At 41.2% G+C, this 144,179-nt stretch overlaps 4 protein-coding genes, 1 long non-coding RNA gene and 2 pseudogenes across 8 annotated transcripts; 2 read left to right on the top strand and 5 right to left on the bottom strand.

Annotated features, from left to right (window-relative positions):
* Positions 1-4,633: 4,633 nt before the first annotated feature.
* Positions 4,634-5,736, top strand: LOC127492184 (succinate dehydrogenase cytochrome b560 subunit, mitochondrial pseudogene; annotated as a pseudogene).
* Positions 5,737-31,375: 25,639 nt separating this feature from the next.
* LOC100344316 (small ribosomal subunit protein uS2-like) lies at positions 31,376-32,380 on the bottom strand. Its single transcript, XM_051850145.2, has one exon. It carries the CDS (start codon positions 32,307-32,309, stop codon positions 31,422-31,424), a length of 888 nt encoding a protein of 295 aa, XP_051706105.2. The 5' UTR covers positions 32,310-32,380; the 3' UTR covers positions 31,376-31,421.
* Positions 32,381-55,835: 23,455 nt separating this feature from the next.
* On the top strand, positions 55,836-62,029 carry CLEC4E (C-type lectin domain family 4 member E). Its single transcript, XM_002712850.5, has 6 exons — positions 55,836-56,253; positions 57,577-57,669; positions 58,294-58,383; positions 59,675-59,826; positions 60,469-60,584; positions 61,423-62,029. Exons 1-6 carry the CDS (start codon positions 56,217-56,219, stop codon positions 61,589-61,591), a joined length of 657 nt encoding a protein of 218 aa, XP_002712896.2. The 5' UTR covers positions 55,836-56,216; the 3' UTR covers positions 61,592-62,029.
* A 3,316-nt stretch (positions 62,030-65,345) lies between these two features.
* Positions 65,346-77,603, bottom strand: LOC100350907 (C-type lectin domain family 4 member D). Of its 2 annotated transcripts, XM_070049295.1 has the most exons (7): positions 77,499-77,603; positions 77,342-77,396; positions 73,318-73,404; positions 71,413-71,517; positions 70,587-70,738; positions 69,214-69,329; positions 65,346-67,676 (listed from the first exon to the last, which is right to left on the bottom strand). In XM_070049295.1, exons 2-7 carry the CDS (start codon positions 77,367-77,369, stop codon positions 67,529-67,531), a joined length of 636 nt encoding a protein of 211 aa, XP_069905396.1. In that variant the 5' UTR covers positions 77,370-77,396; positions 77,499-77,603; the 3' UTR covers positions 65,346-67,528. The 2 variants fall into 2 exon arrangements, with proteins under 2 accessions (XP_069905396.1, XP_008258003.2); XM_008259781.4 differs by having other exon boundaries at positions 77,342-77,598.
* A 4,589-nt stretch (positions 77,604-82,192) lies between these two features.
* LOC100344565 (C-type lectin domain family 4 member A) lies at positions 82,193-126,224 on the bottom strand. 3 transcript variants are annotated; one of them, XM_008259783.4, is made up of 7 exons: positions 125,879-126,224; positions 122,985-123,101; positions 118,644-118,739; positions 114,298-114,449; positions 109,897-110,012; positions 85,868-85,917; positions 82,193-82,779 (listed from the first exon to the last, which is right to left on the bottom strand). In XM_008259783.4, exons 1-6 carry the CDS (start codon positions 125,958-125,960, stop codon positions 85,905-85,907), a joined length of 576 nt encoding a protein of 191 aa, XP_008258005.1. In that variant the 5' UTR covers positions 125,961-126,224; the 3' UTR covers positions 82,193-82,779; positions 85,868-85,904. The 3 variants fall into 3 exon arrangements, with proteins under 3 accessions (XP_008258005.1, XP_051706104.1, XP_002712804.1); XM_051850144.2 differs by lacking the exons at positions 82,193-82,779; positions 85,868-85,917 and adding an exon at positions 105,777-107,991; XM_002712758.5 differs by lacking the exons at positions 82,193-82,779; positions 85,868-85,917 and adding an exon at positions 105,777-107,955.
* Positions 112,601-114,020, bottom strand: LOC127492048 (serine/threonine-protein phosphatase 4 regulatory subunit 2 pseudogene; annotated as a pseudogene).
* Positions 126,225-137,451: 11,227 nt separating the features above from the next.
* On the bottom strand, positions 137,452-143,937 carry LOC138843624 (uncharacterized). The gene is made up of 2 exons (XR_011378577.1): positions 143,814-143,937; positions 137,452-137,800 (listed from the first exon to the last, which is right to left on the bottom strand). It is a non-coding gene; the product is annotated as an uncharacterized lncRNA (long non-coding RNA).
* Between the last annotated feature and the right edge of the window lie 242 nt (positions 143,938-144,179).

Here is a 144,179-nt window from a genome sequence, read left to right as displayed (position 1 = left end):
CTTAGTGTTGCTTTTTCTCACTATTGAGACTACTTTCTTAGCAAATATTTCATCCAGGACCTCAGGCCACTGTCTTGAGCTTTAGGCTCTGATTAATTGGCTTCAAACACCTACTGGTTTTAAACAAACACATAAAAATAGCAAGCACTGGTAGATAGAACAAGTGGCCATCTACAGTTATGGATTCTAGCAATATCTGGACCACAAATTAAATGTGTGATTAGAGAAGTCACTTATTATCTCTGTTTCTTTATTGGTAAAATGCCAGAGTTAAACCTGATTGCAAGAAGTTTTATAAATTGCACACAGTTTTGTAAGGAGCTTGGAAAGGCCAGAGGCTCTAATCAGAGGTCTGTGTGTCTTGATTGCTGACAGATAACTGTCAATATATCTGGCCCCAAAGTGTTTTTTAAGAAGATATTTATTTAAAAAAAGATTTATTTTATTTATTTGAAAGGCGGAGTTAGAGATAGGCAGAGAGGAGAGAGAGATATAGAGGTCTTCCATCTGCTAGTTCACTTCCCATATGGCTACAAGGCCAGAGCTGTGCTGATCCAAAAGCAGGAGCCAGGAGCTTCTTCCAGGTCTCCCACGTGGGTGCAGAGGCCCAAGGACTTGGGCCATCCTCTACTGCTTTTCCAGGCCATAGCAGAGAGCTGGATTGGAAGTGGAACAGCTGGGACTCGTATAGGAACCAGCGCCCATATAGGATGCCAGCAAGGCAGGCGATGGCTTTACCTGCTATGCCATAGTGCCAGCCCCAGCCCAATGTTTTTTAAATAGTGAAAAAATATAAATTAGGAATATCCAGGCAATATGAAGAATGACCACTAAGTCCTCAGGTTTTTGAATCTTTATAAACTGCATATAATTAATTGAACTTCATATTCATTGGACAAACCTTTCTGGAAGGGCCCCTCAACAGGTATGCCATCAGACTAATCTTTACACAATCGATGACAACCATTATAAATACAGGACATCTCAACTCTTGCTTTCCTGGGGAAAAATTCTCTTTATACATCAACAGGAATAAAATTTTCTGACTCCACCCATCTATCAGAGTGAATTTCATCCTACGTTAGAACCACACTTCTCTGAACCTTAAGTGCTTATCCAAAATATAATCACCAAATATATGTAATCACTAAAAATATAAAATAAAAATTTTTAACTTCTAACAAAATCATGCCTCATTTGGAGGTAGAGTTAAGTAGGGAGGGAGAACAGATGTTATGCAGTTACAAGAAACAGATCTCTTTTAAGGTGAGCTAAATGTGGTGACTGGTCAGAGAAACTAGAAGTTGCTGGGCAAAAAAGTGGGCTTTGTTTGGCTGAAGCTCTTGGATGATGCATAAGATACAGACAAGGAGAACAGTACTGGGGAGCAGGTGCTGGTATAGCAAACTTTACCAACTTTATGATTACGCTGAACAACTGATCTCCTGATATACTATTGAGACCAGATGCCAAAGCTGGCATTCCCTAAGGGGTTTATTGTCTTTAGATGAAAAGTTTGAGTACAATCATTAATATTGTTTTCACTTCTCTCCCCTTTCACTCTCAACCAGAAATTACAGTCTGTGAGCAGGTAATGGCCTTTGGCTCTGCACCTGCCTCCAATTAGTACAGAAGCAATAGGCAAAAACTATGCTTGGAATCATGCAAACCTCTGGGAACAGTTGATGTCATCATTAAGCCTGAGAGTTTGGAAGAGTTCTGAGCTGTGGAGTTGTTGTCCCCTGTAGGCTGTCAACAAGACCAAGGCCTCGGGAACTTCATTATTATTTCTCAGCCCCAGAGGCTGAATAAGTTAGGAAAGTTTTTTTTAAAAAGTAAACTCTGATCGGTTGCTGCAAACAAGATAGCCTTATAGGCTCACTGATGTAACAAGTTGAGCTCAATCAGGAGCAGTAAAAATAATAAAACAAACTTTCCCAAATACTTTATTCTGAACATCTTCACAACTGGCTTTTTGTAAAAGATAACTTCTGACGTAAAACAATTGTGACAATTGCACAGAGTTCCCATACACCCTTAACCCAGCTTCTCCTTATAATATTAATCAAAACTAAGAAATTACACTCACTGCAATGCTACTAAGAAAATACAAAACTTCAAATTTTATCGGTTTTCTGTAGTTCTTCTACTTGAAGATCCAATCTATCACTGATTTTCACAAGATTTTGCTGTCCTGTCTCCCTGGTCTCTCTCCAGTCTATGATAGTGTTTTCTTGTCTTTATAATTCTGACATTTTGAAGGATGCAAGTCGTGTATTTTGTAAAGTGCCTTCCATATGGAGTTGTCTGGGATTTTTCTCATGGTTAGATTGAGGTTATGCACTGTTGCATAGGATGCCACAGTAATAATGGGCTCTTCTCAGCACCCCATACTAGGGGGTAGTGATGTATATGGGTACTTCTAGAGATGTTAACCTTTGCTAAGGTCATAAATGATGTTTTATTATAATGTTTATAGGTGAATAAAGATTTAATGAGGAAACCAAGGTAAATCACCTAGCCTAAATGCGGAATCTGACTCCAATGTTCATAGACTCTGCAAAAATTACCATATTGTCCCTGTTTACTTTGAACTATAATGATGTATAAAGATGAAGCTTTTGGAGTGGTCACTGTGGCATAGTGGGTAAAGCCACCACCTGTAGTGTTGGCATTTCATATTGGCACTGGTTCGTGGCACTGGTTCTGATCCAGCTCTCTGCTATGGCCTGGGAAAGCAGTAGAAGGAAGATGGCCCAAGTCCTTGGACCCCTGCGCAGCTCTGGCCATTGCGGCCATCTGGGGAATGAACCAACAGGTGGAAGACTTCTCTCTCTCTCTCTGCCTCTCCTTCTCTCTCTGTGTAACTCTGACTTTCAAATAAATAAATAAATCCTTTTAAAAAAAGTATAACACATGCAATTTTGCATAGTACATACTTGATAATGATAATGACTATATCACTGGTTTACATATTTACTCTTATACTTTTCATTATTATTATTCTTTTTAAGGAAACTGTCTGTTTTTTTAATTTGACAGATAGAGTTAGACAGTGAGAGAGAGAGACAGAGAGAAAGGTCTTCCTTCCATTGGTTCACCCCCCAAATGGCTGCTACGGCTGGAGCTATGCCGATTCAAAGCCAGGAGCCAGGTGCTTCTTCCTGGTCTCCCACGCAGATGCAGGGGCCCAAGCACCTGGGCCATCCTCCACTGCCTTCCCAGCCACAGCAGAGAGCTGGACTGGAAGAGGAGCAACCAGAACTAGAACTAGAGAAACGGTGACTTGGTCAGCCCTTGCCCTGACTGTTGATGAACAACTTAATACGTTATCCCTCTTAGTATTTTTTTTGTTTGTTCTACTTAATACTTTTGGTTGAATACTGTAATCAATACACAGTTATTCTCAAGTGTTGAAACTTAACTGAAAAGTGATCGCTGTTAAATATAAGAGCAGGAATAAGAGAGGGAAGAGATGTGCAATTCGGGACATGCTCAAGCTGATTTACCTCAAACGGTAGAGTTAGAAACATACCAGGGGATTCCAATTCAATCCCATCACGGTGGCATGTACCAATGCCATCTCACTAGTCATAGTGATCAGTTTCTGTTCACAATTGATCATAATGATAGGACTAAGAGCCGAAGGGAGCACATAAACAAGACTAGTGTCTGCAAATACTAGCTGATAGAATAAAAAAGGGAGAGAACGATCCAACATGGGAAGTGAGATACACAGCAGACCCATAGAATGGCAGATGTCCTAAACAGCACTCTGGCCTCAGAATCAGCCCTTAAGGCATGCAGATCTGGCTGAAAAGCCCATGAGAGTATTACAGGCATGGAAAGCCAAAACACTCTGGCACAAAAAAAAAAAAACAAACAAACAAAAAAAAACACTAAATGAAAGATCTCCGCGAGTGAGATCCCAGTGGAAAGAACAGGTCTTCAAAGAAGGAGGTACGTTTCTCTGAAGGGAGGAGAGAACTTCCACTTTGACTACAACCTTGTCTAAATATGATCAGAGTTGGTGAACTCAAAAGGCTTCCATAGCCTTGGCAACTCATGACAAGAGCCTAGGGTGATTACTGGTGCCATAAACAAGAGTGTCAAATTGTTAAGTCAACAACAGGAGTCACTGTGCACTTACTCCTCATGTAGGATCTCTGTCCTTAATGTGTTGTACAGTATGATTTAATGCTATAACTAGTACTCAAACAGTATTTTTCACTTTGTGTTTCTATGTGGGTGCAAACTGTTGAAATCTTTACTTAATATATGCTAAACTGATCTTCTGTATATAAAGATAATTGAAAATGAATCTTGATGTGAGTGGAAGGGGGGAGGGAGAGGGAAAGGGGAGGGTTGCGGGTGGGAGGGAAGTTATAGGGGGGAAGCCATTGTAATCCATAAGCTGTACTTTGGAAATTTATATTCATTAAATAAAAGTATATTAAGATAATCGAAAATGAATCTTGATGTGAATGGAAGGGGAGAGGGAGTGGGAAAGGGGAGGGTTGTGGGTGGGAGGGACGGTATGGGGGGGGAAGCCATTGTAACACATGAGTCGTACTTTGGAAATTTATATTCATTAAATAAAAGATAAAAAAAAAGAAGTAGATATCAAAAAAAAAAAGTTTAAAAAAAGAAACAAATGCTTTTCCCTTGGGAACCACAGAAAGAATGGAGTGTTTCTGGAATACCACAGTTTTATTTTCCCTTGAGAACCACAGAAGAAATGGGGTGTTTCTGGAATAAGAGCACAGGTTCAAACCATCCTTTATCTCCCCGTCACTATCTGCAAATGGTCTCTTCCCATGACAATGTCCATTTGCCATGGTTGCACTGGTATTGCCTTGAGTACGGAGGTCTCTCTGTTTGATTCCTTGGCCCTGTTGCTGCTTGGGAACTTTAAGTTCTATTTGGAACTTGTGAAGTCCCTGTGTTTGGGGCCGGCATGGATCCAGACAACCATGTTTGCACGAGTCCTCTTCCCTGTCACGTATCACATCTGGAGAGGGGTCTGACACTTGGTGTGGGGCCTGAAGATTCCCCAGCTATGCCATCCTGGAGTGCCTGTCTTGGTTCTTACTGTGTTGCCCTCTGTAGGGTTGGCAGCTATGTGAAGAGCCAAAGTTCCTAGCATCATCTTCCTAGAAATTATTACACTGATCCGTATCCTTGTTCGTCATTTTTATCGCCAGTCACGTTTGAGCTTGCAGGTCCCCTTGGAACTCAGTAGCGATAGAGTAGCTGACAGAATGATGGAGTGGAAAAGGGTCTAATTTTCCCCTTGTTTCTAAAGATGGAGTAGTTGCAAAAGCTCACTCTCTGTGTCCATAGCTTCCAGCCTACTCTGAGCCTAGAAGGCCTTATTCACTCTCCTACTGAACTGAGGGTCAGGTTTTGACTCCTTCTTCCTGAGTCGGGGAAACAAAGCCATCTCTGTGACCTCTGCTCTAGGGACTGGGAATGAGTCTTTGGGTGTCACTGCCTGTGGATTGCTGGATTAAAGGGCAGTTCTGTTTATTGGTCAGAGCCTTTTGCACCCACACAGTGTGACTGAAAGAAGAGACGGGGAAAGGAGGAATTAGCCTAGTCCCAGCTAGAGGGAAATAAAATGGGTGATTTGGTTTGAGGCAGATGCTTTGGGAAGAAGCTATATAGCTTTTGATGCAACAAGAAGACCCAGGAAATTATTGTTGGGAATATTAAAGGTTATTTCTTTTTATTGCATTTCCAGAAAAATAAACCTCTTTTTTTAAACTTTTATTTAATGAATATAGATTTCCAAAATACAGCTTATGGATTACATTGGCTTCCCCCCCCTCCCCAATGACTTCCCTCCCACCCGCAACCCTCCCCTTTCCCGCTCTCTCTCCCCTTCCATTCTTATCAAGATTCAGAAAAATAAACCTCTTAATGTTATGTTTTCTAGTCTACATTCATGTGCCATCTTTTTCTGATGCTGAATTAAAATACTCATTTTGAAGCTTTCTGAAGGTCTTAGACAAATATAATTCTGAGTACTGTGTGTGTGGATGTTATGTCTTCATCATTGAAGTATCTGGACATAGGTAATTGGAGAAACAAAATTTTTTGAAAAAATTTCCTTCAAATTTGTTCATAATTCTTTACAAAGTACAAAGACAGTTTTAACCTGTTTGCCTAAAAGTATTGCTCTTCCTGTCTTCTCTTTGTTTCCCCTGCTTGTGAGCTAGATCATGGACATGACAATGACCCTGCTTTTACCATCCCAATAAAAAAAATGAATAGGGCAAACTTTTTCAACACAGTTCCAGAAAAATTTTTGAGTGACCATTGTCTCAATTCTTCCAAGGATAGTACCTGAGTAAGAACATTATATGTGTAAAAGAAACGAACTAATTCATCAGATAAAATGAATTAATGGTCTATAGGATTTAATTGTTTCCCAGAATAGATTAAGAGAGTACAGCAAAGGAAAAGTGAATCCCTGAATTATCTGAGGAGCAAAGCACCCAATCTAGATAAGCCAGATATGTATTTTATCTGAAAGACAAATAACATTTCCGTCTTAATTAATCTTCTTTATTTTTGTGTGTCCTTAATACAATAGTCTATCATTTATTCTCACACTAGACATCCCTTGTTATTTCTTTAAATGCATAAAAATGAGTGTAAATATAATATATATTATATATATAATATATATATTGCTACACTGAAATATATTGGCCTGAGGCTGGCGCTGTGGTGCAGTGGGTTAAAGTCCCAGTCTGCAACACCTGCATCCCATATAAGCACCAGTTTGAGTCCCGGCTGCTCCACTTCCGATCCAGCGCTCTACTATGGCCTTGGAAAGCAGTAGAAGATGGCCCAAGTGCTTGGGCCTGTGCACCTGCATGGGAGACCTGGAGGAAGCTCCTGCTTCCTGACTTCAGAGCAGCGTAGCTCTGGTCATTGAGGCCATCTGGGGAGTGAACGGGCGGATGGAAGACTTCTTTCTTTTGCTCTCTCTCTCTCTGCCTCTGTCTCTCTGTAACTCTGCCTTTCAAATAAATAAATTAATTAATTAATTAATAAAAATATATTGGCCTAAGGCAGATTTGTTGATCATTAGCTCCTTGGATGTTTATGTAGTTTTACTCTTAATTAACAACTTAATAATTTTGAAAGATGGCTGTGTATAGACTTGGAATTTAACCTGTCACCTAATAAATCCCAGCAAGATGGCGAGAGTAAGTGATAACCCTTTGTCTTACCCAAATCCTTCCTTACTATCACTGTTGTACCCAGAATGTCTGATTCCACCAACTAAGACCACGAGGAGCCGAAGCTGATGCAAACACAAGAGTTTTATTTCAAACACGAGTTTGGTCTGACGTCTGCACCAGGCGCAGCTGGGCTGGATCAGTGGCCCCTACAGTGAAGTCATTAGGGTTTTTATACAGTTGAACAAACAAGTTGGGCTGTACAGCATCTGATAGGCTCATATTTTAAATGTATACTTGTTGTTTTATGATTGGCTAAAGTATAGGGTCTAGGTCACTAGGGTGTACATGCCAAACTGCATGGTTTGTGGATGTTATCAATCACCTTAACTGCCTGATAAGTCACCTGCAACTTTGCAATTTCCCTGCTATCTGTTAATTGGCTGTTGCTAGGAGAGTTTATTGCAAGGGGAATTTTATTTTCTTCTTTTAGGAACTTTTGGCTTAGGGTTCAGGGCCCAGTCAGGCCTGAGTTACAAGATGGAGGCCTAGTCTAAAATAGCTGCGTCTTGATCCAGGCTCAGGTCTTGCAATCACTTCCACATTTGCCCCCACTGGTAGGCCTCCACAGTACAAGCGATATAGTACATCCCAGGAAATGACTCTACACGAAGAAAATGAAAAATTGGGAAAAAAATCACAGAGAGCAACCAGGATAGTATGGAAGGAATGAGAAAGGGATGAATATCAGAACAGAGAGTAATACATATACATATACATACACATACATATACATATAAATATACATCTATGTATGGAGAGAGAGAGAGCAAGAGAGAGAGAGAAAGAGAGAGAGAGAGAGAGAAACAGAGATCTCCCATATGCTGGTTCAAACTCCAGATGCCCATAACAGATGGGGTCTGAGCTGCGCTGAAACCAAGAGCCAGGAACTCAGTCCAGGTCTCCCACACGAGGGCAAGAACCCAGCTAACTCGGCCCTGCACCAGCGGCCTCCCTGGATGCTCATGAGCAGGAAGCTGGGCTTGGAAACTGAGCTGAACCAAACCTGGGAGCTCCAACATGGACTGCGACATCTTCAGTGCTGTGCCAAATGCCTGCATGAGAATTTTTCAACTGAGTTCTGGATACTAATCCTTTATGAAATGAATAATTTATAAATATTTCTCTGTCTGGGGCCCACCTTTTAATTTTCTTCTTAATAGGGTCGTTTAAAGGACAAACATTAACTGAATCACTCCTGTTGTGGTTGCCAAAATGTTGGGAATGTCAACAGCTTTGGGTTCCTTATATGATAGCACTAAGGTTTTTTTTTTATAAGTTTGTGTTCTTGCTTTAATGAAAGTGCTGTTATTACTTGGGCATCCTACATGACTTTATTGTTGGGAACACCCCGTGGTGCTAGGGAAGCTGTCAGAGATCTTGCTCAGCTCCTGAGAATGCGTTTAAGGGCAGGGAGATCAGAATTACTCAGAAGAATTAAAACAAGATTAAAGAAAGTGGAAAAAAATCATATAATGTGAAGTGTTGAAGTGATTCGTTAAAAATGGCAAGAAAAAACACTCAGACTTTTGTTTCTAGTCGCATTCTACAATGAAACATACCAGGACCCCTTGGAGAAATGTGTGATTGTAAGACTGGAATAGGACATATGTAACATGAGTCTGGAGCTTCCTGAGTACCCTTTCCAGTACTTAGATGGGCACTTCGGCAGTGTATTAGGGGTGTTCAAAACCTCGACCCCTCTCAGCCTCAAGAGTTAGGCTAGGAGGTTGGTACTGCGGTACAGCGGGTTAAAGCCCTGGCCTGAAGCGCTGGCATCCCATGTGGGCACCAGTTCTAGTCCCGGCTGCTCCTCTTCCAATCCAACTCTCTGCTATGGCCTGGGATATCAGTAGAAGATGGTCCAAGTCCTTGGGCCCCTGCACCCACGTGGGAGATCCAGAGGAAGCTCCTGACTCATGGCTTCCAATCAGTGTAGCTCTGGCCATTGCAGCCATCTGAGGAGTGAACCAGCAGATGGAAGACCTCTCTCTCTCTGTGTCTCTACCTCTATCTGTAACTCTTTCAAATAAATAAAATAAATCTTTAAAAAAAAAGAGGCCAGAATGTGGTCCACTTGATTGAAGTTCCCTTGGGACGGGGTGGTATTGGGTTCATTAATGCTCCTTTGACTTGTTCTGCGGCTGGAGGAAGGAAGAGAGCTCAAGGGCAACCAGCCCCCTAGGGCATGCTTCAAGTGTGGACAAGTGGGATATTGGGCTCGAGCATGCCCCAACCCTCGCACACCCAGCTGGCCATGCCCCACATGTGGCCAACCGAGCCACTGGAAGAGCGACTGCTCCAGGGGAGGCCCGACTCCTGCGCGTCTACACAAAAGCCCAACTCCCCGAGAGGACTCCACGCTGCAACTGCTGGGGATGGCCAAAGACTGATGGAGCCCAGACTCAGGGGCCCCTATCACTCTCACCAAGCCCAGAGTAATGCTCCAGGTAGCAGGTAAGCCACAGAATTCCTGGTGGATAGGGGGGCTACTTATTCTGTCCAGCCAGCCTATGCGGGCTCACTCCTGCCCTCTTCAATTTCTGTAATGGGGATTGATGGGACTTCCTCCCACCCTAGATGCACACGAGACTTGCCTTGTCAATTGGAAGACCACCCATTCTCCCACTCCTTCCTGATAATCCCTTCCTGCCCAGTCCCCCTACTGGGACAGGACATCCTATTCCAACTGGGCTCCAGTCTCCAGATTCTACTGTGACAACCTTCAGCTGCTCTCCTACTCCCTCTGATCGTTCTCTAACCTCTCCCATCCCTTCCCCTGATTCATCAAACCCCCAATGGCCGGTCTCTTCCATGAAGGTCAACCCTCGGGTATGGGATTTTTCAACACCAGTGATGGCGACTCACCACCAGCCAGCCCTTATTAAACTCCGGGAGGGCACTCTGTACCCTAACTGACCCCAATTCCCCATCTCTGAAACTCACAGATGCGGCCTTAAACTCGTCATCGACAAGCTCCTCCAACAAAATCTCCTGATACTCACTAACTCACCTTGTAACACGCCCATACTCCCAATATGAAAACCGTCGGGCGAGTATAGACTAGTCCAAGACCTCCACCTGGTCAATGCCACAGTTATCTCTATCCATCCAGTGGTGCTTAATCCCTATACACTGCTATCCCATGTTCTCCCCAAAGCCTTGCACTTCACGGTACTAGATGAGAGAACATCACCACAATTCTGATGTGCCTTCACTTAATTAACAGCAATCCAGGTAACTGTTTGCCGTGGGCCTAATGGACAGAATTCTATAAAAAGCTGTGTAACCTGCTGTTGGGGGCTGCACTCTGGTAAGGAGTGTCGGTCCCGATCAGTGGCTGGTCCCAATTGGTTGCCTTGCCTCTCATTTGTCTTTCATTTGCTTGGACCACTGCACCCATGTGGAAGACCTGGAAGAAGCTCCTGGCTCCTGGCTTCAGCCTGGCCCAGGCTTGGCTGTTGGGCCTTCTGGCAAGTGAACCAGGGCATGGAAGACCTCTGTCTCTTTCTCTCTGTAACTCTGTCTTTCAGATAAGTAAATAAATATTTTTTAAAAGAAAAAAATACAGCTAAAACTAAATAAAAAAAAGTGTTAACCATATGAGGCTGATTAACCCATAAAGTGTAGGGATCAAGGCAAATGCAAAATGCCTAGGCATCAGTTAGGAGAGATTAGAAATGTCCCCCGGCAGCCAGAAGTTGTCTCTGGCAGCTCCAAAGTCAAGACAAAAGGCACAAACATTGTTGGTTTGTAAAATATGTAGAGAAATTACATACTCTTGTTCATAAGATCATCAAGAAAAAGGATGAGTTTTAATAAAATTTATAGGGAAGAGGTGTGTGTGTGGCTTGATGCTGTGGTATAGCTGGTAAAGCTGCCACCTGCAGCACTGGCACCCCATATGTTTGAGTCCCAGCTGCTCCACTTCAGTTCCAGCTCCCTGGTAATGCGCCTGGAAAAGCAGCAGAAGATGGCCCAAGTGCTTGGGCCCCTGCCCTCACCTGGGAGACCCAGAGAAGCTCCTGGCTCCTGGCTTCAGCCCTACATGCTGCAGCCATCTGGGGAGTAAACCAGTGAGTGAAAGTTCTCTCTCTCTGTTTCTCCTTCCCTCTCTGTAACTCTGACTTAAACATGAATAAATAAATTTTTAAAAAAACATAAAAAGCCTTTTTAAAGCCCTTTGGGGTTCCAAGAGCTCCAGTCTCAATTTGGCAGGTTTCTGCAACATGAAGCCAGAGCCTCTAACAAAAGCCTGTTACTGCCCCCTAGTGGCTACTCTGTAGGATTTCAGACTAGAAAGCTACCAGACATTGCTTCTAGTAACCTAACATTTGAAAGGAAATTGATAGCCTGTTACCAGACTTCAGTTAAAATTGTTTCTATTATTGACTGACATAAACCTATTTAAAAACCCATAACATCCTTATTTATGTTGCATCAGTCCCAACAGGAAGCAAAGTGGATAGGATAAGGCTACCTCCACCTCCACCCTGGGGAGTGGAGAGAGATTTCAGAATGTTTGACCCATCACACATGAGCAGGGGGCCATCACGTTAAGAACCTTTAAGTCAGATACCCGCAAGGAGTCAGCTGAACTCATGGCTCCCGACGATCAGTTCCCAGGGCATACCAAAGTAGCACTAGGGTTTACAAATCTTAGTTCAAAGACGAGAGGCTGGCACTCTACCCAGGAAGTAGGATTCTTATGATTAGTTTGTGGTTCCATGTTAAACTGGAAAAGAAAAGGTGATGCTCGGAGGACATAACTAAGAATGGTATTCTTGGGCCAGCGCTGTGGCGTAACGGGTAAAGCCGCGGCTTGCAGCGCTGACATCCCATGTGGGTAATGGCTCAAGACCTGGTTGCTCCACTTCTGATCCAGCTCCCTGCTAATGTGCCTGGGAAAGCAGCCAAAGATGGCCCAAGTGCTTGGACCCCTGCTACCCATGTGAGAGATCTAGAAGAAGCTCCTGGCTCCTGGTTTTGGCCTGGGCCGGCCCTGGCAGTTGCAGCTATTTGGGGGAGTAAACCAGTGGATGGAAGATATTTCTCTGTGTGTATGTGTGTGTACGTGTTGGTGTATGTATGTGTGTGTGGTTTCCTCTCTCTGTGAAACTCTTTCAAATAAATAAATAAATCTTCAAAAATATTAGTGTTCCTCATATTATCCAAGGAAATATATACCAACAATGGTGATTCTCTTTTAGTTGCCTGAAATATTGATTGATGATATGAAAGAAAAAAAGAATTATATGATTAGAATATTTCTAAAAACTAGCATGGAGCACTATTATGGAAAATTTGTGGACTCGAGGTGGAAATTAAAGTTAGCCATGCTAATGCCATCCAAAGATCTCCTTGTGAATTTTCAAGAAGACTGGAATCAAAGAAGAGGGGGGTCTTTGTTTACTCTTTAGAAGAGGTTTCTTGGAATGTATAGTTAATTATTGTGTACAGACCACATAGATGTTGTGTATAGACTTAGAGATGCTGGTATAGACTATAGTTGTCTGTTGTGTATATAACACTAGAACCACCCCCCACATGCACACAACAGTGTCCTGATACCCATTATCCACTCTTCCCTCCCCTACCCTTCTTACCCCCTAATCACCTCTGTTCTAATCTCTACTCTCATATGATCAACTGGTTTAGTTTCCACAAATGAATGAACACATCTGTTATTTGCCTTCTTGTGCTTGGCTTAGTGCACTTAGCACTATTACTATTTCTTTTTGTATAATTTCCTCCAGTTCCTTTTATGTTGCCACAAATGTCAGATGTCATTCTTTCTACGTAATTTCCCTTTGTGTGTGTGTGTGTGTGTGTTGTGTATACCACACTTTTAAATCCATTTATCTGTCTGGGACTGCTTGGTTGATTTCAGCTATTGTAAACAGTATTGCAATAAACGTGGGCATGCAGGTATCTATTTGATACCTCTTGCTATATATCTAGAAGTGGGATAGCAGGATCCTATGGGAGTTCTATCTTTTTTTTGACAGGCAGAGTTAGACAGTGAGAGAAAGGTCTTCCTTCCATTGGTTCACCCCCCAAATGGCCACTACGGCCGGCGCGCTGTGCGGATCTGAAGCCAGGAGCCAGGTGCTTCCTCCTGGTCTCCCATGCAGGTGCAGGGCCCAAGCACTTGGGCCATCCTCCACTGCCTTCCTGGGCCACAGCAGAGAGCTGGACTGGAAGAAGAACAACCGGGACAGAACCCAGCACCCTAACCAGGACTAGAACCCTGGGTGCCGGCGCTGCAGGCGGAGGATTAGCCTAGTGAGCCGCAGTGCTGGCCTGGGAGTTCTATCTAGTTTTGAGGAACTACATACTCTTCCCACACACGTTTGAGTTCACCATTCTCTACATCCTTGCCAGCACTGTTCTCTTTTAATAATGGACCTTCTAACTGGGCTGAGATGGTAACTGATTGTAGTACTGATTTGTGTTTCCCTGGTGACCAGTGAGGTTGAGCACTTTTTCATGTCCTTGTTGGTCAGGATCTTCTTTAAACTTCATTAGTTAGGAAGAGAGCAGCATTTTTTCTAGAGCTCATTTGTTCACACTATGGATGCAGTGTATTTCTGAGTATTTTGTTGGAAACCTGAGCTGCGCTTCACCCTCTGCGATCTCAAAGAACTGTAGCTCTCGCAGTATAGTACAATAGGAAAATACATATTTGGGGCCGGCGCCGCGGCTCACTAGGCTAATCCTCCGCCTAGCGGCGCCGGCACACCGGGTTCTAGTCCCGGTCGGGGCGCCGGATTCTGTCCCGGTTGCCCCTCTTCCAGGCCAGCCCTCTGCTGTGGCCAGGGAGTGCAGTGGAGGATGGCCCAGGTGCTTGGGCCCTGCACCCCATGGGAGACCAGGAAAAGCACCTGGCTCCTGGCTCCTGCCATCGGATCAGCGCGGTGCGCCGGCCGCAGCGCACCGGCCGCGGCGGCCATTGGAGGGTGAACCAACGGCAAAGGAAGACCTTTCTCTCTGTCTCTCTCTCTCACTGTCCACTCTGCCTGTCAAAAAAAAAAAAGAAAAGAAAAAGAAAATACATATTTGGCGGAGGGAGGAAATTTACCTGAAATTGTTTCTATCATATATTAGCTGCATTACCTAGAGAAGGTCTCTTAACCTTCTTCAGTCTTTTTTTCCTCTGACAGGCAGAGTTAGACAATGAGAGAAAGACAAAGAGAAAGGTCTTCCTTCCGTTAGTTCACCCCCCAAATGGTCACTATGGCCAGCACGCTGTGCCGATCTGAAGCCAGGAGCCAGGTGCTTCTCCTGGTCTCCCATGCGGGTGCAGGGCCCAAGCACTTGGGCCATCCTCCACTGCCCTCCCCGGCCACAGCAGAGAGCTGGACTGGAAGAGGAGCAACCGGGACAGAATCTGGCGCCCCGACCAGGTGCCGGCACCACAGGCGGAGGATTAGCCAAGTGAGCCGTGGCGCCAGCCACCTTCTGCAGTCTTAACCTTGGTTATATGTCAACTGTTGAGCCACCTCCAATATCATTTTTCTATTTTTAACAAAGTAATCACTAGCATTTTGCTCAATATAAAAAGTCAGGAAAGAGGGGCCAGTCCTGTGGCATAGCTGGTAAAGCTGCTGCCTGCAGTGCCAGCATCACATATGGGCACCAGTTCGAGTACTGGATACTCCATTTCTGATCCAGCTCTCTGCTATGGCCTGGGAAAGCAGTAGAAGATGGCCCAAGTCCTTGGACCACTGCACTCACACGGCAGACCTGAAAGAAGCTCCTGGCTTCTGGCTTTGGATTGGCGCAGCTCTGGCTGTTATGGCCAACTAGGGAGTGAACCAGCAGATGGAAGACCTTTCTCTCTCTCTCTCTCTCTCTCTCTCTGCATCTCCTTCTGTGTAACTCTGACTTTCAATTAAATAAATAAAGCTTTAAAAAGAAAAGTCAGGGAAGAAATAAAGTTAACAATGATTACACATCTATTACTAAGCTACTCCTGCAAGTATTTTTTAAAAATATATATTTATTTATTTATTTGAAAGTCAGAGTTACACAGAGAGGAAAAGGGAAGCAGAGAGAGAGATAGAGAGAGTTCTTCCATCCGCTGGTTCACTCCCCAGTTGGCCACAATGGCCGGAGCTGCTCGGATCCGAAGCCAGGAGCCAGGAGTTTCTTCCAGGCTTCCAGGAATTTCTTCCCACTTGGGTGCAGGGGCCCAAGGACTTGGGCCCTCTTCTACTGCTTTCCCAGGCCATAGCAGAGAGCTGGATCGGAAATGGAGCAGCCAGGACTTGAACCAGTGCCCAAATGGGATGCTGGCACTGCAGCTTTACCTGCTACGCCACAGCGCTGGCCCTAACAAGTATTTTTATAAGTAAAGAGTGCAGGTTTAGCATCATTTTGATACCAAACTCCACTTAATATCTAGGCCCTCAATGGCAGGAATTCTATATGTCAGTGCTTTAGTCAATTCATCTGACCTCTAGGTTTCTGTTCCAGCTTTTCAACTGCCAGTTCAGTAAGTGGCCAGAAAATTTGGAGATAGGATTATTTCTATTAATGTCAAGCAAAGTAATTTACCTACACAGGGATAACTAATAGGGCACATGTTTGGTGAAGCGATTAAGGTGCTGCTTAAGACATATCCCTTATTGCAGTGCCTGGGTTCCCGTCTAGCTTTTTTGCTTCAGATTCAGCTTCCTGCGAATGCAAATCCTAGGAGAGAGAAAGTGATGCTTTAAGTACTTGGGCCCCTGCGGCCTATGTGAGAGACCCAGCTTGAGTGCCAGGCTCCTGGCTTTGGCCTTGCTCAGCCTTTGGCTGTTGCTTGGAATGTGGGGAGTGAACCAGTGAATGGGTAATCACTGTCTCTCTACCTTTCTAATTAAATGAAAGTAAATGAATACATTTAAGAGGGATCATTAATACAATGATGGAAACTGGAGCTGGAAGGAATCTCGAATAAAAAATCTCACGCTTTATTGTCTATGTGAAAACTCTCCCAGAAAGGTGAAGTCAATTTCCTGATGTTTCCCTACAGGTAGCCAAAAATAGAGGAAAAATAAGGTTACCTGAGCAGAACCTGAGTAACTCAGAAAAACTGTGATGTTAGACAAATAATTCAAGTTTAAATTTCTTCATCTGTAGAATAAGACTAGCAATGTTTTTCTGAAACAAAATATTAGCTCATTTACATTTGCCACCAGCACATTTGACTATTGACAAAGCTTGGAAAATGAATTCGGTCTCGTGAATTTTTTGTCTACTATGGCTTCTTACTCTAAGAGAAAAAAAAATAAGGCCTTATTTGTATCCTTATTTAGGCCTTACATTCATCCTATCTGACATTTTTGTTTGCTCCCTTCCCTTTCTCCAGGCCTCTTTCTCCACTAAGTTCACATTCTACAACACAATCTCAGAATGCTAAAGAGGTACGCGGTGTCACAATTAGATTATATGCTCTCATGAGCAAAGCAGTCACAAGTACAAGGACACATCTATGTGTTTTATTTTTTAAATGAACTCTGGGAAGTTTAATAGTTTCCCAACAGCTAGTGTTAACCACAGTTTGTGAAAGGCAATATACTCAGAAATCTCAATGACAATGGTGTTCTATAGAAAAGGAACCATAAATTATGCTACATTATACATATTGGTGTTTGACTTTTTCTTTTATTCAAAGGAAAATCTCTTTAGAAGAATTCATGTCTACATTTATAGAAAATCGGCCTCTAACAGTCATATCATACCGTGTTTCAAGTACATGTAGGAGAAGACAAAACAGCATGTGTCAGAGAAAAGACTTTAACCAAAGGAGTATGAGCTAATATGAATCAAAGCAGGATGCAGGGGAGAAATCTTTATTTGCAACAAACTTATCAACGTGGCTGATGTTCCCACCATTTCTTGAACTGGCCTTCAAGGTCCTCCAGCAAATGGGCCAGAGGCAAGCATGCATGTCTGTACCAGAGGACACCTCAGCTTAGTCAGGGGGTGTAGGCCTGGAAGGGGCAGGAGATGCAACCATCAGGCTTTTACTTGGGCTCACAGAGTGATGGGGAAGATGAAAGCACAGAATATTGTTTACCCAAACAGCAGGGCCTAAACATCTGTGAGGCATTAGTCAGGCATGAAACTAAAGCAGGAAATCTCTGTTCTGGGCTGGGAGAACAGCTTCTAACAACCAGAAAGAGAACAATGACAAGGTGGTAACTACTTTGGGAACAAACTTCAGCAACTTCATAATTGTGCCTTCTTTGAGAATTTATTTTATTCACTTTGCTGAAAACTGATGCAAGAGTTCGTACTTCTTACCGGCTCTGGGGACTTCCCTTGTTACTGATGAAAACTTTTAATTACTTCACTAACTTTGTTCTTTTCTTCCCCCTTCCAACTTCAGACAAAAATTATAGTCCTTAAGAACTTAATGGCCTGTAGCTCTACACCTGCTCCAGTTAGGAGATGAAAAACATGTTTGCAGTACTCCAGAGCTCTAGGGGAAGCAGCTGTCTTTGACATGTAGGGGGCCTGGGGAGTCCTGAGTGGGAATTCCAAACTTTCCCCTCAAGCTTCAAATCATGTTTGGGCAATGCCTAAAGTTTCAAATCGCCACCTGGAAGCTGATGCTGAATGAAGTCAAAAGGTCAAAAAGTACAAGTTAAGGACTAAAAATCTTTGCTTGAATCCCCAAACCCAAACCGCAGACTTGTTGAATAAATTCAGTCAACAAAACCAAAAACTAGGCAAACTCATTTTCCAACAATTTATTCATCTTTATTGATTTGCACATTTATTCCAAACAGAAAAATATTCCAGGTACTATTTCAGTTGTACCATTTTGGAAGCACAAATTAATACAAATATTGATTTTCTTTCTCTTTGAACAAGCACAAAAATATGAGACTTCCATTTTTTTTTCAATTTATTTATTTACATGAAAGAGTTACAGAGAGAGAGAGAAGGAGAAACAGAGAGAGATCTTCCATTCTCTGGTCACTCCCCAGATGGCTGCAATGACCAGGGCTGGGCCAGGCCAATTCCAGGAGCCAGGAGCTTCATCCAGGAGCCAGGAGCTTCATCCAGGAGCCAGGAGCTTCGTGAGTGCAGGGTCCCAAGCACTTGGGCCATCTGCTGCCGTTTTGCCAGGCACATTCACAGGTAGCTGGAAGGGAAATGGAGTAGCCTGGACCTGAACCAGCACCCATATGGAATGCCAGTACTGCTTAACTCACTTCACCACAGCAATGGCCCAGAGTCAATCCATTTTCTCCCAATTCCTCAAAGTATAAGCTTGAGAAAAACCCGATCAGCCATCGAAAAAGGATGAAATCCTTTCATTTTCAGCAAAATGGATGGAACCAGAGGATATCATATGAAATAAGCCACATACAGAAAGATACATATCACATGTTCTCCCTCATATGTAGGAACTAAAAACAAGCAAACAAAACAAAGCCACCCTCAATCTGAGCACAGAATGGTGATTTCTAGAGGTTGAATGCAGTGGGGAGAATAGAAGGAGTTTGTATAACAAATACCAAATCAGAGTCAGATCAAAGGAGTAAGTTCCAGGTATGCCAGAGCCTGCAGTTCCCAGTAACCTGGTAGATATTGTACGAGCAATGAGGGAGAAGGAACTCTATGCCTCCAGGCCTAAAGTCAAGTCAAAGAGGGAGAAATGCTGATTACCTTTTCAGATCCATACACATTATATCAACACGTAATGATGCAGCACAGTGAAGCCCATAAATATGTACAATTTTGTCAAAAAATGCTTTAAAGATTGTTAATTTTCTACCTAAACCTAACAAAAATTGGGCAAAACCAGATCTGAAGAGAAGCTATTTAGGCATTATTACTGGGTGTGCAACCATCTAAAATTCCACAGCAACAAAAACAATTGAGAATGTTGTTCTCCTAAGGAGTGGGCAATGCTTACCTTAGGGATCCAAGTGGTGAGTTCTGGTAGACTCTCACACTCACTCAGAGGCTGCGACTCAATTTTCACTGTTTGAAATAAAAGTTTATGAAATAAGTAAATCTCTTTGGGAAAGGTATAGGAATAATCATGCATGTCTGTGGTTAAAGAAATCAGTGTGTCACAAAGTGACTGGGCATCTCAGAAAATAGGTAAGAGGGAGGCCTTTTGAATGTTACAAAAGTAATATATAACAGTTGTTACAATGAAAGCAGTATAAAAGGGTATAAAGGCAGGATTAAAGGGAATGATGATAATGATGGTAGTAAGTTCGAGGTAAAGTGTTCTGATAACTTTTTATTCCCAAGATACTGATGAGTGATTATCACTATTCTGTAGGCAAACTTTTATTTCATCATTAATACTAGTGCATACACTAAAGAAGTTTGACACAAGTGTGCAGAGGAATTTTCATGAAATTAATATATCTGAGTGACACACATGATGCTATCATCATCACCCCAAAAGCGACTCTCATTCCCTCAGACACCCCCTTCTTCCCAAGGATTGCCATTCTCCCGACTTTCTGCACCATTGAATGATTTCAGCTATTTCTTTTTTTTTAATTTGTTTTTTTATTTAGTAAATATAAATTTCCAAAGTACAGTTTATGGATTACAATGGCTCCCCCCATTCCATTCGCATCAAGATTCATTTTCAATTATCTTTATATACAGAAGATCGATTTAGTATATATTAAGTAAAGATTTCATCAGTTTGCACCCACACAGAAGCACAAAATGTAAAATACTGTTTCAATACTAGTTATAGCATTACTTCACATTGGACAACACATTAAGGACAGATCCCACATGAGAAGTAAGTACACAGTGACTCCTGTTGTTGGCTTAACAATTTGACACTCTTGTTTATGGCGTCAGTAATCTCCCTTGGCTCTAGTCATGAGTTGCCAAGGCTATGGAAGCCTTTTGAGTTCGCCGACTTTGATCTTATTCCAACAGGGTCATAGTCAAAGTGGAAGTTCTCTCTTCCCTTCAGAGAAAGGTACTTACTTCTTTGATGGCCCTGTTCTTTCCACTGGGATCTCACTCGCAGAGATCTTTCATTTAGGTCTTATTTTTTTTTTCAGTGTCGGCTTTCCATGCCTAAAATATTCTCATGGGCTCTTCAGCCAGATCCGATGCCTTAAGAGCTGATTCTGAGGCCAGAGTGCTGTTTAGGACATCCGCCATTCTTTGAGTCTGCTGTGTATCCCACTTCCCATGATGGATCGTTCTTTCCCTTTTTCATTCTATCAGTTAGTATTAGCAGACACTAGTCTTGTTTGTGTGATCCCTTTGACTCTTAGATCTATCAGTGTGATCAATTGTGAACTGAAATTGACACTTGGACTAGTGAGATGGCATTGGTACATGCCACCTTGATGGGATTGTATTGGAATCCCCTGGCACGATTCTAACTCCACCATTTGGGGCAAGTCCAACTGAGCATGTCCCAAATTGTACATCTCCTCCCTCTCTTATTCCCACTCTTATATTTAACAGGGATCACTTTTCAGTTAAAATTTAAACACCTAAGAATAATTGTGTGTTAATTACAGAGTTCAACCAATAGTACTAGAACAAAAAAAAAATACTAAAATAGATAAAGTATTACATTGTACATCAACAGTCAGGACAAGAGCTGATCAAGTCATTGTTTCTCATAGTGTCCATTTCACTTCAACAGGTTTGCCCTTTAGTGCTCAGTTAGTTGTCACCAATCAGGGAGAACATATGGTATTTGTTCCTTTGGGACTGGCTTAATTCACTCAGCATAAAGTTTTCCAGATTCCTCCATCTTGTTGCAAATGACCGGGTTTCATTGTTTGTGAGGGCTGTATAGTATTCTACAGAGGACATGTCCCATAATTTCTTTATCCAGTCTACTGTTGATGGGCATTTGGGTTGGTTCCAGGTCTTAGCTATTGTGAATTGAGCTGCAATAAACATTATGGTGCAGACAGCTTTTTTGTTTGCCAATTTAATTTCCTTTGGGTAAATTCCAAGGAGTGGGATGGCTGGGTTGTATGGTAGGGTTATATTCAGGTTTCTGAGGAGTCTCCAGATTGACTTCCATAGTGCCTTAACCAGTTTGCATTCCCACCAACAGTGGGTTAGTGTCCCTTTTTCCCCACATCCTCTCCAGCATCTATTGTTGGTAGATTTCTGAATGTGAGCCATTCTAACTGGGGTGAGGTGAAACCTCATTGTGGTTTTGATTTGCATTTCACTGATGGCTAGTGATCCTGAACATTTTTTCATGTGTATGTTGGCCATTTGAATTTCCCCTTTTGAAAAATGTCTATTGAGGTGCTTGGCCCATCTCTCAAGTGGGTTGTTTGTTTTGATGTTGTGGAGTTTCTTGATTTCTTTGTAGATTCTGGTTATCAACCCTTTATCTGTTGCGTAGTTTGCAAATATTTTTTCCCATTCTGTCGGTTGTCTCTTCACTCTCCTGACTGTTTCTTTTGCAGTACAGAAACTTCTCAATTTGATGCAATCCCAATTGTTAATTTTGGCTTTGACTGCCTGTGCCTCCAGGGTCTTTTCTAGGAAGTCTTTGCCGGTACCTATATCTTCCAGGGTTTCTCCAATGCTCTCTAATAATTTGATGGTGTCAGGTCGTAGATTTAAGTCTTTAATCCATGTTGAGTGAAATTTTGTGTAAGGTGAAAGGTAGGGGTCTTGCTTCATGATTCTTCACGTGGACTTCCAGTTTTCCCAGCACCATTTATTGAATAGACTGTCCTTACTCCAGGGATTGGTTTTGGATCCTTGATCAAATATAAGTTGGCTGTAGATGTTTGGATTGATTTCTAGTGTTTCAATTCTGTTCCATTGGTATATCCCTCTGTTTCTGTACCAGTACCATGCTGTTTTGATAACAACTGCTCTGTAGTATTCCTGAAATCTGGTATTGTGATGCCTCCAGCTTTTTGTTGTACAAGATTGCTTTAGCTATTCGAGGTCTCTTGTGCCTCCATATGAATTTCAGCAAAATTTTTTCCAGATCTGAGAAGAAGGTCTTCGGTATCTTGATTGGTATTGCATTGAATCTGTAAATTGCTTTTGGGAGAATGGACATTTTGATGATATTCATTCTTCCAACCCATCATCATGGAAGATTTTTCCATTTTTTGGTATTCTCTTCTATTTCTTTCTTTAAGGTTTTGTAATTTTCATCGTAGAGATCTTTAACATCCTTGGTTAAGTTTATTCCAAGGTATTTGATTGTTTTTGTAGTTGTTGTGAATGGGATTGATCTTAGAAGTTCTTCCTCAGCCATGGCATTGCCTGTGTATACAAAGGCTGTTGATTTTTGTGCATTGATTTTATACCCTGCTACTTTGCCAAACTCTTCTATGAGTTCCAATAGTCTCTTAGTAGAGTTCTTTGGGTGCACTAAATAATCATACCATCTGCAAAGAGGGGTAGTTTTATTTCTTCCTTCCCAATTTGTATCCTTTGATTTCTTTTTCTTGCCTAATGGCTCTGGCTAAAGATTCCAATACTATATTGAATAGCAGTGGTGAGAGTGGGCATCCCTGTCTGATACCAGATCTCAGTGGAAATGCTTCCAACTTTTCCCCCTTCAATAGGATGTTGGCCGTGGGTTTTTCATAAATTGCTTTGATTATATTGAGGAATGTTCCTTCCATACCCAGTTTGCTTAGAGTTTTCATCATAAAAGGGTGTTGTATTTTATCAAATGCTTTCTCTGCATCTATTGAGATAATCACATGGTTTTTCTTCTGCAGTCTGTTAATGTGGTGTATCACGTTGATTGTTTTGCGCACATTGAACCATCCCTGCGTGCCAGGGATAAATCTCACTTGGTCTGGGTGGATGATCTTTCTGATGTATTGTTGCATTCTATTGGCGAGAATTTTATTGAGGATTTTTGCATCTATGTTCATCAGGGATATTGGTCTGTAATTCTCTTTCAATGCTGCATCTTCTTCCGGCTTAGTAATTAAGGTGATGCTGGCTTCAAAGAAAGAATTTGGGAGGATTCCCTCTTTTTTGATTGTTCTGAATAGTTTCAGAAGAATTGGAGTCAGTTCTTCTTTAAATGTCTGGTAGAATTCAGCAGTGAATCCATCTGGTCCTGGGCTTTTCTTTGTTGGGAGTGCCTTTATTACTGTTTCAATTTCTGTCTCAGTTATGGGTCTGTTTAGGTTTTCTATGTCTTCCTGGTTCAATTTATGTAGGTTGCATGTGTCCAGGAATCCATCCATTTCTGATAGATTTCCCTGTTTGCTGGCCTACAAGTCCTTGTAGTCATTTTTGATGATTCTTTTTATTTCTGTAGTGTCTGGTGTTATGTTTCCTTTTTCATCTCTGATTTTATTGATTTGGGTCTTTTCTTTTTGTTTGTTAGTTGGGCCAATGGGGTGTCAATTTTGTTTATTTTTTCAAAAAACCAGCTCCTCATTTGGCTGATTTTTTCTAATGTTTTTTTGGATTCAATCCTGTTGATTTCTTCTCTGATTTTAATTATTTCTCTTCTCCTACTAGGTTTGGGTCTGGTTTGCTGCAGATTTTCTAGATCCTTGAGATGCAGTGAAAGCTCATCTATTTGGTGCCTTTCCAATTTCTTGATGTAGGCACCTATTGATATAAACTTTCCTCTTAACACTGCTTTTGTTGTATCCCATAAGTTTTGGTATGTTGTGCTGTTATCCTCATTTACTTTCAGAAAGTTTTTGATTTCTCTTTTGATTTCTTCTATGACCCACTGTTCATTCAGGAGCATGTTGTTCAGTCTCCATGTGTTTGCATATGCTCTAGGGATTCCTGAATTACTAATTTGCAACTTCATTCCTTTATGGTCTGAGAAGCTGCATGGTATGATTGTAATTCTTTTGAATTTGCTGAGACTTGCTTTATGGCCTAGTATGTGGTCAATCCTAGAGTAGGTTCCATGTACTGCTGAGAAGAGTGTAAATGGTTTATGTGTAGGATGAAAAGTTCTGTATATATCTGTTAGATCCATTTGGGCTATAGTGTCGTTTAAATCTACTGTATCCTTGTTGATCTTCTGTCCTGTTGATCTGTCTGTTTCTGAGAGTGGAGTATTGAAGTCCCCCAGTACTATTGTATTGGAGTCTATGTCTCCATTTAAGTTCCTTAACAAATCTTTTAAATAAACCAGTGCCCTGTAATTAGGTGCATATACATTGATAATCGTTATATCTTCCTGTTGAATTGACCCCTTAATCATTATATAGTGCCCCTCTTTGTCTCTCTTAACAATTTTTGTGTTAAAATTTATGTTGTCTGATATTAAGATGGCTACGCCTGCTCTTTTTTCATTTCTGTCGGCATGGAATATCTTTTTCCAGCCTTTCACTTTCAGTTTGTATGCATCTTTGTTGGAAAGATGTGTTTCTTGTAAGCAGCAAATAGATGGGTTTTGTTCCTTAACCCAATCATCCAATGTGTTTCTTTTAATTGGACAGTTCAGGCCATTAACGTTCAATGTGACTATTGATAAGTAGTATCTTTGCTCTGCCATTTGCCAAAGATATTTTCTAATATATGCTTTGAATTCCCTGTGATCTTTTGCTGTGAGGTTTCCTTCCTTTACCTTCTTCCATATTGATGACCGTGTTTCTGTGTGTAACACATTGTTAAGCATCTTTTGCAGGGCTGGACGAGTGGCAAAAAATTATTTCAATTTCTGTTTGCTATGAAAGGTCTTTATTTCACCTTCATTCACAAATGATAGCTTTGCAGGATATAATATTCTGGGCTGGCAGTTGTTCTCTCTTAGTACCTGGGCTATATTTCGCCATTCCCTCCTAGCTTGTAGGGTTTCTGATGAGATGTCTGCTGTGAGTCTAATTGGAGATCCTCTGAGAGTAATCTGACGTTTCTCTCTTGCACATTTTAGAATCTTTTCTTTATTATTTACTATGGTGAGTTTAATTACAACGTGTCATGTTGAGGATCTCTTTGGGTCATGTTTATTAGGGGTTCTATGAGCTTCCTGAACTAGGATATCTCTGTCCTTCTCCAAACCCGGGAATTTCTCTGCAAGTATCTCACTAAAAAGGCCTTCTAATCCTTTCTCTCTCTCCATGCCTTCAGGAACTCCTAGAACCCGAATGTTGGGTTTTTTAATAGTACCCTGTAGATTCCCAACAATATTTTTTAGATTTCTAATTTCCTCTTCTTTTCTTTGGTTTGACTGTATACTTTCCTGTGCTCTGTCTTCTAAGTCTGATATTCTCTCTTCTGTTTCACTGACTCTGTTTTTAAGGCTCTCTAATGTGTTTGTCATTTGATCTATTGAGTTCTTCATTTCATTTTGATTTCTCTTTACTATCACACTTTCCTGTTCTACTAGTTTCTGGTTTTATTTTGATTCCTCCTTAAGATTTCATTTTCCATTTTCTCGAAGGAGATTTTCTATCCTGTCCAGTAAGGAATTCCGTACCTCAAGCATTTGTTTTTGAAAACTTCTGCCCGGCGTCGTGGCTCAATAGGGTAATCCTCCGCCTTGTGGCACCAGCACACCGGGTTCTAGTCCCGGTCGGGGCACCAGATTCTGTCCCGGTTGCCTCTCTTCCAGTTCAGCTCTCTGCTGTGGCCAGGGAGTGCAGTGGAGGATGGCCCAAGTGCTTGGGCCCTGCACCTGCATGGGAGACCAGGATAAGTACCTGGCTCCTGCCTTCGGATCAGCGCGGTGTGCCAGCCGCAGCGCGCCAGCCGTGGCAGCCATTGGAGGGTGAACCAACGGCAAAAGGAAGACCTTTCTCTCTCTCACTGTCCACTCTGCCTGTCAAAAAAAAAAACCAGAAAACTTCTAATTGTTCTTATCATAAATTTTTTGAAACGTATCTTGCATTTCTTCCATCTCTTCATTTTCATAATTTTGGCTTGGGGTGTCTTGTTCTTTTGGGGGTGTCATAACATCTTCCTTGTTCTTGTTTCCTCAGTTTTTGTGTTTGTTGCTTGGCATTGTGGAGATATCTTTGGATTCTTCTTCCCTCGCTGTGGTGTTTTTTCTTGTTATACTATGACTGTATTAAGTGGACTGTCTGCTTTTGATGGAGCCTTAGAGGCTTGAGATGGGTGTGGCCTGAGAACCCTGTTTGGTTACTCAGGGTTGAGGCTGTGCCAAAGGTGATACTCCCAGGTTAGGCATGGCAAATCTCTCTCTCTTTCTTTCTTTCTTTTTTTTTTTTTTTTTTGATTCAAAAGGGAAGTAATTCTGCACAGCCAAAAGGAATTGGAGGTAGTTAGCAGGTGAATGATATACCCACAGGAGCCAGAGATCAGAAGCTCTTTCCCAAGGACCACACAGGGAATCTGTGCTGCCCTCAGTGTGGGCTCAAATTCTCCTGCAGTCTCCCACTGGGTTGCCAAGGTTACGGAATTGTAGCGTCTCTGGAGAGTACTCAAGTGAATTCCGTGAGTTCTCTCCCCCACTGTCTCTTTTTTCACAGTCTCAGTTCATTAGCACCACACATTCACTAGGTCCTAATCTCCTGTTATTTCACGCCCCCCCCAACCCCGAGTCAGGTTTTTCTGCTAGGCTGAGGGCCGGTGCAGACCTGAGGTCGCCCTGCTTATGACGTATGTCCAAAATGGCACCTGCTCTCTGTCTTGCTCGCCTTTGAGAGGTGAGTGGAGAGAGAGAAACTCGTGTCCATATCAGTCACTTTTTTCTCTCTCTCTCTTCTAGTTAGCCTGGTGAACTTTTCCCCACGGGGTTTCAAGCCTCGTTCCCTTTAATCTCCTCTTTCTGCTTGCCCGCTGGTGTCTCGGGCTATTGAGGTTCGGCTCACCTCATGTTCCAGCGCTGGTGTGTTGATTCTGCCACTGGTGTCCCGAACTGTGGGCTCCCACACTCTCCACGCAGGTCCACTGTGAATCACTAGTTCTGGAAGAGTTTCCTCTGCTGTTTCTTCCCCTACTCTTCCTTGAACCTGCAGTATCTCCACTTTTATTAAACTGTCTCTTCCTGGACTATCAGTGTGCTCCCTTCCTATTCCGCCATCTTGCTGCTCTAGATTTCAGCTATTTCTAAAATGTGTATTTATATAATCAGGCTTGCAATGTAACATTTTGTGTCTTGTCTGTTGTACAACATGACTGAGATATTCACTTCATGGTGTTTTCTGTAGTTGAAATTCATTCACTGTAAGTACTATATAGTAATGTATTTGCATTTCTGCTGTTTATGACATTTAGATTGCTTTTAGTTTTGACCTATTAAAAATAATGTAGCTATGAACATCCTTAGATATTACTTTAGGAGAACAGCACTGTGCTCTCCTGAAGAATTTGTAACTGGCAGTGGAATGGCTGTGGTGAAAAGTCTTCTTGCTGTCTGTTTCAACAGATACTTTTCCAAAATAGCTGTGCCATCACCAGGGAATAAGAGAAAGAATTCCTTGTGTTTTCGTAATGCCAGTATTCTCTTTTTGTTTGCTTATGCATGTATTGCCATTTTGAGAGGTATACAGGGGTATTACATTGCAGTTTTAATTTTTCCCATTATGTATATATATGAACTTTACTTATATATAGGAAGAAGTTAACATCAGAATTCATTTTTTCACATAAGAATACCAAAATTATCATGTGTGGAGAAGTTTATCTTTTCCTCACTGCATGACAGTCCCACTTTTCTCATAAATCAGGTAAATATATGAATCATTTTATGGACTCTAGAACCTGTCTTTTGGTTTACTTATCAATGCTATGTCATTACTGTACTGCTTAACTCTGATATTTCGTAATAGGTCTTGGCATCTCACTATAGTAAGTGCTCCACTTTGCTGGTATCCACATGATACATTTTGGGCTATTTGAATTTACATATACATTTTGAAATAACTTTGTGTATGACAGGCATACACACAAACCTTGTATGAGTCTTCACTGAAAATACTACATATATAAATATGAAAATAGAGAGGATTCCAAAATAGCTTAATTGAATCAGTAATAAAGACTCTCCCAACAACAACAACAAAAAACAATTCCGATGACTTCACTGCTTAATTCTATCACACATTTAAAGAAGAACTAACTCCAATCCTTCTCAAGCTATTCAAAACAATTGAAATGGAAGGAATCCTCCAAGATTCTTTCCATGAAGCTAGCATCACCTTAATTCCTAAACCTGAAAAAGATACAACAGAGAAAAAGAACTACAGACCAATTTCCTGGATGAACTTAGAAATAAAAATCCTCAACAAAATACTAGTCAATCGGATCCAACAACACATCAAAAAGATTATTCACCCAGACCAAGTGGGATTTATCCCTGGTATGCAGGGATGTTTCAACATTCACAACTCAATCAATGTGATACATTATATTAACAAACTGAAGAACAAAAACCATATGATTATCTCAGTAGATGCAGAAAAAGCATTTGATAAAATACAGCACCCTTTCATGAAGAAAACTCTAAGCACATTGGGTATAGAAGGAACATTCCTCAACACAATCAAGGCAATTTATGAAAAACTCATGGCCAGCATCCTATTGAATGGGGAAAGATTGGAAGCATTCCCACTGAGATCTGGTACCAGACAGGGATGCCCACTCTCACCATTGCTATGTAATACAGTCCTGGAAACTTCAGCCAGAGCCATTAGGCAAGAAAAAGAAATCAAAGGGATACAAATTGGGAAGGAGGAAGTCAAATTCTCTCTATTTGCAGATGACATGATTCTATATATAGGGGGTCCAGAAGACTCTACTAAGAGACTGTTGGAACTCACAGAAGAGTTTGGTAAAGTAGCAAGATATAAAATCAACACACAAAAATCAACAGCCTTTGTATACAGACAGTGCCATGGCTGAGAAAGAACTTCTAAGATCAATCCTATTCACAATAGCTACCAAAAAATAAAATACCTTGAATAAATTTAACCAAGGTTCTGAAAGATCTCTATGATGAGAATTACAAAATATCAAAGAAAGAAATGTAAGAAGACACAAAAAATAGAAAAATCTTCCATGTTCATTTATCAGAAGAATTAATATCATCAAAATATCCATTCTAGGGAAAGCAATTTACAGATTAAATGCAAACACCAGCAACATTCTTTTCAGATCTAAAAAAATTATGTTAAAATTCATATGAAAACAAGAGAGACCCCAAATAGCTAAAGCAATCTTACACAACAAAAACAAAATTGGAAGCATCACAGTACCAGATTTCAAGACATACTACAGGGAGTTACAATCAAAACAGCCTGGTACTCAAACAGAAACAAACATATAGACCAGTGGAACAGAATAGAAACTCCAGAAACCAATCCCTGCATATTCAACCAACTTATCTTTGACAAAGTAGCTAAAATCAATCCCTGGAGCAATGACAGTCTTTTTAGCAAATTGTGCTAGGAAAATCAGATCTCCATGTGCAGAAGTATGAAACAAAACAACTATCTTACACCTTACACAAAATACATTCAATATGGGTCAAGTATCTAAATCTACCACCTGATAACAACCAAATTATTAGAGAACATAGGGGAAAATCTTCAAGACATTGACATAAGCAAAGACTTCTTGGAAAAGACCCCAGTAGTACAGGCAATCAAAGCCAAAATGGACAAATGGGATTACATCAAGCTAGAGGCTTCTGAACTTCAAAGAAAACACTCTGCAAAGCAAAGAGGCAACCAACAGAATGGGAGAAAATATTTGCAAACTATGCAAATGGTAAAGAATTAATATTCAGAATCTATAAATAGCTCAAGAAACTCAACAACAAAACAAATACTCTAGTTAAGAAATGGCCAAAGTACTTGAACAAGTATTTTTCAAGAGAGCAAATGGCCAAAAGACACATGGAAAAATGCTCAGGATCACTAGCTATCAGGGAAATGCAAATCAAAACCACAATGAGACTTCACTTCACCCCAGTTAGAATGACTCTAATACAGAAATCAGCAAACAATAAATACTAGTGAGGATGTGGGGGGAAAGGTACCATAAGCCAATGTTGGTGGAAACATAAACTAGTATAGCCATTGTGGAAGACAGTATGTAGATACTTCAGAAATCTGAAAATAGATCAATAGATCTACCATATAACCCAGGAATCCCATTCCTGGGAATTTACCCAAACGAAATGGCATCATCATGTGAAAGAGTTACCTGTATTCCCATATTTATTGCTGCTCAAATCAGAATAGCTAAGATGTCCGTCAACTGATGGCTGAATAAAAAATTGTTTTATATATATAAATATATATAAAGTATATATAAAATATATAAAGTATAAATATACATATAAGGTATATATAAATATATACAAATAAAGTATGGAGTATTAGCCATAAAGAAAAATGAAATCCTGTCTTTTGCAACAAAATGGATGCAAATGGAAACCATTTTACTTAATGGAATAAGCCAGTCCTACAAGACAAATATCATATATTCCCCCGATCTGTGGTAATTAACCAAGTACAAAAATGTAATGTATAGGAGTGAAATTGACATTTGAGATATGACGTTTGTTTACAGTCCTAGCTCTACTGTTGAGCCCCATTGTTTTTCTTCTTACTATTTGTTGAACCATTTACTTAGTGTAGGGTTATCTTATGAATATAAATCATTGTAAAAATTAAGAGATGGAATAGGAGAGGAAGGAGTAGGAAAGTTGGGAGCATAAGTGGGAGGGAGGGTAGGATGAGAAGAATCATTATGTCCCAAAAATGTATGTATGAATTACATGAAATTTTTTTATCTTAAATAAAATATTAATGTAAAACATTGATATATTTAACAGAATATTTTAAGCCAAAAGCATGTATATCCCTCTGTTTCTTTTCTAAAATTTCTAATGCAATTATTTATTATAGTATAATTTAATATATTATATAATTATACATTTTATTCTACATTATATTATAAAATCATTATTTATAAAATAAAAAATTTTGACATATTTATTGAGAATCAGACCATTCATATAACAGTTTGTTTCTGGATTCTCAATCCAGTTCCTTTGATCTATGCTCTTTATGCAAGTGCCCCCTTGTGTTGATTATTGTAACTTCATGTTGTTTTGGAACACTGAATTGTGAATTCCTGTTCTTCTCTTATAGAATTATTTTGGCTATTCTGGGTACATTTAATTTCTATATACAACTTTTTTTTTTTTGTAGAAACTGATGTTTATTTTCCGTCAACCTCATTTCCATGTTTGCGTGAGATCGCGTGACAAGCAGCCTAAGACCACTCAGTGGTTGTTCCCACCCACTCGGTGGCCTGAGCAGTGGGCACTGCAGACCAGTCTTCAGTGGCAGGCTGAGCACTCCAGTCTTCAGTGGGGAACTTCTGAATAGGCACAGAGGGCACCTGCACGCCTTCGGACCAGTCAGCAACCTCCGGCTGAGTAGCAGTGAACTCGGGCGCTGGGGCCGTCCATTCACCCTGAAACTCCTCCTTGGTCACAGCTTTTTCAGCGGCAGCCTGCTCTTCTTTTTCAATCTCTTCAGGATCTCTGTAGAAGTAGAGCCCAGGCATCACCTCCCAGGGGTGTTCACGGGAGATGGTACCATGCATGCGCAGAACCTCCCGGGCCAGCATCCACCACATCAGACCCACTGAATGGGCTCCCTTGTTGTTGCACGGGATGGCAATGTCCACGTAGCTCAGAGGCGAGTCTGTGTTGCACAGAGCAATGGTAGGCAGGTTCACGTAAGATGCCTCCGTGAGAGGCTGGTGGTCAGCCCGAGGGTCGGTAACCACCAGAAGCCGTGGTTCCCAGAAGGCTGCCTGGATCTGGTTAATGAAGGTTCCAGATGTGAAGCGGCCAGCAATGGGAGTAGCTCCAGTGGCAGCAGCAAACTTCAGCACAGCTCTCTGGCCAGTGTTCCTGGAGGATATCACACTGACATCAGCAGGGTTTTCAATGGCCACAATAGCACGAGCCGCCAACAGCAGCTTCTCCCAGGTCCTCTTCAGATTGATGATGTAGATGCCATCACTCTTCCTTTTGTAGATGTACTGTTCCATCTGGAAGTCAAGGTTGGTGCCACCTAGGTGGGTTCCTGCTGCAAGGAACTTGAGGACATCCTCCTCCTTCATTTGCAGGACATCAAGGGCTCCGGACATTGTGACAGCTTCCCCTTAAGTTACGCCGGGAATCAAAAACAATGCCGTATGGACCCCTCGCCGGGTAGCGCGGAAAGCTAATTTCTATATACGACTTAAAATCAGCTTATGAATTGATAAAAAAAAAAAAGAGTCAGAAACTGAGAATCTAATAAGGATCATGCTGAATCAACAAATCAATGTGGGGAATAGTAATAAATTTTCCAATCCATGAACATGAATTGTCTTTCCATTTGTTTAGATATTTTTTAATATCTTTGAACATCATTTTAAAATTTTTCAGTGTATATGTCTTACATTTTTTGTTAAATTTATTCTCAGATTTTTTGTAATATTATAAATACAATTATTTTATTTTGGATTGTTCATTGCTAGTCTGCAAAAATACAATTGCTATTTTGTGTATTAATCTTTTAGTCTGCAATCTTGCTGAACTCATTTATTATTCCTCAATAGTTTTTAATGGGCTCTAGAATTTTCTATTTATAAAATAGTGACATCTAAAGAGAGATTATTCTACTTCTTCCTAACCAATAGTCATATATTTCATTCATTTTCTTGTTTAATTGCCATGTGCAGTCTCTCTAATATAATATTGAAACAGATAGCCTTGTCTTGTTCCTGATCTTAAGGGTAAAACATTCATTCTTTTTTTTTTTTTTTTTTTTTTTTATTTTTGACAGGCAGAGTGGACAGTGAGAGAGAGAGACAGAGAGAGAAAGGTCTTCCTTTGCCGTTGGTTCACCCTCCAATGGCCGCCGCTGCAGCCGGCGCACCGCGCTGATCCGATGGCAGGAGCCAGGAGCCAGGTGCTTTTCCTGGTCTCCCATGGGGTGCAGGGCCCAAGCACCTGGGCCATCCTCCACTGCACTCCCTGGCCATAGCAGAGAGCTGGCCTGGAAGAGGGGCAACCGGGACAGAATCCGGCGCCCCGACCGGGACTAGAACCCGGTGTGCCGGCGCCGCAAGGTGGAGGATTAGCCTATTGAGCCACGGCGCCGGCCATATTCATTCTTACACTGTTAAGGGAGATATTAATTGTGTGATTTTTGCAGATTTCTTTTATCAGATTAAGGAACTTTCCTTCTATGCCTAGTTTGTTGTTTCTTTTATTACAAAGGATACTGGATTTTGTGCAATTCCTGTTATGCATTTATTGAGTAATCAGGTAAGTATCAAATTTTTAAATTTTTTAAAGATTTGAAAGTTAGAGCTACACAGAGAGAGGAGAGGTAGAGAGAGAAAGAGAAGTCTTCCATCCGCTGGATCACTCTTCAATTGGCTGCAACTGCCAGAGCTGCGCCAATCTGAAGCTAGGAACCAGGAGCTTCTTCCAGGTCTCCCATGCACGTTCAGGCTTAAGGGCTTGGGCCTTCCTCTACTGCTTTCCTAGGCCATAGCAGAGAGCTGGATTGGAAGTGGAGCAGCCGGGTCTCAAAACGGCGCCCATATGGGATATGGGCACTGCAAGCGGTGGCTTTACCTGCTACACCGCAGCAGGTAAAGTTTTTAATTATTAATACCATCTTTTTACTTTTATTTTTAGGCTTATTTAGATTTTATTTTCCCATTTCTTCTTAACTGAGTTTTTGTCCATTTAATCTGTTATTCTGATTTTTATAGTTGTTTGTAGAATTCCATTATAAATATTTCTCTTTTTTATTTGTTTTGTTTTAGATTTATTATAGAGTGAGAAAAATACACAGGAACATGAGGGCTTTATTAAGGGAGAGAGGGCCAGAAAGAGCAAACAGGGAGTTCCATGCCAATCTTTCAGGAGTCCCCCCAACCTCTCTACCCCAGCAAGCCAGGGAGAGGGAGCAGGCAAACCAGAGTGCAGGTGAGTGTGTGTGTGTATCGGGGGGTGAGGGTGATGCTCAGTACTCTCCACACCTCTTATTCAGCTGATGTTCTTTCTCTTTTTTTCTCTTTCTCTGAAACACACACACACACACACACACACACACACAGTGTAAACTCTCTAATATTTTCAGGGAGCTAGCTTTTTGTTTCATTAGCTTCCTCTATTGATTTCTTTTTTAAAGATTATTTATTTATTTGAAATACAGAGTTACAGAGAGAGGGAGAGACAGAGAAAGGTCTTCCTTCCATTGGTTCATTCCCCAGATGGCCACAATGGCCGGAGCTGTGCCAATCTGAAGCCAGAAGCCAGGAGCCTCCCCAGGGTCTTCCATGTGGGTGCTGCGGCCCAATGACTTGAGCCATCCTCCACTGCTTTCCCAGGCCATAGCAGAGAGCTGGATTGGAAGAGGAGCAGCCGGGACTCCAACTGGTGCCCATATGGGATGCCAGCGCCACAGGCAGAGGATTAACTGACTGTGCCATGGAGCCAGCCCCTTTCTATTGATTTCTATTTCTGCTTTATTTATTTCCATTTTTGTTTTTCTTATCTTCTTCCTCTGCTTGTTTTGGATTTAATTTGATTTTTTTTTCTAACTATTCATATTGTTTCTTAAGGCATAAGTTTGCATTAATAATTCGATATTTTTCATTTTTTAATTTTATTTGACAAGCAGAGAAAAGGAAAGAGCTAGACATCTATTAGTATATCCCCCAAGTTCTCACAACAGCCAGGGAGCCAGGAATGTAATCTGGGTCTCTCATGTAGGTGACAGGGACCCAGCTACTTGAGCTACCACTTGCTGCCTCCCAGAGTGTGCATTAAAAAGATCTTATTTTTATTTACTTGAAACAGAGGGGCAGGTGGAGAAATATCTTCCATCTGCTGGTTGGCCCCCAACAGTTGGAGCTGGCCCAGACAGAAGCCAGGAGCCAGAAACTCCATTCTGGTCTCCCATGTGGGTGGCAGGGACCATCTCATCTTCTGCTGCTTTCCTAGGCACGTTGGCAAGGTGCTGGATTGAAAGTGGAGCAGAGGCCGGCACTGTGGCATAGTGGGTAAAGCCACCACCTGCAGTGCCAGCATCCCCTATGGGTACCAGCTGGAGTCTGATGCAGCTTCGGATCCACTTTTGATCCAGCTCTCTGCTATGGCCTCAGAAAGCAGTAGAAGATGGCCCACGTCCTTGGGCCCCTGCACCTGCATGGGAAGACCGGGAAGAAGCTCCTGGCTCCTGGCTTCGGATCAGTGCAGCTCTAACCATTGTGACCCATTGGGGAGTAAACCAGAGCGTGGAAGACCTTTCTCTCTCTCTCTCTCTCTCTCTCTCTCTCTGCTTTTCCTTCTCTCTATGAGTAACTCTGATTTTCAAATAAATAAATAAATCTTTTAAAAAAAAAAGTGGAGCAGCCAAAACTCAAACCACTCCTTGGATATGGGATCCCAACATTGCGTCAATGCCACAACATTACCCCCTGTATAATGTGTTTTGTTGTTATCATCTCAGATTTTTTTCCTTTTGTAACATTTTATTTAATGTTAGTCTCCATCTGTTTTATTTATTGACAAATAAAATTGTGGTTTTTTTTAATACAACAAGATTTGAAATACATATTCAGTGTGGAGTTGCTAGGTTGAGCTAATTAATATGCACAATACCCCATATTCTTAATTTTTGTGATGAGAAGACTTAAGATGTACTCTTTTAGCAGTTTTTGTGTACACAACATATTGTATTAAGTACAGTCACATGCTGTACAGTAGACCTCTGGAAGGTATTCCTCCTGAAATTTTGTGTCTTTTTACCAATATTTCTCTAACGGGTCTACTCTCCATCTCCGGCAATCACAAATTTGTTCTCTGTTTCTGTAAGTTAGACTTTTTTAAATGACTAATTAAGCATAAATTTTTATTTCCAAGCTCTTCAAACATTATTACAGGGGCTGGCATGGTGGCACAGTGGGTTAATCCTCCACCTGTGGCGCCGACATCCCATATGGACACTGGTTCTAGTACTGGCTGCTCTTCTTCCCATCCAGTTCTCTGCTATGACCTGGGAAAGCAGTGGAGGATGGCTCAAGTCCTTGGGCCCCTGCACCCTTGTGGGAGATGAGGAAGCTCCTGGCTCCTGGCTTCGTATCAGCACAGCGCCGGCCATTGCAGCCATTTGGGGAGTGAACCAACAGATGGAAGACCTTTCTCTCTGTCTCTCCCTCTCACTGTCTGTAACTCTACCTTCCAAATAAATAAATAAAATCTTAAAAAAAATAAAAAACATTATTACAAAGACAAAGTATCCTAAAAGTGTCCCACTTTAAATCAAAGGCACATCAACAAAGTAGAACATTTCTGACATGAAGAATTATTTTAGGTTATAAGATTTTCACATTACTTTGTTTTTAACCATTTACAATGCTTGTATGTAGGTCACATTTTAAACATTTTTCAAAGGCATGCAGTAATACCTTTCTGAAAAGTACAACTACAACTATAAACTAAGTGAACTTAGAAAGACAAAGATCAAACCTGCTTGATACACAGAATGGGCAACCTAATGCGCAACATAACATTAATCTTTCCGAAAAAATTTGCTAAGAAAGATCTTCCACGTTTATGTTAAAAGTGAAACAATCTTTTTTTTTCTCTGATTTAGAAAAATCGAGACATTATTTGGTTAGTAAACCCTACTCTGCGCTCTAATTTTAGATGCTCTTATCTTTACTTAGTGATTGTAAATTCATGAGAAAATAATTTTATTATGGTATAAAAATCTTACAAATACTCAATTTTTTAACAAACAAAAATGAGTTCTCCTTAAAGTGTAAATATCCAGTATATAAAACATATTCCAGGCTTAGAAACAACAATTTTTCACTTAAGGAAGAGGCATGACTTGCTGTATTTGGTGGAAGGGTTTTGCTTGTCCTCACCACAGGAATCAGGCCATTGTTATATAAAATTCTACTCCGTTTCACCATTCATCACCTTGTGAACTTTGTCAGTGCACTTCCTGCTTGCAATTCAGAGGAAAGCAAGATCCGGGCTCTGGGAGGAGGTTGTTTCCCATGGAGCGCCCTCCAGCAGGGCGTCCTTGGCAGGTGTTGTGCAGGCAGTCGTGTTGAAGTCCGAGGCTGCCAGGGAGACCTTGATCCTCTGCGCAGGCTCCAGCTTGAACTGCTCCCCAATGCCCTGCAGGGCGCTCATGGTGGCCCCAGAAGACAGGGCAGGTTGGACTTTTTAAGTTTCCCCGGGTGAGTGACATGATGTAGTATTTGCCTTTCTGTGCCTGATTTACTTCACCTAGAATAACGTCCTCTGGTTCTGCCCCTGTAGCCACAGATGGCAACATACCATCCTTTTCCTGGATGAATACTATTTCATGGTGGATGAAGACCACATTTTGGTCCATTCATCTTGATTCCCTATCTTGTCTATTGTAAACAATACTGCAATAGACATGGGCATACAGGTATCTCTTTGATATGATGATTTCACTTGCTTTGGATACATAAATCTAATAGCAGGATTACTAGATCATATGGTAGTTCTGTTTTTAGTTTTTTGAGGAAAATGCATACTGTTTTCCACAATGGCTGTGCTGATTTACGGACCCAACTACAATGTATTGGATTTCCCTGCTCTCCTATCCTTGCCAGTACTTACTATCTTGTTTTGTTTATTTCATAGTAGCCAATCTAACTGTAGTGAAGTGATATATCATTGTGGTTTGATTAATTTCCCTGATGATTGGTGATGTTGAACACTTCTTCATGTACTAGTCGGCTTTTGTATGTCTTTCTTTGAGAAATGTCTGTTTAGGTCTACTGCCAATTTTAATTAGATTATTTAGTTGAGTGTTTACTGAGTTGTTTGAGTTCTTCATCTACTCTGGCCATTAACCTCTAGTCAGATGTTTTGCTTGCAAATATTTGCATTCTGTATGTTGTCTTTTGGTTCTGTTGATTGTTTCATTTTCTGTGTCAAAGCTCTTTACTTTGATAAAATCCCATTTATCTACTTTTGCTTTTGTTTTCTACATCTTAAAGGTCTGATCCAAATGGTTGAAGAAAAATTTTTGTGACCTAGGAATGTATTATAAGGTCATATTTGAAAGTATAATATAAAGATATAATAATATGCAATGATCTTGATTATATAAAGATGGTAATTTGGGGCCAGCGCAGTGGCATAGTAGGTAAAGCTGCCGCCTGCAGTGCCAGCATCCCATATGGGCGCTGGTTCAAGTCCCAGCTGCTCCACTTCCCATCCAGCTCTCTGCTATGGCCTGGGAAAGCAGTAGAAGATGGCCCAAGTCCTTGGGCCCCTGCATCCAGGTGGGAGACCTGGAAGAAGCTCCTGGTTCCTAGCTTCCTATCGGTGCAGCTCCAGCCGTTGTGGCTGTTTGGAAAGTGAACCACAGGATTGAAGATCTTTCTCTGTGTCTCTCCCTCTCATTGTCTATAACTCTATCTCTCAAATAAATAAATAAAACAAAATAAAAAGAAATGAAGGAGCCGGCTTTGTGGCACAGCAGTTTAAAGCCCTAGCCTGGAGTGCCAGCATCCCATATGGGCACCAGTTCTAGTCCTGGCTGCTCCTCTTCTAATCCAGCTATCTACTATGGCCTGGGAAAGCAGTAGAAGATGACCCAAGTCCTTGGGCCCCTGCACCTGCGTGGGAGATGAGGAAGCTCCTGGCTCCTGGCTTCAGATCGGCGCAGTTCCGGCTGTTGCAGCCATCTGGAGAGTGAATCAGCAGATGGAAGACCTCTCTCTCTGTCTCTACCTCTACCTCTACCTCTCTGTAACTCTGTCTTTCAAATAAATAAAAATAAATCTTAAAAAAAAAAAAGAAATAAAAAGAACCTGTCAGTAGTCATCCTCATTCTGACCCTTTAAGGATGTTTCGCATGGAAATGGAATCACTTTTCTGATGAGTAAATCTGGGACAATACCCAACCATACTTCACAGTTCTGTTTGTTCACTCTTGGGGACAAGAGTGGACTTGACCAACAGGGAGCCCACGGGTGTCTTCCTCTCCTGGGGATGGGTGTTTCCCTGGGACATGATCATCTTTCCTTTTCTTTTTTCTTTTCTTTTTTTTTTTTTTTTACAGGCAGAGTGGACAGTGAGAGAGAGAGAGACAGAGAGAAATGTCTTCCTTTGCCATTGGTTCTCCCTCCAATGGCCACCGCGGCCTGCGCGCTGCGGCCAATGCACCACACTGATCCGAAGCCAGAAGCCAGGTGCTTCCTCCTGGTCTCCCATCTGGGTGCAGGGCCCAAGCACTTGGGCCATCCTCCACTGCACTTCCGGGCCACAGCAGAGAGCTGGCCTGCAAGAGGGGCAACCGGGACAGAATCCAGCGCCCTGATCGGGACTAGAACCCGGGGTGCCAGCGCCTCAGGCGGAGGATTAGCCTATTGCGGCGCCAGCCATCTTTCCTTTTCTTTTACACGTCCCTGATTTCCCTGGGAATGAGCTGCCTATAGGAAACATCCATTGCAGACTCTTCCAGGAACTCCGCCCTTATGTGAGTTGTTGGGGTCTTCTAGATTCTGAACGGGGTCATCTGACAGACCCCGACAGAGGAATGTCAGCAGCAGTAGCAATGTCACATATAGGGTGAGGCAACCTAGAGCCACAAGAGGGCACCAATATTCCAAGTATTTTACAAGAAAATTTTACCCTGTCTGCTATTTATCCTCTTCCCATCATGTCAATTTTGTTCAATTATGTAGCATCCATGGTTCTAAAGACATTGCTTGGATATAGAGATACTTTCAAAAATATGTATTAACTTAGTGAATAATTCATTGTGCAGTGTTGAAAATACTAAACCAAAGTTAAAAAATTACTTTGACCTGTGAAATTTAGATTTCCTAGTTCTTGTTCCCTTAAGCAGATAAGAAATGTAGCACAAAACAACAGAGAAAGGGAAGGTACAACAATCTCACACTTAAGCTTGGTGACCTTGTAAGAAAGGAGACCTCTAATACAGGTACCGCAACCCTGTCATATTTGATTTCATTGGTCTAATCCCACAGATTCCTGTCCAAAAACCCACAATGAAGTTCACCTCTCATATAACCAAGAAAAAATAGACAGTGGCGATAGTATCTTATAAGGGTATCCTAGCATATTCAATGATGAAACCTGGATTTCATAGCTATTTAATAAGTAGTAGATGGGGAGGGGACCCAATTCATAGCCAGGGAGATAAATTTTCTAAACTTTGCCATACCACATAGTGTAGGGACTCATAAAATAATTCTTAGTGTGAAACCACAGCTATTGAGAATAGAAGTAGTGTGTCTGCCTCCAGGAGAGTTGCCAGATTTGAGGGGGGGAAACAAACCCTGGCACTCAATTCAACTTGGATATCCACTGTTCATCTGAAATTCAAATTTAACTGAATATCCTTATTCTGTCTGATAACCTGCCGATCATCTGCCCATCATATCAGCTTTTAAGAATTAGAGTCAGAAATTTAAAAGTGAATGAAACAGAAGCCACATCATGCCTGCCATTAGTTAGCACCTTGGGGTAGAAGAACAGAACACCAGGGCACTCGAATCTCAAATTAAAATAAATCATCAGTACCTATTTAACAGTGAGCACCCAAACAAAGTGAAGTTCTCAGAAAATAGAATTGATAAATTCAGTTAAAATAGTTACCTTCGTAGTTTTCCCAAGAAATGCTCACCATCACAACAGTAAAATGTCTATAATTTATGCATGTATTCAAAATTTCAGCATTTAGTAAAAAATAATTGTTAAGTAAAGCAAAGTGAAAAATGTGAGGAGACAGCAATGAAAAACTGGACATTGTCCTCCACTTGTAAACTACACATTTCCAAATGGAAAATAATTTTTACAAAATTGTAAATTTACAAACAATTCCTACAAATCAAATAATGACAACTATGCTAATTGTTGCACAAAAATACAAAGAGTATGTTCTAAGAACATGCTATTACGTGCTTTCTCTTATTTATGGAAGTTAATGCATATGAAGTATAAAATTGTGTGGATGCCATATTATTCAGTAGGCAACTACAAATATGGCTTCCCTGAATTACACTATATACATGACAGTATACCATTCTCTCCCCACTTTATGATCAATATCACAAATCCCACATTTTGTGATATTAGTGTGCTGATTTTCAAGAAAAAAATAGAATATAAGTATATGAAAAATATATGTGTGTGAATATGACGAAATGTTAAAAATTATTAAATCTTAAAAAAGAACATGCCAATCTCCATAAATATGTATAATTATTAGAAATATCAGTTAAGAATGTTTTCAAAGAACATGCCAATCTATTTGAAGGCTGTTAAACTCATGTAACAGATGAAATGGAGGTAGTTAAGGGCCGGCGCCACGGCTCAACAGGCTAATCCTCCACCTAGCGGCGCCGGCACACCGGGTTCTAGTCCCGGTCGGGGCGCCGGATTCTGTCCCGGTTGCCCCTCTTCCAGGCCAGCTCTCTGCTGTGGCCAGGGAGTGCAGTGGAGGATGGCCCAAGTCCTTGGGCCCTGCACCCCATGGGAGACCAGGAGAAGCACCTGGCTCCTGGCTTCAGATCAGCGCAGCGCGAGGGCCGCGGTGGCCATTGGAGGGTGAACCAACGGCAAAAGGAAGACCTTTCTCTCTGTCTCTCTCTCTCTCACTGTCCACTCTGCCTGTCAAAAAAAAAAAAAAAAAGAAATGGAGGTAGTTAAGTAAAAAGAAAACTAAAAAATAAATAAATAAAATTCCACCATGCTATAGTAACTCCAAAAAATAAAATTAAAGAAACGCCCTGAGCATTAGGGCGTTGAGAAATTGGCTTTTAAGTAATTGCATATGTAGCCAGCTCATCCAAGATCAAGTAAGTTTTTAAAAATGTTGGCAAAGTATCTCCCTTCTCTTAACACTCTTCCTTGTACATGAGGGATGAGTTCCCAACAGCAAAATGGACAACTCCAATCCTTATAAGAGTTACAGTTTTTGTTTCATTCAGATGTTGACCTGTGATAAATTCAGGCAAAGTAATTATCTGGAAATAAAGGCATGAAGTCTTAGTCTCTTCTGCTCAAATTGGAGGAATCATCTACAGAGAAAGCAGGAAGGTATTGTAGAAACAAAAACATATTTTTAAAAAATTATTATGGTATACAACTAATAAAAGCTATTATTTGAAAAGTTCTTGGAACTAATAAAATAAAACTTTATAGAAAAATAGAAATGTAGGTTCTCACAAATATATGAGAACGGTCTTCATATCAGTAAAGAGGGCAATGTAGGTTACTATAGCAACAAAATAAAAATTCTCTTGTAAGACCTGAAATATTTCAAACCAACAATAACTTCCATGGCTAATGAAGATACATAGACCTATTGCCTGCCTCAAAACAAATTTTAAGAAAACATTAAGGGGCAAGTGCCTGCAATGCAGTATCCCACTGGGCCCTGGTTCATGTCCCATTGCTCCACTTCGATCCAGCTCCCCACCAATGGCCTAGGAAAAGCAATGAAAGATAGCCCAAGTGCTTGGACCCCTACAACCTATGTGGGAGACCTGAAAGAAGCTTCTGGCTCCTGGCTTTGGCCGGGCCAGTCCCAGCCCCAGCCACTGCAGCCATTTGGGGAGTGAACCAGCGGATGAGAGATCTAGCACTCTCTCTCTCTCTCTTTCTCTCCCTCTTTCTCTCTCTAACTCTGCCTTTCAAATAAATAAATAAACCTTTCTTTTAAAAAAAGGAAAGCATTAAAAACAAATGTAAATATTCATGCTATTATGTATGATTCAGCTATTGCACTGCTAATTACACATCCGAAGGAAATGAAATCAACAAATGAAAGATATCCCTCCACCCCCATCTTCTTTTCAGCATTATTACAATAGTCAAGACACAGCATCAACCACGGTATCAACTGAAGAATGGATAAAGAAAACGTGGAGCCTATACACAATGGAATATCACTCAGCAATAAAAAAAGAGTGAAGTCCTGTCAGTTGTGACCACATGGATGGAATAAGTGAAATAAGCCAGGCACATAAAGACAAACACCACGTGTGCTGGATCGTATGTGGAAGCTATAAAAGTTGGTTTCATAGAAGCAGGTAACAGTGGTCACCAGTTGTTAGGAAAGGAAGAGGGCTGGGAGACTGGGTAATGAATATCAAAACACTGTTACATAAGAGGAATGAGTTCCAACACTCTAAAGACTACAGTTCACCATAATCTGTTATACATTTTAGAAAGAGTTAGAAGGGAAGTGATCAAAGGTTCCTAACACAAAGAAATGATAAATGTTAAAGAGATGAAGTTGCTCATTACCCTGATTTGATCTTTCTACATACATTTTTTAATTCTACACAAATATATTGAATTATCACATTGTGCCTCATAAATATGAACACATATTTTTATGTTATATATTATATGTGATATACATTTTTAAATATTCATAAAATCGGTGATAGCCTCAATGGCCTCTCATTAAAGTATCACTCTGCATGTTCTGAATGCAGTGTGTCTTGAGAAACTGCTATATTATGTGGATTTTAGCTCATTTTATTCTCTCATTCATTAAATGACAAAAGGAAATGTCATTTTACACATGTATAATAATTTCTACAAAATTTTGTTTTCTCCTAAGATAAACTTAATATATATAATATACAAAATAGAACTACTATTATTAAAATAGACATAATCTGTGGCCAATGCTGTGGTGCAGTGGGTTAAACTGCTGCCTGCAATGCCAGCATCCCATATGAGCACCAGTTCAAGTCCCAGTTGCACCACTTCAAATCAAGCTCCCTGCTGATGTGCCTGGGAAAGCAGTAGAAGACAGCCCAACTGTGTGGGCCCCTGCACCCATGTGGGAGACCCGGAGGAAGCTTCTGGCTGCTGGCTTCGGCCTGGCCCTGCTCTGGCCATTGCAGTCATTTGGAAAGTGAACCAGAGGGTGGAAAATCTCTGTCTCTCCCTCTATTTCTCTGAGATTCTGACTTTCAAATAAATAAATATAGGTTTAAAAATAGATTTAATATTACCATTAGTGTAGAGCTAAATAATAGTTGGAAATTATATCTGACAAAAAACAAGTGTATTTACCGAGGATTGAAACTCTGCTCACCCCTGAAAAGTTAATTTCTTGACATTGTTAAAATATTGTATGATTTCCCAAGATTTATAACTCACTTTTTACTCTCAGTCTGGTCACTCTCAAATCATATAGAGAATCTTTTCCTTTTCTTTCCTATTCATCCTCCAGGGAAACAGAACCAGTCAGATCTAGATAGACAGACGATAGACAAATAGAGAGAGACGGCAGACAGAGTAGCAAAAGAAATTTATTCGCATGATTAAAGAGGCTGAGCAGCGCCGTAATCCGCCATCTGCAAGCTGGTGTCCGGGAAAGCCAGCGGCCTGCTTCAGTGGAGTCTGAAAGCCCGAGATGCAGAGGAGCTCATCGTGTGTGTCCCACAGGAGGGCAGATGACAGCTGGCCCCAGCTCAAGCAGGCAGGCAGGGAAGGACTGAACTCTGCCTTCTTCCACCCGGCCCGTGATGGATGGGATGAAACCCACTCATATTGCGGAGGTCAGTCCCTCTACAGAATCCACTGTATTCACGTGCTAACATCCTGCCAAAGCACCCTGCAGACACATCCCAAAATAATGTTGACCAGCTATCTGGCACCCCGTGACTCAGTCATATCAACCACAATAATACCTGTCATGCTTTGTTCTCACTCATATTTATGTAATACTGCCATTTAGATTTCCCACGTCGCTGGCTGGTGTCTCGTAGCCTTGTACCCCTAGTATCAATTTTGAGTGACATTTTCCAAAATTTAGTTCTGATTACATAATTCTTTTTTTTTTAACTCTTGAGTTGTACTTGAATTTCACTCTGATAAAAAGCCAGTGTTTGCAACAGCCTCAAGAAGCCACAAGATCGGGGCCAGTGTTGTGGTTGGTGTACCAGGTAAAGCCGCTGTCTGCAGTGCCGGCATCCCACACGCGCTCTGATTCCTGTCCTAGCTGCTCCGCTTCTGATCCAGCTCCCTGACAAGTGCCTGGGAAAAGCAGCGGAAGAAGGCCCAAGTGCTTGGGTCCCTGTTAGCCACAAGGGAGACCTGAAAGAAGCTCCTGGCTCCTGGCTTTAGCCTGGCCCAGACGCACTGTTGCAGTCATTTGGGGCGTGAACCAGGGGGTGGAAGATCTCTCTTTCTCTCTCTCTCTCTCTTCTCTTTGTGTGACTCTGACTTTCAAATAAATAAATAAATCTTAAAAAATAAAAAGATTCATTGTCTCTGCTCCTCCCCCTCCTCATCCTTCAATCTTTGAGATTATTCATAACCTTCTTGCTCGTCTTCTGCCCCTCTCTTTTTAAGTTATTTTAATTGAATGTATTTATGGGATACGGTGTGACAATTCAACACATATATTCACTATGTGAAGCTCAAATAATGTTGGTTTGCATTTCCAATTCCTTGAACTTTAAAAAAAATTGGTTAATGGCCAGCGCCGCAGCTCAATAGGCTAATCCTCCACCTGCAGCACCAGCACACCGGGTTCTAGTCCCGGTCGGGGCGCCAGATTCTGTCCCGGTTGCCTCTCTTCCAGTCCAGCTCTCTGCTGTGGCCGGGGAGTGCAGTGGAGGATGGCCCAAGTCCTTGGGCCCTGTACCCACATGGGAGACCAGGAGAGGCACCTGGCTCCTGGCTTCGGATCGGTGCGGTGCGCCAGCCGCAGCAGACATTTGGGGGTTAACCAATGGAAAAAAAGCAAGACCTTTCTCTCTGTCTCTCTCTCTCTCACTGTCCACTCTGCCTGTCAAAAAAAAAAAAAAAGGTTAATACTTAAAGTTGCACATTTTTATGGGGTATGCTCTGACAGTTCAATAAATGTTTACAAAGTGTACTGATCAAATCAGGGTGATGTTTCTCCTTGTCATCACTGTATTATTGGATGCTTTGAGCTCCTCTCTTCTGTTTGCTCAGAACACACATGATAGGTTGTTGTGGACAACAGCTACCCCACTGTGCACTGCTTACTCTTGTTTGCAGTTACTTGTTAGTTCTTCCACCCATTACGTTGTCCTCAGTATGTTAATACAGCTAAGCTTCTAAATGACTCTTTCCCAACTATTTCAAAATTCATTGATAATTTTTCCCAAATAAGTAATAAAATTAGAGATTGACATAAAACCACAATATTTGGATTCCATAATCCCATATGTGTTAGCTGTCATCCTTCCATAAGGAAGAGCATCCTTGAATTCTCCCTTCCATTTTATTTATGTATTTATATTTGAAAGGGTAGAGAGATAAAGACAGTGAGGGAACAGGGGAGGAGAGACAGAGATCTTCCATTTGTTTATTCAATCCTCAAATGCCTGCAACAGCCAGACTCCATTTCCCAGAGTTTCTTCATTAAGTCAGACACTGCTTTCAGAAATGACTGGTCCATACGTTACTGGGTGTTCTTGTTAGGAAAGGATATTGAATTATACCAGTGGCTTCAAACGCTGAAGGCATTTGTAAAGATCATCACTAATTTTTCCTTCCAAGTTAAAACATAGAATAGTGTTTAACAGACATTGAAGATAGAATAATTGTATCTATTAAATATGCCAAAGGAGAAGAGATGGAAACTAAGGAAGATAAAATATTTGAAATGATGTCAGAGAACTTCTAAAATAGTAAAAATTAATTTACATATTTTGGAAGGCCAGAAAGTTCTGAATAGGATAGAAAGAAAATGACATTTAATATCATTGTGAAACTTTGAAGAGAAGGAGAAATAAAATGGCAATTTCATTACTACTCATGTAATTTGAAGTTAAAGATGAAATACCATTTCATAATCTCAAAGTGACAGAATTAAGTCTGACAATGACTAAGTGTTGGTAAAAATGTTAAGCAACGGAAAATGTATACACACAACTGTTGAAATTTTCCAAATAGAATTTGGAAAACATTTCATTTTTTTGACAGAGGAATAGCCAGTGATGCTGAAAATGTCTAGAAACTCCGCTTTGAAGCAATTTATTTACATACACACCAGGAAATTTATACAAGAATAGGAGAAATAACATTGTCAGAAATAGGGTGAAAATGGAAATAGCACAAAAATTCTTTGAGAGGAAATTCATCAATTGCTTATAATTTCTTTTTTAAAAGTTATATTGCCGGCGCCGCGGCTCACTAGGCTAATCCTCCGCCTAGCGGCGCCGGCACACCGGGTTCTAGTCCCGGTCGGGGCGCCGGATTCTGTCCCGGTTCCCCCTCTTCCAGGCCAGCCCTCTGCTGTGGCCAGGGAGTGCAGTGGAGGATGGCCCAGGTGCTTGGGCCCTGCACCCCATGGGAGACCAGGAAAAGCACCTGGCTCCTGGCTCCTGCCATCGGATCAGCGCGGTGCGCCGGCCGCAGCGCACCGGCCGCGGCGGCCATTGGAGGGTGAACCAACGGCAAAGGAAGACCTTTCTCTCTGTCTCTCTCTCTCACTGTCCACTCTGCCTGTCAAAAAAAAAAAAAAGTTAATTTATTTGAAAGGCATAGAGAGAAAAAAAGAGAGAGAGAGAAAGAGAGTGCTTGTCTCCTGTTTCATTTCCCAAATGCCTACAATTGGCCAAGGCCACCAAGCCAGGAACCAGGAACTCCATCCAGGTCCCCCACATGGGTGACAGGAAGACTCGAGTTAACATTTGCTGCCTCCCAGGGTTGGAAACAGAGGCAGAAATGGAGGCAAGACTCCATCCCAGGAACTCTGATATGGGATGTGGGCATTCCAGACAAGAGCTTGACAAGCTGTTCCACTACACTTACTCCAAAATATCCTTCAGAGTAAGATACAATATGCAACAGTGAAAATAAAAAAGAAATGTAGGTATATTACATACAACTACATGTGTGAATCCTTAAAACAGGCTTAAGAAATAAAGCAAATCACAAAAGAACGCACACAGTATATCCACATAATATTGAAAAACACATAAAAATTGACATTATTTAGGGTCGGAAAACTATTTTGTAAGGGAATTATTAACATAAAGTTTAGGTTGTATTTTTCCTCAAGAGAGTTGCAGGGGGCATAACATTCTTGGCAAAGAGAATACAGGGCCCTTCAAACACACTGGTAATCACACAAGGGTGTTTATATAGTGAAAATTCTTAAGCTACATAGACATTATTTAAACTTTTTTATAACATGTAACAAAATAATAAAAAAGATGCACTCTAGAAAATACAGACTTACATTGGCACACCTATGATGATCTTTCAGTTTTTATTTATTTTTATTTGCTTGAAAGACAGAGTGGGGGCTGACACTGTGGCATAGTGGGCTAAGCATCTGCTGCCGCACCCATATCCCATATAGGCACCAGTTCATATCCCAGCTGCTCCTCTCCCAATCCAGCTCTCTACTATGGCCCGGGAAAGCAGTAGAAGATGGCACAAGTCCTTGGGGCCCCCCAACTATGTGAGAGACCTGGAAGAAGCTCCTGGCTCTTGGCTTTAGATCGGCCCAGCTCTGGCCACTGCAGCCATTTAGGGAGTGAACCAGCAAAGGAAGATTCTCTCTCTCTCTCTCTGTCTCTACCTTTCTCTGTAATTCTGTCTCTCAAATGAATAAAATCAATCAAAAATATTTGTATCTACAAATCACATTAAATCTCTTAAAAAATAAAAATTAAAAAATAAAAACAAAGAGTGAAGGAAAATGAGACAGAGAGAAACAAAGATCTTCCATCCTCTGTTTCACTCCCCCAAATGCCCACAACAACCAGGATTGGGCCAGACCAAAGCCAAGACCCAGAACTCCATCAAGTCTCCTTTTGAAAGTTATTGTAAAGGAATTTCTCCCCTGTTCTCCATCCATTCTGTTGTGTTCACAGAATCTATTGCTGGTGACTGTGTCACTCCATCTAATAGTTTTACAAATAAAAGGAATTATTTTCTCAAATATCAAGGAAATTATTTTGTAAATGTTTACTTATTTATTTTAAACTACTTGAAAGGGTGAGTGAGACAGGGGGAGAGAAGGAGAGAGGAGAGAGAGAGAGAGAGAGAGAGAGAGAGAGAGAGAGAGAGAGAGAGAGAGAATGAATGCTCCCATCAACTAGTTTACTCTCCAAATGCCTACAACTGCCAGGGCTGGGCCAGGCTGAAGCCAGAAGGCAGAAGTCCATCCTTGTCTCCATGTGGTTGGGAGAGGGGCAAGTAATTGAGCCATCCTGTGCTGCCTCCTGGATGAATTAGCATGGAACTGGACATTAGGAGTAGAGCAATCGGGAGTTGAATTAACATTCTAGTATAAGATACAGGCATCCCAAGCAACAACTTAACCCACTGCGCCACAATGCACACCCCCAAAGAACATTATTGGATGCAGTGCTGTTGATAATAAAGCAAGTATTCTGTTTAATTCTCCCTGATTTCTTTCTCTCAACTGGCTCAGACCCAATGAAATTCACTAGTATTCTCAAATCTCACTACCCCTTGTAGTAGACATGGAGATATGCCACCCAGATACTGCTTCAAAATACCCTTGGTGCTGATGTTGTGGCCTAGCGAGTAAAGCCACCGCTTTTAACACCAGCATCCCACATAGGCATTGGTTTGAGTCCACTGACTATACAGCACCATGCTAATAGGCCTGGGCAAGAAATGAAAGATGGCCAAAGTACTTGGACCCATTTACCTACTAGGGAGACCGGACAAAGTTTCTGGCTCCTGGCTTCATTCTGGTCCAGTCCTGGCTATTGAAGCCATCTGGGAAGTGAACTAATGGATAGAAGATCACTCTCTCTGTGTGTCTCTCCCTCTCTGTTTTAACTCTGCCTTTCAAATAAATAAAACAAGTCTTCAAAAATTAAAAAAAAAAAACTTGTCGGAATTTGTGGACTCAAGAGGCTTCCATAGCCTTGGCAGTTCATGACAAGAGCCTCGGATGATCATTGACGTCATAAATAAGAGTGTCAATTGTCAAATCAACAACAGGAGTCACTGTGCACTTGCTCCCCATGTAGGACCTCCATCCTTAATGTGTTGTACTATGAGAATTAACAGGAAAACTAGTCTTCAAACAGTACTTTATACTTTGTATGTCTTTGTATGTATACTTTGTATGTCTGTGTGGATGCAAACTGTTGAAATCTTTACTTAGTATAGAGTTGATCTTCTGTATATAAAGATAATTAAAAATGAATCTTAATGAAGAATAGGATGGGAGAGGGAGTAGGAGTGGGTCAGGAATAGGGGTGGGAGGGCGGGTGTGGGGGGAAGAACAGCTATAATCCAAAAGTTGTACTTATGAAATTTATATTTATTAAATAAAAGCTTTCTATAAAAAACAAATATAGTTAAATCAATAAAGGCATAAAAGCAAAAAAGAAAGAAAGAAAGAAAGCTGTATTTGGAATTAAAGCCAGTTGCCTTGGTAACAAAGATAACAGCTAAAGACTTGGCTACAGACCTGGAAACAGCCCCATGCCACTGTGGACTTGACACTCATCCACAAGCTTGCCACAACTGTCACCTATCTGAAGATTTAGCAAGAAACACACCTGCCCCATACCCTGCCCTTGTAACAGGCTGAAAAATACATTACAGATCAAGAACCTCATTACAGTTGTGGAACTAGATCCATCTCCCCTTGCACATAATCTTGGAGGTATTCTATCTGTTTTTGGTTAAATTCCATTTTGCCTACCCACAGAGCCATCCATGCAAACACACTGACACAGCTGCAGCCTTGCCCAGTGATGGACCTGGCATCCCTGCCTGAAGATGTCAACAGCAGGCTCACCAGGAGACACTACCAGCCTGTCCACCTATGGACTTTGCAGGCCAGCCATCCTAGCCACCTCTGAACACACTGGCTATGGGAAGTCTTTACAAGCTAACTCCAAAGTGCAAAAACTGGAAAAGGTGGCTGCTCCTTAAAATGCACATACACCAATACAAGGCTACTAGATTTATAAATAATCACGTTAACATGACATTACCAAATAAATTAATAAAGTACAATTAACTATCCCAAAATAATTGGAGATGCACAAACTTCTTAGCAAAATAACCACCTGAAAGAAGCTAGGTGAGCTACAAGAAAACAGACAACAAAAATCTGGAAAACTATGCATGAACAAAATTAGAAGCTCAGCAAAAACATAGAAATCATAAAAGAACCATACAGAAATCCTAGAAATGAAGAATACAATGACTGAAGTGAAAATTTCAGTAAAGCCTCAACTACAAACTTGCTCAAGCTGAAACAATATGAATTAACCACAAAGCAAATAATTTTGAATTAATTATCCAGTCAGAATAGCAAAGAGAAAAAAGAACAAAAATTAATGAAGAAATCTGATGGGACTTCATAGTGAATAACATCAAGTGAAACAATGTATACATATTGAATCCTAGAAGGAAGAAGTACATAAAATGTATTTTTAAAAAGGCATAAATATACAATGGCTGAAAATCCCAAACCCAGAGAGGAAAATTAATCTGCAGATTCATGAAACACAAAAGTATCTGAATTGGTTGAACCCAGGGAATTCTACACTAAGAAATATTACAATTAAACTGTCAAAAGTCAAAGACAAATAATTTTGGAAATAGCAATGTAAGTGGTCTCTACAAAGAAGCTTTCCTAATACTCTCAGTGGATTTCTCAGCAAAAAATTTTTCAGGATAGTAGAGGGTGAGACACTGTAGTCAAGGTAGTGAGAAGAAAATAGCTGTCAACCAAGAATACTTTACCCAGTAAGACTTCCTTTAAAGAGTAAGAGGAGATACAAACTTTCTCAGGCAAACAAAAACTAAGATAGCCTATCTTCACTATACTGGTTTCACAAGAAGGGCTAAAAAGAGTTCTTCACATTTAAATGAAAATATCCTAAACAACATTAAAACATTTGAAAATATAAAATCTCACTCATAAAGACAACTATAAAGACAAATATAGAATATTGTAAAACCATATGGTGGTGCACAAATCATGTTTAACACTAGTATATAAATAAACAGACAAAAGTAGCAGGAATAACTGTAACCAAAGAAACTTGTTAATGGAAATACAATAATAAAAAAGTAATATCTAATATTAATTACTTAAAGTGAAGGGTAAGAGAAGAAAAGTATAGAGTTTCTGTATATGATTAAAATTACGTTGTTTTCAGCTTGGAGCAGACTGGAATTGCTATAAAATATTTTATGTAAGTCACAGAATAACTACACATACATACAAAAAATAGCAGATACACAAAAGAGAAAGAAAAAGGAATCAAAACCTCTTCAAATACAGACAATCCATGAATAAGAGAGGAACACATGAACTATAAAACATCCAGGAAACAATAAAATAGCAATGAAATTCTTAGTTGTTGGTAATTACTTTAAATGTTTTTGGACTAAAATGCTCAACCAAAAGGCACAGAGTGACTGAATGGCTAAAAAAAAATTTAACTGCATGCTATCTACAAAATAGTCACTTCAGATTTAAATACATGCTAAAGAAGAAGTGTTGTTGAAAGATATTCTGTATAAATGGTAATATCCCACTCCATCTAATAGATCATCCAGACACAAAATCAATAGGGGAGCAACATAATCGAACAACTCTATACAGCAGTTGGGACTAAAAGGTATATAGAGAACAATTTGCCCTACAGCAGCTGAATATTCGTTCCATTCAATACATACAGAAAATTTCCTAGGAACAGTCACATGAGTAGGCTACTAAGAGAATCTTAACAATTTGAAGAAGATTAAAATCATTCAAAATATCTTTTCTATTCCTACAGGAATGAATTAGATATCATTATAAAAAAGGAAAATTCACAAATGCATGGAAATGAAACAAACCATTCTTTTTAAAAATGTTTATTTATTTATTTGAGAGGCAGAATTACAGACAGAGAGAAAGGAGAGACCGAGACGGAGGTCTTCCATCTGCTGGTTCACTCCCCAATGGCTGCAATGACCAGGGAGAGGCCAATCAGAAGCCAGGAGTACCTTCCAGATTTCCCACACAGGTGCAGGGGCCCAAACACTTGGGCCATCTTCTACTGATTTCCCAGGCCATAGCAGAGAGCTGGATAGGAAGTGGAGCAGCCAGGACTCGAACAGGCACTGCAGGCAGTGGCTTTACCAACTACACCACAGAGCTGGCCACCCCCTCCTTTTTTTTTCTTAATTTAGCTAATGGTTTATTGCTTTTTTTCAATCTTTTCAAAACAACTGCTAATTTTGCTGAATTTTAATTTTTTTTGTCTTTAGTTCATTTAATTTTCTCTAACCTTTAATTTTTTCCTACTAATATGGGCTTCTTTTGTTCTTTATTTTTCTGGTTTCTTGACGTCAAAATTTAGATATAAAATTGAAATCTTTCTTTTTTGTTAATACAGCAATTTATTATTATAAACTTCCCTATATCTATTGATATCTCTTCTCATCCAGCTCTCTGCTATGGCCTTGGAAAGCAGTGAAAGATGGCCCAAGTCCTTGGACCCCTGCACTCACGTGGGAGACCTGGAAGAAGCTCCTGGCTCCTGGCTTCGGATCGGCTCAGCTCTAGCCATTGTGGCCAACTGGGGAGTGACCCAGTGGATGGAAGACCTCTCTCTCTCTCTCTCTCTCTATCTATCTCTACCTCTCTGCCTCTGCCTTTCTGTAATTCTGCCTTTCAAATAAATAAATCAATCTTTAAAAAATGTATAACTATGAGTCATCATTTGATAATTCATATTACTGACTCTTTAGGTAATTTCTCTCCTTATATTGGTCAAAAGTCATTTGCTAATAAAAATATTAAATATGTTAATATTCTATAAAATATATGTCATTTACAATTTTTTGAATATATAGTATTATACAGTGAAGAATGTAGAGGAAATTAACCAAGCCATTGAAATAACAAAAAGTCCCTTTGAGACCAAAAGTACTTTCCAACACGTGGGAAGTCTGAGTCATGGAGCAGGGATTACAAGGCAGCACCATCATTCTCAGGCCTCCTGACACTTGTGACCTTGCATCAGCAGAAACCCGTGTGATCTACTTCTCAAGTGGTGTTAAGGAAGGTGCTAGCATAGTTCTAACTTTCTGGAGAAGCTCTGCACTCTATATCTAACTGCCATTGCTTCTTCTGACACTCAGACCCACTTCTCCTGATTGTGCTACAATATAGAATAAAATCACCCAGTAATTCTGTGCAGTAGAATGAAGCCACCTGTGGAGCCCCTAAAGCTTCAGAAACTTGTGCTGTTGTGAGGCACTGAGCTGAGGTTTTTGTTTTTCGAGCTGAGTTTCCAAGTAGTCACATCACATAAAGCTGTCCAGTTGAGGAGGACCTCTGAAATGACCCAGTGGCCAGCTGTTCGAGAGCAGGGATATAAGTCCACAAAACTAAAATGCTCAAGAGCTCCAAATGAAAAGGGAGGAAACAGTGAAAAAAAAAGTGAAAAGGAGGGATGAGTAGCAGTTAAGTGACAGTTTGAGTTGCCCACATCCTCCACATATCTGAGGGCCTGGGTTCAAGTCCTTGCTTCTCTGCTTCCAATCCAGCTTCCTGCCCGTGTGCACCCTGTACTTGGGTCTCTTCACCCACACAGGAGACCTGGATTGAATTCTGGGTGTCTGGCTTCAATTTGGCCCAGCCTTGGCCCAGCCCCTGCTATTGCAAGCACTTGGCATTTAAAGAGTAAACCAACATATGGGAGCACTCCCTCTCTCATCAAAATAAATAAATAAATAAATAAATAAATATTTTCTGAAACATCCATGGTTTAAAAAGAGAGAGAGAGAGAGAGAGAGAGAGAGAGAGAGACAAGTATATGGAAGAAAAAACTAAAAAGAAGTCATTGGATCCTAGATAGATTTTATTTTTTTAAAGATTTATTTATCTATTTGAAAGGCAGAGTTATTACAGAAAAGTCTTCCATCTGTTGGTTTACTCCCCAGATGGCTGCAACGGCCAGAGCTGCGCGGATCCGAAGCCAAGAGCCAGGTGCTTCTTCCTGGTCTCCCAAGCAGGTGCAGGGGCCCACATTTGGGTCATCTTCTACTGCTTTCCCAGGCCATAGCAGAAAGCTGGATTGGAAATGGGATGCCAGCACTGCAGATGGCAGCCTTACCTGCTAGCCATGGTGCTGGCTCCCCTAGATATAAAGACATAGTTAGCCAAGATGGTTTTAAGATCTTGCCTTAGGGGCGGGCATTTGGTGCAGTGATTGACAGTGCTTTGGATATCTGCACTCCATACCAGAAACCGTGAGTTTCGTGTCCTGACTCTATTTTTGATTCAACTGCCTGCTAACACATCCCTGGGAAGCAACAGGTGATGGCTCACGTACTCGGGTCCCTGCTACCCATGAGGGAGACCTAGGCTTAGTTCAGCTTGCCCCAGCCTTGACTGTTGAGGCATTTGGGGAGTGAACCAGTGGATGGAAGGCCCCTCTCTCTCTCTCTCTCTCTAACTCTCTCTCTTTCTCTCTTCCTTTTAAATGAAATGAAATAAAATTTTGCATTGCTAAATCATAAACATATACACTATTTGCTCAGCTATGTGCTGAGGGTTGTTTGCTTTCTGCTAATGAATGTGGATTGTACACGTCACAGTGATGTAGGGAGAGCAGGGTGGGCTCCACAGTCAAGGGCAAATGCAGGATGTTAGGTCTTGAAAAAACAGAGACGTTTTATCCACCAAAACAAATCAGTGTTTTTAAAACCTCTCATGTTTTCCCGTGGTCTGCCTATTTGTATTGTACTTGCAGTTTCATCATTTCCTCAATTTTTTTTTTGTTTTCTGTAGAGAAAAGAACTGAAATGTTGCTCAGTATACTCCCTTGTCTTCCTTGTGCAAGAAAGGAAATCCTGACTTGAAGGCACAGCCACGGGACAAGTTAATATTCTTATGTCTCTTGGACTTGGACCTAAAAACAGATTAATTGTTCACCTTTCCAGATTCATTTTTTCTGAATCTTACCAACACAACACTCCTGGACTCAGGAACTGGAAATAGAGGGAGAGAAATAATGGACTCATCCAAATCATCTGTACTGAAGTGCACAGGTACAATTTGCAGCTCTCTTTTTTCTTCTCTGTATCCTTTTGGTGCCAGCTATAAATATAGGGAGGGTTGGACAATAGAAAAGAATTCAGGGAGGTGGGAGGGGGAGGAAGAAGGGGAAGAGAGAGAGAGAGACAGAGAGAGACAGAGAGATCAGAAGACTTTTTTTACTCAAACTGCAATGAATTTTAATAAATATATTTTCCACAGATTTATCATCTTAAAACTTTCCTTTTCCAATACAATTTCATAAGCATTAGAAGGATTTCTTCAGATTTACAAGACTGGTTTTTAATAGAAGTTGGTTGATTGCACCTGCAAGTAAACCAAACAGATATTTGATTTGCATATACGAAGTTGGATACAGATCTTTGAATTTTTGTCCTTTTTTATTTTTTTAATGTAAAATGAAGAAAGTTCATGCATTCCGTAGGTACAGTACCAAGAAGACAGCCACACCTCCCTCCCTCCTATCCTTCCCCCAAACTCCCTCCCTCTCCTCTCTTCCTTGCATCAGTTTTTGCAGACACAATTTTGTATTTACAGGCTTAACTCACCACTAATCACAATATTCAACAAGTGAAAAGAGAATATTCTATGTTAAACTGGAAGCTTGCTACACTTGACTTCAGATGAGCTACCAAACTGCTATTTCTACCCTTTCTGCATTGAGTGGTGTTCCTTTGGGCACGACAGTTAACTTCTCTGGGACTTATTTTTTCCATAAAATATGTATTGGAAAGAGGAAAGAAATGACTATATTACTGCTGATGTTTTATCTGACTAATTTGTATTTGCAAAGAACTTGAAAAATAGGACACTAAGAAGAAAGACAAAAAGAGAGAGAGAGAGAAAGGGAAGAAAGAAATGAAAATGACAGTGAAAGAAGGAGAGAAGCCTTAAAAATGAAAGTATTTTTTTAACTGGGAGACTTAGCAAAAATTCTTTAACGGAGTTGATGAGTCAGAGTCTTAAAATTAACAAGGGGTACCGGTGGTTCTTGGAGCACAGTCCTCAGACCAGCAGCATCGGTGGCCCCCTGAAACCTGTTGTTCCATATCAACTCGATCGAATTGTTAGCTCTGGAGGTGAGGCTCAGCAACCTGTGGTTCCTCAAGCCTCCCAGTGATTCTGATGCACGCTGAAATTTGGGAACTACTCAATACAGTAATTGTATTACTCAATACAGTAAGTGTATTACTCAGTACAATGACTCAGTGCAAGTAGAAGGAAATAAGTGCCTGAGTAAAAATCTTGTATCTCCTTTGCAAGTTGCGTAGGGAAGACTGACCGTGTTTGTTGTCTTTTTTTTTTTTTTTCTACAGAGAGGGGATGCTTCTCTTCTCAAGCGTTCTTTCGGACTGTTGCTGCCATCTCCATTCTCCTTCTAAGTGGCTGTTTTATCATCAGATGTGTGGGTAGGTTCTAAAGATCAAATCAACGTGGTTCTCCCTAGTGAATATTTGTAGTAAACTTTTCTTTGCTTCCTATAGGTTCTCTACTCCTATAGAGTCTTCCAGTTTCACTGTTTCTATCTAGGCTATCCCTCAAGCCAGACACCACAACTAATGCAGAAGGATCAGTAAATTTCAGTGGCTTTTGACACATTTTTCATGATAGACATTTTTCGTCTCCTCTGTGGTTTTAAGACCTCCCCTTTGGACCCCTATCACTAGGAGATACTAGCTTGAAGCTTGCACTCACTGGTTAGGATCAGAGATACAGCTCGTTACATTCTAGAAAGAAGAATTAAGAGGGCTAGAGGTGGCATAGTGAGCACAAATGTATTCATTCTCTCTGAGCCTTTAGATATGAAATAAATTATATTCTTCTTTATAAATCAGGAAAACCATGAAATTTGAATTTGCTCTTCTTTCTTTGAGTAATTGAGTCCCAGTGCCTGTGCGTGTGTAAGGAAAGGTGGACAGTAAGAGGATATCGTGAGAGCTATTGATACTTCCTTTATGAATACAAAAGGGAGCAAGCTCATTGTTTTAATTAGAAATGAATCATAAACGTGCCCTGTGCCCCTTTCCTTACAGTGACTTACCATGTTTTCCTCACCTGTGACACGAGAAGGATCCAGCCACATGAAAACATCACACAGCTGTCCTGCTACAGTGATGGATTAGGTATGACAGCACTCAGAGTTGAACATTAGCACTTATACATCAACCTTTTTAGGCCTCTACGTTGACTTTTGGACAAGGGAAATATAGTGGTGCCGTATCTTACTTTTCAAAAACAAAATGTAAAATCCTCCTGTGCTGCAAGAGAATGTGAGAAGTCGGTAAAAGTTCAGGAATAAAACTGTGGAGATGAAGTTAAAATTGAGGCATGAAATGTTGAGGACATTACAATAAACTTTCAGAATAAATCTGAGATATGTGCCTTCACATCAAGCCTAAAAACAGAAGTTATTATTTCCAGGAGTACACTTTAAAAAACAAACAAACAAACAAACCCGCCTACTTCCAAAATGAGATGAAGGAAGAAAAAAACATATAGAGTAAGGAATTTGGAAAGAACTCAAGAAATATACTCCCAATGTCCTTACATGTTGTCCTGTTCCGTGTCAGCAAAATGCTGCGTGGCGCTGGGAAAGTGGCTTTGTTCTCTGAGATATCATATCCCCACCACTGAATTGAGAGAGATTTGACTATATTTAAAAAGCTTAAGCCGGCGCTGCGGCTCACTAGGCTAGTCCTCCACCTGCAGCACCAGCACACCGGGTTCTAGTCCCAGTCGGGGTGCCGGATTCTGTCCTGGTTGCCCCTCTTCCAAGCCAGCTCTCTGCTGTGGCCCGGGAGTGCAGTGGAGGATGGCCCAAGTGCTTGGGCCCTGCACCCCATGGGAGACCAGGAGAAGCACCTGGCTCCTGCCTTCGGATAGGTGTGGTGCACCAGCCGCAGCGCACCAGTCGCGGCAGCCATTGGAGGGTGAACCAACGGCAAAAAGGAAGACCTTTCTCTCTGTCTCTCTCTCTCACTATCCACTCTGCCTGTCAAAAAAAAAAGAAAGAAAGAAAGAAAGAAAGAAAGAAAGAAAGAAAGAAAGAAAGAAAGAAAGAAAGAAAGAAAGAAAGAAAGAAGCTTAAAAGGCTGAAATTCTTCACTCTGTGAAATTAGTAACAAGATTACGTAGCAGTAGTATGACCAAGGCAGATTGCATATATGGTTGTATTTACTGATATTGACATCTAGAAAATTGGGATTATGTTGAAAAGTCAAGAAAATTGCTATTTAAGTTTATTGCTATTGGATTCATCTACCATCTTAGATAGTAAGATATGGGATATGAACAAGGGCTTCTAAGATAGGAATCTTAGAATCTGGGGATAATGAACTGCATGGGGCCAGATGGAGCTTTCTCTTTTCTTACTCAGTTTACCTGGGACACTCACTGAAACTTCTTTCCTCCTAGGTTCAGTCAAGAATTGCTGTCCATTGAACTGGAAATATTTTCAGTCCAGCTGCTACTTCTTTTCTACTGACACCATGTCCTGGATATCAAGCTCAAAAAGCTGCTCAAATGTGGGCGCCCATCTGGTGGTCATCAACACACAGGAGGAGCAGGTAGTTGGAGTGCACACCCCTCCAGTGTTAGCACAACAGTCTCTGTGGGCTCCACCCCTTTTCCCACACATATAAAAAGATTTGCCTCTCAATGATTACTTGTAAAATGAATGTAGAGAGGGCATGCTGTTCCTACTGCTTCTGTAAGTCGTTACCTACTCTAGCTTTGTTTTCATTACTAGGAGAAGCTAAGAAAAAAAGTAACTTCCATGTGGGGCCCCTGCATTAACTGATGAAGTTAGCTGAGGAAGAAACAGAAGGTTGAACGTTCATTTTAGAGAGGCTGCTGTGTTTATGAAAATATATGAAACACAGCAAGCACAAAGTGTGCATTATCTCTAAGCTGTAATTAGTAATATTTTGTGCTAGATATGTACAGTAGATTTGGCCTCCTCTAACTTTAGATAAACTTTTAATCAAGAATCCCCTTCTCTGGTAAAGGTTAATTTTTGTGTTAATCTAATTCTATGTTCAGTATATTTTACCAGAATAAGAAAAAGTAGGATATGATCCTCAATGACTTCACCATTTCAGGTGTACCTATTTATTGTCTCTAGTCTCGATCCTACCTTACCCCTTTTAATAACCATTACTTTTTACCTTTGTCCAGAATTGAGCTACTTGGCCTCTTATTTTTTATAGGAATTCCTTGCCCATGCAAAACCTAGAAAGAAAGAGTTTTTCATTGGGCTGACGGACCAGGTGATCGAGGGTCAGTGGAAATGGGTAGACGGCACACCTTTTATGGAATCGCTGAGGTAACTTCCTTCCTCAAGGGGAATTTCCATGCCATCCCAAGTCCTAAAGGTGGACCCCGGTCGAGGGGAGTTCTCAAAACTTCCTTCTGCTATGTGGGATGCGCTCAGGCGCGTCCTTGGTGACATCAGGTGCAGGAAGGGGAACAGCTGTTACAGAAGAGACAAGAGGAACACAACTACACCCTCCTCCAATCTCCCGGGGCTGTGGCAAGAGCAAAGAAAAATAACAGATGGAAAGGAGAAGGGGGTTAGAATTCAGGAATCATCCATTGAAAATGCAGAGGCAGCGAGAAGTGAAATCTAGAGCCCCATGCCTCCAAATTGTAGTAAATGTGTGAAAATGGTGATTTGAGAAAAACATCAGATTATTAGGGAATGAAAGTGGGAACCCTACAGTAATATCTCTTTTCTCCTCAATGGTGGCTTCCCACCCTTAGAACACAGAATTTGGGGGTGTTCAAATATTTTGCATGCATTGTTTCACCTCACATAAATTACCCCTCTCAAAGATACATCAATATTATTTGTGCTCATCTGATATTTGAGGAAACCAAAGGTCAAGAGATGACTTACACAGCTAATCATCAGTAGTTGTAGGAGTACAACCGCTGGGCTGCACTTCACTACAGCCCTGTGACACACTTGAAGAGTGCCCCTCGATTAATACAATGAACATGGAGAACCACACATGATACGAGACTTGTGTACAAAGGAGACAACTCCATCAGGAGATCAGTTATTCCCACCACTGAGCACTCTGGGTCCATCTATGACTTGGTGATTATATTGGGTTATTTACCTCCTCTCACCAGGATTTAAAATCTCTTCTCTTTCTCAGCTTCTGGGATGAAGGGGAACCCAACAACATAGTCACCCTGGAGGATTGTGCCACCATAAGGGATTCTGCAAATCCAAAGAAAAACTGGAATGATGTACCATGTTTCTTCAATATGCTTCGTATTTGTGAAATGCCACAAATAAATAATTTGAACAAAGGAAATCTCTAAGAACAGGAGGCACATCTTAAATGTGGAGCAGTAAGAACATGACTGCATCCACGACCCCAAAACTTGGAAATACGCAGTGCACTTGATAAGGACTTCATAATTATTTGTTACTCTGGGGGTCTTTATTGTAGAGTAGCTGGTAAAGCCACCTCTTGTGACATTGGCGCCATATGCATAATAGTTCATGTCCCAGCTGCTCCACTTCCAGTCCAGCTCTCTGCTAATGACCTGGGAAAAACAACGGAAGATGATTCAAATGCTTGGGCTCCTTGCCCCAAGGTGGGAGACCAGGAAGAAACTCCTGGATCCTGGCTTCAGTCTGACCCAGATCTGTCCATTGCCACTATCTGGGGAAGAAACCAGCTGATGGAGGATCTCTCCCCCCGCCCATAACTCTAACTTTCAAATAAATAAATAAGTACATCTTTTAAAAATAAATTATTTGTTACTCTGATATTCATAAAAGTAAACTGTCTTCAATGCTGGAATTCATGATACTGACTGAAGTAAATTTTCTCCACATTAGTCTCAGGTTCTTTTCTCAGAATTTACAAAGTAATTCACTCCCTCAAGAATTATCATGGGGCAGGTGTCCTGCTCTATACCTGGGAGAGGAACACATAGGAAGATGAAGAAGAATCTGAACAAATCCTGGTAAACTCTCCCAAGTTTCTCCCCATTAGATCATATCTTTTGCCCAATCATGTTTTCCATAAATGTCAGGTTTAACTTAAAATATAGATAGATTTCCCTGTTTCTTTGAGTCTTTATTTATTTATTTATTTTAAATTTATTTGAAAAACAGAGACAGGGAGACAGAAATAGCTGGAGAGAGATTTTCTATCCACTGATTCATTCCCCAAATGCCCACAACAGCCAGGGTAAGGCCAGGCCAAAGCCAGGGCCCAGAACTTAATCTGGGTTTCCTTGTCAGGGACCCAGTACTTGCACCATCAACTTCTACCTCCCAGGGTGTGAATTAGCAGGGAACTGGAATTGGGAGCTGAACCAGGATTTGAGTCAGGCACTATGATAAGGAACGTGGGTATCCCAATTGTTGACTTAACCATTGTGCCACGTGCTTGGCCTGAGGTCTTCATTCCTAAAGGCTTTGGTGTTAAATAAAACTTTGTATTAAATAAGCCTGTATGCCTTTATCTTACTAATCTGTCTTTGGTTAGATGGGTATCAGCTACGTACCTTGAAACTGATAAGAAAATATATTGGGGCTGGCACTGTGGTATAGCAGGTAAAGCTGCCGCCTGCAACACCAGCATCCCTTGTGGGTGCCAGTTCAAGTCCTGGCTGCTCCACTTCCGATCCAGTTCTCTGTCATGGCCTGGGAAAGCAGTAGAAGATGGCCCAAGTCCTTGGGTCCCTGCACCCATGTGGGAGACCCAAAGGTAGCTCATGGCTCCTGGCTTCAGATGGGCTCAGCTCTGGCCATTGTGGCCACTTGAGGAGTGAACCACTGGATAGAAGACCTCTCTCTCTCTCTGCCTCTCCTCTCTGTGTAACTCTGACTTTCAAATAAATAAATAAATCTTTAAATACATATATATTATTTTTTTCTCCCTCAAAACTTCCTGAGTAAGATGGAAGGATGGCCTCAGCTGAGTGAGACCTCATAACGGTGAGGGAGAATAAGGGTGGCCGAACCTTTTTTCTATACTAGAGAACTTCAAAAAGTTCATGAGAAGTGATCATTGTCTTTTTATTCTATTTTCCATGAATTAAAAAATATGTATTTTACTATTTGAAAGGCAGAGAGAGAGAAAAAGACACAAACATACAGAGATGTTCCATCTCCTGGATCACTCTCCAAATGACGGCAACAGTCAAGACTGGACAAGGCCAAAGCCATATGCCAGAAACTCAGTTAGGGTCTCCCATGGCAGGGGCACAACTACGTGAACCATCACCTGCTGCCTCACAGCACCTGCAGTAGCAAATAGCTAGAATCAAAAGCGAAGCCATGGTTTTAACCCAGGGACTTGGATTTGGGTTGCAGGTGTCCCAAGTTGTATCTTAACCACTGCACCAAACACCCATCCTTCTGTGAATTTTGTAGCTTCCTTACGTAACTGAACTTCCTTACATAACTGAGTACAGTAGTGACTAGCCACAGGTGGTTATTTAACATGATCTTAATTGAGTTATGCTGTAAATGTAAAATATGTCACAGATTTTTGATAATTTAATTTGAAAAAGAATGTAAAATATACAACAAATAATTCTATATTATTTATATGATAAAATGATAATAGTTTGGATGTATTGATTTAAATAAAATAAGTCAGTGGGTTAATGCCCTGACCTGCAGTGCTGGCATCCCATAAGGGTGCCAGTTCTAGTCCTGGCTGCTCCTCTTCCGATCCAGGTCTCTGCTATGGCCTGGGATAGCAATGGAAGATGGCCCAGATCCTTAGGCCCCTGCGCCCACATGGGAAACCTGGAGAAGGCTCCTGGCTCCTGACTTTGGCTCAGTGCAGCTCCGGTTGTTGCCAGCCATCTGGGGAGTGAACCAGTGGATGGAAGACCTCTCTCTCTCTTCTCTGCCTCTGCCTCTCTATTACTCTGACTTTCAAATAGATAAATAAATCTAAAAAAAAGAAATAATGATAGCTTTGTTCTACTCATTTCTTATCCTTTATTCATACTGAACTAACTAAGACCACCAACACATTGCTGCTTAAACACTGTTGTGTATGGGTGCTGGTTCCTGTCCCAGCTGCTCCTCTTCCAATCCAGGTATTTTCTTAAGGCCTGGGAAAGTAGTTGAAGATGGCCCACTTGCTTGGGCCCCTGCATCTATGTGGGAAACCCAGAAGAAGCTCCTGACTTCAGATAGGCCCAGTTCCAGCCACTGTAGCCATTTGCTGAGTGAACCAGCAAATGGAAAACCTCTCTCTCTCAAATAAATAAATAAATCTTTCAAGTAAATAAAAAATAGCTGTTATAGTGAGCACTTTGTTTTGTTCTTGACTTGAAAGAAAATACTTCTAATGATTCATCATTCAGTGTAATAGTTGCTATGGGTTTAGGGTAGATACCTTGTAGAAAATTCCTTTCTTGCTTATTTGTAAAGTGTTTTACATTAGGAGGTTTATTAATTTTAAAAAAGAATTACTATGATTTGAATGTGGTTTAAATGTGTGCCTGAAATGTCACATGCTGGAAGCTTGATCTCCAGTGTGGGATGTTGCTGGGTAGGGAGGCCTTTGGTGTGGGTCCTAATGGAAGCTAACTAGGTCGCTGGGGCTCTGTCCTTGGGAGATCACTATAGTTTTCATGGGACTGCAGTTGGTACACACACACACACACACACACACACACCACACACAGAGCTGTGAGCCTGGCCTGTGGCTCCTCTTGCTTCTTAGCTCATCATATGATTGCTCGCTCCCTCTTACTCACACTCCTGCCAGGATGCCAGAAGACATCCACAGGCAAACAGATGGGATTGTCTGATCTTGGACTCCCAATTCCAAAACTAAAATTAAGCCTCTTTTTTTTGTATATTAACTAGCCTCATTTTTATGAAACTACTATCAACTGTGAAGGAGAGTTGCCGTAGAGTTGGCAACAGACTAAAAGGGTCTTGGGGTGGCAACAGGGAGAACAAAAACCACTGCAATAATCCAGAGGAGAGAGATGGTAGATTGTTACGTGGTGGTGGCCATGGAGGCAGAGAAAGAGGATCAGCAGTTGGAGACAAAATCTACAGATACAAATGTAGCCATAAACACATAAATTCACAAAAAGCTCACATTTTATTAACAACCGAATCTCTAGTTATATAAAATTTTATACAAATTAAAAATGAATAGTAGTAATTATACAAAACTCATTAGCATCCACATATGGTTACTGCAAGAGATTTTTTTCTCTCTCTCTTTTTACATATTTTACTTATTTGAGAGGCAGAGCCACAGAGAGAGAGGGCAAGACAGAGAGAAAGGTCTTCCATCTGCTGGCTCACCTCCCAGTTGGCAGCAGCAGCCAGAGCTGGGACGATCTGAAGCCAGGACCCAGAAACTTCTTCTGGTCTCTGACGTGGGTGTAGGGGCCCAAGCACCTGGGCCATCCTCCACTGCCCTCCAAAGCCACTATCAGGTAGCTGGATCGGAAGAGGAGCAGCTGGCACACAAGCCGCAGCCAATATTAGATGCCAGTGCCACAGGCAGAGGCTTAGCCTACTAAGCCACAGCACCGGCCCCAACATATTTTATATTATATAATTTAGTGAAGATGTCAAATACAATTAAAGTTACTTAGCACCACTTCAGATAAAAGTATCAGCTTTAATGTAGACATCCACAGCTACAATCCAAACATCAATATTCCAAACCAGAAAGCCAATAACTAATATACAAAATAATTCTTTTAAAGGAGTGGTACAGAAGTTAGATTAAAAATTTGCTGCTTGAAAGTTTTCAGTTGAGATCTAAGACAGATCAGCCAATTAAAACTTTTAAGAAAGACCACCATATTCTGTTGACCCACAACACTGCATACATCAGGGAAGTATAATTTCAGATCGTCAAAAAAATGACGTTCTTGCTACTTTAAACTGCAGCTGAATAGCTCCAAAGGACATTTTAACAACTGATTTATAAATAGGTTAAAAATCTGAATCTAATTCAAGGTAAATGAAAACACTAATAAACTGGAACTTCAAATAATTAAATTTATTTTCATTTATTTATTTTTTTTGACAGGCAGAGTGGACACTGAGAGAGAGACAGAGAGAAAGGTCTTCCTTTGCTGTTGGTTCACCCTCCAGTGGCCGCCGTGGCCAGAGCGCTGCAGCGGGCGCACCGCGCTGATCCGATGGCAGGAGCCAGGTACTTATCCTGGTCTCCCATGGGGTTCAGGGCCCAAGCACTTGGGCCATCCTCCACTGCACTCCCTGGCCACAGCAGAGAGCTGGCCTGGAAGAGGGGCAACTGGGACAGAATCCGGCGCCCCGACCGGGACTAGAACCCGGTGTGCCGGCACCGCAAGGCGGAGGATTAGCCCGGTGAGCCGCGGCGCCGGACCAAATATTATTTAAATCAGCCAAGTACAGAGGCCAAGTTACTCCCAGTGACTTTTCTGTAATACTAACTGGAATATATTTCATCTTTAATGAAGAGTGAGCTGGCCACACTCCTGATCTATCATAAACCAGGAATAGGAACAGGAGTCCTTCAGTTTCAGAAGGCCTTTGCTCCCTTGGCTATAGCGTTGAAGAAATTCGGTTAAGGTGTTCTGAAAGAAACTTTTTCACTCAACATAGCTTACAATTCACTGTTCTGAAAAGATACTTAGAGTGGAGTAAGAAGTAAATTTTTAAAAAGGTATATAGACTTTCTTTGTCTACTTGTGCAATCACATAATTTAGATCTGTTCTGTACTGCTGTTCTGGGAAATTTTGTTCACAGAATGTCTGTGGAAGGTCTGATGCTACTAAAAAGTCTAAAAATGAAGCATCAGACAATAAAAATGTCAATTAAAAACTTTAAAACACTTTTGATATTTGCATTAAAAAATGATTTGCCACTGTCAGTCAGAATACATCCTATCTTTATGTTTTAGTAGATAGAATCTGAGCAGAATAATGACCAAAAAGTCTTGTTTTTAAGCCATTCTGTGAAGATATGAAATCAAGGCACACCAACTGCAAAGGAAATACCTTCAAACCCCATAAGAAAGCAAAAATAATGAAAATTGGTTCTCACAAAAAAGATGATTCCTTCCAAAACACCATACAAAACCACATGATTGTAAACACATTGGTGCACACACATTATCTTGATGAACTGAACAGAAATAATGACACCATCATGACTGAAAATGCTGTAAAACCCCGTAGGTTTTCCCCAATAATGTGCATTCTGCTCTGAAGAAATTGGTTCTCTGCTGTCTCCCTCGGAACACCCATTTCACAGGTTTCTAGCTGAATGCCATTGCAGGTATCTTACAAATCCTACTTGTCTCAAAGTTACAAGGAAAATCACTCCAGGCCCATTTATCTTGATCATTAACAAGGATAACACAGTTTTTTTCTCGGGAGTCGCTGGGTTTATTCTTATGCCAGAATCTGAAAGAAAAAAATAGAGAAATAGACATAGGATAAATAGGTACAGGTATAAATATAGATTTAGAGGAACTCCAAAAGTTTGTGGGAAATGGAATTAAAAAAAGAGTGAATTTTGGTGAAAAATTTTGAAATACACGCAGTTTTTCAGAATATGTACTTTCCATGAAGTTTTTTGAGGACCTCTATAGATAGAGACATCAAAAGACAATCCAAAGAAAATGCCTTTGGTGAATGATATAGGGCTAGCCTGCTCAATACAATAGGCATTGGCCACATGTAACTATCAATCACTTGAAATGTGGCTTCTGTAATCTTGAGAATGCTTTGGGCATTTAGTATACACTATATTTTGAAGACTTAACACCAAAAAAGGATGTAAATTATCTCAGTAATTATTTTATATTGATTATATATTCAAGTCCTATTTGTAAGTGTTGGATTAAATACATTATTAATTTTTTGAGATTTATTTATTTGAAAGGCAGAGCAATGGAGAAAAGGGAAAAAACAGTTGACTCCCCAAATGTCTACAATAGCCAGAGCTGGGCCAAACCAAAGCCAGGGACCAGGAACTCCATCCTGGTCTCCTACAGGGGTTGCAGGGGCCCACATACTTGGACCACCTTCCTCTGCCTTCCCATGCACATTAGCAGGAAGCTGGATTGGAAGTGGAGCAGCTAGGACTTGAACCAGTACTCACATATGGGATACTGGCATCACAAACAATGGTTTACCCTGCTGTGCCACAATGCCGGTCACAATTATTAATTATGGATACAATATTACAATGAATTTAATTTGCTTCTTTTTTCTTAATGTGGCTACTAGAACATTTTTAATTGCATATGGTTATATATTTATATTAGAAAATGCTGGTTCCATGGAGGAAAATGACAATGTTATAACAGTTTCAAAAACATTTTTTGTCTGTTATCATGTAGTTCATCCAAACATCAAGCCTAAGGTAAAAAACATTGCATAATTCCCACACTCTTCATTTGTTCATTGATATTGTACAAATAATACTGAAAATTCGTTAATGTCATAGGATCTTTTCACAACTGGGACTAGCTTATGGAGGTTACTCAACACATAGTAATCTAGTCCCAGAAAATATTTTTACATCAGAGTATTTCACCCCAAAACAGATTCTTTTTTAAAAAGAATTATTTATTTAATGAAAGGAAGAGTTACAGAGAGGCAGAGGCTGAGAGAGAGAATCTTCCGTCCACTGACTCTCTCCCCAGATGGCTGCAATGACGGGAGCTGTGCTGATCCTAGCTTCTTCCAGGTCTCCCATGTGGGTGCAGGGCCCAAGCACTGGGGGCCATCTTCTACTGCTTTGCCAGGCCATAGCAGAGAGCTGGACTGGAAGTGGAGCAGCCGGGACTTGAACCAGCGTCCATATGCCATTCCATATGCACTGCAGGTGGCGGCTTTATCTGCTACGCCACAGCGTCAGTCCCCCAAAACAGAATCTTGCCACCTTCTTGTCACCTTTGCCTCCAAAACCTCCTGGCCCAATCAAGATACTCACGTCATGTGTGGGTTAAATGGTGTCTGGTCTACCCAGTGCCATTGACCTTCGGTCTTCTCATCAGTAAGTCCCAGGAAATATGAATATTGTCTGTCCAAAAATGGAGTAATGAAGTTCTGCACAAAAACCATAATTTTTTATGAATATGTTTACACTTATCAGCTGATGACATGCTGGAGAAAAAGAAAATATATCAAATAGATAACAGGCTAAGCACAAAACCTTTGGCTTCAGATAGATCTCTTTCAAATCCTTCTTGTAATGTTAGTAAGTGCTTTAATCATACCAAACTCCTAGCTTTCTCATCTCCAAAAAGGATAACTCCACTATTTCATAGAGTTACTTTAAAGATTGAGATAATACTCTCAACCCTCTTAGCACAATGCTTAATAGTGTGGTTGTTTTTTAGGCAGCTTTTTTTTTTAATTGCCTTCTTGTTTGTGTACTTCATTAAATCATTAAATTCCATTTTATTTAAAATCAGTGAATTTATAGGTTGCAAAGCCAAGGAGAAAAAATTCTCAAGGAAGCTCTGTTCACCAAGACAAGCATAGAATCTAGATCGGGGTACATTTATGGAAATATTTCACATAAGGAAATAAGTTTCAGCTTTTAAAGAATTGAATTTACTGTAAGATTTGTATTTAGAATTAGAACCATGCATCTGAACTATTTTCCTATACTTTATTCTGAGAAGCTATTTCAGTCCTTATTAACCATGCATTGATTTGTGCACGCACCATTTATCAAGTCCTGTCCAGTGTGCCTGACGCTGCACAGGACATTGAAGATGTAAAAATGAGCAAAGTGTGGTCCCAGCCCTCCCACCAGGTAGGAATCATTGGGTAAGAGGGAGTCATTAAGAGACAATTACAGTAAACTGAAATAAAATAAAAATTGAGATAAATGCCGTGCTGTGCATAAGTACCACCCTTGTACTTCCAACTTAGAAGATGGAGGGTGCAGTAGGGAGGTGGTCAGGTAGTTTTCTGGAGGAAATAACCCATCAGTGAAATCTGAAGAGACCAAAAGTTGGTCACATAAGGAAAAGGGGAAGAGGTAAGGACTTGGTTCAGTGGGTAAGACACCACCTGGGGCATTTGCAACCCATATTGGAGCGCCTGGGTTTGAGTCCCCGCTCTGCTCTCGATACAGCTTTCAACTGATGTGCACCCTGGAAGGCAGCAGGTGACGGCTCAAGTACTTGGGCTTCTGCCACTCACATGGGAAACACGGATGGAGTCAGTTCTGGGCTCTTGGCTTTGTTCTGTTTCAGGTATTTAGCCCATGAGCGAGTGGATAGCAAAGAAATTCCTCTTTCTCTGCAAGGAGATTCGAAGCAGTGGAGAAACTGGTGGGAGCCCCAGACACACCTGCTCAGCTTCTGTGCCAATGGTCGCCAGGTGGGCCCCCAGCCCTGAGCAGTTCCTCTCGCTCTCAGTCCATGTCCTGTTGTCGTTAAGAGGCAGGTAGCAGTTGGACTGGAAGGCTCTCCAGCCAACAGGACAGCAGTTCCAGTAGCTCCCTCGGATGAAAATTGAAATGGAAATTATTTTAAAAGGGATCCTCTCATCTGTTCTGTTACTTAATATGAACATTTGTGGGAATAACCACGATCACCAAAATCATTCTCCCAAGAAAATCCTAAACATTATGCTTCTGTATATCTTCTAAACAGAAGTATCTGAATCCACAAACTGCCCATCAGAAAAAATTACAAAGTACTCTCTTAGAAGACATGATCAGTGCTTCCAAAGCAGAGCCTTTTGCAGATAACATTTTAACTGAACAGGGCGAAGAATCTGCCAAAACACAAACATTTTCCCCATTCTCTCAGATGAGATTTTGCAAATTCTAGAATAATGAAAAAAGATAAAGACATCTCAGCAAAATTATATATTTTAAAAAGAAATTTCCCTGGTGATATTTTCCCTGAACCAAAGGAAAATACAATCAAATTAATTCTATGTTTGGAATGTCAAAAATATCCCTAAATGCATTCTGTTTTATACTCCAATGATTTAGCTAATTAGTCATGAGAAATAATTCTATCTCAAGTTACTGTTCCTTCCTCTACCGGATTAGCATTTTATGTTATTTTTAGTCGTTCCTGTTATTCACATTCCTTAAATCAGATAATGAGTTTGAACGGATATGAAAATAAGAAAGAAATTCTCTTATGCTTTCTGCTCTCTGTACCTTTTGATTCTGATTTCTCTCTGATGCATCTGAGCTCCCTGTGGTAGGCTGGAAACTTGAACATTCCCATGCTTCTCTTACAGCGTAGAAAGTTGTGACTAGTCACTGTCAAAGAGAAAAAACAGTTGGTTTCTGTTCTCTACAAAACCGCTTAATTATGAGTGGGGCCAGCTTCTCTAATCTTTCTTTTACCTTCATCCTTAAGATCCACACGTTCTCTTTTCTTTCTATTCAGTTCAGTTCTGTCGCCAGGTGAATTTTGCTGAAAGCTAATGTTTTTAGTATCATATTGCTCGTTTTGTGTTTCACCTGGGAAGATTTTCAAACTTTTAGGTATGTGTGATTTTAATAAGGCATATTTTCCCCTCGGAATTTGTAATTGTGTTAGATGGTTACAGCTAAATGACGGGAAGAAATCTTGGGGTCCCATTATACAATACAGTGACTACAGATACTGGGAATATAGTGTGTATTTCTCTCTTTTTTATTTTTATTTTATTTCTTTATCTTCTATTTCTCTCTTTAAATAAAAGATTGGAAGGTAGGATTTTGGATTTTTTCCCGTAAGCAGAAACATTAGATGTTTGAGGGGATGGACATATTTACTCTGAATGGACATTACACGATGTATACATGTATTAAAACATCACATGGAATCCCAGAGCTTTGAAAAATTTTGTGTCTGTTAACCAAATTGTTAACAAAAAAAAGTTGAGAAAAAAAAGAATTTATGTTAGAATGGAGATGTGTGTGTGTGTGTGTGTGTGTGTGTGTGAACATTAAGGTAGTTAGGCAAAGTTTTATGAGCCTTACACATTTATTTTTCTAATCTCTTTAATTTGAAGCATCACCAAATGTTCTACAAGGGAAAACCATAAACGTTCCGCAGAGTAAATCATTGCAATGCGAACTCTGCAAGTAACACGGGCCCAGCTCAGGACACAGGAAGTCGCCAAGGCCTCCGTGACCTCCCCATCACAGCGGAACCTGCTCCCTCCCCTTGAAAGGTAACCATTGTGCAGCTTTTAAAGTAACTGCTCTGTGATTTGCCCCACAATTTTATCTCTTAATAAAATATATCCAAAACATATAAATCGCAGTCGCCTGCTTTTGAACTTTCTGTAGCGGGAATCACAGGGTGTGCTTCTGCCTTCTGCTCAGCGCTGCTTCTGAGCGTTATCCGATTGGTCCCTGCAGGCGTAATTCACCGTGAGCACTGTTAGACAGTGACCTACTGCCTTAGGTGATAGAGCCTGTGGCCTCTGCTTCCTGTGGTTATTTCCATTTTCTTTAGTGTTGGCTATTGAGAACTATACTACCCCAGCCATTTTGGATCATGCACACTAGAGCACATAAGCATTTACTTCTATGATGTATTCACCTGGGAACAAAACTGTGGCTGAGACAGTATACAGGGACTGCTAGCTGTGCCGTGATGGGTAAAGCACTGCCTGCAGTGCCGGCATCCTATATGGGCACTGGTTCGAGTCCCAGCTGCTCCACTTCTGATCCAGCTCTCTGCTATGGCCTGGGAAAGCAGTGGAAGATGGCCAAGTCTTCGGGCCCCTGCACCCACTGGGAGACCCAGAGGAAGCTCCTGGCTCCTGGCTTCAGATTGGCGCAGCTCCAGCCATTGCCGCCATCTGGGGAGTGAACTGGCGGATGGAAGACCTCTCTCCCTCGCTCTCGCTCTCACTCTCGCTGACTTTCAAATAAATAAATAAATAAATAAATAAATCATTTTTAAAAGATTATTTATTTATTTGAGAGGTAAACTCAAGACCCTGAAGGCATTATAGATTGATATATAAGGGAGAAATCAAGACAGCAAAAGGCTTAGAGTAAGTTTAGAAAGTAGTTTGTGAAAATAATTCAAGGCGAGTTCCACTTAATGTAATAACTTACCCAAACAGCTTGCAATGAAACAGGCACTGAAAAGTGAGATGCAAACAGCAGCAACGGCCCACGGAATCAACTGGGGATTCTGGTTTCCTTCCATTGGGACAAAGAAAAATAAATAAGTCACCCTCCCTCATCCACAATTTCTACTGAAGCCATTTCTACCAAGGAGGAAGCTAACAATGAAAGCATCCAAATCATTTTAGATTTAGAGCAGATATCAAATATTTCCTCTCAATCAATAAATGTTAGACCTTACTGATAAGAAAGAAAACGTAAAATTTTGTTTCCAATTTTGGAAAAGGAAATTTTTCATATGTGTGATTCAAAATCCTAAAGCGATAAAATAATTGATAATTTGGGTATTTGACACAAGCAATGTGAGAAGGCAGGGAACACATGGAAGAAAAAAGAAAAATCTTATCATAATATTAATATCCAAATTGCATAAAGAATTTTAAAAACCAATTATGTAGTTAAGCAAAACTGAGGAAGAAATATGCTGGAAATGTAATTCGCTGAGATTAGAAATGGTCAGCAAATGAATAAAAGCACACTCAATCAGGGGACTGTAGACTTAAACATTTGTGGCTGTTTTTGACGTATCTGATTTAAAAGTAAATTTAAAACATGCAGTGTTGGCAATGTTGAGGGGAAATAAGCACTCTGGAAATAAATCCTGGATTTATTATTATTTAAAGCTGGATTGTAAGTTAGAAAAAAATTGATCCTTTAAAAGGATCAATTTAGTATCATTTATCAGTTTTTAGTTGCATTATATTTGCCACAACATTTTGAATTCTAGGGATCTATCCTATAGATATAACTCATTTGTGTTAAAGGATATTTACTGCATTGCTTTTAGAAGCAGCAAAAGCACCAGAACTAACACTTACCTGTGTATTATCCATAGCAGAAGGGCTAAATTATGGTAAACCACATGATAAAATTTTATATAGCAATTAAATAATTCTGGGCATACATTGCTGGCATAACTTACGCACCATAGTTATGTATTATTGACATAAAAATCTCCCAGGTATATTGCCTCATAAAAAGTATTTTTCAGGACCACTATACAAGGTGATCCTATTGAAATTTTCCATGGTAGGGTGATAAAATAAATGAATGATTTTAGCTTATATATTTATGCATTCAGTCTATATTTTTTTAATTTTATTTAAGTTATACAAGGGTCATGTATTTCATATATACAGATTTAGGAACACAGTGACACTTCCCCCCCTACTCTCCCTCCTACCCATGCTCCAACCCTTCCTCCTCCTCCCTCTCCCATTCCCACTCTTAATTTTTACGAAGATCTACTTTCAGTTTACTGAATGATTATAAAGTTAACCCTACACTAAGAAGAGTTCAACAAATAGGCTGAAGAAAACAAAGAAAAACATTGTTCCTCAACAGAAGAGACAAGGACTATAAACAATCATTAAATCTTAAAATGTCCATTTCACTCCAATACATTACATTTAATTTATTTTTGAAGGCTTTTATTTAATAAATATAAATTTCATAGACACAGATTTTGGAATATCATGGTTCTTCCCCCATACACACCCTCCCACCCCCACTCTCGACCCACCTCCTACTCCCTCTCCCATCCCATTCTTCATTAAGATTCATTTTTCATAATCTTTATATACAGAAGATCAACTCTTTACTAAGTAAAGATTTCAACAGTTTGCACCCACACAGACACACAAAGTATAAAATACTGTTTGAATACTAGTTTTACTGTTAATTTTCATAGAACAACTCATTATGGACAGAGGTCCTACATGGGAGCAAGTGCACAGTGACTCCTATTGTTGATTTAACAACTGACACTCTTATTTATGACGTCAGTGATCACCCGAGGCTCTTGTCATGAGCTGCCAAGGCTGTGGAAGCCTCTTGAGTTCACAAACTCCGACCTTATTTAGACAAGGCCATAATCAAAGTGGAAGTTCTCTCCTCCCTTCAGAGAAAGGTACCTCCTTCTTTGATTGTCCCTTCTTTCCACTGGGATCTCTCTCACAGAGATCTTTCATGTAGGCCATTTTTTGCCACAGTGTCTTGGCTTTCTATGCCTGAAAACTACATTACATTTGAAGTACTCTATTAGTTACCGTGGATCAGGGAAAATATATCTATCTTTTGGGGACTGGCTTATTTCACTAAGTATAATGATTTCCAGTTGCATCCCTCTTGTTGCAAAGGACAGGATTTCACAATGTACAGAATTTCTTTTTCTTTTTTTTTTCGTACAGCTGAGTATATTTATGCATTTAATCTATGTTTTAAAAAAAAGCACCTGACTCCTGGCTCCTGGCTCCTGCCATCGGATCAGCGCGGTGCGCCGGCCGCAGCGCGCCGGCCGCGGCGGCCATTGGAGGGTGAACCAACGGCAAAGGAAGACCTTTCTCTCTGTCTCTCTCTCTCTCACTGTCCACTCTGCCTGTCAAAAAAAAAAATATATATATATATATATTATTTAATGATCTCCTTATATGGATCCATTTGTGTCACTTAAGTCACAAACATAAAATGGGACAGTCACCACCTCTGACACACCAGGATCCTGTGTCCCTATGTTTCTACACCTCTCTCTCCCCTATAAGAGAATCTTCCTGAATATTCTATTTCCATCTTCTCTTTTATACACTTTATCCTCCTTGACACAATCTACATTCTTTTTTTTTTAAGATTTTATTTATTTATTTGAGAGGTAGAGTTATAGAGAGTGAGAAAGAGAGAGAGAAAGATCTTCCTTCCATTGGTTCACTCCCCAGATGGCTGCTACGGCCAGAACCATGCTGATCCGGAGCCAGGAGCTTCTTCCCAGTCTCCCATGCGGGTGCAGGGGCCCAAGGACTTGGGCCATCTTCTACTTCTTTCCCAGGCCATAGCAGAGAGCTAGATTGGAAGAGGAGCAGCCAGGACTAGAACCGGCGCCCATATGGGATGCCAGCGCCGCAGGCGGAGGATTAATCTACTGCACCACAGTGCTGGCCCCTTTACTTTTTTTTTTTTTTTAATTTACTTATTTACTTGAAAGTTAGAGTTACACAATTTACCCGAAAGAAGAGAAGCTATTGGGCACCTTCTGTGTAGAAAAGGGGTTTGGAGATCAAGAAGGGGACTATGAATGTACGTCCAAGTCACTCAGGAACTTTTATGCAGGTGCAAGAAACTTATGTCAAAGTGGCCATAAGATTGTTTGATAGGAGACGGACGAATGTAACTCCATGTTTACTGCTAGAAACCAAAGCTTTATGTGAAATCTTGAATTTATGGGCGGGAGGGAGGGAGGGTAGGAAAGCTTGCGTCTGTTCTTTGGCTGACCACCCCCATTCCTGAACTGCAGGAGAATAAGCCCCCTTGGGTTTGGTGACCCCATCACTGGGGAGTGTGTATTTGAAGGTTGATTTTTGCTGTACTGGGTTCCTCCTTTCCCATTTTCTAATTGCTTTGTAACACATATGCTGACTCTCCCCATCCCTTCTCCTTTCCCTGGGGAAATACAATGAATAAATCAAGACTTATTGGTACTGAAAAAAAAAAAAAAAAGAAAGAAAGAAAGTTAGAGTTACAGAGAGAGAAGGAGAGGCAGAGAAAGAAGTCTTCCACATGCTGGTTCACTCTCCAATTTGCTGCAACTGCAGGAGCTGCACCAATCCAAAGCCAGGAGCCAGGAACCTCCTCCGGGTCCCCCACGAGGGTGCAGGGTCCCAAGGACTTGGGCCATCCCCCACTGCATTCCCAGGCTATAGCAGAGAGCAGGATAGAAGCAGAGCAGCCGGGGCCCGAACCGGCGCCCAAATGGGATGCTGGCATTGCAGGCTGGGGCTTTAACCTGCTGCACCACAGTCTACGTTCTATAAGTAAGTTTCTGTTACCAAATAATTTTAATCTAGCTGTGTCCTCCTTTTTTACCAAAGTCACCCTCATTCCCCTCCACCTCCTTCTCCACATCAGCATCACTTTCTGTCTTCACAACGACATTAAAATTGGAAGGAGAGAAAGTACTCACGTTTACTTGGACGTCCTTCCAGCTCCATTCTGGGTCTGTGCTCCTGTCATAAACACTGGCCAAGAGGGTGAGGGATGTCTTAGTTTTCCCTGGGATATATATTTCTGCAGATGGAGGAATATATTTAGAAATACTTGAATCTGAGCACTAATTTTACCTGTTCTGGTGAGCACTGATTTTGCATATTCTGGTTCCCAGCATAAGAGAGTTAACTAAAGAAGAGAAGTCTTTTCAAAGACTGTGGATCCCTTTGTCTCACGCTGGGAGATGGTGTAAGGAATAAAAAGGGAAATTGAGAAAGCAGTGCCAGAAAACAGGTAGTAGAAGCCTCCATGAGTACGCTGAGCTCACTGGTGAGTCATGTAACATTTCTCAATTTGTTTGTACCCATTTAGACAAAAAGCAAGGCAATACCCTAACAGAAAAAATCACTATGTCTAACAAAAATTCCATAAGCATCTCTGCATCTTTCTCCTTTTCTGGATATTACACTTTCAAAGGCAACTGGATGCTTGAGGTAAGCTCTGGCCTAGAAATTTCTCTGAGATGAATGAGAGCATTCGTGGTGGCAAAAGACCACGTGTGTATGAGGAACATCTTGTGGGGTATACATCATACATACACTGCCCGAGGGGAGGTGGTGGAGCCGTTGGGTCAATCCCAAGACCTTCCCAGGTGAGAGAAAGCAGGTGTGCTGAGGCAAAGGCAAAGGAAATGTCAGACTTGTGATGACGACAACCTCAGGATCCCGCACGCCACCCACGGTGCCATTACGGAGTCTGTGGCCCTCACCCCCACGCTCATTTGTTAAAGCCTTAATCCTCAATAATAATATAGCGCTTTATTCATATCGGTTCATTCCTTGTTCTCCTACTCTCTTGGTAGTACCCCAGGACCTCTGCATATGTGTGTGGTTATTTAGTAGAGATGTAAGTAGGAAGGGTTGGACTTCATGACAGAAAATGGACACTGTCAAGCACAGTCACTGTCAGGAAACCATCACAGACACAAGAAACAACCTACCTGTGGCAGGTGTTGTGGCTTAGCAGGCCAAGCCTCTGCCTGGGACACCGGCCCATGTGGGTGCTGGTTCGAGATCTGGCTGCTCCACTTCCGATCCAGGTCCCTACTAATGACCTGGAAAAGCATTGGAAGATGGCCCATCTTCCCCAGCTACCCGTGTGGGAGACCCAGAAGAAGCTCTGGGCTCCTGGCTTCGGCCTGGCCCAGCCCCAGCCATTTCAGCCATTTTGGGAGTGAGCCAGTAGGTGGAATCAATCTCTCTCTCCCTCTCTCTCTCTCCCCTGTCTCTCCTACTCTCTCTCTGTAGTTCTACCTTTCAAATAAATAAAATGAATCTTAAAAGAAAAAAGAGGGCCGGTACCGTGGCTCACTAGGCTAATCCTCCGCCTTGCGGCACCGGCACACCAGGTTCTAGTCCGGGTCGGGGCGCCGGATTCTGTCCCGGTTGCCCCTCTTCCAGGCCAGCTCTCTGCTGTGGCCCGGGAGTGCAGTGGAGGATGGCCCAAGTGCTTGGGCCCTGCACCCCATGGGAGACCAGGATAAGTACCTGGCTCCTGCCTTCGGATTAGCACGGTGCGCCGGCCGCAGCGCGCTGACCGTGGCGGCCATTGGAGGGTGAACCAACGGCAAAGGAAGACCTTTCTCTCTCTCTCTCTCTCACTGTCCACTCTGCCTGTCAAAAAAGAAAGAAAGAAAGAAAGAAAGAAAGAAAGAAAGAAAGAAAGAAAGAAAGAAAGAAAGAAAGAAAGAAAGAAAAGAAAAGAAAAAAGAAATAATTCATTGAACGGTTTGCAGAAACTAAGGCAGAAATGCTTTTAAGGACCTTTCATAAAAAGGATTCTTAAATGCATAAACACAGTCCCCAGAATTATAAACAGAACTAATGACCTGGAGAAACCAGGTCTGAACCACCATTTCTCTGAACTTCTCTGAACTTCTCTGAACTTCTCTGAATCACTTTTTCTTCATCTGTAAAATGATACCAGCTGGGGCAGGTGCTAGGTATGGCACAGCAGGTTAACGCCCTGGTCTGAAGCGCCGGTTCGAGTCCCGGCTGCTCCACTTCCGATCCGGCTCTCTGCTGTAGTCTGAGAAAGCAGTGGAAGATGGCCCAAGTCCTTGGGCCCCTGCACCTGCATGGGAGACCTGGAAAAAGCTCCTGGCTCCTGGCTTCAGATCAGAGCAGCTCCAGCCATTGCGGCTAATTGGGGATTGAACCATCTGATGCAAGACCTCTCTCTCTCTCTCTCTCTCTCTCTCTCTCTCTCTCTCTCTCTCCTCTCTCTGTGTAACTTTGCCTTTCAAATAAGTAAATAAATAAATGATACCAGCTTCCCAATCTCACAAAGTTGTTCTGAAAAGGCAGTTGTACATGAAAACACTTTGAAGACTGTAAAGCACACGGCATCTTTGTTAGTGAAGATCCTTCAAACTTCACCTTTCTGTGTGCTCAGTTTGAACTTCAGTGATTACACTTGACGCGGTGTCCTTGCAACCAGTTCCTTCTATATTAAATAAAAACACCCTACTGTACTTCCTCTGTGTGTGTGTGTGTGTGTGTGTGTTTTTCTCTGCAGGTCATTAGCCCCATTTGTTATTTTGGGAAAAACACCCACCTGTCTGCAATCAGCAGTTGAGGTCTCCTAATGCAATGATTTGTTTTTAAAATGTAGGCAGCAAGCGCTTTATGAATCTCATCAAAATTAACTGCTTTCACCATTCCTCCTCCAAAAATAATTGATAAACATACGTGTATTTTAATACATTTTATTAAATACAGGAGAATCCCATAAAAACACTATATGGCCCTTGTTGGAATTAGTTTAACTAAAAGATGGTCCTCTTCTTCTTAATCTCTTTTATTTTGTTTTATGTAGAATGATTCCAAAATAGAATGATAAAATACAAAAGAAAAGGTTTGGGGTCAGCGTTATGGCACAACAGGTTAAGCTGCCACCTGCAATACTGGCATCTCATACAAGCACTGGTTCAAGGCCCAATCGCTCCGCTTCCAATTCAGTTCCCTGGTAATGTGTCTGGGAAGGCAGTGGAACGTGGCCATAGTGCTTGGGCCCCGGAACCCACATTGGAGACTTGGATGGAGTTCCAAGCTCCTGGCTTCAATATGGCCCAAACCTGATGTTATAGTCATCTGAGAAATGAAACAATGAATGGAAAATCTCTGTGTGTGTGTTTGTGTGTGTGTGTGTGTGTATATATATATGTATATATATATACATATACATACATATATATCTGTAACTCTGCCATTCAAATAAATAAATATTTTTTCTTCTAAAAAGGCAATTATACGTAAGAAACCAATCAAATGTAAATGCTGAGAAAGAAGCAGAAAGTTGCCTTCCCGTGGATGTCACATGCAACACCACACTTTAGAATCTCCATTAGCACTGCCTATTTTGTTAGCTAAAGTGAAGTCACAGATACGGATAAAAATTTATCCCTGGCCTCAAAAACTGAATCTCGCTTCACAAAGAATTAAGAAAATATTACCAATTTGTAATGCAATTCTTAATGTTGTGACAGAAACAAGAACACTTTTTAAAGTCCTTTCTGAGGAAATCACTAGCTTAGCAAAAACAAAAAAGAGAGAAGTATGGCGATCCAAATTTGAGCAGTGATTTCAGGGAACTGAATCACAGAGGAAAATGTTGACATACTTAGGCCTTTGGCCTCTCTGTGAGAGCCAGCTAGAGCCTTCCTGGATAAATACTCCCTGAACACTAACACCACAGCCCCCCGCCTCCCGGGTTCATCTCTGTCTGAGGCCGCTGCTCTCCACGCCATGATCGAAGCTCGCTGTGCCCCAGTGCTGGCCCCTCAAAAGGGTCGTTTTAGAATCACAAATTCAGAGAGAGTTTAAAGTGCTTGATACCATAAGTCTTCTGATCCACGCTGCAGAGAAGACTCAATAGCAGAAATACGTTCCACAGGGTGTGGCCTCTCTTGGCTTTCCTTATCTCGCTTCTCAAAGCTTCTAAGAAGAATTCTTCATTTATCTAACAGTGAAAGTCTGCCTGTCTCTGTTCTCCAGGTTAGCTGCTACAGTTAGGGTGCCTTTCCTCCAACAGAGTGAAGTCTCAAACAACAAATAAGAGGAAAAATGTCATTCATTGAGGTTACGATAAAAGAGACCAAATGACTATATTTTAAATTCCTACAAAAGGTCTTGCTTTTTTGGAATTTTTTTTCTAAAAACTGTAATTGGCAGTGTCTCCTTGGAAACAATCTTAAAAGACTAGTTGAGTTCAGGAAAACGTGTAGCTTTTAACTTAAATTGCAGCCGTGTGTTGCCTTTTCCTTTTAATACCAACCAGTCTTGCTAGTAAAGAAGATCTTGGGGCTGACGCTGTGGAGTAGTGGGTTAAGCCATTGTCTGCAGCACCGGCACCCTGTTCGGGCACTGGTTCGAGTCCCAGCTGCTCCACTTCTGATCCAGCTCCCTGGTTAATGGCCTGGAAAAGCAGCGGAAGATGGCCCAAGTCCTTGTGCCCTACACCCACATGGGAGACCCTGAGGAAGCTCCTGGCTCCAGCCTGGCCCCGCCCTGGCCCTTGCAACCATATGGGGAGTGAACCAGAGGATGGAAGACCTCTCTCTATCTCTCCTTATTTCTCTGTAACTCTTACTTTCAAACAAGTAAAATCTTTTTAAAAGGATGAGGGAGAAGGAAGGGAAGGAGAAAGGGAGCAAGAGGGGGAGGGGAGGGGAGGAGAAGGAAGTGATCTCAGTATCTTTCTGTCGTGTTCTGGCTGAATATGATGGAAAGATGCTCCAAGTCAGAAATGTGAGCCGAGTCCATGCACATTTTTTGGTGTAATTTATTGACATTTTATTTTACTCATTGGTTTCTTGGGCTAGATTAATGTAGCTCTTCACCCAAAAGAGACAGTCACCTCTGTAGGCCTGGGAAGCTTTGTGGGAAATTCCTTAAGCTCACACCATGAAGTTTACCTAGAGGAAGTGAAGAAAGCCAGCTTTTCTCCCATTTGATACCCTCCCTAACAGTACTCTTGGCTACTACTTAAAGCAAGGTTAATAGCATTTTAGATCTGCTTAACAAATCATTGTACCCCTCCCCCATCTCCTCTTCCTATTACAGTATGCAAAGCATTGTGTGAAGGGCTTTGGGGATGAGAGAGTGAAATAAACTTACATCCCAAAGGATGTCTTTGGGAATGAGAAACCCAAACTGACTTTCCTACTCACAATGTAATACATTATAGCAGCGATACAGAAATCATATGGGAGCACAGGGGGAGATCCATCTGTGGATGACAGCGACACGCAGGCACAGGTAACCACCGACTGCTGGACGCTCAGGGCTCTGTCTCAGCATAAGAACCGCAGCAGCCAGGGAGCAGGGAGCTGACTCCACCAAAGCTCACAGGGCACTGTGGCATTTTCAAATGGCAGAAAGGGAGAAAGTCATTCAACTGCCATCTTTTTGGAACTTAGAATTAACTCTGCTAATTTTTTTAAAAGTTTATTTATTTATTTATTTGTATAATTTTTTTTCTGCCTAAAGACCAATTTGTGCTTTAGGATAGGAGCTTAAACCTAAGGAATGTGACACCAGTCTTGTCAAAACCAGAATGGCTAGCAAAAAACTCATTGATGTTAGAATAAATTTCTTAACTATAAGTTGCTCTATTTCTCAGATAGTTAAAGCCTTACTTATGGTGAACAAGTTTATTAGCATGTGATCACAATATTTTGTTTTGCATATATTATAATTGAATATGCATGACCAAACTATTTTTTGGCACACTCACTAGAAATTTGGAGTTCAAGTGATTTTTATTCTTTTTACAAACAAAATGTATCTTTTCTGTAGAGCATGCTTTACTTTATGTTGAAATTTCAATGTAAAGTCTTGATTGAGCTAAAACCAATTTTATTTTTATTTTTTGCATGTACTGATAGTTACTATGGTTTGATTCAGAGACTCAGAAACTAGAGATGATATCTCTACAGTGTCAATAGTAATAAAATAACTGCTGTCTAAAAAAAGAGATGTATTATTAAAGCACCCTAGATGATTCTAATGGGACTCAAGATTCTAGAATCTCTTAGAATATGGTAAAAACAGATGTAAATGCAAAAGCATGAACTTCTCACTTGTTTTCTGTTATGACAATTAAAACCTTTCATCTCAATGCAAAAAGAAAGGCCATCAAAATAAAATAGCAGGGGCCGGAGCTGTGGCGCAGCGGGTTAACACCCTGGCCTGAAGTGCCGGCATCCCATATGGGCGCTGGTTCTAGTCCTGACTGCTCCTCTTCTGATCCAGCTCTCTGCTATGGCCTGGGAAAGCAGTGGAAGGTGGCCCAAATCCTTGGCCCCTGCACCCACGTGGGAGACCCAGAGGAAGCTCCTGGCTCCTGGCTTCGGGTAGGTGCAGCTCTGGCCGTTGCGGCCAATTAGGGAGTGAACCAGCAGATAGAAGACTTCTCTCTCTCTCTCTCTTTGTCTCTCTCTCTCTCTCTCTCTGCCTCTCCTCTCTCTATGTAACTCTGACTTTCAAATAAATAAATAAATCTTTAAAATAAAATAGCAACCACCTTCCTAGGTGGAATTTTAATACCAAGCATCTTTACCTAATAAATGGGACAATGGAAAGCAAAAATGACATCTACATAGCCAAAAAAAAAAAAAAAAAATCCACTCTTGGAGGATTCCCACCAGTCTTCCCTTGACAAATAAGGATTTATCATTTTATGCAATCTGCTGACAGCCTCAGAAATACATATGCACCCAACACTGGAACACTGAATTTTATTTAAAAAATATTAGATATAAGAAAGAGACATGGACTGTAATACAATAATATTAGAGGAGTTAAATACCCTACTTTCTTCATAGTGGAGTATCACCTAGACATAAAAATCTACCTAGACATATATTACCTGGATATCTATATATCACCTAGATATCACCTATATCATACATATCACTTTGACAAAAAATCAAAAGTTGTATTTATGAAATGCATGAAGTTTGTATACCTTAAATAAAATATTTCTGGGAGGAAAAAGACACAATGTGAACAATTCAAAAAAATCAGAATTAAATTATGCTACTGACCAAAGGGACTTAACATATTTACATAGAATTTTACACTACAAATATAGAATACACACACCTCTGATAAATAAATGGAATATCTTACAGGACATATTATATGTTAGGCTACAAAAAAAACTCAACAATTTCAAAAAATTAAAATTTTAGCGGGGCCAGTGCTGTGGCACAGTGGGTTAAAGCCCTGGCCTGAAGCACTGACATCACATATGGGTGCCGGTTCTAGTCCCGGCTGCTCCTCTTCTGATCCCACTCTTTGCTATGGCCTGGGAAAGCAGTGGAAGATGGCCCAAGGCCTTGGGCCCCTGTACCCTTGTGGGAGACTCGGAAGAAGCTCCTGGCTCCTGGCTTCAAATGGGTACAGCTCTGGCCTTTGCAGCCATCTGGGGAGTGAACCAGCAGATGGAAGACCTCTCTCTGTCTCTACTTCTCTCGGTAACTCTGTCTTTCAAATAAATAAAATAAATCTTAAAAAAAATTAACATATCTTTATTTACCTCAGTGGAATAAAACTGGAAATTAACAAGAACTTTAGAAATGGTACAAATATGTTGAAACCAACAACATACTCTTGAATGATCAACATGCCATAAAGAAATCAAAAGGAAATTTAAAAAATTTTTGAAACAAATGGAAATGCATACAAAGCATGCCAAAACCTATTGAATATAGCAAAATTAGTAAGAGGGTCATTTATGGTGGTAACAATCCAACTCAAGGAAATAGAGAAGCAAGAACAAACCCAAAATTAGTAAGTGAAAGGAAATAACAAAGATCAGAGCAGAAATAAACAAAATAGAGACACAGAAAAAAAATACAAAAGACCAAAAAAATGATGAGTCAGTTTTATTTTAAAAGATAAGCAAAATGACAAACTTTGGCATGACTAACCAAGAAGAAAAGAGAAAAAAATTCCAAAGAGTAAAATCAGAGATGTAAAGAACGACGTGGCAACTCATACCAGAGAAGTACAAAGGGTGAAGGGACTATTCTGAACAACTTTATGCCAACAAAATTGGAAAACTGGGAAGATGTGCCAAAACAGTTAAAAAAAAAAAAAAAGAAAAATCTTAATTCATTTTTAACTATTAAAAAGTATTGAAAACCAGGGAACCCTTCCAACTCATTCTTCAAATCCATCATTATCCTGATATGAAAACCAGGTAAGGACCACAAGAAAACTGCAGATCAATATCCTTGACAAATGAAGATACAAAAATTCTGGAAAAAATTACTCTGATCTAATAATTACACACCATATAGATGTATTTAAATGTCATACTATAATCCCATAAATATTGGTAATAACCGTATATCAATTAAACGTTGAAAAGCTACAATAGATTATGAATACCAGTTGATGTTTGGTACCACTTGGGAGCTTTATGAGAAACATACCTTTCAAGCAATAGCAGTTGACATGATGGTTGGTGTGTCAGCCACAGAGACTGATAAGGGATAAGGAAATATCTATTAATCAAATTGTTAAGCATGAATACACAACCTAGAAAAGGGGACTGTGCAAGAGGGAGAGAAAGGAGCAGATCTAGAACAACCACCATGGTGATGAACCTGAAACTGGTACAGGCAAACAGGGCAGAAACCATAATAGCAGTGAAAGAATTCTGTGGGACCCCACAGCTTCCTCTTCTGGCGGAGGAAGTAAAGAATGGCTATTTGGGAATAATATGCTTCTCAGAAATGCTTCCAAGGGAAAATATGACCACGAACAATGGAGATTTACTTTTCTTTCCAAAAGTGATGCCAATACATCCTGCAGGCCAGGCGTTAGCCAAGGACATTAATTAAAGGATTTTCTTAAAGTAGTTAGTCAACATCCATACTCCTAGGCCACTGCGAGGAAATGCAGATTAAACATCTACTTCTGCATTTCTTTTATACTCAAGGGCTCACTTAACTTTCCCTTGAGGTGATAAGTGCTCCTTCAAAGCACTATAGTTTTTTTATTTCATCTCAATTGTCCTGAGGTTGTCACATTCCTACTTCTGTTATCTAGATAACCTGTATGTTAGACTGTCTTTTTTTTTTAGGGAATGTAACATTTATTTTATAAATATGTTAATTTGCCCCCAATTAATCTATAAATTCAATATTTCCCATTCAAAGCACCAGAAGGTTATTTGCTTAAAAAATCATAAGTTCATTCTGTAATTTATATAAAAGTAATATAATACTGTCATTTATACATTAAAAAAAAAGAATGTCTAGATGGAAAAAAATTGTCAGCAGACATAAACTACCAGATACCAAGATCTACTATAAAGCTGTCTTCCTGCAAATAGTTTAGTGTCAGTTCAAGGCTGTATGAATGAACCGGGGGAAAAAATAGAAAATCCAGGGGTGGACACTAACACTCACAACCCTTTGAACTGTGCCAAAGTTGTCACTGAAGTACAGTGGGAGCCAAGTGCTCTTTTTAATAAAGATACTAAGTTAGACTGTCTTTTAATTTGCAAAGAAATTTTAATGAAAAATTTGTAGGAACAATGCTCACACCGTCCACAGATCCCAACAAAAACAGGAGGATCAAGTTTGCTTGGGGAATCTCAGCCTCAAGTATCCATGGATCTTAAGCCTAGGGCTCTTGCCATCAGCAATATTTGGTTCCCAAATGCAGAACTTATGTGTCTCAGCTCATATTCAGAGTCTCTGTGTGAGAGAAGTTGATTTTTATAACTCGACAAAGTAGGATAAAGTCAGTTAACCACAAATGTGATCACTAAACTCTTTGGGTGCACATCTCAAAATAAAATTATAGACAAGTAGAGATGACAGCTCAAAACTTCCTGTGTCATCTCAATGCTTCTGCTATGCAAAAATCTTCATGGAAAATGTGTACAGGGCCAGTGCTGTGGCACAGCAGGTGAAGCCACTGCCTGGAGTATTGGCATCCCATAGGGACACCGGTTCAAGTCCCAACTGCTCTACTTCTGATCCAGTTTGTGGATGAGCAAGCATGGTGCTGACATGGTGCTAACCCTAACCCTTACCCTAGCCCTAACCCTAACCCTAACCCTAAATTAAATCCTAACCCTAATCCTAACCCTAATCCTAGCCCTAGCCCTAGCCCCAACCCAGCCCTAACACTAGCCCCTAAACTTAACCATAGCCCACACATCTGTGTGGGTGGGCCTAGTACCAGGGAGTGTGGGTAAATTCGCCTGGTGTTGGGATTTGTCATGAAGTCATTCAGCTCACTCACCCATTCTTTCATGGGAGAACTTATAGACCAAGGGGATCTCTACTGGAATTGTGTTGTTTGGGCTGGAGGGGAAGGTAATATGGGTAAAGTGAAACTGCTTGTTCTTTTAAAAGCATCTCATTTCATTTCTGTGCATTACCCAGGTGCTGTATGTTCTCACCTGGATTCTGGAGCATTAATGAAGGTATTTTTTTTAAAGCTTTTATTTAATGAATGCAAATTTTGAATATTTAGAAATATAGTGATTTTTCCCCTTCCCCATATCTGCTAGGCTTCTATAGTCGCTGTCAAAAGGTGTCCCAAAATACATTGCCATTTACACAGGCTCTTATTTTTTAAGTTTTTTTATTTATATATATATATATGAGAGGTAGAGTTACAGACAGAGAAAGGGAGAGTCAGAGAGAGAGGTCTCCTATCCGCTGGTTCACTCCCCAGATGGCTGATCTGAAGCCAGGAGCTTCTTCCGGGTCTCCCACGCAGGTGCAGAGGCCCAAGCACTTGGGCCATCTTCTGCTTTCCCAGGTCATAGCAGAGAGCTGGATCGGAAGAGGAGCAGCCTGGACAGGAACTGGTGTCCATATGAGAATTCAGCCTGGATACTCTTCTCCTCATCCATCTCTCTGGTTTAACTTCTCTCTTCCTTGAAATGTCACCCTCCCTGGAAGGATTATCTCAATACCTTATGTAAATTAAAATCCCACCATCATGCTCTATTCCTTTACTCTGAGCTATGGTTCTTTAAAGTGCTTGTGTATGGTGTGTTCTCTTTTTAAATTTATCACTTTTCACTACAATGTAATCTGTATGAAAATAGGAACTCTTCTTTTTTCACTTCCTTTTCTCTACCTGGAAAAAAGCTTGGCAAAAAAATAGGTGTGCAATGTATATCTTCTGGATGAATAATAAATACATCAGTGAGTTGGGACATGGATTATATGAATAATCTCTATTTGTTTTATGAATTACACACCAAAGTATGCATTTTCCACATGTGCCTAAACCTCTAAATAGTAAATGCGTTCTAAACACATCACAGAACACTATTTTGAGATATAGTTATAATTGTGTCACAAAAAAAGTTGACAAAACCATGCATAGGCATCTATATCCCACCTTGGAGATTATGTTGTAATGTAAAAACAAACAAACAAAAAGTTCTGAAAATTCTACAGAAAGAGAACTACTTAAAGTTGAATAAGAGAGTGACCACAAAAAGATGGCACAGTAGGAGATACCAGCCTTCATTCCTCCCCCCAAACACCACAATTACACAGTTATCTGTGAATGAAAATACCCTTGGGAGAGCTCAAGTTCCCAATTAAGAACATGCAGCAGCAACACAGTGCAATTAAAAAAAAAAAAAAAGTGGTAAGCCGGCGCCGTGGCTCAATAGGCTAATCCTCCACCTTGCGGCGCCGGCACACCGGGTTCTAGTCCCGGTTGGGGCGCCGGATTCTGTCCCGGTTGCCCCTCTTCCAGGCCAGCTCTCTGCTATGGCCAGGGAGTGCAGTGGAGGATGGCCCAGGTGCTTGGGCCCTGCACCCCATGGGAGACCAGGAAAAGCACCTGGATCCTGGCTCCTGCCATCGGATCAGCGCGGTGCGCCGGCTGCAGCGGCGGCCATTGGAGGGTGAACCAACGGCAAAGGAAGACCTTTCTCTCTGTCTCTCTCTCTCACTGTCCACTCTGCCTGTCAAAAAAAAAAAAAAAAAAAGTGGGGAGGTGGGAGATAATCACACAGAAAGGACTGCAGGGAGACTGGCATAGCTGAGACATTTGGAGATGGCTAGGGACAACGACGAAGAAGGGGGCTATCAGTAACCAACTCTCCGCAGGTGCAAATGTGATGCCCTGTGGCCCACTTTGCCCAGACACAAGACCTGCTGTCACTTCACACATTCCTGTACTCCAGATTCTGTGTGGCCACACCATGTACACGTGCACATCAGTCATCATAGCCACTGTTGCTAAAGCCTAGCCCCATTCCAGGACCTAGAGCTGCGATCAATCTGTGCACACATGAGCTCTCAACCCTAGCCCTACTACCGTTCTTGAGTGCCCGCTCCTCAGACCTCGGAATCGCTGCCACAGTAAGCTAGTCCACATCAGACCCTGGAGCCACTATTGCTTGACTTGTGTTTGCATTCCAGACCCTGACTCTGCATCTAGTACACAAGCACCTCACTGCAGACCCAGAGCCAGCACTGCAGCAGATGCGTTCAAGCCCCAGTTTGTGGAGCAGCAATAGCCCTGCACATACCCAGCTCCAGACCTCAGAGCCAGTGTTGCCCTGTATGCGGCTGTGCATCCATCTCCATGGGTTACACATCAGACACCAGTGCCACCTGCACCGTGGCAGTGCCTGCAAGCAGGACCTGGTGCTGGGAGAGACCCCCTCAGCTATAACTTCCCCTGTATGAGAGATCAGAAGAACCCCTTCACCACAGAAGGCCTGAACGTCCCCTTCTGCTGCTGCAAACACACACAGTGGTGCTGAGGACTCCACAGCCGTCACCAGTGCTGATCTGGGTGGACAGAGCTGCACTAATCAAACACCCCGCCTGGTCAGTGCCCTTGCACCCACCTGGAGGTCAAGCTCTGCCCCCCCCCCCAAACCAGTCCATGACGTGTGGAAGAGGCAACCACTTCAGCAAATGCACAGACATCAGCAACCAGCAGCAAGAAACAAGAAAAACCAAGGAAACGCGTCACTACCTGCATGAATCCATTTTCCACTGCTATAACAAAATACCTGAGGCTGAGTACATTACAAAAGGGTTTGCTTATAATGTAAGTGGTCACTTATAATTTACTTATAAAGATTATAGTGTTGGAGGATGAAAGTTCAAGACTGGGTGGCCCCATTGGTGGTGTTCTAGTGACAAATGACATCACAGTGGGAGTGTGTGTAAGATGGAGAAATCATATGACAACACAAAACACCAGAGAGTGTGGAGAGGCCAGTATGTCTCCACTATAGCAAACTTCTCATGCAGACTATCCAGGGTCCCACAGAGTGACATTAATTCTTTTTTGATTTTTACCTATTTATGCTAATATGAAAAATACTATACTTAGGTAACACATAGTTAAGGAAACCAAGTAAGGAATCCAGATTAAACTGGTCTGCTTGAGTTAAGCAGAGCACACAGTTGAAATTTTGAGAAAGAAGAACATACATTAACAAAAAGAACACTGGCAAGCCTCAATGCAAGTTCAATGTTTTTAAGAGATTTATAGTGATTTAGTCATTTTCCATCACACTCCGCCTCTTCAAGTTTCCACCAACTCCCAATCTTACCACACTGGGTATCAAGTTTCTAACACAGAAACCCCCTGGGGGGACACTCACACCATAAACAAATGATAACACCACCAAAGGAACACGAAAACTGAGTCAAGACAGAGAAGTCTATGATTTACTTGAAAATGGTGCAAAATAATTGTTTTAAGGAAGTTTAGCAAGCTACAAGAAAACACTGATAAATAACATAATACAATCAGGAAAACAACACATAATAAATTGAGAAGCTCAAAGGAGACAGAAATAATAACAAAGGACAAAATGGAAATTCCAGAGCAGAAGGAAATAAAAATCCAGTAGAGAGCATCAACAGCAAGCTCCATCAATCAAAGAAAGAATCTATGAACTCAAAGACCAGGCATTGAGGGCATTTGAAAATATTGAGTCAGAGAATTTTAAGAAAAAAAGTGAAAAGGAAGAAAGAAAGTCTATGAGATTTATGGGATATCATGATGATAACTACTGTTCACATTGTAGGAGTTCTAGAAGTATAAGGAAGAGAGATAGGGATAGAAAGCTGATTGAGGGGCTGGCGCTGTGGTGTAGTGGGTTAAGCCACCATCTGCAGTGCCGGCATCCCATGTAGGCACCGGTTCAAGTCCCGGCTGCTCCACTTCTGATACGGCTCTCTGCTATGGCCTGGGAAAGCAATAGAAGATGGCCCAAGTCCTTGGGCCCCCGCACCAGTGTGGGAGACCTGAAAGAGGCCCAGCCTCCTGGCTTTGGATAGGCCCAGCTCCAGCTGTTGTTGTAGCCATTTGGGGAGTGAACCAGCTGATGGAAGACCTCTCTCTCTGTCTCTACCTCTCTTTGTAATTCTGTCTTTCAAATAAATTTTTTAAAAAGATGTAAATTAGCAACATTAAAAAGTGAAGGTAAAACTCACTGATAAATGTATAGCCAAATTCAAAAGATTCTAAATTTAATGATGATATATAAATCACTTATACCTCTATTTTAAGGGATAAAAGACAAAATTCTTAGACACAACAACAATAACCGATTAATAGATACACAATATAATAATAATATATACAATATAAAAACATATAAAGTATAATACCAAAAAATATAAAATGTGTGTCAACTGATTGGATAAAGACACCAAAACATATATAAATTTCAAAAGGCTCATAGAAAATGCGCATTATCTTTTAATTCCATTTGCCCATGAACTTTTTGAAGTGTTCACATATATTGGAGAAAGACTGTCTCTTCAATAAATGAGTCTGGGAAAACAGGATATCCATATGCAGAAGACTGAAATGATACCAACCCCACTTCTCACCCTTTATAAAAATTTGAATCAAAATGGATCAAGGACCTAGATGTAAGACCTGAAACTATAAAACTACTAGAAGAAAACATTCGAGAATTACTCCAAAATATCTACAAAGGCAAGGCATTTGTAATAAGACTCCCAGAGAACAAGAAACAAAAGCTAAAGTAGAAGATGAGGTTATATCAAACTATGAAGCTTCTGTATAGCAAAGGAAACACTTAACAGAGGGAAGAGACACCTGTGGAATGAGGAAAAACATTTTGCAAACTCTTCAGCTGAAAAAGGGTTGGCATTGAGAATATATAAGGAACTCAAAAAGAAATCCACAAAAGAACCATCCAGTCAAGGAATGACAAATGATGGGAACAGACATTTCTCAAAAGAGGAAATAAAAATGACTAAAAGTATGTGAAAATACTGCCTAAAACCATTAGCATCAGAGAAATGCAAATAAAAACCACAGTGAGTTATCTCACTTCAGTTAAAGTGGCTGTTACCAAAGACAAAAATATAACAAATGCTGGTGAGAATGTGAGGAAAAGGGAACATTTATGCGGTGCTAGTAGAAAGGTAAATTAGTATAGCTACTATGTAGGTTCCTCCAGAAACTAAAAACATATCTATACCATATGACCAGTTATCCCCCTCTGGTATATATCCAAGGAAATGAAGTCCACCTATCAAAGAGATACCTACCCTCCCCTGTGCACTGCTGCACTGCTCACAGAAGCCGAAATGTGGACTCAGACCAGCTGTCCACTGAGAGATGAATGATTAAGAAAATGTTTTGCATATACACAATGGAACATTTTTCAGCCATAAAGAATAATGAAATATTGTCATTTGCTGCAAAATTCATGTTCTTTTGATTCATGGAGATTCATCACAATGTGATTCTTGTTTGTTTCTCTACTTCCCTTTGGTTAACGAAGTACTTATCCATAAACTGAATTCTCTCCAGCACTTGAGCTTGAAAAACTAAAAATGGATTTAACTTTGGTGATGCTGCTGTCTCTTACTATTACACTAAAATCTGAGAGATTCTTTTTTTAAGATCCAAAAAAACTTCTTGCTTTTTGAATCAATAAATATAAAAAGGCAGTTTAGATTATTCTCCCAAAGACTCTTATTATCTACTTTTCAATCATTTTTCAGAAAACAGAGATTTTTTAAAACCAAAGAAATAATAGGCCAGCACCGCAGCTCACTAGGCTAATCCTCCGCCTGCGGCGCCAGCACACCAGATTCTAGTCCCAGTCAGGGTGCCGGATTCTGTCCCGGTTGCCCCTCTTCCAGGCCCGCTCTCTACTGTGGCCAGGGCGTGCAGTGGAGGATGGCCCAAGTCCTTGGGCCCTGCACCCACATGGGAGACCAGGAGAAGCACCTGGCTCCTGGCTTCAGATCAGCGCGGTGCGCCGGCCGCAGCGGCCATTGGAGGGTGAACCAACAGAAAAAGGAAGACCTTTCTCTCTGTCTCTCTCACTGTCCACTCTGCCTGTCAAAAAAATAATAATAATAAAGAAGAGAAGCAAAAAATCTGCAATGCCTCTCATGACAGCAAACCTTAGATGTTTAGTTAGTGGTGAAGGAAGCAGGAAGAATCTATGTTAGTGTCACATTCTCTGATTTAATTGTTCTTTTATGCATTTTAACAGCTTGGGGCTAGTGCTGTGGGATAGCAGGTAAAGCAGCTGCCTGAAGTGCTGGCATCCCATATGGGCACCAGTTCAAGTCCTGGCTGCTCCGCTTCCGATCCAGCTCTCTGTTATGGCCTGGAAAAGCAATGGAAGATGGTCCAAGTCCTTGGGCCCCTGCACCCACATGGGAGACCCAGAAGAAGCTCCTGGCTTCTGACTTCAGATCAGCCCAGCTCCGGCCGACATGGCCACTTGGGGAGTGAATCAGAGGATGGAAGACCTCCCTCTGTCTCTCTCTCTTTCTCTCTCTGCCTCTGCCTCTCTGTAACTCTGCCTTTCCAATAAATAAATAAAAATTTTTTTAAAAGAGAGAGAGAGAGAGAAGGAAGAAGTGGTTATAGGACATCACCATCTGTTTCCAGTTCCCCTCAGAGATGAAAAAACAAAAACCCAAAGACTGAGTCATTCGATTGTCCAGGAAAATGAAAGATTCTCATAAGCAATATATAGGCAAAGCAACTTGAAGACCTCTTTGCTTTTTTCCCATCTCCAATTCACACCCTCTGGTCTTGACCATTAATGAGCCTGTGCTCCATTTTCTTTGCTTTCTTCTATTCCTTTGTCCTATATAAGTTTCTAGATTATAGGGACAGGCCTTTGAATAAAGAGTGCTGAGATACTGGGAGGGAAGGCAGAAAGAAGAGATGGGCCAAATTAGACACGATGTTTAAAAAAATGGTAAGGAGAATGGAAAATCAGAGCAAAAGCAGAAGTGTGGGCAAAGTCAGATCATGCTTGCAGACGATAGTAAAATATCTGTGCTTGCCAGGAAGCAATGCAAAAACTAGTAGAGGAACTGGCATTATGGCAGAGCAGGTAAAGCTGCCAGCTGCAACGCTGGCAGCAAATATGGGCACCAGTTTGTGTCCTGGCTGCTCCACTTCTGATCCAGCTCCCTGCTAATGGCTTGGGAAAAGCAGCAGAAGATGACCCAAGTGCTTGGGCCCCTGCCACCCACATGGGAGACCTGGATGGAATGCTTGCATCCTGGCTTCAGCCTGGCCCAGCCTCAGCTGCTGCAGCCACATGGGGAGTGAACCAATAGATGGGAGATCTCTCTCTTTCTCCCTCTTTGTCTCTCCCTCTCTCTCTGTAACTCTTTCAAACAAATAAATCATTTATTTATTATTTTATTATTTGAGAGAGAGAGTTACAGACAGTGAGAGGGAAAGAGAGAGAAAAGTCTTCCATCTGTTGGTTCACTCCCCAGATAGCCGCAACGGCCGGAGCTGCGCTGATCTGAAGCCAGGAGCTTCCTCCAGGTCTATGCGGGGGAAGGGCCCTAGGACTTCCTCTGCTTTCCCAGGCCATAGCGGAGAGATGGATTGGAAGAGGAGCAGCTGGGGCTAGAATTGGCGCCCATATGGGATGCTGGCACCACAGGCGAGGATTAACCCACTGCGCCATGCGCTGGCCCCCACAAATAAATCTTTCTTAAAAACTGGTAGAGAAGATAATAATAATGATTAAAAATAAAAGCCTACAGTATGCTATTAGACAAAGTAAATGTTGTCTTGTTTCAGCTTGATCTCTTTTAATTGAGAGACCTGCCTGATGTTTTAATAAAATAAACCTTTAGGCCAGTGCCGCGGCTCACTAGGCTAATCCTCTGCCTGCGGCGCCAGCACACCGGGTTCTAGTCCAAGTTTGGGCACCGGATTCTGTCCCAGTTGCTCCTCTTCCAGTCCAGCTCTCTGCTGTGGCCCCGGAGTGCAGTGGAGGATAGCCCAAGTGCTTGGGCCCTGCACCCCATGGGAGACCAGGATAAGCACCTGGCTCCTGGCTTCAGGTCGGCGCGGTGCTGGCGGTAGCACCCATTTGGGGAGTGAACCAACAGAGGGAAGACCTTTCTCTCTGCTTCTCTCTCTCACACTGTCTAACTCTGCCTGTCAAAAAAAATAATAATAAAATAAAATAAAATAAACCTTTAAAAAAGAAAGTATGGTCTTTATAGACAATGTAACAGTATACAGCCATAGTAAAAAAGAACGAGATCCTGCTATTTGTGACAATGTGGACGAATCTGAAGGGTATTATGTTAAGTAAAATAAGCAGTCACATGGGCTGGAAACATGATGCAATGGGTTATGCGGCCACCTGTGATACTAGATCCCATATCAGGGCGTTGGTTCAAATCCCAGCTACTCTGCTTCCCATTCTGCTTCCTGCTAATGTGCCTGGGAAGGCAACAGAAGATGATCCAAGTACTTAGACCCCTGCCACCTATGTGAGAGACCTGGATAGAGCTTGTGGCTCCTGACTTCAGCCTGACTCAGCCCTATCGCAGCCATTTGTGGAGTGAGCCAGCAGACAGAAAATCCATCTCTCTCTGTCTCTCTCTCTCTCTAACTCTGCATTTCAAATAATAAATTAAATCTTTTAAACTTTAAAAAATAATTGAGTGGCCAGGACTGTGGTATAGCGGGTAAAGCCGCCACCTGCAGTGCCAGCATCCCATATGGGTGCCAGTTCGAGTCCCGGCTGCTCCACTTCTGATCTAGCACTCTGTTATGGCCTAGGAAAGCAGTAGAAGATGGCCCAAGTCCTTGGCCCTGCACCTGTGTGGGAGACCTAGAAGAAGCTCCTGGCTCCTGGCTTTGGATTGGCCCAGCTCCAGCCGTTGACGTCATCTGGGGAGTGAACCAGAGAATGGAAGAGCTCTCTCTCTCTCTCTCTCTACCTCTCCTCTCTCTGTGTAACTCTGACTTTCAAATAAATAAATAAATCGTTAAAAATAAATAAATAATTTCAAGCCACATAGTTTGTGCCAAGAAAGAAAGAGAGAGAGAGAGAGAGAGAGAGAGAGAGAGAAGGAAAGAGAAAGAACGAATGAATCAGGTCTCTTCTGTGTCTCTACTTTGCTGTCCACAGTATTTCTGTCATTCTAAGGCCAGTCCCTCCCATGGTCACAAAAATGACTATCAGTAGCAAATAGGGCTACATATTTTCCTGTTCGCATTTATTAGGAGAGCTCCCTAAATTCTCTGAGAACAGAAGGAAGCAACTCACTGAAATGACTTGCAATTCCCGCTGATTGTTTTGATAGCCTCCAGTTAATCGGACCACAGAGCTGAATGTGTAACCAACATCTTAAATTACCCAAACTTTATTCTGATCTGGCTGAAAAGCCCAGGGGAGAATTTCAGGCATGGAAAGCCAAAACACTGGCAAAAATTTTCTACATAAAGTACCCCTGTGGGGTGAGACCCCAGTGGAAAGAAGTGGCCACCAAAGAAAGAGGTACTTTTCTTTAAAGAGAGAACTTCCACTTTGTTTATGACCTTGTCGAGCTAGTGGATCCAAAAGGCTTCCATAACCAAGGCAGCTCATGTCAAGAGCCTTGCGTGGTCACTGATGTCACCCATGAGTGTTAATTGTTAAATAAACAATAAGAGTCACTGGACACTAATTTCCCATGCAGGACTTCTGTACCTAAAGAGTTCTAACATGAGACTCAATAGTAAAACTTGTTCTCAAGAATGATTTCCTTTTAGTGTATTAAGAAGAGGTTATTATTATGCCTCATAAGTTATAGTTATGCATAAGGTCACAAAAGATGTATCATTCTGGGGTTCTTCTTTAAATATAATTAAGTTTCTAAAAGGAAAGAAGGAGGAGGAAGGAAGAGAAAGGAGGAAGGAAAGAAGAAAGAGAAATTACATTTGAGAAGCAGTAACTTTGAACAGCCCTTGTCTGGACTTTTGAGGAACAGTTTTCTTAGTTTTTTCATTTTTTTCTTTTTCTCTTTTCTTTCTTTCTTTTACTTTTTCTTTCTTAAACTAAACAGGGGAGGGAAGAGGGTGAGAGGTTGGAGAGGGTTGGAAGGGTAAGTACGGTGGGAGAATTACTATTATCCAAATGTCGTATTTATGAGATACATAAAATGAAATTTTAAAAAAACCTAAGCTTTATGAAACAAAGTGATTTTAAGCAATATTGGTGTTTTGTTTGTGAGAACAAAGAGATAAATAGGCAAACATTATGTGCTATAATCCTCAATGATGGCTCCCAATAAAAAAGAAAAAAGTCCCATTTCCAAGACTGTGGAAAAGAGTAAAATACTTAGGATTAAATCAAACCAAAACTATGAAACATTTATATAAGAAAACTATAAAACATTGATGAAATAAAGACATAAAGAAAAGGAAATATATCTTGTGCTAATATACTGTAAACAAACTCAAAACACATCAGAAACATCATCTGGACCAAGTAGGATTTATCCCAGGTATCCAGGGATGGTGCAGCATTCTCAAATCAATAAATGTGACACATCTCATTAACAAACTAAAGAACAAAAACCATATGTCAAATCAATAGATGCAGAGAAAGCATTTGATATAAAATAAAATATCCTTTCATGATGAAAACCTTAAGCAAAATGGGTATAGAAGGAACATTGCTCATAACAATCAATGCAAATTATAACAAACCCATGGCCAACATCTTATTGAGTGGGGAAAAGTTGGAAGCGTTCCCTCTAAGATCCAGAAGCAGTCAAAGATGCCCACTCTCACCATTGCTATTTAATATAGTCCTGAAAGTTTTAGCCAAGCCATTTGGCAAGAAAAAGAAATCAAAGGGATACAAATTGGGAAAGAAGAAGCCAAAATCTCCCTATTTGCAGATGACATGATTCTATATATCTGGGATCTAAAAGACTCTACTAAGAGATAATTGGAACTCATAAAAGAGTTTGGTATAGTGGCAAGATATAAAATTCACACACGAATACCAGTAGCCTTTATATACATAGACAATATCATGGCTAAGAAAGAACTTCCTTTTTTATGAACTTCTATTTTTTATAGAAAACTTTTATTTAATAAATATAAATTTGAAAGTATAACTTTTGGATTATAGTGGTACCCCCATAACCATCCTCCCACCCACAAACCATCCCATCTCCTACTCCCTCTCCCATCTCATTCTTCATTAAGATTCATTTTAATTATCTTTATATACAGAAGATCAACTTAGTATATACTAAGTAAAGATTTCAACAGTTTGCACCCACACAGACACACAAAGTATAAAGTACTGTTTGAAAACTAGTTTTACCATTAATTTGCATAGTACAACACATTAAGGACAGAGATTCTACATGAAGAGTAAGTGCACAGTGACTCCTATTGTTGATTTAACAACTGACACTCTTATTTATGACGTCAGTGATCACCCGAGGCTCTTGTCATGAGCTGCCAAGGCTATGAAAGCCTCTTGAGTTCACAAACTCTGACCTTATTTAGACAAGGCCATAATCAAAGTGGATGTTCTCTCCTCCCTTCAGAGAAAAGTACCTCCTTCTTTGATGGTCCCTTCTTTCCACTGGGATCTCTCTCACAGAGATCTTTCATGTAGGCCATTTTTGCCACAATGTCTTGGCTTTCCATGCCTGCGAACCTCTCATGGGCTTTTTAGCCAGATCCGAATGTCTTAGGGGCTGATTCTGAGGCCAGACTGCTGTTTAATCCCAGAGAGTTTTCTACTGAGGAACACAGAAGGCTGTCTGTTGGTAAAGGAAATAGCTCCAAGAGAAATTTCTGAAATCATGTTGTTTTCCCAGCCTTGTCCGCTTTTGAAAATGCTCTTGAAGAGGCCTTGTACCAAGAGATAGATGACTTCATAAAGCCAGTGGAAAAGGACCTATTGGACAGTACAGGTGTGTACCGTGCCCTCCTTGGTCCATGCCCTGGCTGTGAGTCTGAGCACTACCCAGCCTCACATGGTCAACTTCCTCCTAAGGTAAGACCTCCAGGCCCTCTCTCTGCAAGTCTGAAGCCTCAAATTTTTTTCTGAACCTTGACATCAGGCCTCCACTGTGCAAAAAGGTTTTGTGGTTTCCTGTGGTGTTTTTCTTCCTACCAAGAAACCTGTGTGATGATTCAGTGACTCGGCAGCTTTAAGATTTAAAAAACTTAAATCCTTGTTCCTGGGTTAAATGTGGAAGCACTCAAATATTATGGCTTCTTATGTTAGCAAAGTCATGGAGATTGAGTGTGGAATCAAGGTAGGATCAACACACCTAATTCTGTCCCCATTAGGGCACAAGGCTAAAGAAAGGGACCCTGGCAGCCCAGAGAGTTTTTTTTTTTTAGAAAACTTTTACTTAATAAATATAAATTTTGAAAGTACAGCTTTTGGATTAGAGTGGATTTTCCCCCATAACCACCCTCCCACCCACAAACCATCCCATCTCCTACTCCCTCTCCCATCCCATTCTTCATTAAGATTCATTTTAATTATCTTTATATACAGAAGATCAACTTAGTATATTCTAAGTAAAGATTTCAACGGATTGCACCCACACAGACACACAAAGTATAAAGTACTGTTTGAAAACTAGTTTTACCATTAATTTGCATAGTACAACACATTAAGGACAGAGATCCTACATGAGGAGTAGGTGAACAGTAACTCCTGTTGTTGATTTAACAACTGACAGTCTTATTTATGATGTCAGTAATCACCCAAGGCTCTTTTTTATTTATTTTTTATTTTTTGACAGGCAGAGTGGACAGTGAGAGAGAGAGACAGAGAAAAAGGTCTTCCTTTGCCATTGGTTCACCCTCCAATGGCCGCCGCAGTCGGTGCACTGCGGCCAGCACACCAGGCTGATCCGATGGCAGGAGCCAGGTACTTATCCTGCTCTCCCATGGGGTACAGGGCCCAAGGACTTGGGCCATCCTCCACTGCACTCCCTGGCCACAGCAGAGAGCTGGCTTGGAAGAGGGGCAACCGGGACAGAATCCGGCACCCCGACTGGGACTAGAACCCGGTGTGCCAGCGCTGCAAGGCAGAGGATTAGCCTAGTGAGCCACGGCGCCGGCCTACCCAAGGCTCTTATCATGAGCTGCCAAGGCTATGGAAACCTCCTGAGTTTACAAACTCCGGCCTTATTTAGACAAGGTCATAATCAAAGTGGAAGTTCTCTCCTCCCTTCAGAGAAAGGTACCTCCTTCTTTGATGGCCCATTCAGAGAAAGAACTTCTAAGATCAATCCCATTCACGAGAGCTACAAAAAAAAAATTCAATACCTTGGAATAAGCTTAACCGGGGAAGTCAAAAGCCACTACAATGAAAATTACAAAACATTAAAGAAAGAAATAGAAAAAGATACAAAAAAATGGAAAATTCTTCCATATTCTTGGATTGGAAAAATCAATATCATCAAAATGTCCATTCTTCCAAAAGCAATTTACATATTCAATGGGATACCAATCAAAATACCAAAGACATTCTTCTCAGAACTAGAAAAAATTATGCTGAAATTCATCTGGAGGCACAGAGGATCTCAAATAGCTAAAGCAATCCTATACAACAAAAACAAAGCTGGAGGCATCACAATGCCAGATTTCAAGACGTACTATAGTGCAGTTATAATCAAAACAGCCTGGTACTGGCAAAAAAAATAGATGTATAGACCAATGGAACAGAATAGAAACTCCAGAAATCAATCAACACGTCTATAACCAACTAATCTTTGATGAAGGAGCTAAAATCAATCCCTGGAGCAAAGATAGTCTCTTTAACAATTACTGCTGGGAAAACTGGATCTCCTCATATGGAAATGTGAAACAAGACCCCTACATTACACCTTACACAAAAATCCATTCAAAATGGATCAAAGACCTAAATCTATGACCTGATACCATCAAATTACTAGAGAACATTGGGGAAACTCTGCAAGACATTGGAATTAGCAAAGGTTTCTTGGAAAAGACCCCAAAAGCACAATTAATCAAAGACAAAATTGACAAACAGGATTACATCAACTGAAAAGCTTCTGCACTGCAAAAGAAACACTTAACAAAGTGAGGAGGCAACTTGTAAACTATACAACTGATAAAGGATTAATATCCAGGATCTGTTAAGAGCTTAAGAAACTCAACAACAACAAAACAAAGAATCCAGTTAAGAAATGGGCAAAGGATTTGAACAAGAAATTTTTCAAGTGAGGAAACTCAGATGGCCAACAGAGACATAAAAAAATGCTCAGGATCACTAGTCATTACAGAAATGCAAATCAAAAACACAATGAGGTTTCCACCTCACCCCAGTTTGAATGGCTCTCAAACACAAATAAACAAACAATAAATGCTGGTGAGGATGTGGGAGAAAAGGTAGCCTAACCCACTGTTGATGGGAATATAAACTGGTGTGGCCATTGTGGAAGACTGTATGGAGATACATCAGAAAGCTAAAAAATCTACCATATAACACAGCAATCCCACTCTTCAGTATTTATTCTAACAAAATGAAATCAGCAAATGAAAGAGTTAGCTGTACCCCCATGTTAATTGCAGCTCAATTCACAATAGCTAAGCTATGATATCAACCCCAATGTCCGTTAATTGATGACTGGATAAAGAAATTATGGTGTATATACATTACAGAATATTACTCAGCAGTATAAAAAAGAAAATAAAATCCTATCACTTGTAACAAAACAGATGCAACTGGTAACCATTGTACTTAGTGATATAATCCAGTCCCAAAAAGACAGGTACCATATTTTTTCCTGATCTGTGGTAACTAGTAGAGTACCTAAATGTGATATGTTGGAGTGAAACTGACATTTTGAGATTTGATGATTGTTTACAGCCCTTGTCTCTACTGTTCAGAAACAGTGTTTTTTCTGCACACTATTTGTTGAACTCTACTTTGTGTAGGACTAACCTTATGAGTATAAAGTTTACTGAAAATAGAACTTTGTAAGAATTAAGAGTGGGAATAGGAGAGAATAAGGGTTGGAATGAGAGTGGGAGGGAGAGTAGAGTGGGAAGTATCACTATGCTCCTAAATCTGTGTATATGAAATACATTACATTTGTATACATTAAATAAATTTTTTAAAAATGACTATTAAAAATTCCAATAGCATTCTTCCAAGAAATATAAAAGAAACATTTCTAAAGTTTGAATGACAACCCAGCCATCCCACTCCTTGGAATTTACCCAAAGGAAATTAAATGGGCAAACACAAAAGCTGTCTGTACCTTAATGTTTATTGCAGCTCAATTCACAATAGCTAAGACCTGGAATCAACCCAAATGCCATTAACAGTAGACTGGATAAAGAAATTATGGGACATGTACTCTATAGAATACTATACAGCAGTAAAAAAAAAAAAAAAAAAAAAAAAAAAAAAAAAAAAAAAACAGTGAAATCTGGTCATTTGCAACAAAATGGAGGAATCTGGAAAACATCATGCTGAGTGAAATAAGCCAGTCCCAGAAGGACAAATATCATATGTTCACCCTGATTGGTGACAACTAACTGAGCATCAAAAAGGAAACCTGATGAAGTGAAATGGACACTATGAGCAACAATAACTTGATCAGCCCTTATCATCACTGTTGATTTACAATTTAATACTATATCCCTTTTAGTATTTTTGTTTGTTCTACTTAATACCATTGGTTGAGCTATGTAATTAACACACAATTATTCTTAGGTGTTTAAATTTAACTGAAAAGTGATCTCTGTTAAATATAAGAGTGGGAATAAGAGAGGGAGGGGATGTACAATTTGGGACATGCTCAAGCTGACTTGCCCCAAGTGGTGGAGTTAGAAATGTGCCAGGGGATTCCAATACAGTCCCATCAAGGTGGCATGTACCAATGCCACCTCACTAGTCCAAGTGATCAATTTCAGGTCACAATAAACTATAATGATAGGTCTAAGAGTCAAAGGGATCACATAAACAAGACTAGTGTCTGCTAATACTAACTGATAGATTAAAAAGGGAGAGAACAATCCATCATGGGAAGTGGGATACAGAGCAGACTCATAGAATGGCAGTTGTCCTAAACAGCACTCTGGCCTCAGAATCAGCCCTTGAGGCATTTGGATCTGGCTGAAGAGCCCATGAGAGTAGTTCAGGCATGGAAAGCCAAGACACTCTGGAAAAAAAAGGACCTAAATGAAAGATCTCTGCGAGTAAGATCCCAGTGGAAAGAACAGGCCATCAAAGGAGATACCTTTCTCTGAAGGGAGGAGAGAACTTCCACTTTGACTATGGCCTTGTCAAAATAAAATCAAAGTCAGCAAGCTCAGGGGGCTTCCATGGCCTTGGCAACTCATGACTAGAGCCTGGGGAGATTCCTGATGCCTTAAACAAGAGTGTCAATTTGTTAAGTCAACAACAGGAGTCACTGTGCACTTACTCCCCATGTAGGATCTCTGTCCTTAATGTGTAGTTCAATGTGAATTAATGATATGACTAGTGCTCAAACAGTATTTGGCAATTTGTGTTCCGTGTGGGGGCAAACTGATGAAATCTTTACTTAATATATACTAAATTGATCTTCTGTATATAAAGATAATCAAGAATGAATCTTGGTATGAATGGAATGGGAGAGGGAGCGGGAGATGGGAGGGTTGTGGGTGAGTGGGAAGTTATGGGGGGAAAAAGCCATTGTAATCCATGAACTGTACTTTGGAAATTTATATCTACTAAATAAAAGTGTAAAAAAAATAAAAAATAAAGTTTGAATGAAACCACAAAAGACCCTTAGTAGCCAAATCAATATTGATAAAATGCAAACCTGGAGGCATACATTCCCAATTTTAATGTGTGTGTGTGTGTGTGTGTGTGTATAGCTATAGTAATCAAACTAACATGGTACTAGTATAGATCCAGACTCATATACCAATGAAATAAAAGCCAGAGTCCAGAAATAAAAATACGCATGTCCTCTCAATGAATACCTGACAAGAGGCCCTAGAATACATAAAGAAAATCTTCTGAGGGCCAGCGCTGTGGCTTAGCGGGTTAAGATGCCTCCTGCAGTGCCAGCATCCCATATGGGCACCTATTCGAAACCCGGCTGCTCTACTTCTGATCCAGCTCTCTGATATGGCCTGAAAAAGCAGTGGAGGATGGCTCAAGTTCTTGGGCCCTTGCACCCATGTGGGAGACCTGGAAGAAGCTCCTGGCTCCTGGCTTTGGATTGGCTCAGCTCCGGCCATTGAAGCCAATTGGGGAGTGAACCAGCAGATGGAAGACCTCTCTTTCTCTCTCTCTCTGCCTCTCTTTCTCTCTCTATGTAACTCTGACTTTCAAATAAATAAATAAATATTTATGAAAAAAGAAAATCTTCTCAATAAATGATGTTGAAAAAACTGGATATCCATGTGAGAAAGAATGAACTTGAACTCTGATCTTATACCACACAGTAAAATGAGATATGAAATATTACTATTCTCTTAACACTGTACAATGAAATACATGAAATTTGTTCCCTTTATATAAATAAAGAATAAAATAATAAAAACTTCAGGAGTAAATGTTTTGCCTGGTGCTTAAGCTGCCAGCTGGGACACCATTATCCTGTGTAAGAACACCTGGGGTTGAGTTCTAGCTCCCATTTTCAGCTTCCTGCTGATGCACCCCTGTAAGGCAACAGGTGATGGTTCAGTATCTGGATCCTCACAGACCTGGAAGGTGTTCCTGGCTCCTGGCTGCATTTCCACTCAGCTGTGCCCATTGTGGGCATGTGGGGAGTGAACAGGAGATAGGAACGTGTTCTCTCTCCATCTATCTCATTATTTCTCTTTCTGTTTCTCTCTGTCTTCCAAATGAAAAGAACTTGAAATGGATTAAAGACTTAACCTTGAGAAGAGACTTATAAAACTCCCAGAAAGAAACATGTGGAAAATTCACTTGGCATTGGTCTGGGCAATGATTTTTTTGGACATGACTGAAGTATCTGCAACAAAAGCAAGCACAGACAAATGGGACTAAAAGACATCTACACAAAATGGAAACAACCAACGAAATGAAAAGTCAGCCTACAGAATGAGAGAAAATATTTATAATCCATATATCTGGTAAGGGATTAATTAGTCCAAAATAACACAACTGAATAAGAAAAAATTCTATTTAAAAATGGACAAAGGATAAGGAAAGACATTTTTTCCGGAGAAGACATGCAAATATCCAACAGATAAATGAAAAAGTGCTCAACATGATAATCAGCAGGAAAATGCAAATGAAAATTATAATGAAACATCATCTCACACCTGTTAGGATGTTAGATCTAAATGGTGCTGGCAAGGATGTGGGTAAAAGGGAACCCCTATGCACTCCTGGTGGGAATGTAAATTGGCACAGTCATTATATCTAAAAATAGGACTACTATATCCAGTGACCCAAGTTCTGGATATATAGGCAAAGAAACTAAAACCACTGTCTCGAAGACACATCTGCACTCCCATGTACACTGCAGTATTCTTCACAAGAGTGAGGATGCAGAAGCCACCTCAGTGTCTGTTGATGCGTGATGAGATAAAGAGAGTTATATATTTGAATCTTACCCACAGAAAAGGATAACTTGTGACAACAAACATGAATCTGGAGAATATTCTGCTAAGTGATATAAGTCAGGTAGAGATTGATAAATACTTCATGATTCTACTTGTATGTGAATCTAAAAGAGTCACATTCAGGGGCTGGCCCTGTGGCACAGCGGGTTAAAGCACTGGCCTGAAGCACTGGCATCCCATATGGGCACCGGTTCTAGTCCCGGCTGCTCCTCTTCTGTTCCAGCTCTCTGCTATGGCCTGGGAAAGCAGTAGAAGATGGCCCAAGTCCTTGGGCCCCTGCATCTGCGTGGGAGACCTGGAGGAAGCTTCTGTCTCCTGGCTTTGGATCAGTGCAGCTCCAGCTGTTGTGGCCATCTGGGAAGTGAACCAGCAGATGGAAGTCTCTACCTCTCTCTGTAACTCTGTCTTTCAAATAAATAAAATAAATCTTTTTTAAAAAGTCACATTCATAGAAGCAGAGCATAGAAAAATGATTGCCAAAGGTTGGGGGTGGGAGAAATGGGTCAGGGGTACAAGTTTTCAGTTTTAAGATAATTAAGTTCCAGAGATCTGACACATGTGTACTATATAGTGAGTACAACTAATCACACTGAACTGTATCTCTTAAGTTTGCATAAGGAGTACACTTTAAATGTTCTTACTATACACCCAAAAATTGGTACCTAGCTAAAGTAATAGATGTGTAAACTTGATTAAGATAATCATTTCATAAAATACACAAGCATTTACAAGCATATCAAATAATCATTTTGTACATCTTAAATATATACAATTTCATTTGTCAAATACATCAATAAAGCTTGGAGGGGAAAAAGAGAACGGTGAGACAAGTGGAAGAGCCAATCATACAATCACAGCAGCGAATAACATCCCCCAGCAAGTAAACAGAAATTAAGACATAGGCTCACATTCCCTCCATCGGTACCCAAAAGGAGTCTCCATCATCATCTCTGGCATATGGAAAATGCTCAATAAATGTTTATTTTACTAAGAATAAAAAGGGGCTGATGCTGTGGCATAGTGGGTAAAGTTGCTGCATGCAGTGCCGGCATCCCATATGGGCACCGGTTTGAGTCCCAGCTGCTCCACTTCCGATCCAGCTCTCTGTTATGGCCTGGGAAAGCAGTAAAAGATGGCCCAAGTCCTTGGGCCCCTGCACCTGCATGGGAGACCCAGATGGAGCTCCTGGCTCCTGTCTTTGAATAAGTGAAGCTCCAACCATTAAGGCTGATTGGGGAGTGAACCAGCAGATGGAAGACCTCCCTTTCTCTCTCTCTCTACCTCTCCTTCTCTGTGTAACTCTGACTTCCAAATAAATAAATAAATCTTTTTTAAAAAAATAAAGAAACAAATTTGTGGACCAATTATCTCCTAAATGGAATAATTTACTACATGCATAAAATTTTATGAGTATCCCTTACTCATAAATAAAACAGCTCATTAGCCAACTCTATAATGGTGGATGCCAATCCAACCACATGTCCATGGAGAATGTTCAGTTCATAAGTAGATCTTCATCATCTCACAAACTGACATTTGATTCTGAACACATCTGATATCATTCCAGCCCCATGTGGCAAGTGGCCGACGATAATTTAGAATAACACAACGTTCGTTCCGATCACTGGGTTCACCTGCATGCCAGAATCTAAACCGGAGAAAAAGAATATTTCTTCAAGCAGTGCTGTGAAAAGGGTAAGAGACAATAAGGGAGCAGGACACTGGTATTGAGCTCTGTGGAAGTCAAGGTCAGATATGCCCGAATCACCCTCCCCCATGTCTCAGGCAGTTTTTCCTCTACCTGTCCTTCTGGCACTTCCTCTGAAAACTGTGCCCACATCACTGCATATTCCCTCAATCTACCGATTTAAATATCCCCCCAGAAGGTGTCTCAGAGGCTATTTCCTATTCGTCCATCTCTATATCCTATTCTCAGAGGACTGTTGATCCACATAGATGGAAAGATTTCACCCTGGCTCCACGTATCAATATAGGTTTTTCTCCCTTTTTTTAATATTCTGCTTTTGCAGTCTGAGGAACTAGTTAAAACTTGTGATCCTCTACCATCCCTGTTATCTTGGGCAAGTAATTTAATTCCCCTGATTCTCAGTTTTCTTATCTAAAAATTGAGGACTACAGTAATATTACTTTATATATCACACAGTAGATACAAAAATCAAAGATGCTAAACTATTTGAGTTTTAATTTAAAAGAATTTCATAAATGAAATATGATTCTCAAAATATGGTGTTATTACTTTAGGAAAAATATTAATAACTGTCATCTCAATTAGCATGAAGTGTTATTATATTCAGACATACATAATGGTTAAAAGCATAGCAGAGGGGCAGGTACTTGGCCAGTTACGATGCTATCTGTGACCCATATCGGAAAGCTGAGGTATGAAACTCCACTCTGGCTCAACTCCAGCTCTCTAATGCAGACAGTGGGAGGCAGTTGTGATGACTCAAATAGTTAGGTTCCTGCCACCCAAGTGGGAAACCTGGATTGAGAGTTCAGCCCAGGGCCAACTCTGTGGCAGAGTGGGTTAAGGCAATGCCTATGACACCAGCATCCTATATGAACGCCATATTAAGCCCCTGCTCCACTTCCAAGCTAGCTCCCTGCTAATGCACCTGAGAAAAGCAGTGGACAATGGCCCAAGTGCTTGAGCTCCTGCTACCCACATGGGAGACTTGGATGAAACTGCGACCATTTGAGGAGTGAACCAAAGGTTGAAAGATCTGTGTGTGCATGTGAGTGTGTGTTTGTATGTCTCTTCCTCTCTCTGTCTCTGTAACTCTGTGCTTCAAATAAGTAAATAAATCTTTAAAAAGAGAGAGTTTGGCAGTTTCTGCTATTGTGGGCATTTGGAGAGTGAACCAGCAGGTTAGAGTGCTCTGTGTGTTGGGGTGGGGGAGGGTGTCTGCCTTTCAAATAAATAATGTTTTAGGAAAACACAGTAGAATCTGGATTTGAGAGGGGCTGATGCTGTGACGTAGTAGGTAAAGCTGCTACTTGCAGTGCTGGCATCCCATATAGGTGCTGGTTCGAGTCCCAGCTACTCCATTTCTGATCCAGCTCTCTGCTATGGCCTGGGATAGCCCCAGAAGATGGCCCAAGTCCTTGGGCCCCTGCATCCATGTGGGAGACCTGGAGGAAGCTTCTGGCTCCTGGCTTTGGATCGGCATAGCTCCAGCTGTTGTAGCCAGTTGGGGAGTGAGCCAGCAGATGGAAGACCTCTCTCTCTCTGCTTCTCCTTCTCTCTGTGTGTAACTCCAACTTCCAAACAAATAAATAAATCTTTACAAAGAAATATAATCTGTATTTGAGGACTGTCATTGACATTGTTGAACGACCTTAGTTCAATTGTCCAAATCCTTAAAACTCAATTTTTTCACCACTGTAGAGGGGAAAAGAATAATATGTGTCTAATAGGGCTCTTGTAATAATTAAATGAGATAATAAAATTATTTAACCCTATAACCAAGAGCAAGAAAAGAGTGAGCTCTTTCATTTTCAAGGCAGATAGCTAGGATACCTAAGCCCAAGGCATGATCTAGGACCCAGGATTCCTTTCTGTACTCACGTGACATTTGCATTGTATGGTGTTTCATCAACCCATTGCCAATGTCTCTGACCCTCTGGATCTGACAGTCCCACGTAATAAGCAAGGGTATTTTTTAGATTCTGGATGATGAAATCCTGAAGGAAGAGAAGAAAGAAGCCATAGCCTTTAGAGAACAGCTTGAACTCAGCTATTTTTATAGCATTAATATTTATTGCTTTGTGTGAATACTATTTTGAAATCCCAAGCATTCAGTTTACACACCAAATTATGCAGTCATATGCCATTTCACAAAGGGAGTGAACACACTATATTCTATAAAATCTTCTTAACAGAAATTTTAAGATTCTAAATACCAAAAAGTACAGCTGAAGAAACAGGTATAAATTTGGCAGCTGGTAATTCTGGAAGAAAAGTTGCAGCTTGCATGATTTCAAATGTGTGAATTTGAAAATATTGATTCTAATTACTGTGCTTTATGTTTATTTGAAAAATATCACACTGGCTGTCAAAGAATCAGGTTCAAATTATTAATTCACTTTAAAATGTCATATAAATTAAGTTGATGTCTATGCACCTACAAAGCTTCAGTCATTTAGCTCAAGTACATAACTAAAGCAATATTCTAATTCTTCCAATACAGTGGTACTTTGTTCTATTGACCTTTGAATAGTCTAGAATTACTTAGAAAGAAACATGGAGGGTCAGCATAGTGAGCAAAGCTTCTGCCTGTGATGTCAACACCCCATATGGGCACTGGTTCGAGTCCTGGCTGTTCCGCTTCCGATCCAGCTCCCTGCTAATGGCCTGGGTAAGTAGTGGAAGATAGGCCAAGTGCTTGGCCCCTGAACCCACATGGGAGACCCAGAAGAAGCTCCTGGCTCCTGGCTTCAGCTTGGCCCAGCTGCAGCCATTGCAGCTGTCTGGGGATTGAAGCAGCAAGTGGAACGTCTCTCTCTGCCTCTCTCTCTCTCTGTGTCTCTCTCTCTATATATATATTTTTCAATATATATAAATCTGACTTTCAAAATAAATAAATGAGGCCGGCACCGTGGCTCACTTGGCTAATCCTCACTTGGCAGTGCCAGCACCCCGGGTTCTAGTACCGGTTGGGGCACCGGGTACTAGTCCCAGTTGCTCCTCTTCCAGTCCAGCTCTCTGCTGTGGCCTGAGAGGGCAGAGGAGGATGGCCCGGGTGCTTGGATCCCTGCACCCGCATGGGAGACCAGGAGGAAGTACCCAGCTCCTGGTTTCAGATCAGTGCAGCACCGGCCATAGCGGCCATTAGGGGAGTGAACCAACGGAAGACCTTTCTCTCTGTCTCTCTCTCACTGTCTATAACTCTTTGTCTCTCTCTCTCTCTCTCTCTCTCTCTCTCTCTCACTGTCTATCTCTGCCTGGCAACATAAATAAATAAATAAATAAATAAATAAATAAATAAATAAATCTTTTAAGAAAGAAACATACTATATTTACTGTGGTCAGGAAAAGCAAGTCAAGCATCAAGGAATCTGCTTGGATCTTCTGATACGGTCTCATATCAGCCTCATAAGCATTAATTCTACAAAACAGTCAGCTACTGTCTGAACACAGTTTCCAAGATAAAGTACATCTTCTTAAAAATAATGAAATCTTTTTCTCAGGCACCTCAGAAGAATACAAAAGTATTTCAGTAAACAGATTTCCTGGAATGTGTTCCACCTGGCATTTCAACACTCTTAAGATTTCCAGGGCTTCACAAGGGCCAGATTTTATTTTAATTACTCAGAAGAGAAAGCAAATGTCTTCTGAAAAAGGGTGAATTTTATCATTACCAATAGAAAAGTAACCACTGTATTCATTCTTATAGCAACAGAAAAACATAACATTTCCCTTCTTAGAATAATGGATAGATGGATAGATAGATACATGGATGGATGGATGGATGGATAGATAGATAGATAGATAGATAGATAGATAGATAGATAGATATGCTGCCATATATGACTTGGAGTTCCATTGTACAAAGCCAAACAAGAAGATCTGGAAGCCAGCATGAAATCCTACAGTGCACATATGAAAATATTGAAACTGACCAAATATGCAAACTGCTAGAGCTGTTGGACTAAAAAGCTTTCTTGTATATGGATAAACTAAATGTGATAATCCCCCAAAAGGTTCTCAGAATTGTAATTACTGTCTTCCAGTTTAAAACATCTAATGCTGGCCGGCGCTGCAGCTCACTAGGCTAATCCTCCACCTGCGGCGCCGGCACCCCGGGTTCTAGTCCCTGTCGGGGCGCCAGATTCTGTCCCGGTTGTCCCTCTTCCAGTCCAGCTCTCTGCTGTGGCCAGGGAGTGCAGTGGAGGATGGCCCAAGTCCTTGAGCTCTGCACTCGCATGGGAGACCAGGAGAAGCACCTGGCTCCTGGCTTCAGATCAGCACGGTGCACCGGCCGCAGCGGCCATCAAGGAGTGAACCAATGGAAAAAGGAAGACCTTTCTCTCTGTGTCTCTCTCTCTCTCACTGTCCACTCTGCCTGTCAAAAGAAAAAATCTAATGCTAAAATTTGAAAAGTGAAATACACAAAGCACTGATCTGACCAGACACGCCCCCTAAAAAGTCAGTAGTAGGCAGGACTGGGAGGAGCTGATTTTCATGGTTCTTACCTGAACGACTCTTTTGGGAGTTATCCTTAAAGTACTTTATGTTATAAGCTGCTCCTGTTGTAAAACTAAAGATCCATTTGGTTACATGAAAGGCTTATCCAGTGTAAAATCAGAATGTATGTAAAATGCCACATGAACCTGTTTCCAAACTGAACCCTCTGTGACTTCTGTGGCTTTGTCATCATTTTCCATGAGTGACTCTGAGAGAATCTCTGGTTTCACTGGAGCCAGAGCCTACCAATTCTTCTGCTTCAGAACCACTAAATCAGGGCCTAGGTTTTCACTGGCCTTCACAACGTAGGTCTTTCTCAGGTTGAGACACATCAGACCCCTCCATTTAATTATTTTCCTCTGAAGTCTCTTCATTCACAGTTAAGACATCATCAGATTCTTGTTCTTGATTTTTTTCTTCCTGGGATCCTTTCTCCTAATATCATCGAAGACTCTTCTTCCTCTTCATCCTCTTCTGTTTGGTATAGCCACTTTCTTTGTCTTTATCCTGAGAGGAGGAGGGGACTTCTATTCCTTCTACCCTCACTGAAGAACTCTCACCAGAAGTTGTCTTATTGGCTGCCTCCCTCACTTCCTCTTCTTTGTCAAACCTGAGTCTTTTTACCTCGTGCTCCTTGGCTTCTACAGTATCTTCATCTGGGTGTTGATTTTTTTATAGGGCTCACTGAGGGGATGAGTCACTGAGATTTTTTTTTCCTCGTTTTGTTTCAAGTTTGACTCTTTACTGTCTACACTCTTAAGCACACCTTTTGTTGTCAATGGGGCAGACAAAAATTTTAGTCAATTTAGTTTCCTGGGGGTCCCAGACCCATTTAGACCTCTCAGTATAACCTGGTGAATTTCCGGGAAACATAACACTCACTCTATTTAAGCTTTAGAATTATTTTTATTTGAAGGAAACTTCAACTAACAGGCATCACATCCTTTTCTACGCTTTTGAGAAATTGTCTGTTCCTGTGTTTTTCCTTGGATCTGTTAGCAATCATGTAGTCACTGGATAATATTGAAATTATTATATTAAATCCAGTGACAGTGTTCAGTATGTTTTCCTTCATTTCTTCAGAGGGAACATACTCGACACCAGGGTTGAGAGGACATTTGGGTTCAGGAGCTAAAGTTCTGAAATCACCCAGCATTTGCTCCAGCTTAGATGGGGACCACTGACTCCATGTTTCTCTGGTCTTGGCTACATGATGGGAAAAAGTAGATCCAGAACAGGCCACACTTCCTTCTCCTGCCCTTCCTAAAACCCCTCAGAGTCTCCCGCAGCCTCTCTATCCTCATAATGGATCCTTGTCTCAGACTCACTTCTCCACTAAGGGGCAGCATTCCTCTAAGTTGTGCAGGAAGAAAATTTTTGAACATTTAAGCACTTTTCATTACTTGAAAGATTCTTTGATTTCATTCCTGGTTATTGGATGTGACTCATGATTTACCTTTATTTCCTATTCAATTTGCACCCTTTCTCGGGTAGTTAATAATTTGTGAAAACAAGTGCACCTTGAGATAAACTGATACTTCACATGGAAACATTTGCATCCTTCTACCCAACCTTCGTATGTTGTATTTTTAGTCCCATAATTTCTAAAGTAGGAAGAAGTCATGGACTGTGAAGGCTTGGGGATCCTTTCCTATCTGTGACTGAAAGTCTTCTGCCTGCCAATGCACCAGTGTCTCAAAACTCATAAAAACCTCCTTCTTAGCCAAGAAAGATGTACAAAAACCAGGTGGGGGCCACAGCTCGTTATCTCACAGAAAGTACCTGCTCGTCCTTGCTGCTGATCACCAGCAGATGGGCCTCCATTGTAGAACAGTGGTGCTTACTCTCATACCAAGATTTGGACTCAGTAGAAATCAAGTAGCAGTTGGAACTAAATGGCTTCCAATTCTTTGGGCAGCAGCTCCAGACTTTCTCTGTATTGGGAAGAAGGGCATATAAGTGCAATAGAAGAAAATCATTTTACAAAGAGTATGAATTATTAAAATTAGGGCCAAAAGGAAACCATGTGGAAGCTGAAACTCTCATTCTTCACCTGGATTTCATAAGGAGCCCCCAACCCTCAGGTGTCGAGAAAGCCAAGTGTACCTGTAGCAGGGAATAATGAGACAAGGCTTGCTTTCTCCTGCTGCACTGGATTCAAGAAGAGTCAGCTGGGGGCCAGAGTTGTGGCACAGTGGGTTAAGCTGCCACTTGCAATGCCAACATCCCATGTCAGAGGGCTGGTTCACATCCCTATTGCTCTACTTGCGATCCAAGTCCCTGCTAATGCAGCTGGGAAAGCAGCAGAGAATGGTTCAAGTACGTGGGCCCATGCCACCCACGTGGGAGACCAGATGGAGTTTCAGGCTCTTTGGGGCCATTTAATGAATGAACTAATGTATGGAGGATCTCTTTCTCCGTGTCTGTCTCTCCCTGTCTCTCTGTTACTCTACTTTTCAGGGTTAGAAAGTGAAGAGAGATCTTCCATCCACTGGTTCACTCCCCAAATGGCCACAACAGCTGGAGTTAGGCCAGACTGATGCCAGGAGCCAGGAGCTTCTTCTGAGTCTCACATGTGGGAGACCAAAGACTTGGGCCATCTGCTGCTGCTTTCATAGGTGCATTAGCAGGAAGCTGGATCGGAAGTGGAGCAGCTGGGATTCAAACAAGCACCCATATGGAATGTTGCTGCTGCGGGCAAGTTGCTTTACCCACTGTGCAATAGCACCAGCCACATAAATCATTTTTTTTAATGAGAAGTCGGCTAAAACATATGTCAAAGGAGCACAGGAGTCAAGATAATGAGCTATCAGTGACCAAATCAGCAATGACAAAACTAACAAAGTAGTACTGAATATAAAAAAACCATCATGAGTACCTGCAGATGTAAATAAATGACTTATTAACTAAATAAATGGTATAGAAAAGATAAATCTCATAGGCACAAGCATTTTTTTAAAAATTACATAAATACTCATAATAATCAATTTTGTGTGATATGGTCAAATGTTCTAGATATTTATTTCAGGCTTTTTTGGATAAAATTTAAATTTAAATTGGTGAACTTTGAATAAAGCTGATTGCCCTTCATAATTAAGTGAGCTTTGTCAGTTAAAGATCCAATTATAACAAAAGGATGGCCTTCCAGGGAAAGAGGGAATTCTCCAACAGACTGCCTTCGATCTCAACTACAAGTCTATATTTTTTGGAAGGAGTACTCTCAAGGATTGAAAAATTATGTTGCAGGGTTTGTGCTGTGGCGTAGTGGGTAAGGCTGCCCCCTTCAGTGCCAGCACCCCATATAGGCACCAGTTCTAGCCTGCTGATTGCCACCATCAAATTTTGAAGACTACTAGAAGCCCAGAACTTCTTCCTTCTGTCTAGTTATAAACTGGTACCCGTCCATCAACCTATCCCAACCCCTCCCTCCATAGTAGGGTGAATATAATGCTAATTTACTGTATATTTCTCTATTTGAAAAACCTGGTGGCCGGTGCCGTGGCTCACTAGGCTAATCCTCCGCCTGCGGCGCCGGCACACCAGGTTCTAGTCTTGGTTGGGGTGCCGGATTCTGTCCTGGTTGCTTCTCTTCCAGTCCAGCTCTCTGCTGTGGCCCGGGAAGGCAGGGGAGGATGGCCCAAGTCCTTGGGCCCTGCACCCTATGGGAGACCAGGAGAAGCACCTGGCTGCTGCCTTCGGATCAGCGCAGTGCGCCGGCCACAACGTGCCGGCCGTAGCGGCCACTTGGGGGGTGAACCAACGGCAAAAGGAAGACCTTTCTGTCTCTTTCTCTCACTATCTAACTCTGCCTGTCAAAAAAAAAAAAAAAAAAAAACAAAAAAAAAACAAAAAAAAAACCTGGAAGATGGGACTTTAAGATGTTTTTGCTATAAAGAAATGCTAAATGCTTGAAAGGATAAATATACTTACCCTGATTAGACATTACACAATGAAACATTGCATAATATTTCATAAAGTTTACAGTTAATATGTCTGTTAAACTTCAAAAAAATTTTTAAAGGGATCAGCATTGTGGCACAGTTATTGCTTTGATGGTTTGAAAGAACAGTGGTAAGGTACAGTATAGGGTGTTCCTGTTAGAATTTGTCTGGCACTGTTGGGCCACTGTACAATAACATCCCATATGAGAACCTGCTTGAGTTCCAGCTGCTCCAGTTCTGACCCATCTCCCTGCTAATGCACCTGGAAAATCAGCAGAGGATGACTGGGAGACATGAATGGAGCTCGCTGCTCCTGGCTTCAGCCTGGCCCAGCATTGGATGTTGTGGCCATTTCGGGCGAGAACTACTGGATGGAAGATCTCTCCCCCCCCCCCCAACTCTGCCTTTCAAATAAAAATAAAACAAATCTTTAAAAGAAAAAAGTTAAGTGGGGACTTGAAAAAAACACAATTGCATGAGTCAACTCCTTAAATATCTTTATATATGTTATACTTGTTCTGTTTCTCTGAAGAACCGTGACCAATAAAATATTCCATCCTAACGGACAAGCAACATAACTTTTCCTTTAAAAAAAAAAGATTTTTTTATTTTACTTGAAAGTCAGAGTTACACAGAGAAAGAAGGAGAGGCAGAGAGAGAGAGAGAGAGATCGGTCTTCCATCCGCTGGTTCACTCCCCAGATGGCCGCAATGGCCAGAGCTATGCCTATCCAAAGCCAGGAGTCGGGAGCTTCTTTCAGGTCTCCTATGTGGGTGCAGGGGCCCAAGGGCTTGGGCCATCCTCCACTGCTTTCCCAGGCCATAGCAGAAAGCTGGATTGGAAGTAGAGCAGCTGGGACTCAAACCGGCACCCATATGGGATGCTGGCACTGAAGGCAGTGGCTTTACCTGCTACGCCACAGCGCCGGCCCCACAACATAATTTTTCAATCCTTGAGAGTACTCCTTCCAAAGAATATAGACTGGAAAAGGGGAGAAAAGGAGTGTACTTCCCAGAGGAGAAACCTGACAAACATTGCCTTACCCAAGTGATCAGGTAATAAAAAACCATTTTGATAGTATATACCATTGATATGAAGTGAAGAAAATAATATCTAACATTTGTGATTTTGCTCCCAAAGCCCAATATAATCATTAGAAAAATCCAGACAAATTTTAAGAGAGGGACACCCTATGCTGGACCTTACCACTGTTCTTTCAAGCCATCACAGCCAGACAAGCCTAAAAAACAGTGACACCTCAGCAAGCTGAGGTGCCCTAGATTGGATCCTGGCACAGAAAAGGAACATTGACAGGGAAGCAGGCATTTGGTGCAGTGGTTAAGATGTTGCTTGAGAGACTGCATCACATATCGAGTGCCTGGGTTCAAGTCCTGGCTCTGCTCCCCATTCCAACTTCTTGCCAATGTGCACCCTAGGAGGCAGCAGCTGACAGCTCAAGTACATGGATCCCTGATGCCTGTATTGAGTTTCCAGCTCCTGGCATGGGCATAGCTGCTGTGTGCATGTGAAGTGTGAATCAGTAGACAGACAATCTCTCTCTCTCTCTCTCTTTCTCTCTCTCTATCTGCCTCTCTAAAAAGAAAACAAATTTGATGAAAGCCTAGGAAGTCTGAATACATTATGAACCTTAACAGATGATAATATTTGCATATCAATATTGATACACTGATTTTAATAAAGGTACAACATTTATGTAATCTGTCAATAACAGAAGACAATGTGCAAGGTGAGGATGAATGAGATCTTTCTGTATTAGTGCCTGAGTTTTTCTGTAAATATACTACTGTTTTTAAAAATAATTCATTTATTTCATGTCTTAATAATTTGTATTCATAATAAAACTACCATTACCATTTTAATCACATGTAACTAATATGTGAGAAAATGAGCAAGTGTATACACCAAAATCACAAAGTGAATGCTGAAAAAAAATCTAAAAAGTAATGTGCTCTTTTCCACAATTAAGTCTATTTCCTTGTATAGACAAATTAAGATGTACATATAGGAATTTTAGGTCTTATGCAATTACACACTTGTAGCTTAAAATGATCATAAGACTCCACTTCTCAGTATGACCTACCTAGCAGTCTAACGGGAAATATTAATTTGGGATCCTTACACACTCTGTATAGTCAGCAATTGAATTGCAGGTACATTAATTTTTACCTTTAAAATTGTTTTTCATACACTCCAATGCTGTGTGATTTAATTCTTTCAAAGATTTTTTTTCTTCAAGAAGCTGAGAATATTTTTGAAAGAAAACTGGAAAAGAAAATAAAGATCATTCACTTTGTTGACAGTGTTGTGACTTCGCTGTTATTGTTATTTCCTTACAGTCATTATAGAAACAAAAGTCTATACATGGCCACACTTAAGTAGATGGATCCGACTGGAAAAGAGTCCCCAACACCCACAGCCAATGGACTCCTAATCCTCCTGCTTTGGAAACTGTAGATATCTCCAAAGCAAAGGTTGACAAGGCAGTTCCATCACACAGAAGGCAAAGAAGCTGACCCACATTCTCCTTGAGTACCTAAGGTATACTGCATATGAAGACTACAGTTTAGGGGAGGTGAAAGGTAATTTAAGGTTTGTGCTGAAGAATGAGGTTAGCAGGCCAGCGCTGTGGCACAGCGGGTTAACGCCCTGGCCTGAAGCACCAGTATCCCATATGGGCAGCGATTTGTGTTCTCACCACTCCACTTCCAATCCAACTCTCTGCTGTGGCCTGGGAAAGCAGTAGAAGATGGCCCAAGTCCTTGGGCCCCTGCACCGGTGTGGGAGACCTGGAAGAAGCTTCAGGCTCCTGGCTTTGGATCGATTGCAGCCAACTGGGGAGTGAACCAGCAGATGGAAGACTACTTTCTCTCTCTCTCTCTCTCTCTCTCTCTCTGCCTCTTCTCTCTCTCTGTAACTCTTTCAAATAAATAAATAAATCTTAAAAAAAAGAATGAGATGAGCTAATTCCACACTATTTTGGATGACTTTGGAAAATGGAGAATTTCAGAAGCACCCAGTATTGATCAAGAGGACAGGACACACACCTCTTCTGTACTGCATCCATACTAATTGGCTGTTACTCTTCAGTGCAGCAAAACTCTCATGTCTCTCCCAGTTTAAAACTAACCCAAGGTGGGCATTTGATTTCGCAGTGAAGTCGCCACTTGGGAAGCTTGATTCAAGTCCCATACCAAATGGGAATGTTTGATTCAAGTCCCCACTCTTCTTCTAATCCAACTCCCTGGGCATGCACACTCTGAGAGGCAGCGAGTGAAGGCTCAAGTACTTGGGTTCTTGCTACCTACAAGGGAGACCTGAACTGAGTTTTGGGTCCTGGCTTGGCTGTTGCAAGTATTTTGGAAATGAGCCAGCAGATGAAAGGTTCTCTCTCTCTCTCTCTCTCTCTCTCTCTCTCTCTCTCTCTCTCTCTCTTTCTTTCCCCAAGTAAAATAGAAATCAATAAATTTTTTAAAAAATTAAAACTAGCCCACTCTCCCTATAGAAACTGAATTTTCTTTTTGTCTTCCTTACCTCCCATTTGCTCCTTGATCCAACACATTGTGGCTTTCCTTCTACTGCTTCATTAAAGCCACCACTTCCATGGATCATTGCTGTCATGCTTGGTCCCCTCCAAAACTCATAAGGCAATTTAAGTGGCTCTGTGATTGATTGCTAAGAGGGATTAACAGCTTTCTCTCAGGAGTGAGTGAGTTCCTGGGAGTGTGGGTTGTTAGAATGCACACCCTGTGCACACCCTCACTCACTCTCTTGCCTTCCACCACGTTAGAGAGCATCAATAAGGCCCTCACCAAAAAACTAAGCAAATGTCAACTTCGGGCTTCGGGACTTCCCACATTCCAGCACCAAGAGCTAGCACAAATTTCTATTCTTTCTAAAACATCTAGTCTCAGGAATTCTGTTAGAGCAATAGAAAATGGACTAACAATCAGCACAACTTAGGGCCACTTATTAGTCATCTTCTTATTTCACTTCTTGCACTACCTAATCCTTAACCCCCGGGATCCCATCTTTCATGTTTTCACCTCACATTTCTTTTTTTTAAAGATTTATTTATTTATTTGAAAGTCAGAGTTACAGAAAGAGAGAGAGAGAGAGAGAGAGAGAGAGAGAAAGAGGTCTTCCACGCATTGTTTCACTCCCCAGACGGCTGCAATGGCTGGAGCTGTGCTTATCTGAAGCCAGGAGCCAGGAGTTTCTTCCAAGTCTCCCACAGGAGTGCAGGGGCCCAAGAACTTCAGCCATCTTCTAGTGCTTTCCTAGGCCTTAGCAGAGAGCTGGATCGGAAGTGGAGCAGCCAGATCCCGAACCAGTGCCCGTACGGAATGCTGGCACTGTAGGCGGTGGCTTTACCTACTATGCCACAGAGCCAGCCCCCACCTCACATTTCTTGCTGCTGTTTCTTATACTGTTTCATAAGCTCTTCTACATCCATTCACTTCTTTTATAATATAACGGTGCCAGAGTCCCAACCCTATTCTCTCCGTCTCTTGTTAAATCCCCTTCCTGAGTAATATTACGGATTCCCATGGTATCACCTGCTTCCTACAAATAAATGACTTCCAAAGCTCAGACCTCTATGTTGAAATGCAAACTAGCATGTTTCCCACTACATGTGTCCATTTGAGGTTCCCACAGTCATGTAAAACCCAACAAGCCCAAACCCGGTACTCATCCTACACTGTCCACTTCTTTGAAAACTTTCATGATTGCTGAACTTACCTAGAGTATTGGAATCATCTTTACTTATCTGGGGCCCTTATTTCTCATATCCTCTTTTACAATTCAATGCAATCTCCTCTTATCTTTCTCCACTAACATAAGCTTTAGATCAGGCTCTGACGATTTCTCAACCGGATTAATGAATTAGCCTTCTAAGTTTTTCCTTTGCCTCCAGTTTTGTCTCATATAGCCATTTTCTACACCTCCATAAATCAAAGCATATTTCTATAAACCAAATTTAATTATGTGAATTCTTTGCTTAAAATTCTTCGGTGACTCTCTCTACTGTGACACATTGCAAAAACGTCCAGAATTGTCAGCCCTCCCGGTATCAACTCTCCTTTGCAATATAACTTGACACTTCTCCAAAGGGAAAATGTACTCTTCTTCTCTACCACTTGAATCCAAGCTGCCTTTGAGGTCTCCTTTAACTATTAGAACGTGCAGAAGCAACTCTATACTATTTCCAAGCTGAGACTTCATGAGTTTTACTTCTGCTTTGTCTTGGAAGTCCACAAGTCACCATGCGAACAAACCCAAGTTAGCCTGATGAATGATAACAGAAATGTTGCCAGGTAACTCCTGTTGTCCCATCCATCATCGCCTGCTACAGAGTCTGCTTGCCGGCTGCTGGTACCCAGCTACATTGGTTGGTAGAGCCAACCTCCCCGCTGAGGACACTCTAAATTGCCAAGTCACAGAATCATTAGCTAAATAGTTATGGTTTTAATTCACTGTTTTATGTTGGTTGATAATGCAGCAAAAGATAATTGATAAAGATAACCTTTAGAAGAAAAGATCTGAACTTTTGTTAATGGCACACAACACTCTTCATGGACCTGAGCCTTGCTTATTTCTCCCAGCTACCACTTTATTTCTTAGTTCTCCAGTTAGCACCAGTGGTCCAGTCATGCACACTGACATTTCTCCAAATTTTTTCCATCCTCTCTCTTGCCTCTGTGTCATTCTTGGTAATTATAGTTCTAGATGTCACTTTTCCCAGAAAGCTAAGCTCAGCCTCCTGTTCCTACCTTTCACCTGCATGACCCTTACCATACAATGTCGTAACAATTGGTTATTTGTCTATACTACCGATTTCTTGAGACCAGTGCCTGGGGCTCTATCTGGCCTCTGTCTGGCACAGTATGTGGCAAACAGATGGTGGTCATTACTACTTGTGGGATGACCAAAGTAGTAAATGCAAACTATCCCCAAGTGTATACTTGATTTTAGATCTTTTTAAATTTTATAAATTCTGAAAGCCACAAATATGCAGGAACTCACCCATTGGCTAAATTGGTTTTAAGACCTCACACTATCTTTGGCAGGACAGAAATAAGAAAAATGTACATTTCTTGGAATGTTTCTTCCCTTATCTTTGTTGTATACCTGCTTATTCCAAGATATAATCATCTGTATACTCAAATAGGATTGCCCTTATAAATGCTACCAAGGAAACATAGATTTGCTTTCACTTACACATTGTCTAGTATAGCAATAATACGTCACGGATTCATTCTTAACACTAACGTGCATACACACAGATACTCTCCAAATTATATTGAAAATATAGATTTCATTCCTTTTTCAGAGTAACAAACTCCAAATAAAGAACAAAGTTCTCTGTGGATGCCCATGAATTATGTCTGCCCAGAAAAAAATTCTTTTTCAGAATTCTAGATAAAACCATTATTTAATGTCAGTTTCTAATGGATACCTTCTCTTCATGAAGCTGTTTTTACCTGCTGATTCAACTGGCATACTTACTAATGAAAGTGATGAGGAATGTGATTGCCAACAGCAGGAACAGTATCAGCAATGAGATGAGGAAGAGCTTGGGAAGATCAAGATTACTTTTGTGAGGGGCGGTACTCTGTTTGGGAGCTGAAAGAGAAATAAATTAGTTTTGCAATTAACAGATTCTATCCTTTTTTCCTTTTCCTCCTCCTCTTCCTCTTTTCCCTTTTCTTGGACGACACTCAGTTACTGAAAGGATGACATTTGAAATAATAATTAATAAAATATATAGGAATAGGAAGGAAATAACAGTGTTCATTGTAGAGAAAGTTTAGAAGACAAATAAAAGCACAAGCTGCTGTCATTGAGAATAATGTTAATATTGTTGGTATATATACTTTTATCAATGTTTAAAGTGTATTCACATATATCCACATTTTCCATACAATTGACACACCATAAGTACTGATATCTCACTTATTATTTTCTTGTACAGTATATCATGAACATTTTCATGCCATCATATTTTCTTCTGTAACACCCTTTATTGTGCTTCCATATTGTTTTTCATTATATATTTAAATAATCTTCCAGACTTTTTCCAGCTTTATTTTAAACAATGCTATAGCAGGTAAATCTTCATAACTACCCTTCAACACATCTTATCATTAGGATAAAATCAGTCTTTTTAGCCACCCATTTCATGGTTAGGAATCATTTTCTTAAAATTAAAATATATTAGGGGCTGGCTCTGTGGAGCAGTGGGTTAATGCCCTGGCCTGAAGCCCCAGCATGCCATATGGGCTCGGTTCTAGTCCCGGCTGCTCCTCTTCCAATCCAGCTCTCTGCTATGGCCTGGGAAAGCAGTAGAAGACAGCCCCGACTCGGGCCCCTGCACCCACGTGGGAGACCCTGAGGAGGCTCCTGGCTGCTGGCTTCGGATCAGCGCAGCTCTGGCCGTTGTGGCCATCTGGGCAGTGAACCAGCGGATGTAAGACCTTTCTCTCTGTCTCTACCTCTCTCTGTAACTCTGTCTTTCAAATAAATAGAATGAATCTTTAAAAACATTAAAATATATTGTCCTTGGCATTATAGGATGTACATATATGATATTGATCCTTGGTATTATATGATTTTATTTTTAGGAAAATACACATACACATTGATGGGTATTTAAATGTGGCAGGACATACACTGAAATGCAAATAATGTTTTTCTCTAGGTGATAAGATGAAGCATACTTTGAATTTTTATGTACCTCTGGTCAACTATTTCTATAGTGTAGAGAAATAAGTATAGTATAAGGCTTTATATAAAGTTTTTCAGAGGGAAAGTAATTTTCTAAATGTTCTCCACTCCCCCACAGAGGAGTTCTGGAGAACATGAGCAACCCTGACTCCGCGACCCCCATAGCTTCTTGCACTGTCTATCCATGCGCCTTTTTCTCTTCCATGCTATTGAGATATCACACACACCATACAAATTACCTTTCATCTACTCCCAAACTTACCTGGGCTGTCTCAAAGATACACCATACAATAGATTTTCTGATTTCAGAAAACCTTCCCTGAAAATTTAAAGAATTTTCATTGTAAAACTATCTTGCCTTTCTTTTGCAATGGTCTTTCTTTTGTTGCACTTCAGCTTCTGCTAACAAATGCACCCTCATCACTCTCCATCCAAAGTCTTCGCCTTCAACTGATTAAGACATAGGTCCTGGGACTGATGTTGTCCCATAGTGGGTGGAGCCACCACCTGCACCTCCCCATAGGGCAGCCCCCACTGCTGTCCTGGATGCTCCCCTTCTTCTGATCCAGCTCCATGCTGGTGGCCTGGGAAAAGCAGTAGAAAATGGCCAGAAGTGTTTGGGCCCCTGCCACCCAAAAGGGAGACCTGTATGGGGCTCCTGGCTCCCGGCTTCCGCCTGGCCCAGCCCTGGACATTGTGGCTATCTGGGGAGTAAAGAAGGAGATAGAATATATATATATATATATGAATAAATTCATATATATGAATAGAATATATAAATAAATATATATTCATATCTTTCTCTGCAACTTTTAGATGAATATACATGTATATTCATCTCTCTATATTCATCTCTCTCTCTCTCTCTCTCTCTCTCTCTTTGCAACTTTGATTTCTGAATAAACAAATAAATAAAAAGGAAATAGATCTTATGGGGTAGGTGTTGTGTCACAGGAGGTTAGCCACTGCTTGCAATGCTCTCATCCTGTACTGGAGTGCCTCTTCAAGTCCCAGCTACTCCACTTCCAATCAAGCTTCCTGCTAACGCATATCCGGAGGCAGCAGGTGATGGTTCCAGTGTCTGGACCCCTGCCACCCATGTGGGAGGCCCAGATGGAATTCCTAGCTCCTGAATTTGTTCTGGCTCAGCCCTGGTTGTTGTGGGTGTTTGGAGAGTGAACCAGCAGATGGAAGAGACCTCTCTCTTTCTCTCTCTCTCACCCCCTCCCTCCCTCCCTCTCTCCCTTTCAAGAAGATGAAAATAAATACTTTTGGAGAGAAAAAAAAAGGAAATAAATAGATACCCATTAATTCATCAGTAGTCCCTTGCATCTGGGCTGATGGTTTCAGAAATTGTCCCCAGTCTTTTGACTCCCAGCTCATTGAACCTCAGAAAACCGAGTAAAACTTCTCAACACCAAAGCACTCTCTATAGCTAAGGACTGTCACTGGTTTCTCACATCTCAGCAAAGCTGGGGCTACAGACAGCATTGTGGAGTTTCTTCTTGCTTACTATATAACTACCTAGCTCCTTAATCCCTCTCTACATACAGCCCAATCTTCCAAGACTCCCATGTGTCACAGAGAGCAAGCAACTAACTTTCACCTGGTTTCTAAGCCTTCCCTTCATTCTTTACTTCATAATTAACTCCAGCTATTGAAAAAATGGTTTTTACCTGCAAGAGAGCCAGGGTGGATGCCTGAGGCTGTAGGTCCTCTGTTGAACCTCACTTCGGCATAAGTGATTTCTGAAGTCATATTGAGAAGAGATATTCTGCTTTCTTCAGAAAATATCTCTTGCCTTCCTTAAAATATCTTCTAAATGAGAACCAAAATGTTGGTAAATGGTCGACTTCCTAGCACTCAGCTAGGTGAGAGCAGAGGCACCATAGTAGCGAGTGACCCTGAGAAGTCACAGGAGAACCAAACCCACAGTGTGGAGTCATTCAGACCACACAGCCAGGCAGCTCAATCCTCAGGACCAGCGCAATGTGAACTCACTAAGTACGGCTATGCAAATGCAATAGAGGTGGGAACTCAAAGGCTGAAAGAAATAGGAAGGAAAGGAAAAGAGGAACCAGCATTTAGGGAAGTCTTTGCTGTACTTTGTGCTTTGAACTTGGCAGCAGAAGTGAAATCTGTGTGTGTCCACATGCAAATATAGTTGCTTGTGGACCAACCCACCTAAGAAAAACTTGCTCCTAGCATGTTCACCCCATCATTTTTGGCTGATAGAACGATTTCTTGGTTCCACATCCTAAGAGGATTATTTTTGCAAAACTCACATTTTAGATTTATACTTTCCAAATCTCTCTTCCCTACCATAGCAGGGAAGGCAAAGTTTAAATTTTATGCCTTCGGAAGCTGCTCCTCTGTGCTCTTTGTTTTCTGCTGTGGGATCCTAAGTAACTCCATCGTGAGCCTCTGTATGGTTATCTCCAGAACTCGAAAAATATTTATTGATTAGCAATTGAGGGAAGAGAACATTCTTTTTTTTAAAGATTTTATTTATTTATTTATTTATTTGAGAGGCAGAGTTACAGAGAGAGAAGGAGAGGCAGAGAGAGAGCTTCCATATGCTGGTTCACTCCCCCAAAAGGGCACAACAGCCAGACCTGGCAGATCCAAAGCCAGGAACCAGAAGCTTCTTCCAGGTCTCCTACAAGGGTACAGGGGCCCAAGCACTCTGGCCATCCTCTGCTGCTTCTCCAGGCCATAAGTGGAGAGCTGGATCAGAAGCGGAGTAGCAAGGATGCAAACTGGCGCCCATATGGGAAGCCAGCACTGCAGACAGAATCTTAGCCCACCGCACCCTGAGGCCATTCTTTATTCCTCACTTTTGTACCTCATCGATACTCAAACCACCTCAACAAAAGACAATATAGCTACATATGACTTTTTTTTAAGATTTATTTATTTTTTACTTGAGAGTCAGAGTTACACAGAGAGAGGAGAGGCAGAGAGAGAGAGGTCTTCCATCCAATGGTTCACTTCCCAGTTGGCTGCAGCAACCGGAGCTGTGCCAACCCAAAGCCAGGAGCCAGGAGCCAGGAGCCAGGAGCGACTTTCGGGTCTCCCATGTGGGTGCAGGGGCCCAAGGACTTGGGAATCTTCCACCGCTATCCCAGGCCATAGCAGAGAGCTGGATCAGAAGTGGAGCAGCCAGGACTAGAACTGGTGCCCAACATATGATTTTTTAAAATATATTTATTTTTATCTATTTGACACAGAGACCAAAACAGAGAGAGACTTTCCATTGGCTCATTCATAATTGGGGAGTGAACCTGTGGATAGAAGATTTTCTTTCTCTCTCTCTCTCTTTGCCTCTGCCTCTCTAACTCTGCCTTTCAAATAAACAAATAAATCTTAAAAAAAGAAGTTAATAGAACATGGAATTAAAAAATCAGTTTATTTAAAAAAAAGAGCAAATAATCTTCCTATTTGAGTTATCAATAGTAAAAAAAGATTGCCATAGTGATTAACACATTTGTGCCTACTGCGTTCTGGCTACCGTATCTTGCTGTCATTATCTCAGTTAATATTCAGAAACATCCTGAAAAACATGCACTTCTATGAGGAAACAGAGTGTGTGATACATTAACTAATTGGCCAAAGTCACATATCTGATGATTTTTAACTCAGGTCTACCTAATTCTAAATTTGTATTCCACAAGGTTAACTTCCAAAGAGTAGCTCCCCAAGCAGACATTGGATAATTGACTTTGAAGGATATTACTGAAATAGATGTTTTCTTCAAGTTTGCCATTAAATCTCTTTCAAATTTGAATTTTGTGATTACTTGGAATCTATAAGAATAGTAAGTATCTTTGTACAAAAAAAAAAAAGATGGGGTTTATGTAGTGGCAGGTGATAAATGGAGAGATGAGATCAGGGTCTCCAGTCCCCCTATTGCTGAATACTGTTTTTACACATATTCCATGCAGCTAAATATAGGTTATATCAACCTATCCATAGTTTAGACACCCATCCTATGAAGGGTACCTTCCGTTCCCACTATGAACAATCCAGACTGACCATCCAGATGAAGCACACCTTCAAATAAAAGCCTAGCTAAGTTTGCTGTAACTTTTATTTTGTAGATTGAAATAAAAATTGAATATTTTTCCCATAAATGTAAATACCAGAGGTTTGAGAATAACTGTAAATGAAATTTTAAATACCTTTAACTTTTTTTTTGACAGGCAGAGTGGATAGTGAGAGAGACACAGAGAGAAAGGTCTTCCTTTTGCCGTTGGTTCACCCTCCAATGGCCGCCATGGCTGGCGCACCGCACTGATCCAAAGCCTGGAGCCAAGTGCTTCTCCTGGTCTCCCATGGGGTGCAGGGCCCAAGCACTTGGGCCATCCTCCACTGCACTCCCTGGCCACAGCAGAGAGCTGGCCTGGAAGAGGGGCAACCGGGACAGAATCCAGCGCCCCGACCGGGACTAGAACCCGGTGTGCTGGTGCCACTAGGTGGAGGATTAGCCTATTGAACCGTGGCGCTGGCCATCCTTTAACTTTTCATTAGAGAAAAGGTCCTGTGCACACAATGCCTTTATTTTAATACATCATGTTTCCAATCAAATTAAAATGTCATAAATATATGATTAATTTTCAGCACATTATGACTAAGCTCCTGCACATGATTAGTATGAGTCAGATTAATTATATTCTACATTTCTTATGCCACCTTTAAATAACTTTTGGTTATTCTTCAAAATTTATTCATCTGACTAGGTTAAGAGTAAGTCACTAAGAGTGACATGAAGAGGCTTACAAGTCAATGCAGATGCCTCAGGGCTGGTGCTCTGGTGCCATAGACTAATCCTCACCTGCAGCGCCAGCATTCCTTATGAGCACTGGTTCTAGTCCCTGCTGCTCCTTTTCCAACTCAGCTCTCTGCTATGGCCTGAGAAAGCAGTAGAAGATGGCCCGGATACTTGGACCCCTGCACCCACGTGGGAGACTGGGAAGAAGCTCCTGGCTCCTGACTTCAGATCAGCGCAGCTCTGGCCATTGCAACTGTTTGGGGAGTGACCCAATGGAAGGGAGACTTCTTTCTCACTGTCTGTAACTTTACCTCTCAAATAAATAAATAAAAATCTTTAAAAAAAAAAAAAGTAAAGAACTGGGGCCAGCACTGTGGCATAGCGGGTAAAGCCGCCACCTGCAGTGCCAGCATTCCATATGGGCGCTTGTTCGAGTCCCAGCTGCTCCATTTCCCTTCCAGCTTTATGCTTTGGCCTGGGAAAGCAGTAGAAGATGGCCCAAGTCCTTGGGCCCCTGCACCCATGTAGGAGACCCAGAAGACACTCCTGGCTCCTGGCTTTGGATTGGCACAGCTCCAGTTGTTGCAGCCAACTGGGGAGTGAACCATTGGATGGAAGACCTCTCTCTCTCTCTTTCTCTCTCTCTCTCTCTCTCTGCCTCTCCTCTCTCTGTGTAACTCTGACTTTCAAGTAAATAAATAAATCTAAAAAAAAAAGAACTAATTTGAATTATTTTCAAACTATTCAAAAAAAAAAAAAAAAAAAAAACAATTGAAAGGGAGGGAATCCTCCCAAACTCCTTCTTTGAAGCCTGTGTCACCTTAATTCCTAAACCTGAAAAAGATACAACAGAGAAAGAGAACTATAGACTGATATCCCTGATGAACATAGATACAAAAATCCTCGACAAAATAGTAGCTAATCAAATCCAGCAACATATCAGAAAGATCATTCACTGAGACCAAGCAGGATCTGTACCTGATATGCAGGGATGGTTCACATTCACAAATTAATAAATGTAATACATCACATTAACAAACTGAAGAACAAAAACCATATGGTTATCTCAATAATGCAAAGAAAGCATTTTATGAAATAAAACATCCTTTCATGATGAAAACCTTAAGCAAATTGGGTTTGCTCAACATAATCAAGGCCATTTATGACAAACCCACAACCAGAGTCCTATTGAATGGAGAAAATCTGGAAGCAATTACCCTAAGATTTAGAACCAGACAAGGATGCTCACCCTCACCATTGCTATTTAATATAGTCCTGGAAGTTTTAGCCAGAGACACTAGACAAGAAAAAGAAATCAAAGGGATACAAATTGGAAAGGAAGAAGTCAAACTATCCCTAATTGCAGATGACATGATTCCATACATAGAGGATCCAAAAGACTCCATTGAGAGATTATTGGAATTCATGAAAGAGTTTGGTAAATTGGCAGAATATAGAATCAACATGGAAAAATCAATAGCCATTGTATACACAGACAATACCATGGCTGTGAAAGAACTTAAAAAAAAAGACTTATTGTGGGGCTCCATGGGATGCGCAGCCATGAAGCCCCCACGTCAAGGTCGGGCTGATAGCTGTTGCTGTGTCTTTATCACAAGGCAGATGTTGCTAGTTTCGGTTAGGGCAATGCTTTCCCACAGTCGGGACTTTCCAGAGGAGTTGAGAATGTTGTAAACAACAAGATGGTGCCGAGGACCGCGCGGTGAGCCTGCCTGCTGCGTGACACCTCATCTGATTGGCCCGAGGACGCATGCACACTGCGTGAACAGACAGCGGATTGGAGTGTTCCATGCATGGACTTGAGCCCGCTTGCAATTGGCCGGATTTTGTATATAAGCTGTGTGCTGAGGAAGGAGGGGGCTTTTCTTTCCACTCTCCTCCCTTCATTCTTTCTCTGTCACTGTTATTTTCTTATTAAAAGTCTACTGAAGATCGATAAGCTGCGAGCAGTGTCGTTCCTTTGTGGGCAAGGGAGTGACAACTTATTTTATTTATTTGAAAGACAGAGTTACAGGAGAGGTAGAGACAGGAAGAGAGGTCTTCCATTTGCTGGTTCACTCCGCAGATGGCCACAATGGCCAGAGCTACACTGATCTGAAGCCAGGAGCCAGGAGCTTCTTCCAGATGTCCCACATGGGTGCAGGGCCCCAAGGACTTGTGTCATCTTCTACTGCTTTCCCAGGCCATAGCAGAGAGCTGGATTGGAAGAGGGACAGCCGGGACTAGAACTAGTGTCCATATGGGATGCCGGTGTTTCAGGTCAGGGCTTTAACCCACTGTACCACAGCACCAGCCCTGAAAGAACTTTTATGATCATTTCCATTCACAATAGCCCCAAAAATAATTAAATATCTTGAAATAAATTTAACCAAGGATGTCAAAAATCTTTACAATGACAATTAGAAACACTAAAGAAAGAATAAAAGACATTTAGAAATAGAAAAATCTTCCATGTTCATGAGTTGGAAGAATCAATATCATCAAAATGTCCATACTACTGAAAGTAATTTACAGATTCAATGAGATCTCAATTAAAATACCAAGGACATTCTTCTCAGATCTGGAAAAAATGATGCTAAAATTCATATGGAAAACACAAAAGATCCCGAATAGCTAAAGCAATCTTATAAACAAAAACTAAGCCGGAGGCATCACAATACCTGATTTCAAGACATACTATAGGGCAGTTGTAATCAAAACAGCCTGGTACTGATTAAAAAAAAAAAAAAGATGGATAGACCAATGGAACAGATAGAAACTCCAGAAATCAATCAACACATCTACAACCAACTAATCTTTGATGAAGGAGCTAAAATCAATCCCTGGAACAAGGACAATCTCTTCAACAAATGCTGCTGTGAAAACTTGATCTCCTCATGTGGAAGTGTGAAACTAGACCCCTACATTACACCTTACACAAAATTCACTCAAAATGGATCAAAGACCTAAATCTATGACCCGATCCCATCAAATTACTAGAGAACATTGGGGAAACTCTGCAAGACATTGACATAGGAAAAGACTTGTTGGAAAAGACCCTGGAAGGACAAGTAACCAAAGCCAAAATTGACAAATAGGATTACATCAACTGAGAAGCTTCGGCACTGCAAAAGAAACATTCAGCAAAGTGAAGAGGCAACTGACAGAATGGGAGGAAATATTTGCAAACTATGCAACTGATAAAGAATTAGTATCCAGAACCTGTAAAGAGCTTAAGAAACTCAACAACAACAAAACAAAGAATCCAGTTAAGAAATGGGCAAAGGACTTGAACAGGCATTTTTTAAGAGAGGAAATTCAAATGGTGAACAGACACTAGAACAAATGCTCAGAATCACTAGCCATTAGGGAAATGCAAATCAAAAGCACAATGAAGTTTCACCTCATTCCAGTTAGAATGACTCTTATACAGAAATCAACTAACAACAATCCTGGTGAGGATGTGGGGGAAAATGTGGCCTAATCCATTGTTCGTGGGAATGTAAACTGGTGCAGCCACTGTCAAAGACAGTATGCAGATACCTCAGAAATCTGAATACAGACCTATCATATGATACAGCCATCCCACTCCTGGGAATTTACCCAAACCAAAAGAAATCAGCATATGAATGTGTTATCTCTACCCCTATGTTCATTGCAGCACAATAACTAAGATATAAATCAACCCACATGTCCATCAACTGTTGACTAGATAAAGAAATTGTGGTATATATACACTATGGAATACTTATTCAACTGTAAAAAAAAATGAAATCTAGTCTTTTCCAACAAAAGGGATGCAACTAAAAACCATTATACTTAGTGAAATGAGCCAGTCACAAAAGTAGATACCATATGTTTTCCCTGGTCTGTGGTAACTAATAGAGTACCTAAAATGTAATGTATTGGAGAGAAATGAACACTTGAAGATTCCATGATTGTTTACATTGTCTCTTTTGTTGAGAAACAGTGTTTTTTGATTCATACTATTTGTTAAACTCTTTTACTTAGTATAGAGTTAAGTAAACTGAAAGTAGATCTTTGTAAAAATTGAGAGTGGGAATAGGAGTGGGAAGAAAAAGGAAGGTTGGAGTGTGGGCTAGAGGGAAGGTAGGGTAGGAAGCATCACTATGTTCCTAAATCTGCATATATGAAATACATGAAACTTGTAGAATTTAAATATATAACAGTAATAAAGAGAAAATAGCCTAAAAATAAATAAATAAGTAAATAAATAAGATTTTCTATGTGTATAAACACTAAAACAAAAAAGGTTAACAAAATATTAATTGAAGAGAAAAATAGTGTTTATAATCTATATCACCAAAAGTATTCAGTTGAGGAAAATAAGTATTTAAGTGTTTAAATAAAACAATTGCCCTGACATCCTCTTGGGAGACCCAGGTGGAGTTCCAGGCTCCTGGCTTCAACCTGACCCAATCCTGGCCACTACAGCCATCCAGGAGTGAACCAGCAGACAGGTCTCTGTCTCTTTATCACTCCCTTTCTCTCTGTAACTCTGCCTTATAATAAATAAAAATAAATCTTGAAAAAGAACAGTAAATAGTATGAGAGACCTAATCTGAGTGATGGAAATAGTCTTTAACAGATGGCTATGCAACTTGGGAGTGAACTGGTAAACAGAGAATCGCTCTCTGTCTCTCTCCCTCCTTCTCTCTCTCTCTCTGAAACTTTGGCTTTCAAATAAACTAAATCTTACAAAAAGAAATCACACTGTATCTCATAAATATGTAAAATTACAGTTAATTTAAGATTTTAAAGAATAAAGACTCTCATTTTCATGAATTAGATTTAATATTGCTAAAATGGAAATACTCCCCAAAGCTATGGATTCAATGTAATCATATTCAAATTGCAATGGCCAAGACAGCACTGTGGAACAAGTGATTAAGCCACTGACTGTGCTAACCAACATCCCGTTATGAGCTCTGGTTCAAGTCCTGGCTGCTCCACTTCAATTCAGCTCCCTGCTAATGTACCTGGGAAAGCATTGCAAAATTGCCCAAGTTCTTGGGCCTCTGCCACCTATGTAGGAGACCTGAAGTTCTAGGCTCCTGGCTTCCACCTGGCCCAGACTTTACTATTGTGGCCATTTGGGAAGTGAACCAGCAGATGGAAGATCTCTCTCTCTCTTTCTCTCTCTCTCTCTCTCTCTCTCTCCTATCTCTCTCTCTCTCTTTTTCTGTAACTCTTTCAAATAAATAAACAAATCATTTTAAAAATAATCAAAAGTAAAACTTCAATGGACTTTTTTTAATAGAAATTGAAAAGCCAATACTTAAACACAAATGGAATTACAAAGGCCCAAATAGCCGAAAGAATTTGAAAATAAAAGCAAAGTTCAAGAACTTAATGCCAATTTTAAAACTTATTACAGGGGCCAGTACTGTGGCGCAGCAGGTTAACACCCTGGCCTGAAGCGCTGGCATCCCATATATGCGCTGGTTCTAGTCCCGGCTGCTCCTCTTCCAATCCAGCTCTCTGCTATGGCCTGGGAAAGCAGTAGAAGATGGCCCTAGACCTTGAGCCCCTGAACCCTCGTGGGAGACCTGGAAGAAGCTTCTGGCTCCTGGCAACGGATTGACGGATTGACGCAGCTCCAGCCGTTGTGGCCAATTGGGGAGTGAACCAGCAGATGGAAGACCTCTCTCTCTGTCTCTGCCTCTCTCTGTAACTCTGTCTTTCAAATAAATAAAATAAATCTTTAAAAAAATAAAACTTATTACAAAGCTATAGTAATCCAAACTCTGATTAGCATAAGGATGGACATTGGTCAATGGAATAAAATTTATAATTCAGAGTAAAACAAAATACATATAGCTATTTGATTTTTTAAATATTTACTTATTAATTTTCATCTGCTTGGAAGATACAGCCTGAAAGAGAGAGATATCTTCCATCTACTGGTTCATTCCCAAATGCCTTCAACAGACAGGGTTGGACCGGACCAAACTCAGGAGCCTGGAACTCCACTCAGATTTCCTGTGCAGGGGACGATGCTGTGGCATAGTGGGTAAAGCTGCCACTTACAGTGCCAACATCCCATGTGGGCGCTGGTTTGAATCCCAGATGCTCCATTTCCAATCCAGCTCTCTGCTATGACCTGGAAAAACAGTGGAAGTTGTCCAAGTCCTTGGGCCCCTGCACCTGCGTGGGAGACCTGGAGGAAGCCCCAGGCTCTTGGCTTAGGATCAGCCCAGCTCCAGCATTGCAGCCAATTGGGGAGTGAACCAGCGGATGGAAGACCTCTCTGCCTGTCCTCTCTGTGTAACTCTGATTTTCAAATAAATAAATAAAATCTTAAAAAATATATTTCCCATGTTGGGGGCAGGGGCCCCCACTGAAGCCATCTGCCATTTTCCAGGCTGCATTGGTAGAATGCTGGAATGGAAGCAGAGTAGCTGGAACTTGAACCAGCACTCTGGTACAGGGTGCAGGTGTCCTCAGGAGCAGCCTACACTGCTGCACCACAGCCCCTACCCCTGACTGTTTAATTTTTGACAAGAATGCCAAGACTATTGGATGCGGAAAGAATGGCGTCTTCAACAAATGTTGCTGGAGTAACAGGATGACCGCATGCTTCACATGATACAAAAATGTAACGCAAAAGGAATCAGTGACATAAATGTAAGAGTTAAAACCATAAGACTATTATGAGGAGACATAGGAGCAAGTCTTCACAGTCTTGGATTTGGCAATGAATGTTCAGAAATGGCATGCATTAGCAACAAGAGAAAAATAAGTAAATTGGACCTAGTCAAAATTAAGTTTAATGCACCAAAAATAATTCTCAGGAAAGTGAGAAGATAATACACAGATCATATTTGCAAATCCTATATCTAACAAAGACTTGGCACATACAACATAAACACAGAATTGCCATATGACCCAGTAATGTCACTCATAGATATATCCAAGGGAAATGAAAGCATAAAGACCTCACAGAAACCTATACAAAAATGTTTACAGCAGTTTTATTCATAATAATCAGCAGTAAAAACACTTGCATCAATGTAATGAATGGATAAACCAACTGTGGTATATATATACAGTATATATATGTGTATATATATATATATATATACACACACAATGCATTCACCAATAAATGCTAAAGCATGGATGTACCTCAAAACCTTATGCCAAGTAAAAGAATCCAGATTCAAAAAGTCACATATCATATAATTTCCTTTATAGGAAGTATCTGCACTGAGCAAATCCATAGGGAAATTAGTGATTGCGGGGGGTGGGGATGGGAGGATGGGGAAGGATTACTTAATGGTTACAGAATGTTCTTCTGGGAGAATGACAAAGTTTTGAAACTAAAGAGAAGCAATAGTTGCACAACATTGTGAATGTAGTAAATGCTACTTACTCTGCATTTTAAAGGTTAATTTTGTTATGTGAATTTTATCTTAAAAAGGATAACTATGCTTAATAAAAATGTGTTCAAATACATTGTTAAGTAAAGAAATAAAATTATAGGCAATGTTTATGGCTACATACAAATATATATTTGTATATATGGTCTAATTTGTATAAAAGAAAAATTACATTTATAAATATCCTTGTACATGCATAAAAACTGTGGTAAGACACACATCAGTTTGAGATGCGACTACTTTGAACAGCTCTTGTCTTGACTGTTGAAGAACAGTTTTTTTTTTCCTTTTTTCATACTATTTGTTGAACTTTTTACCTAATATTGAGTTAATCTTATTTGTATAAAGTGAATTGAAAATAGATTTTAGTAAAAAATGAGAATGGGAATAGGAGAGGGAGGAAGAAGAAGGGTGGGACTGTAGGTGGGAGGGCAAGTACGGTGGGAAGAATCATTATGTTCCTAAAGTTGTAATTATGAAATGCTTGAAGTTTGTATTCCTTAAGTAAAAGGTTTCTGGGGCGACATATTGTCAACTGGAAGTAAAATAAATTTAGAATTTAAATTTAAAAATGAAAACATTAAAAAATATATACACATTGGCAGCCAGCGCTGTGGCACAGGGGGTAAAGCCCTGGCCTGAAGCGCCAGCGTCCCATATGGCTGCTGGTTCTAGTCCCAGCTACTCCTCTTCTGATCCAGCTCTCTCTATGACCTGGGAAAGCAGTAGAAGATGGCCCAAGTCCTTGAGCCCCTGCACCCACGTGGGAGACCTGGAGGAAGCTCCTGGCTCCTGGCTTCAGATCGGTGCAGCTCCAGCTGTTGCGGCCATCTGCGGAGTAAACCAGCGGATGGAAGACCTCTCTCTCTGTCTCTACCTCTCTCTGTAACTGTCTTTCAAATGAATAAAATAAGTCTTTAAAAAATACATATATATATATATATATATGAAACTGAGAATATGGCTAACTCCAGGTTTATGGAAATATGAATAGAATCAACAGAGCATTTTAATTTTTATATTAAATTTCTTACTGCTTAATAGTTTGCAAGTATTTCATTATAATAGAAAAATATAGCAAGTCAAATTTTCTTTTATTAGAAGCCAATCATAAGTGGGAATATTTTAATTTTAATCAAATTATAGTTGTAGACAAAAACAGGTTTATTCTTCCAAGATAACTTGATGTTAGAAAGATTTGAGGACAGACATTTGACACAGCAGTTAGGGTGCTGCTTGAGGTAACTGCATCCCGCATCACAGGGCCTGCCTTGAGCCCTGGCTCTGCCAGTTCTGATCGAGCTTCCTGCGAATGCATGCTTGGGAGGCAGCAGAGGATGGCTCCAGTACTTGGATCCCTGCTACGCAGGTGGGAAGTCTCGGTGGAATCTGTGGCTCCTGGCTTTGGCCTAGTCCATCCCCAGCTGTTGCAGACATTTGAAGAGTGAATCAGTGGATAGATCTCTCTCTCTCTCTCTCTCTTCCCCCACCTCCCACCCCACCACCCTGCTTTCCAAATAAATAAAAATAGATAAATTTAAAAAATTTAAATAAAATGTTTGCAAAAATAAGTTTATGAAAAGAAGGGGTAAATCCATGAAAATTTTTAAGTGGAGATAGATGAAGAGATGCCAACACTAGCAGTTAATTTGACTACTATCATTAACAGCTTTATTTAAGAGACACAAAAACAAAGAGGAAAAGAGGTAAGTGCTGCACATCATTTTGCAGTTAGCTGTTATGGCTATTATTTTTATAATGTTAAAAACAATCTTGTAAAATAGTATTATTCCTCTTTTTGCAGTGGAGGGAACCAAAAATAGAGAAAATTCATCTGACATGTACTTCTAGCTCTAGATGTAATGCTCTTTTTCCTTGTGTAAATCTAGTAGCATATTCACTTCCCTCCAGATGGACAGTCACAAGTTGCCAACTTCCCATGATCTGAATGAGTCAGGACTTGGTTGCCAAAAACTGGAAAAATAACAACTGACAACCATGTCTGAAGAGAATGCGGAAAAACAGAAATAAAATGCATCTTATTTTCACCAGAAGTGAAGCTAAGACCTCCTTTGTGTGATCAAAGCTAATTAATTCAACTGGAATAATATTTTATTCATAATAAAGGCTGGAGAAAATGACCTTTTGGGTCCAGCATGGTTACACAGCCAGTAAAGTTGCCACCTGCAGCACCGGCATCCCATATGGGCACCTGTTCATGTCCCAGCAGCTCCACTTCCGACCCAGCTCCTTACTAATGGTCTGGGAAAAGCAGTGGAGGATGGCATGGGAGATCTTGCAGAAGCTTCTGGCTCCTCAATTCGACCTGGCCAAGCCCTGGCTGTTGTGGCTGTCTGGGGAGTGAGTCAGTGCATGGAAGATCTCTCTTTCTCTGAGTCTCTCCTTCTCTCTGTAACTCTGACTTTGAAATAAATAAATAGCAGAGCCCAGGTTGGGGTCACTGCTGCTCTGCTTTCAATCCAGCTCCCTGCTAATCTGCCTGGGAAACAACGGAAGACAGCGAGTGCCTGGGCCCCTGCCACTCCCGTGAGGGATCCAGATGGGAGTTCCTGGTTCCTGGCTTCTGCCTGAACCACGTCTGTGCATTGCAGCCATGTGGGGAGTGAACCCGCTGACAGAAGCTCTCTCTTTTTCCCTTTCTCTCTCTCTCTCTAATTCTGCCTTTCAAATAAATAAATATTTTTAAAGGAAATAAATAAAAAGAATAAAATTCAAAGGTAATCTGATAATGCATTAGAAAATCAGTAAGATTTTGAAAATAGAAAACTCTTTGAGTTGGACTGGTTCTGCGGCGCAGCTGTTTAAGCTGCTGCCAGCGATACGGGAGCCCATATCAGAGCGCTGGATCAAGTCCCAGCTGCTCCACTTCCTATCCAGCACCCTCCTAATGTGCTTGGGAGGGCAGAGGAAGATGGTCCAAGTCCTTAGGCCCCTGCCACCAATGTGGGAGAGCCACATGAACTCCTGGCTCCTGGCTTTGGCCTGATTAGGCCCCGATCATCACAGCCATTTGGGAAGTGAATCAGCAGATGGAAGATCTGTTTGTCTCCTTCTCTCCTTCTCTCTGTCACTCTGCCTTTCAAAAAACATTAATCTTAAAAAAAAAACCTGTAAATAAAATAGTATTATTGCTACAAAAATTTTAGTTGTGAAAGTAAGAAAACCAGGGGCCGGCACTGTGGCTCAGTGGGTTAACGCCCTGGCCTGAAGCGCTGGCATTCCATATGGGTGTCGGTTCGAGACTTGGCTGCTCCACTTCTGATCCAGCTCTCTGCTGTGGCCTGGGAAAGCAGTAGAAGATGGCCCAAGTCCTTGGGTCCCTGCATCCGCATGGGAAACCTAGAAGAAGTTCCTGGCTCCTGGCTTCAGATCGACCCAGCTCTGGCCATTGCGGCCAACTGGGGAGTGAACCATTGGATGGAAGACCTCTCTCTCTCTCTGCCTCTCCTCTCTCTGTGTAACTCTGACTTTCAAATAAATAAATAAAGCTTTTTTTAAAAAAAAGTAATAATATGTAATTATAGTCTATCATTTCTTTGACCAATTCTCATATATATGTAATCATATAAACATTTATATAAATATTATTTAAATAGATTTATTTAAATAAAAATAGTACTAAAATAATAATGTTAGGTGAGAAGCAGGAAAGTGGGGATTGTGAAAGAGAACCAAATGTTTATCCTCCATAAAATCACCAATAATGTCTAAAGTTAATGAGAAAAAAGATAAACATCATTTTAAAATAATGCAAGATAAATACAAGAAAACTAAAAAATGCTTGCCTTTGGGTACTAAGGGGTGTGACAAGAGAGGGAACAGAAATTGCTATTTTCCATTATAAGTCTTCCAGTATTATCTGATTTTTTTAATTGCTTAAATTACTTTGATGAGCTTTTAAAAGCAACAGTTTAATAATGAGCAAAACAGATTTACAGACTTTGTGTAGTCAAAAAAAAAAAAAGTGATGGTGAGGGACAGAATGGTGGATGCTGGTCTTTAGCCCCTTCATGAGCAAAACTGACTACACCTTCAAAAGAACAGATAATCATCTCATTGTCTTAGAGTAAGAAAAATAATTGAGGGGCCAGCGCTGTGGCATAGCGGGTAAAGCCGCCAACTGCAGTGCCAGCATCCCATATGGACGCCAGTTTGAGTCCTGGCTGCTCCACTTCTGATCTAGCTCTCTGCTGTGCCTGGGAAAGCAGTAGAAGGCGGCCCAAGTGCTTGGGCCCCTGCATCTATGTGGGAGACCTGGAAGAAGCTTCTGGCTCCTGGCTTTGGATCAGCACAGCTCTGGCCGTTGTGACCATCTGGGGAGTGAACCAGCGGATGGAAGACCTTTCATTCTCTCTGTCTCTCTGCCTCTCCTTCTCCCTCTGTGTAACACTCTGCCTTTCAAATAAATAAAATAAATCTTTAAAAAGAAAAATAAAAATAATTGAAAGCATTTCAAGTCATTCTCTAAGTTTAAAATAATTTTAATAATCAAATCAGACAACCAAAAATCAAAATCAACATGTGAAATATCAAATAAAATACATAGCATAGTAAGAGAAATATGTCACAGCATGCCAAATAATCATCTTTCTGGCATTGAAGTCTTCTCATATCTGTAAAATAATCCAACTTACAAAACAAAGCTCTTCAATGGCTGGCATTGTGCAGTGCACTCAGCCATTGTTTGGAACACCTGCATCCTACATCAGAGGGCAGGATAGAGTCCCAGCTGCTCCACTTCCTTTTTTTTATTTTAAGATTTATTTATTTATTTGAAAGGCAGAGTTACAGATAGGCAGAGTCAGAGAGAGAGAGAGAGAGAGAAAGTCTTCCATCCTCTGGTTCACTCCCTAAATGGCTGCAATGGCCAGAGCTGTGCTGATCCGAAGCCAGGAGCCAGGAGCTTCTTCTAGGTCTCCCATGCGGGTGCAGGGGCCCAAGAACTTAGGCCATTTTCTACTGCTTTCCCAGGCCATAGCAGAGGGCTGGATTGGAAGTGGAGCAGCTGGGACTCAAACCTGTGTCCCTACGGGATGCTGGCCCTGCAGATGGCAGCTTTACCCGCTACACCACAGCGCCGGCCCCAGCCACTCCACTTCCACTCCAGCTGCTTGCTAATGCACCTGGGAAGGAAGCAGGTGATGGTGCAAGTACTTGAATCCCTGCCGCCTATGTGGGAGACCTGGGTGGAGTTGGAGTTTCTGGCTTCTGTCTTCAGCCTGGCCTGACCTGAACTGCTGCAGCCACTAGGAAGTGAACCAGCAGATGAAAAACCTCTCTCCTTCCGTAGCTGTCTCTGTCTTTATCTGCCTTTTAAATAAAGTGAAGATAAATACTTTAGTGACTGTTGATTTTTTTCAAAGATATACTTAATAGGCTGGCACCGCAGCTCACTTGGCTAATCCTCTGCCTGCAGCGCCAGCACCCCGAGTTCTAGTCCTGGTTGGGGTGCTGGATTCTGTCCCGGTTGCTCCTCTTGCAGTCCAGCTCTCTGCTGTGGGCCATGAGTGCAGTGGAGGATGGCCCAAGTGCTTGGGCCCTGCACCCGCATGGGAGACCAGGAGGAAGCACCTGGCTCCTGGCTTTGGATCAGCACAGCGCATTGGCCGTAGCAGCCACCTTGGGGGGTGAACCAACGGAAGGAAGACCTTTCTCTCTGTCTCTCTGTCTCTCTCTCTCTCACTGTCTAACTCTGCCTGGGATGCCAGCATCCCATAGGAGCACAGGTTCAAGTCCTGGCTATTCCACTTCCTGTCCAGCTCCCTGCTAATGCAAGGGGAAAGCAACGGATGATGGCTCAAGTGCTTGGGTCCCTGCTAACCACATGAGAGTCCCAGATGGAGTTCCAAGCTTCTGGCTTTGGCCAGCCCTTGCAGCCATTTGGGGAGTGAACCAGTGGATAGAAGATCTCTCTCCCTCTCTCTCCATAAGTCTACCCTTTAAATAAATAAATAAATAAATTGAAAGAAGAAATAGAAAAGAGAGAGAAACTTAATGTCTAGGAGCAGGCTTTGTGCCGAGTGGTTAAAGCATCAGTGAGGATGCCCAGGCCCCCTATCAGAGTACTTGGTTTAATAATGCAGACCCCGGCTCAAGCGGTTGGGTTCCTGCCACCCACACAGGAGATCTGGAATGAGTCCCCGGCTCCTGGCTTCAGACACAGCAGGGGGCTGTTGCATGCATTTGGGGAGTGAAATGTGGATGAGATCTCTCCCACTCTCATTCTCTGCATTTGAAATAAACATCATCTAAGAGATTATTTCGAACACTGGGAAGACCGAATGGTTGAAATTATGACTGATCAAAGTAGTGGCAAACAGAGGGGCTTTGCTTTTGTAACTGACAATCGTGACTCTGTGGAAAAGGTTGTCATTTAGGAATCCCGTACTATGATTGGCCACAATTGTGGGGGCAGGAAAACCCTGTCGAAGCAACAGATGGTCACTGCTTCACCCAGCCAGAGGCCAAGTGGTTCTGGAACTTTGGTGGTGGCCATGGGAGTGGTTCTTGTGGCCATGGAGACTTCGTGCATGTGGGAAACTTCAGCAGTCACTGTGGCTCTGTTGTTGTGGCTTTGATGGCAGTGGGGATGCTTACAAAGGGATTTGGCAATGACCACAGCCTGGTCTCCCACACAGGTGCAGGGGCCCAAAGACTTGGGCCATCCTCCACTGCTTTCCCAGGCCATAGCAGAGAGCTGGATTGGAAGTGGAGCAGCCGGGACTCGATAATGATTTTGGTAGTTACAATAGTCAATCTTCAAGCTTTGGACCCATGAAGAGAGGAAACTTTGGATGCAGAAACTCTGGTTCCTGTGGTACTGAGGCCAATTTTCTGCCACAGTGGCCACATCCATTCCAGCAGCAGCAGCAGTAGCTGTTGACAGTGGCAGAAGGTTTTAATTAACGCCAGGAAACAGAACTGAGCAGACGAAAATGCCAAAGAAGTGACAGTGAGGCTGCAGGCTACAGCAGATGTGTGAACTTAGACAAGCACGGCGGTGGCAGGGCCTGCATGCTGCAAAGAAGATGATGCTTTGGGCAACACCCATATGCAAGGGCCCAAACCTTGGAGACTGTATTTGCGACTGATTGTATAAGCGGTTAGCTCAATGTCCGTTATACAGAAAGCGTACAGCATTCCAGTAAAGTATCTTAAAGGAGATTATTATTTTGCACCCATGCTGTTGATTGCTAAGTATAATAGTCTGAACAGGATACTGAATCAATCTGTTTTGAGAGAGACAGAGAATCCATACCAGCTAGCTCAGCCAGTGCCTAGCTAATCATTAGTCCTCAAACAAAAAATACAGCGTGAGGAAGCAGTTGATGCTAAGTTGTTTAGCTGTAGATAAAAGCCGTAAAAGAGCCTGAGCAGGATTATGAAGACAAAGCAAGGAGTTAAGTCCCTTCTCACCGTAGATTCCGTCCAGCCATGCAGCCCAGCGCTCCGCAGCCTGTTTCGCTGTCATCCTTTTCTCTCCATTTCCACATCAGGTGGCTCCTCCTGCCCGCCCCAGCCCTGGGCAGCTGCCTCACTTCTAGTGCAGCATAAAAGGAATTCCTATCAGCGCTGTAACATTTGTCACCCGTTACGCACCCTAGTGGTGAGAGCTGGAATAGCAACTGAGCCCAGTGTTGTGGCACAGTGGGTTAAGCCACCACTTGTGATGCTGCCATCGTATATGAGCACTGGTTTGAATCTCAGCTGCTCCACTTGTGGTCCAGCTCCTGTTAATGTGCCCGCCAGGCTCCTGGCTTCGGCCTGGCCCAGCGCAGCAGA

Source organism: Oryctolagus cuniculus, chromosome 9 (assembly GCF_964237555.1).
Source record: "Oryctolagus cuniculus chromosome 9, mOryCun1.1, whole genome shotgun sequence".
Taxonomy (NCBI): Eukaryota; Metazoa; Chordata; class Mammalia; order Lagomorpha; family Leporidae; genus Oryctolagus; species Oryctolagus cuniculus.
The sequence above is the reverse complement of the archived record's forward strand: the minus strand, read 5'-3'. Positions and strand labels throughout refer to the sequence as shown.

Bases quoted from the DNA above. Each gene is read 5' to 3' on its own strand.
- LOC100344316 (XM_051850145.2), bottom strand. From the start codon at position 32,309: ATGTCCGGAGCCCTTGATGTCCTGCAAATGAAGGAGGAGGATGTCCTC.
- CLEC4E (XM_002712850.5), top strand. From the start codon at position 56,217: ATGGACTCATCCAAATCATCTGTACTGAAGTGCACAG. The intron at 56,254-57,576 runs GTACAATTTGCA...TTTTTTCTACAG, and splicing joins ATCTGTACTGAAGTGCACAG to AGAGGGGATGCTTCTCTTCT. The intron at 57,670-58,293 runs GTAGGTTCTAAA...CTTTCCTTACAG, and splicing joins TTTTATCATCAGATGTGTGG to TGACTTACCATGTTTTCCTC.
- LOC100350907 (XM_070049295.1), bottom strand. From the start codon at position 77,369: ATGGAGCTGGAAGGACGTCCAAGTAAAC. The intron at 71,518-73,317 runs GTAAGTTATTAC...TCTCTTTGACAG, and splicing joins TTTCATTGCAAGCTGTTTGG to TGACTAGTCACAACTTTCTA. The intron at 69,330-70,586 runs GTGTGTCTGGGG...GTTTTTGTGCAG, and splicing joins TTGGCACAGAAGCTGAGCAG to AACTTCATTACTCCATTTTT.
- LOC100344565 (XM_002712758.5), bottom strand. From the start codon at position 125,960: ATGACTTCAGAAATCACTTATGCCGAAGTGAGGTTCAACAGAGGACCT. The intron at 118,740-122,984 runs GTAAGTATGCCA...TTTCTTTTCCAG, and splicing joins ATTCCTCATCACTTTCATTA to TTTTCTTTCAAAAATATTCT. The intron at 107,956-109,896 runs GTGAGTACAGAA...TCTCCGGTTTAG, and splicing joins CCATACAATGCAAATGTCAC to ATTCTGGCATGCAGGTGAAC.